The 135,411-nt window shown below is 39.9% G+C and overlaps 13 protein-coding genes and 3 long non-coding RNA genes across 17 annotated transcripts; 7 read left to right on the forward strand and 9 right to left on the reverse strand.

The window, feature by feature from the left end:
• Nucleotides 1–889: 889 nt before the first annotated feature.
• On the reverse strand, nucleotides 890–9,373 carry LOC116304748 (uncharacterized). The gene is made up of 6 exons (XM_031714531.2): nucleotides 9,215–9,373; nucleotides 6,997–7,026; nucleotides 6,547–6,593; nucleotides 5,944–6,022; nucleotides 4,925–5,422; nucleotides 890–3,303 (listed from the first exon to the last, which is right to left on the reverse strand). The coding sequence occupies exons 1-6, from the start codon at nucleotides 9,272–9,274 to the stop codon at nucleotides 2,998–3,000; spliced, it is 1,020 nt and encodes a 339-aa protein (XP_031570391.2). The 5' UTR covers nucleotides 9,275–9,373; the 3' UTR covers nucleotides 890–2,997.
• Nucleotides 9,374–9,892: 519 nt separating this feature from the next.
• LOC116304746 (uncharacterized) lies at nucleotides 9,893–13,883 on the forward strand. Its single transcript, XM_031714530.2, has 4 exons — nucleotides 9,893–10,067; nucleotides 10,161–10,232; nucleotides 11,799–11,897; nucleotides 12,636–13,883. Exons 1-4 carry the CDS (start codon nucleotides 9,975–9,977, stop codon nucleotides 12,753–12,755), a joined length of 384 nt encoding a protein of 127 aa, XP_031570390.1. The 5' UTR covers nucleotides 9,893–9,974; the 3' UTR covers nucleotides 12,756–13,883.
• A 1,073-nt stretch (nucleotides 13,884–14,956) lies between these two features.
• On the reverse strand, nucleotides 14,957–17,437 carry LOC116304747 (uncharacterized). Its single transcript, XR_004198091.1, has 2 exons — nucleotides 17,223–17,437; nucleotides 14,957–15,296 (listed from the first exon to the last, which is right to left on the reverse strand). It is a non-coding gene; the product is annotated as an uncharacterized LOC116304747 (long non-coding RNA).
• Nucleotides 17,438–24,039: 6,602 nt separating this feature from the next.
• On the reverse strand, nucleotides 24,040–25,580 carry LOC148909493 (uncharacterized). The gene is made up of 2 exons (XR_016120550.1): nucleotides 25,376–25,580; nucleotides 24,040–24,408 (listed from the first exon to the last, which is right to left on the reverse strand). It is a non-coding gene; the product is annotated as an uncharacterized LOC148909493 (long non-coding RNA).
• A 4,688-nt stretch (nucleotides 25,581–30,268) lies between these two features.
• Nucleotides 30,269–31,656, forward strand: LOC116304756 (uncharacterized). The gene has a single exon (XM_031714538.2). The coding sequence runs from the start codon at nucleotides 30,432–30,434 to the stop codon at nucleotides 31,362–31,364; it is 933 nt and encodes a 310-aa protein (XP_031570398.1). The 5' UTR covers nucleotides 30,269–30,431; the 3' UTR covers nucleotides 31,365–31,656.
• A 3,421-nt stretch (nucleotides 31,657–35,077) lies between these two features.
• LOC148909494 (histamine H2 receptor-like) lies at nucleotides 35,078–36,177 on the reverse strand. Its single transcript, XM_089034152.1, has one exon. The coding sequence runs from the start codon at nucleotides 35,990–35,992 to the stop codon at nucleotides 35,078–35,080; it is 915 nt and encodes a 304-aa protein (XP_088890278.1). The 5' UTR covers nucleotides 35,993–36,177.
• Nucleotides 36,178–38,113: 1,936 nt separating this feature from the next.
• On the reverse strand, nucleotides 38,114–38,860 carry LOC148909495 (histamine H2 receptor-like). Its single transcript, XM_089034153.1, has one exon. The coding sequence runs from the start codon at nucleotides 38,858–38,860 to the stop codon at nucleotides 38,114–38,116; it is 747 nt and encodes a 248-aa protein (XP_088890279.1).
• Nucleotides 38,861–41,029: 2,169 nt separating this feature from the next.
• Nucleotides 41,030–42,218, reverse strand: LOC148909496 (adrenocorticotropic hormone receptor-like). The gene has a single exon (XM_089034653.1). It carries the CDS (start codon nucleotides 42,084–42,086, stop codon nucleotides 41,172–41,174), a length of 915 nt encoding a protein of 304 aa, XP_088890779.1. The 5' UTR covers nucleotides 42,087–42,218; the 3' UTR covers nucleotides 41,030–41,171.
• A 3,194-nt stretch (nucleotides 42,219–45,412) lies between these two features.
• On the forward strand, nucleotides 45,413–76,738 carry LOC148909497 (delta/kappa-actitoxin-Avd4a-like). Of its 2 annotated transcripts, none has more exons than XM_089033754.1 (3): nucleotides 45,413–45,644; nucleotides 69,847–69,929; nucleotides 76,459–76,738. In XM_089033754.1, the coding sequence occupies exons 2-3, from the start codon at nucleotides 69,863–69,865 to the stop codon at nucleotides 76,620–76,622; spliced, it is 231 nt and encodes a 76-aa protein (XP_088889880.1). In that variant the 5' UTR covers nucleotides 45,413–45,644; nucleotides 69,847–69,862; the 3' UTR covers nucleotides 76,623–76,738. The 2 variants fall into 2 exon arrangements, with proteins under 2 accessions (XP_088889880.1, XP_088889879.1); XM_089033753.1 differs by lacking the exon at nucleotides 45,413–45,644 and adding an exon at nucleotides 69,563–69,724.
• Nucleotides 48,518–49,809, reverse strand: LOC116304737 (delta/kappa-actitoxin-Avd4a-like). The gene is made up of 3 exons (XM_089034567.1): nucleotides 49,740–49,809; nucleotides 49,543–49,645; nucleotides 48,518–48,798 (listed from the first exon to the last, which is right to left on the reverse strand). The coding sequence occupies exons 2-3, from the start codon at nucleotides 49,607–49,609 to the stop codon at nucleotides 48,635–48,637; spliced, it is 231 nt and encodes a 76-aa protein (XP_088890693.1). The 5' UTR covers nucleotides 49,610–49,645; nucleotides 49,740–49,809; the 3' UTR covers nucleotides 48,518–48,634.
• On the reverse strand, nucleotides 52,984–60,101 carry LOC148909498 (uncharacterized). Its single transcript, XM_089034154.1, has 3 exons — nucleotides 59,995–60,101; nucleotides 53,139–59,928; nucleotides 52,984–53,072 (listed from the first exon to the last, which is right to left on the reverse strand). The coding sequence occupies exon 2, from the start codon at nucleotides 59,625–59,627 to the stop codon at nucleotides 53,412–53,414; it is 6,216 nt and encodes a 2,071-aa protein (XP_088890280.1). The 5' UTR covers nucleotides 59,628–59,928; nucleotides 59,995–60,101; the 3' UTR covers nucleotides 52,984–53,072; nucleotides 53,139–53,411.
• LOC116288196 (delta/kappa-actitoxin-Avd4a) lies at nucleotides 62,841–64,120 on the reverse strand. Its single transcript, XM_031694950.2, has 3 exons — nucleotides 64,025–64,120; nucleotides 63,816–63,905; nucleotides 62,841–63,133 (listed from the first exon to the last, which is right to left on the reverse strand). The coding sequence occupies exons 2-3, from the start codon at nucleotides 63,880–63,882 to the stop codon at nucleotides 62,970–62,972; spliced, it is 231 nt and encodes a 76-aa protein (XP_031550810.2). The 5' UTR covers nucleotides 63,883–63,905; nucleotides 64,025–64,120; the 3' UTR covers nucleotides 62,841–62,969.
• On the forward strand, nucleotides 71,130–72,319 carry LOC116288192 (uncharacterized). The gene has a single exon (XM_031694947.2). The coding sequence runs from the start codon at nucleotides 71,130–71,132 to the stop codon at nucleotides 72,261–72,263; it is 1,134 nt and encodes a 377-aa protein (XP_031550807.2). The 3' UTR covers nucleotides 72,264–72,319.
• Nucleotides 72,266–75,604, forward strand: LOC148909499 (uncharacterized). The gene is made up of 2 exons (XM_089033609.1): nucleotides 72,266–73,803; nucleotides 73,914–75,604. Exons 1-2 carry the CDS (start codon nucleotides 72,266–72,268, stop codon nucleotides 75,172–75,174), a joined length of 2,799 nt encoding a protein of 932 aa, XP_088889735.1. The 3' UTR covers nucleotides 75,175–75,604.
• Nucleotides 76,739–79,125: 2,387 nt separating the features above from the next.
• On the forward strand, nucleotides 79,126–83,137 carry LOC116288193 (collagen triple helix repeat-containing protein 1). The gene is made up of 4 exons (XM_031694948.2): nucleotides 79,126–79,278; nucleotides 79,774–79,866; nucleotides 80,003–80,332; nucleotides 82,417–83,137. Exons 2-4 carry the CDS (start codon nucleotides 79,774–79,776, stop codon nucleotides 82,771–82,773), a joined length of 780 nt encoding a protein of 259 aa, XP_031550808.1. The 5' UTR covers nucleotides 79,126–79,278; the 3' UTR covers nucleotides 82,774–83,137.
• Nucleotides 83,138–105,618: 22,481 nt separating this feature from the next.
• LOC148909500 (uncharacterized) lies at nucleotides 105,619–106,507 on the forward strand. The gene is made up of 2 exons (XR_016120398.1): nucleotides 105,619–106,194; nucleotides 106,323–106,507. It is a non-coding gene; the product is annotated as an uncharacterized LOC148909500 (long non-coding RNA).
• The last annotated feature ends 28,904 nt before the right edge of the window (nucleotides 106,508–135,411 follow it).

Here is a 135,411-nt window from a genome sequence, read left to right on the forward strand (position 1 = left end):
TAGAGCGCTTGCTTTATGAGAGCACATTCCTATCTATTATTGCAATTTGTATTTCATAAAAGAAATAAAAAACTTGCTTGCTGTGCTGTGTGCAGTCATAAAGGACTTGGGGATTGGCAGAACACTTGAGAAGTGTCCAGAAGCACTCCCCTGCATGCTTTATGACAGCACGCGCGCGTTTTCTATTACTTCATCTTATGTCATCTGCTTACAAACGTTACACGACGACACGAGTGAAAAATGTCTGCGCATGCTCTGAATCCGTATGCAAATTAGTCAAAACATAAATAAATTTGACTTTCACTCATGGCTGATAAATTGGACTTCAAAAAACTTAAGGCTAATTCTTTCATATTGTGTTTAATACAGTATCTTGGTCTGACAAAAGTATACTCTCAAACCTTTTTGTATGCTTGGAGAAAACAAACATTTTACTTTTCTCATGAGGGAATACAAATTTAAATAAGAAAAAAAAAAATCAGTATCAACTTCATCTTTATTTTATGGTTTTACAACAGATAGCCCAAGCTTGGTTTGTGTGGAGATTCTCTTATTTCTTACTGGTGGGGAAAAAAATCCTTAAACGGGCTAAATTCAAAAAATAACCACAGAGCGAAAGAAGTGTTATTTCTCAATGATCGGGTACAATTTCAAGGCTTTATTTCACGTTTCAATGATTTTATTGAAATTTTTGATGAATCCCCATACCTTTCCTTATAACATGACGCCACAGAAACCAAGCTTGGGCTACCTGTGGTTTTACTGCATGCACTCTAAGATCCATGATCTTCAAAAGCATTTGACTGAAGTGATGCATGGCTCTTCCCTCATGCATCGTGGGATCCCTGTCACCAATAACCTGTCCCATAAAAAAATGCACCTCACAATGTTGGTGAACCTCTTGCCTTTATTATTCAACAATGATTTTGTGTTATTGAAGGTCATGATGTATGATGAGTCTACCAAGATATCCCCCCTCCCCCAAGGAGGTCTTCACAGGACTTAATACTTAAATCGTAAAAAGACCAACCAGGAATTTTAATCTCTTGCTGACAGTAAAAGGTTGTTCTCATGGCTGTATAAAGTTAAATCCTTGACTCGCCAATCATTTTTCAGTAGGGTTGCTTGTTGATTCTTTCATATACACCTATTTTTAAAAACGTTATTGCCAAAGGCGATAGGTGAATGAGCAATAGGAGATTGGACATTCCAAAACCCTAGAATAGATGGAATGACTTTCTGCTGATTCTTCTTTCTGCTTCTGCTTCTTATTCTAGTCAAGAACATGTCCTTTGGCGATGACAACGTTTTGTCAGTGGGTTCTTATTTAACATCATTTGAAGCAGATAATGAAACTGAAAGAATTTTATCAGCCGAGTGAAACCCACCAATAGGAGAAGTGTTACTTTTGTGTATGGACCACTTAAAGAGTTTAAACATTTCCCCCCCAAAAAAAAAAATCTAAAACTTGGCTTATTCAACCAATTAGGAAACCTGAGATCTGTAGAAAAGTATGTGGATCACAGGAGAGAACCAACAATTTCTCAAATGTGAAAAGGGCACAGGCACTGAACCCTGGGGTGAGAGGTGGTGCAACACATAACACCCCTGGGGAGGGGGGGGTACTCCAATATATAGACTATACAGGGATGATCTGCTGAACAGGATATGGTTTTTCAAGCTTCTTGTCATAAACAGGGTATACAATTTCACTCAAGTTCCAAGTTCTTCCTGAGTTTCCTGTCATATTCAGGGTTTCTACTTTCGTATTGACCAAAACTGGTTATTAGGGTTGTAAAAAAAACGATACACAAGATGACATGATAATATTGAAACGGGAACTCAGTGCAATTAATCATCTCTTTTATCATAAACAGGTTTTACAAATTTGAGTTTTTTTGTCATAAACAGGGGTACCCCTTTCAGAATACCAGCTGAACACCCCTACCCAAATTCTGGCAGAGTACCCCCTCCCCCCCAGGATAACACCTATGTTCCCACATTATTAAGGCACTACCACACTTTCCTTAAAATTCATTTCCAGCTAAAAATAGTTACGTTTCTACTTCCCCCTAAAAATCCCAAATCTACCCAACCTTTGCTTTAGAAGGTTGAGTTGGCACTGCAGTACATATTTCAAAGATGGCATCTATTTGTCCCCCAAAACATTCCCATGATGCACTGCAATGCCAACTCAACCCAGATGTCATTCTACCTTGGAATGCTTAATTGGTTTTCCTGACTATCAAACGAATCTAAAAAATAATGTTATTCCAAATAGCACTTTAAACTGCTTCACCTCTTCACCAGGGGCGGATCCAGGTATTTTAGAAAGGGGATGACTATTAGAAAGGTTTTACCAGGAATTCGAGAAAAAAGGGGGGTGACTGTTACTAACAATATACTGAGAAATTTGAGCAAAAGGGGGATGACTAGTCACCTATATTACCACCCCTGGATCTGTCCCTACTTCACCATATTGATTGGCAGTGGCACATATATATACCTTTACATGTTAATTAATGCTTATTGTTCTGACGTCTTATAAATATATCAATCTATATTCTATGTAGTCTAGGTGGCTTTGTAAAATAAAATAAGTATTTGAGCCAACCTTAGAAAGTATAGGAAATCCCACAATTTTGAGTACAATTCAGAATTTATAGGTACGAGTGATGTTTTGAGAGTTTTCAAAATTGGATGTACCCTTAGGCGCGTCCAATTTGAGAACTTCCAAAATATCAAGTGTATCAATAAATTGAAATTGTATGAGAGCATTGTGCGATTTTTTGTTAATGATACACTCGACAAAGTTGGTCAGCCTAATTGGGACTCAACAGAGTACAATTTGGGATTTAATTGTACTCCTCTCATCCAATCAGAATCAAGTAATTTTGTTGAGTGTATAATAAGTTCTATTACTCACATTGGTAAAGTATAAATGTTGGATATAAATTAAAGTTTACTACGTTGTTCTCTGACAAGAGTAAGACTCCTTTACACAGGAGGTTGACCCATGGGTGATTGTACCATAGGGGACTGCATGGGTGTCTGTCCCATCGCAGGACCCATAGGTGTCTGTCCCATGGGCACCTGCCCTCGTCCCATCTGTGACTGTCCCATCATCATCTGTCCTTGTTGTGGGTACGGCATGTGTGATAGTGTCTGCTGCTGCGGTGGTGGTCGGTAAGGGTTATATCTTTGTTGCTGGTGTTGATATCCTTGCATCATGTTGTTGGTGGTCGGGGGTTGGCCGTAGTTGGCTTGACTGGCTGATGAAATTGGCTGTTGTGGGGGTGGAGCCTGGTTTGTTAACAAAGAGTACTTTAATCAGTTAACATAATCCTAATAATAATAATAGTAATAATAATAATAATTTTTTTAAAAATAAAAATAAAAATTAATAATGATTAAATAATAATAATTTAAAATAGAAATAGAAATACTCTCGCTCCAAAGCTACTAAAGTTCCAATGCCTAATATTTTAAGATAATGATAAACAAAAATAAAATGAAAAACTATAGGATTTAAAGTTCATAATCTCAATGCCATTATTATATATATATTCTTCTTATGATAGAATTCAATCAACTATCAATAATAATAATAATAATAATAATAACATTTATAATAACGTTAATAAAGAGATTATGGATATAAAATAACAAATATATTAATATAATAATAATAATATTAATAATAATATTAATATTAATAATGATAATAATAATAATAATAATTTTATTTTAAAAACCTTAATAGTCTATGCATGTCTTAATAGAAATAGAATTACACTCGCTCCAAAGCTACTAAAGTTCCAATGCCTAATATTTTAAGATAATGATAAACAAAAATAAAATGAAAAACTATAAGATTTAAAGTTCATAATCTCAATGCCATTATAATAATTTTTATGATAGAATTCAATTAACTATTAATAATAATAATAAAATTTATAATAACGTTAATAAAGAGATTATGAATATAAAATAACAAATATATGTACAAATTACTTATTTATCGATAAAAACATAATTTAATTTAATTGGCTATCAGTTTACAGCGCCAATCTGATTACAGCGCGCAGATCTGATTATAGCTTATGCAATAGGAAACCGATCACAACACAGGAAACCCACAAAGAGCAAAGTTAATTTTCTAAAAGAATCAAAAAATATATAGCCGGGTTCCCTGTGTTATTTTATACAATTTAATACATGTCTAATTACCAATTATTCTCTTAAAATAAGAAATAAAATTTTGTCCTCATTTTTTGAGCCAGGGTAGCACTTAAACCCCCTCCCAGTCAGCTCAGTTAATAGGGTACCAAGGTGCACGGTGCGTGAGGACATAGATTCAAGCCTTTACTGCTGGACCAACACTCAGGGTCTTAACATATTTGAGTAGAAGGTACTGCATTTGCTCTTAAAACATCTGCAGATGGTTGGACTTTTGTTATGGCTCAGATGAGCATGTAAAATGGCATTCCCATTTCAGTGGCTCATATAGCCGTTATTTTAAACCCTGGCTGTGATACTGGTGAGTGTAGCAAGGAGTTATAGTGCAACTACAACTGTAACAATGGCCACTTAATTAGACCAGTTAGTCAAGAGAACCAATTAAAATCTAGAATAAAAACAATGCACTCCAGCTTTGGGTAGTGGTGTGAATAATGAAGCTAGACTGCACGATAATAGCAATTTGACCCTGATGTTAGATCGCTATTATCGTTTTCTCGTGGGAATAAAATGATATTTTGAAAAGCTATTGCTTTCTGCTGCTTTCTGGTTGGCTCCACTACCCAAAGTTGGAATGTATTGTTTTTATTCTACACTTTGATTGGTTCTCGGCATCTAAGTGGCCCCGGCTATAGTAGTTGCACTGTAATAAATAGTATCACATCCATGATATAATAATGCATACCTGTTGTGAGGTCGCTTGCTGATACTGCATCTGTCTTTGTTGCATTAAGTACTGCTGCTGACTTTGTTGGCCCTGCGTCATCATGCGTTGCTGTGACATTTGACCTGGATGCCGTGCCATGGGGGACTGCTGAGGCATGTTCGGCATAGGCCCACTCATACCAGGTGGGCCACCTGTCATTATTTGTTGGTTGCTAGGCGATGGGTAACCCATGTTTACATTTTGTTGAGAGGAAGGTGGGTGTTGTAACTGTGGGGGTAGTTGTGGTGGTGATTGGGTAGCAGGTGGTCTGTAGGTACCCGAAACTGACCCAGGCGCAACCATTCCAGGGTATGTCTGACCAGCATTGCTCATTAGATCACTGCTTGATGATTGAATGTTTGGGGGTAGTGACGAGGACCCCATATCTCCCCCCATCATCGGTGGGCCTTGGGGATGTGCCGATGGTGGTGTTACTGAACTTGGTGGTTTTGGCATGCCTCCGCCCTGTGAAGAGCCCTGAGGAAAAATATGAATTTTAAAATAAGCTTCATTCCTAATGACTAATTTTGAATGGGGTTCGTGAAGAAGGTAGTTTTCTCCAATGTTTTTAAGAAAATAATTTCTCACATGTGTTGAGAGTTTGTTAAGTCTTTCATTTTGATTGCCACTCTTGATTCGAGGGTTTTAGTAATCTTCTTCCATTTTTTTTATCCTCTGAAAAATCTCAATGATTAATTTCAATTTGAACAGCAAGCTTGCTATGCCCAGACTTTAATCAGCCCAGTGGTTGTTTCAAAGGTCCTTTCTGTGAGTTGGGTGTGCCCTGACTTAGATCAACCCAGAGATTGTTTCAGGGTTCAATCTGTGAGTTATCCATGCCCTGACTTTGATCAGCCCAGAGGGTTTTTCAGAGTTTGATCTGAGTTACATTTGCCCTGACTTCGATCAGCCCAGAGGTTGTTCTAGGTATCAAATGGATAACATTTTAAGGCGAAGTTTAATCCTGATTCAGTCTAGACTTCTATCACTCTACTTACCTGTGAGCCCTGACTTGGTTGATTTGAGTCAGCAAGAGTAGCCAAGTAGACGAGGTTACGATGTAACAACTGTTGATACCTTGAGAAATAATAATAACAACAAAAGATATTGACAATTTCACCTGTTACACAACAACCTAGTAAAACTAAGAATAAATCAATGCATTTTGATTGGCTAAAGAAAACGTAAACAACAAAACAATAAATATCTTTCTATTATTTCCCAATTTGTTGTATGTATTAAGGAAGTTATGTTTGTTATTGGGGGAGAGCTAGGGGCTTCATCAGTCAAAATTTGACCTTAGTAAAGGGCCAAACTTTTTATATTTTGACAAAGAATTTTCTAGATCACTTAATTTAATCTATTTCATTGTTATTCATTGAACTTTCACACTTACTTTAGCTACATTTACATATAGTACAGTTTACAGTTTTCATTACACCTGATGATGTTGTCGAGATGACAGCGAAACGTTGTCTTTTACAACTAGTTTTCTTATTAAATTAAAATACTTTGTGTAGTACTCCAGATTAATTGTCCAAAAGTCCTGAATGAACATGTCCTACAGTTTGTAAATGAAATCATTCAATGGTCATACTTACTGAGTTGATTCATATGCTTTTCCTTTGTTTTGATAATCCACAATTGCCTGTTGTTATAAAAATGTAAGACCTCACATTATATTGTACAATGGAACGATAAATGAACCAACTTAATTTATATAATATGACAGTAATTCATTGCAACTATTAAACTTGTGATCCTCTATTGATGTTTCTAGCTTATTACTATTAAGACATGAATGTGGTCATCTAAGCAATCCAAAGGTCTAATCATTTGCAGATGCAATTACAAAGGCAGCACCTTCTCCTCAGTTATTTTAAGACCATGCGAGTGCTGGTCCAGCCAAGGCTTAAACCACAACCTCCTGCACAACACTCAGCCTGACAATCTTACCAACTGATCTATTAGTAAATACTTGGTGATTCCTCGTAGCATATTTAAACCAGACTTATTACATTTACAGAAACAAATAAAATGTTCTTAGGTACCTGTATGAGTTGTGCATTCTCGTCAAGTAGCTTTTGAGGAAAAGAAAGAAAAGAAAAGACAATCAACAAAAGTAAAATTATTAGATAATAATAATACATTCATTAGAAACATTGCCGTGTTTATGAAATGTTTTGACAATCTGTGATGATGTAAACTTTGGTGACCCAGAGTTTTACTGGACAAAAAATTCTGCATTCTATTACATGTATGTAAGTAAACTGGAATAGGACTCAAACAAAAATAGACTGTTGTAATGTAGTGTATGTAATATATACAATATGAGTGGCCGTGTTGTATCGACTATACAGTCACAAGCCAGAGGTGAGTGATTGTATGGCCGATACAACACGGATGCGAATGTTGTAAACAACTTGTGAAATTTTCTGTGAATAATTCATAACTCCTTTAGGACATTTTGAATTCATATGCTAATTAGATACAACCACTAGTGCTGTATCAGAACAGTATACATCCACTAGTGGTTGTATCTAATTAGCATTTTCATTGCAAGGTTTGTATCGGGTTTACATCAAGGGCGGATCCAGGGGGAGGGTCGGGGGGTCGCGACCCCCCTGTCATTCCTGAGGTCAAATGGGCTTCTTGTGGTAAAAATGCGACTGGGATTCCTTTGCCCACAAAATTTACCCTTGAGACCCCCCTTCAAAAAAACCCTGGATCCGCCCTTGTACATGATATTCATGTGACCTGATTTCTAAAGCTGGATTGGCTTAGGCCCTCATTAATTATTCATGAAGTTTACAAGAAAACTTATAAGACAAATTATTGTTTAGTTATCATGATAAAATAATCCAGAATGGCATACACAATATAAATACATGAAATATAAAAAATATATAAATAAAAAATAAAACCGTTACCCTAATGAATTTGTTTTTCCTTTTACATGTATACCCTACTCAGTCTGTTTTGACACTGTTTTCAATCCTCAGGATCTCAACTTCGGACTCTTAAAACTTCAGTTAATGCGTTTTGTTATTCTATTTTCTGCTATTGTTTACCGACTTCAGAAGTGGGGCTGCACCCAAATACATTGGAGTTTTAAGAGTCGTCAATATCTCAATGAATGATGGAGTGGGCTTTTGCAGCTTTTGTTAATCGCTACTCGCTGCATGGTGTCAAAAAAAGACAGCGTAGGGCATAGAGGGAAGGTTTTTCATCACATAATGGAAGTAAAATTTTACATTTTGGTGATTCCTGGTACTTTTAGTATTCAGTGTGTTTGTTGCAGATTCCCGATGTCATTCCAGATTCTGAATTTCAGGTAAAGTTATAGATCAACTCTGCTAATTATGGCTTTTGTTTTGAAGATCACATACACTCGTATAATACACTTTAGTTATATTAGACATAATTATATATTAAATTATATATTATTATTAAATATATATTAGACACATTATGATAATATGATATAATAAAAGCACGAAAAACACCTGTAAAGACTGAGGTGGCATTTATTTAACACAATACTCCTTTTTACAGTTCCATTCAGTGACCATGAATAATAGCTCCTAACCGAGGCTGGAGTTTCCGAACATAGCAAAACTACAGTTTATCATGTGCGGCAACTCCAGCCTCGGCTAGGAACTATTATTTGTGGTCATGCACTGAATGGAACTGTAAAAAACTGTAAAAAGGAGTATTGACTATGTATATAAGTAGAGCTAAGGAAGTATAGACCCTTTTACCTTGGGCGTAATGTTTTGCCCATTTCACACCATGTGTCATTTCCTAGAGTATCATTTCTTTGTTTAATGGTTGTGCATGAGTAGACACATGCATTAATGGCCACAACTCAAATGAAGAATTTTATTCTCAAGAGAATGACACGGTCTGAAAAGGATAAACATAACTAGATAAAAGATTGATTCCCAAGCTAAAATGTTCTATAAACGAGTAACTGAGTTTTTGAATACAAAACTATTAACTAAAAGACAACTTGTTCGTTCCTCAAATTATGGTACAAAGATCGTATAGCACTCTTTTTACTTCATTAATATACAAAGTAACTCATTAATTAACTCTCCACCGCGTGAAAACGATCTCTTAGAAATTGAGACCAACAATGGCACAAGACGTTCGCATCAAGGTACATAAAGAACAACCATCGTGAACATGATTTCAAGGCCAAGATGATCATCTGTCTACTACAATTATCATCTTTTACCCACAAATTAATCTTACAGATTTTCTTACCGCTTGTACAGATTGTGTGGTTGGATTCGATCGCCTCTCTGAGGAAAATGCCACAGACATACTTATGAAAACGTTCCCTTTAGATCGTAAAGTGAGTTTTTTTCATGCAAAAAGTAGAACAATAAAAAGTTTGCAGCTGCTGTCGATCGATCTGGCAGACGTTTGTGAATCCACGATATTTAGTGTCAGCGAAGAACTCGTTAGTCGTTCGAATCTTTATCGTTAGGTCTCGGAAAATTCAGATATTTTTCATATATATTTAATATTTCACAGTTTTGTTGAAGTTTTTGGGTTATTTTGTCCTCTCAAAGTCAAAAAACGTTTTTCAAATTCTTTTAAGTTATCAACTTTCTTCACTATGAAGTGCTGCTTTCAAACTCTTCATTGTCGACCTCACTAGGAAACCGGTTACATGTCAAATTCGGAACGACTTCGAAGCTGTTCGTTTTTTCTCTTCAAAAACCCTCAATCAAACAGTTAGGTATCAAAGGCTACAAAATAATAAGTATTTCTTGATGCAGTACTTCATATTGCAAAATACTCTATCTCTTTTTTCTTTGTCTGTTGAAAATGGTAATCCGGAAGACTAATTTCGAAAAGAGCGGGAAAACGCGATATTTCAGTCCCAATAGTGACTCCCGTCCACAAAACAAAGAGTAAGCCTGGGTCAATGCAATAACCATTTTGCCAGTCCATAATCGTATATGGTTCTGTACTACTATATTGGTTCTTTTTTAGCCGTTTACAGAAAATCCAGACCATGAATCCAAACTTTGACACAATAGGAAAAGGATTCGTTGATACATACTATACTCTATTTGATACTAATCGATCGCAGCTACAGCCATTATATGTAAGCTTATTTAATGTCTATTCTGCCCTGCCTTCAATGTCGGTCTAGCTTCTCCAGCAAAAGTAAAACACTTGATTGCTTCTCTTTTTTTAGCGAGATCATTCTATGTTAACATTTGAAGGTCAGCAATTCCAGGGAGCAATCGCAATTACTCAAAAGTTGGTGGTATGTATGTGTGTGTGATTTAGGGAAAATCAATTGAGCTTATCTTTTTGCACAAATTGTAAAAGAGTGCCAGCAACCATTGAAATTGTTCAATTTACAGGTAACCTGGCTTAGATTATTTTATATATTGTTATTATACCAGGCTGGCATAGCTGACATTCATAGCTGTCATGTTGGATGAATTTGAACAAGTGGTGTGTCCTTATAGTCTCTTTTGTTATGTCATCCAACATGGCTGTTGTGTCTTTTGTTATTATATTTTCTCTGGAAATGATTGCAAACAAACGATCTATTCAAATTGTACAAATTGCAGTGCTTCTCAATGACACAAAATCATACAATATTCTGTTGCAACAAAATATATTTTATGGACGTCAATCAAACTGTTTCCATTACATTGCATAGAAACATACGTGCATAGAAATGCCCTGAAATAACCTTGAGCAAAGCTTTATTAGTATAATATCCCAAGGGGAAGGGTGTGAGGAGTAGGAGATGAAAGGAAAATACCGGGACTGCAGCTTTAACACATCAAAACGTGTGTAAAATTTTGCATTGCCCAAGCGACGGAAAATTCTTATTGGTTGGTTAGACAAGGGATTGTGTTGACATAACTATAACTTTCCTGCCATTGAATTCTGGTTGATATTTTACAGTGTGTAGAACTTTGATGTTTTGCATGAAAATTGCATTAATTGTGCCATGAAACAGTGAACTAAAACTTAAGAGAAAGCTTATCTTCAAAAAAAATTTTACTGCTTGCTGTTATTTTCATTTTCAAAACATTGACCATTGGATGTAGTGTCCGTATGTAAATAATTATTTCCTGCTTTTTTCTTCTTTTTCTTTTGTTAATTGTTTGCATTTGTTTTAACTTTGTATGTATGCAGTTACAGAATATCATTTGTTTAATAATAAAATATTTAAAAAAAACATTGACTAAGGGAAATACAGGTGCTGCTCTTAGGGCCCTTTCCATTAAGTCAAGTTTACCGACCATTCTGAGTGGCCATTTCTCATATGGTACACATCAGTTCTCATTAGTTTTTAGTACTCTGTCAACCAGTGCCATAGAACTGACGCGACTTAATGGAAAGTGCCTTTTAATGTCTGTAGTTGATTAACGATGGGGCAGCCATTAAGGTTATCTGAGGCACTTGAAGTAGAAATGATGTTTTTGCAAAACTGTGGTGTCATGAAGCCTGTGAAATAGGGCCTATGAAAAATATAAATCTGTCCACCATTCAAATAAAATATAAATTAACCCATTTAGTTATTGTATGAAGTCTATCAACTCTCTTGACGAGTTATTTTTTCATTTGGTGACCTGGAAATCCATAATTCTAAGAGGAAAATGGATACCTCAGTTTTGCAAAACATTTTCTCTCAGATCAGCTGGAAAGGCAGCACCTTCTAAGTTATTGTAAGACTCAGAGTGTACTGGTCAAGCTGAGGCTTGAACCATACATTCCTGCACAACAGACCAGTGGTCTTAGCAATAATTGAGCTAATTGGGTGGCAGTTAATATCATTTAACATGGTGTTTCTGTTTTTTAACTCTGACAGGCATTGCCATTTCAAGCAGTTAAACATGTGCTTACCACAGTGGACTGTCAACCAATTCCTAACAATGGTGTACTAGTGTTTGTGGTTGGCCAATTAAAGGTGGGTGCATGCATATATCAGTTACATTGCAGTCATCCAGCAATGTCCACCCAGAATTAGAGCACATCCAGTAAAACCATTTAATAAAAGCAAAGTTGATACTGACAAATAGTAACTATTTAGTGACTAATAGTTGCTATTACATGTACAACCAGAACAACCATTACACAAAGTCACAATTAATGGTCTCTTGTATATTTGTCTTTGCATGTATGAATGTTCTGGTTGAGAGACAGCAACTATTAGTCAATAAATAGCTACTATTTGTCAGTATCAACTTTATTTCATGGTTTTACTGCATGCGCTCTAGCAACTAAGGTAACCAGCCATTCACTAGCACCAAGCAAGAAGACAAGAGATGTAATCCACTGTTTTCCCATTTCAGACCTTGCGTACATTCCCTAAAGTATTATTTCTTTATATGTTAAGTGTATGCTACATTGAGTGTATAAGCAGATTATTTCTTTGTTAAAACACTTGCACTTGAGAAAACACATGAATATGGATACAACTCAAATAAAGAATATTATTCTCAAGAGAGTGACACACGGTCTGAAATGGGCAAAACATTACGCCCATGTGGATTTGGTCCATTGGTACACTGTCACTAAGACATCACATACTATCACTATGTTAAGTACTTTTTACACACATTTCTCAACTCGAATCTATTTATTTTTTGCCTTCAAAAAACTCAATCCTCTAATGTCTGTTTTTCTTTTCTTTTTCTTTTCATAGAGTGATGACGACCATCCACATGGCTTCAGCCAAACATTTGTGTTATTTCCAGAAGATGAAGCTGCAACTAAATACTATGTGATGAATGATATCTTTAGACTTGCACTCCATCATGGGTAGGATGGGAATAGAATGCAGCAGAAAGATCATCTGGTTTGCTAATATAAACCTAGAATATTTTCGTGAATTGTACTAGAATTATTGACTGAGATGAAAAAGATGGCTTTTTCCAACTACGAGTGCTTATAAAAAAAAAGGGAAAAAAATACTTATAATTTGTAAACCTTCACCTAAAACAAAAAGAATTGCTGAAAAATCTTTCCAAACTTGCTTCCTAGTAATTGCCCTTCTCAAAAAGAACTTGGATGTTAGGCTAACATGAAAATACGAAAGAAGCAAATCACACTTTTTCTCTATGGAATTTGTGTATTTCAGGGTTGTGCTGCTTCTTGAAATCCTTGAAAAGTCCTGGAATTGAAACACATTTTCAAGTGCACTCGAAAAGCCCTTGAAAATAGCAACATTGTTACTTGATGCTCCTGGAATTCTCCTCGAAATTGCAAAGTATTTCGATAGTAAACGCTCTTGTAGCTCCAATAACGGCAAGGCGTTGGAAACTCAAGTGCTATTTCCCATTATCATGAGCCGTTATTACTGAGATTTAATCTTTTAAAGTCATTGTTAAAGTAACTCATTAAAATAATGCGGGTTTTTTTTTTTGTCTCTATAAATTGTTAAGAAAAAAAATCACAAACAAAATGTTCCTTGAAAATCGTAATTTTGGGCCTTGAAAAGTCCTTAAAGAGTCCTTGATTTTTTTATTTATTATTATTATTTTTTTGTTCTGAGATGTATCACGAACCATGGATAGCGAAAGAGTACAATTTTTCATTGCAGTCAATAGTTCTAGTTACAAGTGGAAGTACTTCATGGAAGGCTGCATTTAAGATCCTCACATGTTAGATGCTTGTTTTCTCTTGTTTTCTATTGACTCATTTTCTAATGCATTATTGGTAAACTCCCATGGAGTATTAATCCTGATAGTCTATTGGAAGTACTTTGTCTGTTTGTGTTTCAAGTAACTTGCACATGAATACTACAGCATAACATAATTTCTTCTGTTTACAGTATTTTTTTTAAAGAAATAAGATATTTGAAATTGTAAGCGAAGATCAGGGTACTCTGGTAGATGTAATTCCTATGTAATAACCAAACAGATTTAGTTAGAAATAAAAGGCTTTGAAAGTGTTGGAAAATCATCATTGGGCTACCTGTGTAAATCTGACACAGCAAGCCCAAGCATAAAATTAAAAATAGTTCACTTGAGTGACAAGGTAAAACAATGCCACGAAGTCGAGGTTGTACTTCATAAGATACAGTAAATGACTTGAAGCTATCATTTCGTGGTCGATCAAGCGAATTCTGGAGAGAATCCTATTTATCCAGCGCAACTTCGGCTAACCGATAAATTATTTTTGTATTTCCAGAGAAAACATTTTTTCTCACTAAAACGATCTTGAATTATTGGAAAACGTGCTGAAATGCACGCATGCGCAAACGCTTTTCTCTGGTGTCGCTCGTAGCCCAACATCTGGACTTAACACCCTATTTCATAATGATGTCACGGTTTGTTTACATCGGTTAAAATGATAGAAATTTAGGCTAAATTTAAGCTTAATTCTCTTCTTTCGAGATATTTAGCGTAATATTTAGTTGTTCTTGCCTTCAACAGCTCATAATCCAAATTTTATTGTGAATTAAGATGTGTTGTTGTCATTCCATCCCCATCCATCGACCATGATCCCTAGCGTTAAAACAATAGTTTGTTTTGATGTGACTTCATTATAAAATAGGGCAATTCCATTCGACCATATCGTGGGGAATAGCAGTTGAAACATTAATATTGACAAGGATTGCAAAAGTTTTTTATGACAGAGGATTATAAATTAACTACTGCGTATGGGATTCCTGTGTGATGGATAATATTAGAATCGCAATGAAGAAGGGAGGATTCCAGGTACCATGTATCACCCCGCTCCCTAATGTTTTTCTGTATTTTCCAAATAGTGGGCTACCTGTGCGTGAATCCCTCTCCCCGATCTTGGATGGAGGCCGTGTCTGCTTCAAAACCATTTGCATGAAGATTGACAGCCTTGACCCTGGAGCGGAATTGACCTTTCGCTTTAATGAAAAGGAAACAATGGCCCCAAGTCGAGGTTGCTTGCTGTTACAAACGCAAGTTGGCATGCGCCCAGTAAAAGTTGGGTTTGCCGAGACGCGTAGTGTGCACACACATATCTGCATTGCACGAACTTGGAGCCTTTGAAGTTCATTGTTTTATTTTTTTGCTGAGGCTTTGACCTGAACAATTTTACATGGTAACTGGAACTTTATCGACTGATTCATCTCATAATTAATTTCATCTCATGATCATAATACAAATATTGTTACTTCGATAAACATTGATTCATCTCCGTTTGACCTCATGATAAAACCAAGTTACAATACCGTATTCGGATATAAGTGAGTAGTGTGCTACAGGAATCATCTAATTGTCTTATACGGGAGCTTATACGGTCTTTTGCCAAAACTACTTCTTTTTCTTTCAGAAACATACTTAGGCTTTCCTCGAGTCAGAATCCCTCGTTTGAAGTCTGTATTCTAATTAGAAAGCAGAATAAATAGCATTAGCAATCGAAATCCTTTCATTAGATGCTACCTTTAGCATCACAATATATCATAATTTAGGTGTACACTCGTAATCAACGACACAGTTGTTCAGGAACATGCAGTCATCGCCCTTCACTGCAATCACACTTCAAAGATCTCATATTTTTACATCAAACTAATAGCACTATAAGTCAGTAGAGTGCATACCAAGGTTGCATACCATATACCCGTGAAAACCTTTTTAAAATGTACTAATTATGTCCAAATTATTGTAACTTCAGTACTGACCTTTGTATACTGTAGACCTACAAAACTTTGCACTGTTAAATTTGTACAATTTTTAGTTAACTTTTTCGCGGATAAATGGTATGCACTCTAGTGAATTATTAACTGATCGGGCGGGATTACTTGCAATATATATCAAATGTTGTGAAAACCATAAAAAACCATCATACATTGTGCTCATCACGTGATGCTCATGCCGCCAAATAATTTATTTATACTTATGTTGCGCGCGCAAGTATTCGTATGTTGGACTGTTTGTTTCTGGGTTTTTTTCACCTAGTTACTGTGTTCTATGTCTTTTGAATTTAACTCGCGCTCTATTATTATTTTTCAATACCCTGATGATGGAGAATTATCTCCGAAAGCTTGGTTCAAGAAAAAAGTATTACTGTACTTTGGTTGATACAAAACATCTATAATTTCTTGATAGTTCTGTTCATATAGCATTCTTATGGTAGAAATGTATTTATCAGCAGCGGTCTTTCAAAAAGTGCTCAGTGTTGTTCTTTCAGGAATAATTAAATCCTATATCTTGCCAGGAATTAAATGGCAAACACGTAACGACTTCGGTAACCCATACAGTTTCAGGGCCGTATCTATTATTTGGAAAGCTAGTGGCCCACTTATTAAAAAAATTGATCCGATGTTTTTGTATATTATCATTATTTACTTGTGCAATAAATCTTTCTTTTCGAGGGGAAAAATAGTATAATAGTCTGACGGTAAATAGGGAGCTTCAGGTTAAATACGGACCAACTGTAATGGTGGCTATACGGAAGGCCGAAGTATATCCTTACAGACTAAAAATAAGAAGTCGCATAAATTTTAAAATAGCTGTCGCAATTTGAGGCTGTCTTAAGGTTGCCATGACTGGTGATGTGAAAACCAAAGGAATTCTAACCTCGAGATCTGGACTGATCTAAATCAGGGCATGGCTAACTCACAGATCAAACACTGAAACAACCTTTGGGCTGATCTAAGTCAGGGCATGGCTAACTCACAAATTGAACCCTGAAACAACCTCTGGGCTGATCTAAGTCAGGGCATGGTTAACTCACTTATCGAACCCTGAAACAACCTCTGGGCTGATCTAAGTTAGGGCATCGTTAACTCACTTATCGAACCCTAAAACAACCTCTGGGCTGATCTAAGTTAGGGCACGGCTAACTCACATATCGAACCCTGGAACAACTTCTGGTTTGATCTGAGAGGGCACGGCTAACTCACAGATCGAATTGCATGGCGGAACTAATGAAGTTTTGCGAACCCCTCGACCCTAGGTTAGTTTTGCACAAAGGGCAGAACGCTACCCAAAAGCTTCATTATAAAAAAGTGCAAATTGCTTAGTGCTCTAGTGCTTCCAGTAAACAAGCAACACTCAACTCGCATGTACCATGGTTTTTATCCCTAAAAAATATCGAAAAATCTGGCGAAAAATTTTCAGAAGCAAGAGCTATGCAGAGATCATAGAGAAGCTCTCCAAACTCAATTCCCTCAATTCGCTCACGTGGCTTTACTTCGTGGCCAGTTTGATTCAATTTACCTAGTATATCTCTTTCTTGCGTTTATCGTATTTGTGCACATACAGAAACGAAATCATGAAGCTAAAAATGGTTGAGAAACAGTACTCACTTTTATCCCTCGAGTGCAGGTGAGAGGAGAGTACAAGCAAATATAATCATCTTGACACGAAGCGTAAGACGAAAACATTATTACTAACACGGTAAAGGTTACCAGTAGAACACAAACTGTATTGGAACTCATGCTGACGACTTGGAATTGGCTAGCTTACTTGTCGAATGTTCTCCTTAAATAAGAGTGAGAACCAATGCTGGTCTTTCACACACCTTAATTTATAGTACTTTCTTGGTAGAAGAATTTCATAAATTATTCAATTAAGTATATCTTTTGGTAAAATATAAGATAAGATATAAAACTTTTTATTCCTATTTTACATTTTTTTTTTTTTTTTTTTTTTTTCTCTCTCGCTGTTTAATTGAGCAAAAATTTATAAATTTTCATTAAATTCCATTGATAGGACTAAGGGTTTTTAGTAAATACTAACTACTGGGTAATTATATTTTACTTCAAGGCTACAAAATTGTCAATATTTATATCCAGTTAACTGGACATTATGATCACTTTGAGCAGCAGTAAATGAGGCCCCTTTGATAATCAATACTCATGAACTCTATTCAGTATCTATTTACCTCGCTTTTTCATTTAACGATCATATTGTATTAGAACTCTTTATTCAATAAAGAAATTAATTTAGAATACGTGTCGCTTTGGTCGTAGTTTCAGTCTGTTTTCTCAGCTGTCCGCCATGTTGGCTATCTCGTGAGAGAAACCGCTGATCTACGTAATATGCTACCGTTGGCCGCAAAAATCAAGGAAATTCTAGCAAATCATCTACGAGAAGAATTGGTTGAATGTTAAAACTTTTTTCGGAAATATAATAATATAAACTTGAATCATCACATTCCGGATTTAAATCATTTAGAAAAATAGGTTGGAAGAATGCATAAATCGTGCATATGACGTCATAGCCGCCATCCGAAATCACTCGATAATTCAAAATTTTATTAACGGGCGAACGCCACAAGAGACCACGGGGAGCCCACACATCCGAAACTACAGATACTTCGGATGGTAAGCCTGTGCTTATAAATGGCAATATCCAGTATGGCTTTATGCCGGCCCCGGGCCCCGGACACGTTACATGAAAACGGGGCATCGACTCCAGGACCAACAAGTTCAAAGAAAAAATATGGCATTAATTATGTTAAGAGGAATTTTTTTCAATAATGAGCAATAATGGCAAAAAGCGCCAAAAACTAGACTTTCGTATGAGTTTTGATCCAATTTTCGTTTTGAGTTAACACTCAAAACCTTTTTTAAACAGCTAGAAACTGATTTGGTATGATAAAATGCCTGTTTGAAGCGGTATTTTCAATTGTTCAAAGATCTTTTGTTGCATTTGTGTTAAAATGTTGCTTTGTCAGGTTTTTTTATAGAAAATATATGGGAAATCACAGGTAACCCAAGCTTGGTTTCTGTGGTGTCCTGTTATAAGGAAATGTATGGAAATTCATCAAAAATTTCAATAAAATCATTGAAACGTGAAATAAAGCCTCGAATTTTACCCGATCATTGAGAAATAGCACTTCTTTTGAACTGCGTGGTTATTTTTTGAATTTAGCCCGTTTTAAGATTTTTTTCCCCACCAGTAAGAAATAAGAGCTCTTATTTCTTACTGGTGGGGGAAAAAATCTTAAAACGGGCTAAATTCAAAATTCAAAATTTCACGTTTCAATGATTTTATTGAAATTTTTGATGAATCTCCATACATTTCCTTATAACAGGACACCACAGAAATCATGCTTGGGCTACCTGTGGGGAAATAAGCAAATGAAGGCCTAAACATCATTTTCGAATAATTTTTGCTTTGGGTTAACACTTTGATTCCACTTTCATCGGTCATCTCCACTTCCAAGCAAGTTAAACTTTCTGAATAACAAGATTTTAGCCTTGTACAACAGCCTTTCTTCAAGAAAATAGTTTTTGACGCTTACTGCTTGAATACGGAAAAAAATTCTCTGTTAATGCATAAGGAATATTGTTAGTTCACAATTAACATATATATACTTTCGAGCGGTCGGTTTATAAGTTATTCCAGCCGGTCGGTCGGTCGGTCGGTAAAGAATTTGGTCCATCACTCTGAGTCTTGAACGGGTTTTGAACCAAGCTTCTATAGTTACAGCAATTTTGCGCTTTTCGTGCCAGCTTACGAATTTCCCTTGTCCGGTAATTTACTATTCTGTAATACACCTTTTTCAAGAAACTCGGAAAGGAACAAAGAAAAAAAAAAAAAAAAAAAAAAAAAAAAAAAAAAAGAATACGTTAGGATATTATCATGTTGATTGGCTAATATGACAAAAATAGATCAAACACCAGGGCCCGGTTGTGCGAATGGTGGACAGCGTTATCGGACGAATGAATCCGCCTTATCCAGTGTGGATAAGTCGATGCTGTTAGGTTTTATCCACCGGATACGATTTCTTCGTCGGATACCGCTATCCACCCTTGATACAACCGGGCCCAGCAGATGTTGATTTAGCCTGACTTTGAATGAAACTCGTTACAATTTACTGCGAGCGACTCGAGCTGCAGCCCGTAATTATTTCTGGCAAAGTTACCTTCTTTGAACAAAATGGCTTATATTAATCTTTAGTGCGGTTTTACAGGCTTACCATTTCACGTTTTGAACATCCAGGCGCTGAAGGCGAGTAGAGACACAGCCATGGATCTTGACTCGAAACTAGTTGCAAAAAATTAGCACGATAAAAAGTGCCAATGGAATCACGAAGTTCTTCATTCTTAATAATACCAACTTCAGTTTTCAAGCTTCTTTTGGGTATGAATGGCTCGAATCAACACAAGTAACAAGAATTACAATGTGATGTGTTTAAATACTCGGTATTTATTACATATTCATGAATAAAGAATATCTGTTTGGCTTAAAAAAAACATAAGTTATAGAACTTTTCTCGAATTTATTCTTGTTTGATATCATGGCATTGTCCTTTCTAACGTGCTCATATTTTAAATGCTTTTTTTTTTTAATTTCTCGCATGCAGTTTAAAATTGAGCAAAAACTCATAAATTCTCATTAAATTTCATTGATAGGACTAAGGGTTTTTAGTAAATACTACTGGGTAATTATATTTTACTTCAAAGCTACAAAATCGTGGCATAACAATTTTATAAATTATTCAATTAAATATCTGTTGGGCGTAAAAAAGCATAAGATATAAAACTTTTCTCGAATTTATTCCGGTTTAATATCATGACATTGTCCTTTCTAACGTGCTCATATTTTAAATGTTTTTCTTTATTTCTTGCTGTTTAATTGAGCAAAAACTCATAAATTCTCATCAAATTTCATCGATAGCGCTAAGGGTTTTTATTTAAAACAAGAAGAAAAATAGAATAGAATAGAACAGAGTTATTTATCAACCTCCTTAGTACAGATTAAGTCTTTCGGATAATGGTCAATAAATTAATATGCTACATACATACAATGCTACATACAATTTTAACATATATATACATTTATAAAATATTTGAGATATAACGCGCGCGCTGATTGGCTGGCTATCGTGTTTATATCAGAGGAGAGAGACACGTTCGCACAAAGTCATTCAAAAATATTTTATAAACGCCTCGTGTTTCTCTACGACTTCTCTCTTGCTCTACAGCTCCCATCGTGTTTATATCACAGTATATAGACACGCGCGTCGTTTTATATTCCTTAAATACAAGAAAAGTGCATGCAATGTATATTTAGTTAACGCAAAATATCTTGTCGTAAATTGTGTATAGTGCGGATCAAGTGATGCTGTTGTTTCTTTTGTTAAAACAATAATGTATATATTTAGCTATGACTTTTTGGGTGCGTTTTATATAATTTACAAAAGCTTATCGTTATTATTAAGTGAGTTGAACTGAAATAAGTTCTATTGTTTATTACCGAGAAAGGTCCATCTCTTTCACACGTGTAGTAAGGACAAATAAATAAGAAATGAAATTCATTTTCTACGCCATTTTTACATTGTTTACATATTCTATCTTCGGGATTTTTGTAAGGTCGTGTATATCGTCCTCTCTCTATTTCTAAGCAATGATCACTTATTCTCAATTTTCTCAACTTATTCTATGTTTGATATTTTTGGCTTCTGTTGAATGTTCCTCTTGTTTGAAATCTTTTTTGAATATTCTGTAAGTTCTAAGTTTGTTTTTCTGTGAGCCCTTTCTTCCTGAATTTGAATTTCTTGATCCTCTATTCTTTGTGTGATAATTTTCATTATTTTTAGTATTTGATGTTCTGTTATTAATTCATTAATTTATTAAAGAAAATATATAGTCTTTAATCAATAATTAATAATAACAATAATCTCTAATCAATAATTAATAATTTTCAAATATTTATACATTTTTTCAAGATTGTAAAAAACGAATAGAATTTGTCCATTATTTAAATATGAATATGTTAATATATAATACTTACAAAGAAGAAGGAATTATAAGATGAAAAACTGACTAATAAGGAAAATTGAAATATATATTAAATATATAACTATGTATCTTTATCTAAAAATCTACGTTAATAAGCTAAAAATCTAAATTTATAAAATGGCGCTTTCAGCAACCTGAACGTCTAAGTCTATGTTGTTTATATCATTATAAGTTCTTTTTATAGTCCTTGAGCCTCGTAGACATACAAGTGCAGATCTTAACAGAGAGAAACAAGTCTTGGCCCTAATCCATGCCATTGTTTTGTGGTACTCTTCACCTTTCTTTCGGGCTATCAGTTCAGCAAGCCTGCTGTGATATGTTTTGCATTCTTTACTCATACCTCCTGTTGTACAAAAGACAAGGGGAGTAAATGTTCCATGTTAATTCATTAATGTTTTCTCGCCACATATAGCTAAAGCCTAATTTATCTACTCAAGCATGTTAAGGCCTGGGATTTTGTTCAAAAGGGCAAAAATTACTTTTCACTGTAGAATCCTCATTTTTAGATATAATTGAATGAGATTGCAACAGATATCCTTATTTAGGGTGCTTAACTTTTTGGATGAATAAATTTGCATAAAAGGTGGTCACGTGACCTTAAAAGAGGGAAATTGCTAAATTAAAAACTAGGTGATGGTTTTAGATTATTTGTGAGATTTGTTTAGCTTGTTTGAAAGTAGAAACAGAGATACAAATATTCATGTTTGGAATGGTCGACCAAAATGTTTACGAAAGGAGAAAAATGGGCATAAAGGATATTTGACAGGTCACGTGACCTGTTTTGTAAAATATCTCCTTAACACAAAACTTTAGCCAACCATTCTCAACGTCAATTGAACGACTTCAGGAAAAGAAATAAATTGAAGTTGAAAACGTTCAGCAAAGACTTAAATTGAGCACCTACTATTAAAATGAATGTTTATGTAAATTTTATGTAAATTTCGTGGTCACGTGACCTAAATTTCCCCCAATTATTGGAATCAATTTGTAAATAACCACGATCTAAGAAAGTTTGACAAAGCTGGTTATACATTAAGCAGAAACACCATAGAAATGATTTTTTAATGGTTTGATAGAGAATTGGTTCATAACCCAGGCCTTAACATGCTTGAGTAGTTGGGATCTTATTTTCTCTGTCCAGCTGGATTTGTTAGTAATGTCTGTTAAGCTATCTATAATTGTTTGATGCGATAATTTAGTGTCATCGTTTCTATTCATGAATTTAATCCAAAATTTTATTGCTCTTTGTTTTGCTGTTGATCTAAGGGGGAAAAGACCTAACTCAGATCTACAATCGCTATTTGAGGCTTTTTTTGCTGACGCCCAGCAGCATTTTGCAAAATTTAACTTGTACCGTTTCAGTTGGGTCGCTATTTAGATTCTTTTTCTCATCCACACCCCAGACCTCGCTACCATTATACAACAGGATTGGTTTTATCTGACAATAAAATAGTCATAATTAAAGAACAAAAGCAGTGTAAAAAGGATTATGGTCTAGAGACGGGGGTAAAACGTCATCTCGCTTCAGGCTTATTCCGTTAATATCTGCACAAAAATCTTACTATTTTGAGTCAATTAGTCGAAGTGTCGCTATGTACTTTCACGATCTAGCTTACGCAAGAAAATCGATCGAGTTTTTCGACTGTAATATCACACTTTTCAAACAAAAAACTTACGTATTCGATGAATACACATTCCTCAACTTCATATCCGATAAAATTAGAGAGATAAAGTACAATATTCACCACCAAATCACGGATTTTAGTGGAAAATATATGAATCGTCCCCATACATCTCTTGTGACGACTTGGTTTGTTTGCCCCCTGGCAATCCATAGATGCATTGCGCGAAACGCAGGACCAAATTACTGGAAACTCTTCCATTATGTCAATACATAATATATAGCTGTTGGTTCACGATTAAATATACTTTCGAGCGGTCGGTTGTTCAGTTATTCCAGCTGTTTGTGTGTCTTTCTGTACCGAGTCGGTCGGTCGGTCGGTCGGTCGGTCGGTCGGTCGGTCGTGTGATCTATTTTGCATAACATCCCCTAAACGATTTAATTGTTGAACTTACGCTTGACAATATCCAATATGGCTCAATGCCTGACACGTTACATGAAAACGGGGCATCGTCTCCAGGACCAAGTTCAAAGTAAAAATATGGCATTAATTATGTCAATAAATAATATATAGTTGTTGGTTCACAATTAAATATACGTTCGAGCGGTCGGTTGTTCAGTTATTCCAGCTGTTTGTGTGACTTTCTTACTGAGTCTGCCGGTTGGTAAGGAATTTGGTCCATCATCCCGACTTCCGTTCGTAACGACAGTGTCAATGTTTTTTTTAAAATTTCAGACAGAACACGTTAATTATGTTTACATGAAAGGTTAATTTTTTAATTCTACGATTTTGTGCAACTACTTGATAACACTATTTCATTATGAGAACACAGTATTACATTTCTCTCTAAATCTTCAAACACTACTAGCTATATTATTTCATTTCATCTATTTTATTCGTTGTCCATATACAGTATCTTCTGATAACGGTTTGTTTAAATATCTTTGTCGTTTGAACTTGTTCAGTTAGCTTTGGCGTTTTGAATTATTTGCCAACCAATTATCTCGCAGCTTCGATAGCCTTTCGCGGAACTCCTCGTCCGAAGACATGCGTAATGGTGGTCTGATGCCTTGGTTCGCATCTACTTCTTGCCTCCTGTCCTGCCTCATTGGACTGGTCTAAAAAGAGTTAAAACACGAATTGTAAGTTAGGTTGGTACACTATCTCTAGTGGGAAATATTGGACAACCGTACTTTATAATAGATGTTGTTATTCGGGCTAACTAGAACTTTATTAATATTAATAATATCATTTTTGAAATTCCATTCGAGAAGAAACTTTTCAATGTTTAAAACTGACATTCCTTTCCCTCGGTCTCATTAAAAGCAAATATTTCCAAAGTCTTTAAGGGTTCGTTTAAAAATAATCACTATATATATATTATGATAGTCAAGTGAGAATGGAAAAATATTCTTTTATAGCTACACAGCTTAATCTATGTAAGTATGTGAATATATATGAAATATATATTTGTACTGCGGTTGTAATGTATCAAATTTGGCTGATCCTAGCATATATCAAGCAACGTATGTAGCTGCAAATTGAAAGACTCAGAAAAAACTCTGAGTCTTGAACGGGATTTGAACCCAAGCTTCTATAGTTACAGCTGTTTTGCGCTTTTCCTGCCGGCTTAGGAATTTCCCTTGTCCGGTAATTTGCTATTCTGTAATACACCTTTTTCAAGAAACTCGGAAAGGAACAAAAAAAGAAGAAAAAGAGCATCATCATCAGGATATCATCATGTTGATTGGCTAATGTAACACTGAAAAATAGATCAAACACCAGGGCCCGGTTGTACGAATGGTGGAAAGCGCTATCGGACGAATGAATCCATTTCCAGTGTGGATAAGTCGATGCTGTTAGGTTTTATCCACCGGATATGATTTCGTTATTCGTCGGATACCGCTATCCACCCTTGATACAACCGGGCCCAGCAGATGTTGATGTATAGCGTGACTTTGAATGAATCTCGTTACAATTTACTGCGAGCGACTCGAGCTGCAGCCCGTATTTATTTCTGGCAAAGTTTACCTTCTTTGAACAAAATGGCTTATATTAATCTTTAGTGCCGTTTTACAGGCTTACCATTTCACGTTTTGAACATCCAGGCGCTGAAGACGAGTAGAGACACAGCCATGGATCTTGTTGACTCGAAACTTGTTGCGAAAAAATTAGCACGATAAAAAGTGCCAATGGAAGCACGAAGTTCTTCATCCTTAATAATACCAACTTCAGTTTTCAAACTTCTTTTGGGTATGAATGGCTCGAATCCACACAAGTAACAAGAATTACAGTGTGATGTGTTTAAATACTCAGTACTTATTAACAATTAATGAATAAAAACACTGTTGAAAAAGTTCAAAATCCACCGAAATAATAGAAGAGTTTGTCCTTCATTAGTGCTTTTATTGACTTAACTTGGTGCGTGGTTTTAAATACGCGGAACTTATTATCACTTGATGAGGAAAAAACACCTTTGAAGTGAGTTAAAAGTCACTGAAGCAATGGTAGAACTTATACTTTATTAGTACAGTTTTATGAACTTAACTTGATTCATTAGGTCGAGTTTTCAGCCGACTATTAACTTATATTTATATGAAAAAGAAAAGTGCTCTAAAAGTGTGTTATTCACTATTTTTGAATTGAATTTTGTCATTATAAGGACTCCTGTAATTAAGGCTTTTTTGTTGAAAGAATCGTCGATACATGGTGTTTTTCATTGTTCCTCCCACTTTAATTTGATACTTTCTAAATGCGAAAATAATTTAAAAACTGGAAGATTTTTAAATGAGAAAACTCGAGAAAAATTCAAAAATGCTACGCGGCATGTGGACGATTGTTTTTAAAAAAGGAATAAAAGAATCCGAACGGGGCCTTTCTCTATTTTCTCGCGTTTTTGTCAATGTTTTGCGTTTTAGCTACCAGTGTGCAAAAATACAGATGCCATTTCGAGCGTACGCGTCTAATAGCCAAGTGCTTTACTGATACGGCGGCCATCTTGAATTATGGGATGTCGAGGGGGCAAACACGTACGTATAACATTCATTAAGCATAAAGTGGCGGGGTTAATTTTGGAGTTTTCGGGTTCAACAGCAAATTCCATTGCTTTTGAAAACCGTATATAAAATAAACCCTGACAGCTGTGCAGCCTATAAATTTTCCAATATAGTTGCCCCCTCGCGGCATCCCATATTGTTTCAGTTAATTGTATGCGGAACGGTTTGAACCCAGGTGAATGAATGTTAATCGAAGTATTATGATCATCCGGGTGGACGTAGTCCTGAGAAGGACTGTTTGATGTGACTGGCGTTTCGACAACCTGCTTAGCGGAAGTCATCTTCAGACTCAAGTGAAGAATAAAGTTTGTTTCAGTTAAAACAACAGCATTCAAGATGGACGCTGTATCGGTAAAAAGTTATATTAATGTTCAAATCAGATAGAGGAATCAAGTGAATATGTAGACTGATAATAAAAGTTTGAGCTATTAGATCAAAGTAGCTATATATAGTACGTAGTATTTCGGTCTGAATATGGATGAGCCATTCGGTGAAGTAACAAGAAAAAACAAACCGAGAAAGAACGAAAACAAGTTAAAGTGCTACTACGACGAAAATCGTAGTAGCACTTTAACAAACGAAGAAAGGAAGATTTAAAAGAAGAGATGAAAGAAGTAAAAGAAAATAGGAAAGAGTCGTCGAAGAATATCGTCGAAGTCAAAAGAGGTTTAAGACAAATTATTCAGAAGGAATTAAAGAAATGATCTTTATTTTTCCCTCAGAATATGATTAAATTTTGCATGTCTCATAATAGAGTGGTTTTACTCAGTTAATTTGTGAATAGTTAGTAGACTAATAGAGGTTCGTAGATCTTTTTTCCATCGTTTTCTTTTATATCTATTTGACTATTAGACATTCAACAAGTAATCTTTGTTTATAGTAATATTTAGTAAAAGATAAAAAACAAGGACCGCGTACACTAAAACGCTGCGATAGTTAGTACACATGTGAATTGAGTTTGTTTGATGTGTTGTTCTCTCCTATGCTACGAGGGTTTTCTCCGGGTTCTCCGCTTTCCTCCCTCCGTAAAAATCAACATGTGAGTTGAGCGTTGTGTGCATAGAATATTAAATGTAGTGGTAGTGCGAGTGAGCGAAAAGTGTCCGCAATTAGCTAGTGTGAAAGCGCTAGAACGACTAGACACTTAAATAAAAATGATTTATTTATTTTGTAGGCTAGAAGAAGGTTCTCGTAGAAGATTTAATAAGCCTAACATAAAGTATAAGTAAATGATAAAGAAGTGTTATACAGGGTTCAGTACTTAACACAACAACTTACGATCACGACATTAATCCAAACTGAATTCGACCGCCAAAATGCAACCGTACCGTGGACAGCTTGCTTCGACCCTTATTGGTTCAACACGGTGTAGAGCAAAATAATATTGAATAATAAGATTTACCTTTTTTTTTTTCTTTTTTCTTCTTTTGATCAACACTTTTGAAGGTTTGAGGTTTGAGGTTTAGAGAATGAAATGGATATAAGATTAAGCTTATTTCACCGTAAAATAAAGTTAACCAGGTGAAGAGTGGTATAATCGTTGCTAATCAGTCATTCAAAAGTCCTGCTGGAAGTCATGAATGCCTAAAAGTGATGCATTAATCAGTCAGTTTGAGTTATAGGAAAGGGATAGTCCAGAATTGGACACACTTTTAATTCTGTATATTTCTTGTTATAAATCAAGAAAAGACAAAAAAGTGAAAAGTGGGTTCAGTTCTTTATTAGAAAAAATAAAGCCTTTCATAAAGCCTAAAAAAGAATAGTTTTTGTATGATCGAGTAGGAAACGCATTTCGAGTATTGCCTTGTACCAACATTGTACACGTTGTACGACATGCCACGTAACAATGAAATGCCTTCCATCAGTTTCTTCCAGTAATTCGTTCAATCAAAACATGTGTCATACAGTAAGCCATTTAGATCCATCTGAAATCGGTCTAAAGACAAACTGTAGCTAGAAATCCTCAAGAGGTGGTCTCGGATCGATTTAAAATGATCGATATAATTTAATCCAAAGAATTATGCACGTGAATGTTCGACTGAACTACGCACATGCAATTCGTGAGCGCGCGACTTTCTTAAAAATCATTTTCTTTTGAAGGAGTAACTAGTAAAAGTAGTACGCACAGGGATCGCTCGAAAATTAGATAATTGAGGGGGAGGGGGTTGCAGGAATTCATGTTGCATGATACTTTTTGTAACACCCCCTGCACGCAATAGGTTGCTATCAATAGACGTCACTTCCGGTAATAGCTCTTTTTTTGATGGCTCGTAAAATCCTGGAGGTTGTTTTGATCTCTTGTTTTCTGGTTTGATGTCGTGAAAATAGTCAAATACAATAGTTTGAGGACTTATTTTGATATGTTTTGACTTAGCATCCGCTAGTTGCTCCCCAGTCAACCGCTTGTTTGCCCCCCAGTCAACTCCAAAAAGTCACGTGATTGCTAGTAAGCAATTATTTCGTGTTTGTTCGATATTTCTTTTCTGAAAGGAGTGGTTGCGCGATATTACTTTTCGTAGATAAAGTGCTGGCTCTATACTTTTTTGGGGATTTAGGCAACCCTTCCCCACTCACAATAATCTAATGGCCCACGTCTAACGTGAGATATTGAAGGAAACACGCAATGAATACACTCATATCGTGGGTGTCTATTTTGTATGAGTAGACATATGCGTGTCAATTATGAACCCTTCCATCGATCAAGAATAGACACAAATAGACACTAGACAGTCAATAGACTTATATTGTGCATATATGTAGTTATGAGTAAATAGACACATATACTGATGGAAACATGATTTTGGGATTTTTACTTTTTGATAATTTTGAATAAAGGACCATACTTCCAGACATCGAGTGCTGAACCGTCGTATGGCAGCGCGAAGCATTTACGGCTACGCCGGAGATTTCAGCCCCGACACCGCTATCCGGAGATTTACAGACTGATCAGGAAGCTCGGCCGAAGCCTAAGGGAGAGGTTAGTCGGCCCCTAGACCGTAGATGATTAACCCCTTGCTATGACCAGCAAACTCAAAAACCTTGATTTTGATGCTGGTGGCTTTGAACGCATATTCACTCCTTTCCATGTGGGATGCGTTTATGAAGGAGAACTTCCTTCAATTTGCGCTTCCAATACTATTCCAGCCTTCACAGCGTATCTAACTGGTCGCTATATTTTGTAGATCTGGCGGCAAAGAAGCAACTTTTTCTAATACACTTTCGACTTCACTTAGACTCCCAACAGATGACAATATTAATTGTTCTGAACAACAACAATTTTCCCTACACAAGGCCCCTTACTACCCGACCCTCTCATACTTAGGATATTTTGGTATGCGCAATCAACATGCGTGTAATGTCAACCAGTTTTTCATTTTTGGCAGACATCTCCTCTTCCTTTTTTTTCTTCCTCCCTTCCTCCTACCCCCTTTGACTTTTTTGCCCTCGCCACAGGAAGCCCAAGGAGCAAAAAGAGCCAAGGAGATGCCTGTGGAGGAGGCTACAACCACACTTTTAAATATGACCAATCTGACTTTTATTCTTCACTTGACTCTGAAGATGACTTCCGCTCAGGTTGTCGAAACGTCAGTCACATAAAACAGTCCTTCTCAGGACTACATCCACCCGGATGATCATAATACTTCGATTAACAACCACACTTTAGGTGTCCTAATGCCCTTGAAACAAGGCATGAAAAGCCGGTTTTTGAGATTTTTTGGCCCGTAGATAGCCCTCCATGTTGTTCCAGATATTTAAATTTTAATTCAAATAGATTTTATTTCTCTGCTAGCATCGAAAGGAACAATTTTATGTTTTTAAAAGTTGTTATTTGTTGTATTCTTACGTAACGTATACACGTTGAAGACCACGTTTTAGATATCAAGTGTCTCATTACGTAACACTGGCACATTAGTTTTGTGTATTTAATAACAACTTTATTTGCAATCAAAGGGTGCTGCCAGGGAAGAACTGGATCCTCATATAACTCGGTTGAACAGCCCGTAGTTCAAATCTTATTAATACACTCTTCGAAGACTGTGTGTGACAGAGTTGATTCAATGTTGCAGTGATCCTAGTGTTTAAAGATGGACAACGCACATATAGTTCGTTGTATTTTCATCGTGCTTGCAGCATTAGCCTATGCTACCAACCTCTTCATCAGTCAGATGTCAGATCCCAAAAGACGGCCTCCGTCTTTGCAGTTCATTTACGGCACAAGCAACAAAACCGGTGGTGGGATTTCAAGGATGTATCCAACTGACGTGAAGCCAGCGAGTTGGGCTTTTTCAATCTGGCCTGTAATTTATACCTGGCAGTGTTTGTGGATCCTATATTCACTGACGTTTATCGTACGTAAATCGTTACCACCCGTCCAGAACTGGTTGTTCTTTGTACTCTTCACTTTAAGCTCAGTTTCAGTGACATCTTCGGTTCTTCTGCGCCATCGTTTTCTGATAGAAGCTCAAGTGGTTACAAATTGCCTACTTTATATCTTCCTATGCGCGACTCTTGGAACAAGTTTCTACCGCTTTGACAGGATAGTCAACAAACACTTCCCAAAGTTCGACTTCTGGGCCATACAGGTTCTTATCCATAATGGACTTGGCTTGTACTGCTCGTGGGTAGCTGTCGCATCACTCTTGGGAATCAACAAAGCACTTATCTACGTACACGGCTTTGCTAAACCTACGGCTGGGTCGATCATCCTTGGAATCCTCGCTGTTGAGCTGATCGTATGGTTCATTGTCGAGAACACTGTCTTTGAACGTGTTGCCAGATATACCGTGACGATTTATCCAGCTTGCATCGTCGCCCTGTCCGGGCTCGTAGCAAAGAACAGATCAAGCAAGCAGAATTACGTCTTCGCGATAGTGTTATTGTGCCTTGTCGTAGTGATGTTTATAGCGAGATTGGTGTTGGTCGCGAGGAGAATATTCTTGATTCATAGAACGAGTCGATCAGATGACATGGAGTTTATCGCTGTGGCTTGTGAAGGAGCTCAGAACTATGAAATGTGAACGCTTTAAGAATATATTCAGCTATTTGTATATTTCCATTGAATAATCTTTTATCTAAAATTGTAGAAACTGTATTTCAACAATTGTATGTGTGTACGTAAGGTCATCTTAAGTAATTATTATTATTATTATCATTATTATTATTATCATTATTATTATTATTATTATTATTATTATCATTATATTCAATAAGTCAGTACAAGGGCACTAGGAACCGAATGTGGTTGGATTTCTATAGGTTTTTTTTCCTTTCGATTATTGGAATTAAATTAACGTCATACTTGTTTACTTATCTTGTGTCCGTGTTCCTTCGTTCGCTGTTGTAATGCAGACGTTTTTTTCCAAAGGTCAAACAGTTTGAATAGCCGATGAGCGTTAATTACTTCTTTAACGGCCGTTTCGTACTTGACTCTGTTTGACTATACCAACAACAACGCGACCGCGCGATGCTTCTTACGTCAGTAATATTCAACCGTCCTAGCGTTAATATGGTTAATCAAATTCACCTTAAGTTCCTTAGGTTCCTTCTTTCCTTCCTTCCTTCCTTCCTTCCTTCCTTCCTTCCTTCCTTCCTCCCTTCCTTCCTTCATTCCATCCCTCCATCCTTCCTTCCATCCTTCCTTCATTCCATCCATCCATCCATCCATCCATCCATCCATCCATCCATCCATCCATCCATCCATCCATCCATCCATCCATCCATCCATCCATCCATCCATCCATTTTTCTTTCTTTCTTTCTTTCTTTCTTTCTCTCTTTCTTTCTTTCTTTAGCACTCGATAAAAGTAGAATACTCCGTTTGACGACTTTACTGATTTTTTTTCAAACCTTTATTTTATATTTAAAAGCATTTCCATTTTCAAACAGCAAAAGCTATCACGCATATGTCAAATGGAAAGCATATTAAAAACTACAAAAATAACGAAAATCACGTAACATTACAAATATTGATTGATTAATATTTTAGTTCAATCAACAGATTGCATTCCATTTTCATCTTGTAACGGCAGCCATCCATCATCATCAGTAATACATCCATCCATCAGTGGTACATGCTGTGGAAGTCTGTTCTTAAAGGCAACAGCTACATTCCATGCCCATCCAAGCTCTTTTTCTGCTTCTTTCAGTTCTTCCTCGCTCCTGTTCTGTGTGAACAAGTAAGCTGAAAGGGCTTCAAACGTCATTTCCAGTTCTTCCATCGTCTTTACGTGTTGAAGGAACTTAGGTCTTGGGCATGGTCGCAGTGTCGATGCTTTTCTCACAGCTTCTTTGTTCAGGTTGCTGCAAGCTTTCGTAAGTTCATTGTTGTTGACAAAGTCATCCTTAGTTTGGTTGTTCAATTGTAGTTCTCGTCCATTCTCTCCTCTGTTTTCTCCGTCTTCATTTTCTTCTCTCTTTACTTCAGTAACTTGTTCTCCCCCCTTGGTATGTTCTGTTCTGTTATCTTGAGTATCTTGTGCTTCTTCTTCGCCGTCTTCTTTAGTTTCTTCGTTATCTTCTCTTTTTGTATCGTCCACATATCTAGTGTTTCTGTTCTTGTAGTAGCGGTATGCAAAGTAGCCAGCAGCCGCTACTCCACTAACTGCTAGCCCTCCAAGTAACAATTGCTTTGCCGACCACATTATTAGAAATATTCCTTTCCGGGGAAAAAAATCAGCTATGAGAGTTTTTAAAGACAACTTCACAACAGTCGAGTCACTATGATTATGACGTCACTATCGCTAATTCTTTGTGACGTCATTTAATTATCTAATCTAAATTTGAAATGACGTAATATAATTAAAAGATAATGAACGAATAAACAATAATTAATTCATTCTAAAAATTATTATCGTTTTAAGAATGTAATTAAAATCATAATATATCAATTATTGGGAAGGATTTAAAATATTGATAATATCTGCGTCACGCAAGAATTAGTCAGTAACGCGTAACGCTCGTTCCAAAGCGATTAAATATTACGCAATCATTTTTAATCTTGATTTTTTGTTAAACATTTGTTCATATTGAATCTAAATATGCCCGGTTACACTGGCAATTTTTTCAGCGATTTTTGCTGCGATTTTATTCGCAAATTTTTCGAGAATATAATACATTTTGTCTCATTCTTCTAAAAAAACATTTGTCCAATGTTGGTTTGCTGAATAGAATTCTACAAACAATATTCTTTACCATTCTTTACTATGACCAAAATCGCCACAATAATCACAGCAAAAATCGCCAGAAAAATCGCTAGCGTAACCGGGCTTATGGTGACTCGACCGAAATATTTTTGCATTAGTACCTACTAACTTTCAATCTCCAATACCTTAAGAGATTGATTGCAAGGGCGCATTTACACAGGGCAATTTGTTGCGAGACAAGTTGTAGAGGGAATTGCCCCTTGTAATCACGCCCTTACCATACTTCGGGAAGATTTCGGAGGGCAGCCAAGCGCGGCCTATTCATGCATGTTGCAAAGGAGTTCGATGTTGTGCTAAAAATGAAACAAAAGAAATCCCAAAGCACCGAATCGTCGAAAACTATGACATCGTCTCAATATTTACTTAATTTTTTCATTTATTTTAGGCAGCCTTCCCTTAGGCAGGGAAAGTGTGGTGCATTGATCTGTTGTAGTTCTGAAAAAAAATCCAAGAAAAAAAATCGACGAGTTTTGGCATGATCGTGCTTTTCTTGAAAGTGTCTGTAAAACCGCGAGAAAAGTAAGCATTGCGTTTTTGTCTTGAATCATATATTTTCCGTTTTGGCGAGATCGCGTTACTATATTTCCTTCTATTTTTTCAAGAAAGTATTAGGGACATACGGTGTTTTTTTTTTGTAAATAGTAACCCCAGAAGTAGCAATATTGGCTACGGGAAATCCATTGTTTAGTTTTCACATACATTATACTTTTAATTTAGATATCCCCAATTATCTCCAAATTCGTCTTATAGATTTTAATAAAATTGCGCCCAACGGGACAACAAACACTCAAGGTTTAGGCAGCATAAAGCATTTCGCTAGTAAATGCGGTTGAGGGCTAAACTTCGACTCAGAGATAAAACAGGTGTGACGTCATTACCACGTGATATGTGATCCGACATCCTCGAAAAATATATTAAATTGCACTTTAGTCTATATGTAACATATGCGTCCTAGTCAATATGAAATCGAAATCAATCCTAGGTATGGGAGGTTCAGAATTGGTACAGGTGCTCATGAAAAAATATTGAGTCGAGCCACCTTAAGGACGAATTTGTAGCTCAGTGGTTATAGCACTGGGCTAGTTAACCAGGGGTCGAGAGTTCGAGACTCTCCAAAGGCATGCTTACCAATTACACACGAAAATATCACAGATATCAGTAGAACCAACATTTTTCACCAGGAGTTCTTTTCTTTTCTTTTAGTTGGCTTTTCCTTCTTTCTTTCCCAAATATATAGTTCAACCGATTACAGTTTAGTCAAAAGCTGTGTCCGATCCCAGTGCGAGGTTTTTTCCTTTCTCATTTTATATCTATTCTTGAAACTTCATCGCCACCGCCATTGGATTGAGCCGCCCGGTGCGTATACGAAGAAATAGCAGGCACGTCCTGTAAACAACTCATTGCTAAGTGCATGCGTGATCGGGTTATCTAAGTTTTCAGATACGAAAGGACGTTAATTATTGTAATGATCAGCAGCTTGTTCTTTTGATGACAAATGCGATGGTAAAATAAAATTGAAAAGCTACATTTTTAATTTCTAACCAACATTTGTCTACACGCGTCACGAACATCTGTGAACCTGACCAAATAAATGACGGGATTGATGCTTGAACTAAAGGCCAGTAAAAGAAGCGATACTTGATGAAACACAATGTTATCTTTATTATATCCAACCAAAGCCACTGTTAGCATTGAACATATGATGGGAACGAAGCACAGAAGAAGACATGCTAAGATCACAAGCATCGTCTTTAAGGTTTTTTTGTATCTGACAACATCAAAGTTTCCAGCCAGCGGGTTTGGTTGTTGGGCTTGAACTTGGACTGTGTAACGATGAAGACCTCGAAAAGATTTGATGTAACAGACAGATGTTATGGTCAACAAGACCATCCCCAAGGAAGACACAAAGGCGTAGGTAAAAAGGAATAATCTAGAGAAGAATCGCGTAATCGAAGCACAACAGATTGCAAGAGACCAAACAGCAACAATCAGTAAACGAACTCGTTTCCTGGTGACGATAATGGTGTATCGATGCCTTAGTCTGAGCGCCAAGTATCTATCTATACTGATGAAGGTCACCATCAACACAGAAATAGTGCCAAGTACAGCAAGAGTAAAGGAAACTCCTTGAGCTGCATTACAAAATGACTTGATATTATTATGTAGGAAAAAAAAGTACCCAATGCCATATAATGGATGAAATACCAAACCCATCAGAAGATCTGTGAAGGCTAAACTTGTTATCAGTAAGTAGGATGGTGTCTGTAGGTTCTGAGATCTCAAGATGGTGACGATGATCATGCCATTTCCCAGCGATGCTGTCAATACAAATGTTATGTTACACACGATTCCTACAATTGCGAATTTTTGGAAGAATTCTATAACATCTGGAGGTTGGATGTAGATAGACTGTAGAATTGGAGGACAGTTCTCAAGAACTTCCATGTTTTCTCATTTACGTTGGTTTGATACTCTTCCTTTTTACTCAGATTTTAATTATGCAATAACAACCGTTTAAAGAAGTTAGAGTAATGGAAGCAGAAAAACGAAAATACACTTGTCCTCGAGGGTCCATCACTTCGCAATGTTTTTGTATTTCTTTTCTTTTCTTTTTCTTCCTGATTGTTTTCTTTTCCTTGGCTCGTTAAAGTCTGGTTTCGTTTTCAAGTTATTACTAAAGTTTAAGGATTGGTATTCCAGACTATAGTAGCTTACGATGTCTTTTTTTCTTCTTCTTCTTCTTCTTCTTCTTCTTCTTCTTCTTCTTCTTCTTCTTCTTCCTTGATTTCCCACTTTGCTTTCCAGCCTATCGAACGTTTAAGGATCATTGACGAAGAGATCGATGGAATACTCAAGCGACAGAAGAACCGAGACAACTGTTTGCCAAATCCTGGCAGCTGCAAACGATTCCTCCAATAAGTAAGGTCTTTCCAAATGGCAATAATTTGTAGTCCAAAAAGGATTATACTGAATATATTTGAAATCGATACTTCAAGTCCTTGTACTCTATCATCATCGATCATGTATCGATTCTAAGCAGTCAAGATACAATCGAGATGGTTTTGCAACCGTACCTCAGAATGTTAATTATCGGGTTCTAACTGCGAAGGAAATCATTAAATGAGAATATCGATTAGTATCGCGGTTCTCCTATAAGTTTGATCGAGATAGAGCCGTCAATATAACGTGGTATTGTCGTCTGAGAATTACCGCTCGCGATTGGTTCATAGCGTTTGATTGACGGCGAAAATAGCACTTATCGACGTCTGTTTCCTGAATGCAATGGTTCACTGAAAGTAAAATTCTTCTCCTCTTTTACGACTTTGATGAGACAAATTATTTCCTGACGATGTTGTACAAGGATATGGAAAATTACAAGCTATATATCTCGCTCTTTCTGCTACAGGTGAGTGAAAAATATCTTTCAAAATTTGTTTTCTTTCAAACTTACGCTTCGAAGAAAATTTTGTGAAAATATAATCGGGGGAAAAAATTTTCAATTATTTTTTTTATTCGAGATGAAGATAATGTCCCCCAAAATGAAAACCCTGCGCGGGACCTCCAGTATTATAATGATTATAATCATAAAAACGCCGAACATAATGCAGAAACAATTGCTAGACAGACGATTGTTAGAACTATAAGAAGGTCAGAAAAAACATCTGATTTGTCCTGTACAAGAAATCTAAGATTTAACTTAGGTTTCTATGGTAACAATTTAGCCTTAAAGACGAAGTAATTATTGTTGTGTACACGGACGGAAGTACGGACGGAGGTGACCTCAGCCAAGCCATGAAAAATTAGCGCGATGGTTTACCATTTTTTCTTAAGCATGGTGCTCCGCTCCGCTATTAGAATGATATGAATTATAGTTTGTCGGCCGTATGATAATATAATACCATCGGAAATGTTACTTGTAAAGCTCAAGGAATGTTAAATTTAATTCATAGAACATAATAATAATAATAATAATAATAATAATAATAATAATTTATTGAATTTATATAGCGCAAATTTCAATTGGGGTACATATGTAATGACATTAATGATATTACGACTAAGAAGTTAGTACTTTATATAACTTGGGTTGCGGTCACGTCCAGAATACGCTAGCTTGGTATGGTCGCCATTTACTAAAAGAAATGTAACAATGATAATAAAAAGGTAAGTTATACACCGTGAAAAGATATAAAACAATTTACTGACGTTTCGGACGTTAGTCCTTCGTCGTAGTAAAAGTGATCTTTTACTTATTTTTCTTCTGACCACTCCCCGTGCGACTAATTGGGGGAAAAGTTGGTTTTCCTTCGTTCTCTCTGTAATATATAGTTCAATTGATTACGTCCAAAGCTGTGTCCGATCCACGTATGCGACTTTTTTTCCTTTCCAAGATTATATCCATTTTTGAAACTCCATCCCCGCCGCCAATTGGATTAAACCGGCCGGTGCGTATACGAAAACAAAGTAGGCAGGTAATGTGATGGGATTAAACGTGGATTCCAAAGAGTGGGTCTTCTCCCACTGCATTTCAATTAGAAACTAGACTGAGTTGATTTTTACTGAGAATTAATGTAATGATAAGCAGCTGGTCAACATTTGTCTACACGCGTCACGAACATCTGTGAACCTGACCAAATAAATGACGGGATTGATGCTTGAACTAAAGGCCAGTAAAAAAAGCGATACCTGATGAAACACAATGTTATCTTTATTATATCCGACCAAAGCCACTGTTACCATTGAACATATGATAGGAACGAAACACAAAAGAAGACATGCTAAGATCACAAGCATCGTCTTTAAGGTTTTCTTGTATCTGACAACATCAAAGTTCCCAGCCAGCGGGTTTGGTTGTTGGGCTTGAACTTGGACTGTGTAACGATGAAGACCTCGAAAAGATTTGATGTAACAGACAGATGTTATGGTCAACAAGACCATCTCCAAGGAAGACACAAAGGCGTAGGCAAAAAGGAATAATCCAGTAAAGAATCGCGTAATCGTAGCACAACAGATTGCAAGAGACCAAACAGCAATAATCAGTAAACGAACTCGTTTCCTGGTGACGATAATGGTGTATCGATGCCTTAGTCTGAGCGCCAAGTATCTATCTATACTGATGAAGGTCACCATCAACACAGAAATAGTGCCAAGAAGAACAAGACTAAAGGAAACTCCTTGAGCTGCATTACAAAATGACTTGATATTATTATTTCCTACAATTGCGAATTTTTGGAAGAAACTTATGAAATCTGGAGGTTGGATGTAGACAGACTGTATGATTGGAAGACAGTTCTCAAGAGCCGGAGATTCCATGTTTTTTAATTTATATATTTTCCGTTTATAAAAAAAATTATGCAATAACAACCATTTAAAGAAGAGTAATGCAAGCAGAAAAAGGAAAATACATTTGTCTTCGAGCGTTGCTAACGTTCACTTCGCAATGTTTTCGTATTTCTTTTCTTTTCTTTTTCTTTCTGATTGTTTTCTTTTCCTTGGCTCGTTAAAGTCTGGTTTCGTTTTCAAGTTATTACTAAAGTTTAAGGATTGGTATAAAGCAGTATAAAGAGTCACGCATTTGTCTTCCAAACCTTAGTTTCTCACTTCCCAATGTCTTCTTCTTTCTGTAAATTCTTCGTCTTCTTCTTCCTCTTGTTCTATTTCCTCCTTTGCTCAATATAATGTATATTTTCCTTTCCAGCCTTTCGAACGTTTAAGGATCCTTGAACCAAAAGATGAATACTCAATCGACAAAAGGACAAAAAGACATCTGTTTGCCAAATCCTGGCAGCTGCAAACGATTCCTCCAATAAGTAAGGTCTTTCCAAATGGCAATAATTTGTAGTCCAAAAAGGAGTATACTGAATATATATTTGAAATCGATACTTCAAAGTTTTGTACCCTATCATCATCGATCATGTATCGATTCTAAGCAGTCAAGATACAATCGCGAGATGATTTTGCAGCCGTGCCTCAGAATGTTAATTATCGGGTTCTAAATGCGAAGGAAATCACTAAATGAGATTATCGATTAGTATCGCGGTTCTCCTATAAGTTTTATCGAGATAGAGCCGTCAATATAACGTTGCATATCAAGCTTTCCACATAGAAAAGTTGTCGTTCCGCTCGAGCCGTTTCTTTTACCATATAAGGAATGTACTTGCCATATTTGGAAATTGGAATATGATTTTCTTTACTAAAGGCGAATTTCTTGCTCAAAACTGCTCAACTTTACAGTAAATCGAGTGAAAACATCCCGGGTAGTCAGCCATCTTGGTCGCTATTGTTGTATCAGAATTTAATTAGTAATACCGCACGCGATTGGCTCATAGCGTTTGATTGACGGCGAAAATAGCACTGTCCGTTTTCTGAATGTAATGATTCTCTGAAAGAAACATTCTTCTTCTCTTTGACAACTTTTATAACGCAAATTATTTTCTGACGATGTTGTACAAGGATAAGGAAAATTACAAGCTATATATCTCGCACTTTCTGCTACAGGTGAGTGAAAAATATCGTACAAATTTGTTTTTTTCTTTCAAACTTACGCTACGAAGAAAATTTGATTTATTAAAGCTTACAAATTGTTTGAATGACAAAGAAATGGGAGAATCAGTAATTTTCCTATTCTTCGTTTGCAATAGACGTCATAGCCGCCATGTTGGAAGAATTTGACGAAAGATTTCTCAATGAATTCTCTTGTCATATCTTCCAACATGGCGGACATCCCTTTTGTTATTTTGCTCTCTTGGGATTGATTGCAAACCAAGAATTGACGATTTGTGTTTCTAATTAGAATGATAAATTTTAGCCAAGAGCATTTTAAAAACAATCATAATAACCTTAGTCTTTTTTCAAAAAAATCAGTCTTACTTCGATTTTGAAAACTCGAAAATGTCAAACTTGCTTGAGCGAACACTTGAGGAGCGAATTCCCCCCGGGGGTGGGGGTACTATCCCATATTTGCTATACGGGTACGTGCCGCCAAACAGAGTATGGTTTTCAGCGATTCTACTCTGGAACAGGGTATATAAAATCGCGCTCGCTCTGGAACAGGGTATATGAAATCGCGCTCTCTAGATCTTCTCTGGAACAGGGTATCTATTTTCGCATATACCGCGGAACCGGGTATGGTTTTCAGCAATCTTGCTCTGGAACAGGGTATGAATTTCAGCGATTTTACTCTGGAACAGGTTCAGGTTTAGAGGGCTCAGCGGCACATCCCTACCCTAAATGGGCAAGAGTACTTAAGTATGGTGCTCCGCTCAAGTTTCGGACGCTAGTCCTTCGTCGGGGTCAAAGTGATCTTTTACTTCTTTTTCTTTTGACCACTCCCCGTGCGACAAATTGGGGGAAAAGTTGGTTTTTCCTTCGTTCTCTCTGTAATAGAAAGTCCAATCGATTTCGTCCAAAGCTGTTTCCGATTAACGCGCGACTTTTTTTCCTTTTCAAGTTTATATGAGGTAATGTGATGGGATTAAACGTGGATTCCAAAGAGTGGGTCTTCTCCCACTGCATTCCAATTAGAAACTAGACGAGTTGATTTTTACTGAGAATTAATGTAATGATAAGCAGCTGGTCCATCTGACAACAAATGCAAAGGAAATGCCATTTAAAAACTGTATTTTCAATTTCTCACCAACATCTGTCTACACGCGTCACGAATATCTGTGAATCTGACCAAATAAATGACTGGATTTATGCTTGAACTAATGGCCAGTAAAAAAAGTGATACCTGATGAAACACAATGTTATATTTATCATATCCAACCGAAATCACTGTTACCATTGAACATATGATGGGAACGAAGCACAGAAGAAGACATGCTAAGATCACAAGCATCGTCTTTAAGGTTTTCTTGTATCTGACAACATCAAAGTTTCCAGCCAACTGGTTTGATTGTTGGGCTTGAACTTGGACTGTGTAACGATGAAGACCTCGAAAAGATTTGATGTAACAGACGGATGTTATGGTCAACAAGACCATCCCCAAGGAAGACACAAAGGCGTAGGCAAAAAGGAATAATCGAGGGAAGAATTGCGCAATCACAGCACAACAGATTGGAAGAGACCAAACAGCAACGATCACGAAACGAACTCGTTTCTTGGTGACGATAAAGGTGTATCGATGCCTTAGTCTAAGCGCCAAGTATCTGTCTATACTGATGAATGTCATCATCAACAGAGAAAGAGTGCCAAGAAGAGAGAGAGTAAAGAAAACCCCTTCAACTGAATGACATAATGGCTCGATATTATTATCTATTATAAAAACGCACACAATGCCATATAATGGATGAAATACCAAACCCATCAGAAGATCTGTGAAGGCTAAACTTGTTATCAGTAAGTAGGATGGTGTCTGTAGGTTCTGGGATCTCAAGATGGTGACGATGATTATTCCATTCCCCAGCGATGCTGTCAATGTAAATATTATGCTACACACGATTCCTACCATTGCAAATTTTTGGAAGACTTTTATAACGTCTGGAGGTTGGATGTAGATAGACTGTATGATTAGAGGACAGTTCTTAAGAACTTCCATGTTTTCTCATTTACGTCGGTTTGATACTCTTCCTTTTTACTCAGGTCAATGTTTCTTTCCGTTTTTATGCAATAACAACCATTTAAATAAGATTAATGCACAACAGAAAAACGAAAATACATTTGTCTTCGAGCATTGCTAACGTTCACTTCGCAATGTTTTCGTATTTCTTTTCTTTTCTTTTCTTTTCTCTTTCTTTTTCTTTTCTTTTTTTCTTTCTTTCTTTTTTTTTCTTTTTTTCTTTTTTTTCTTTTTTTTGTCCTTTTTGAATGTTTTCTTTTCCTTGGCTCGTTAAATTCTGGTTTCGTTTTCAGAGTACTAATAAAGTTTGAGGATTGGTATAACTGTATAAAGAGTCATGCATTTGTCTTCCAAACTATTGTAGCTTACAACGTCTTCTCCTTCTTCTTCCGCGATTTTGTCCCTTTGCTCAATATAATGTATCTCTTTCTTTCCAACCTATCGAACGTTTAAGGATCATTGAACCAAGAGATGAATACTCAGAAGAACAAAAAGACATCTGTTCACCAAGTCCTGGCAGCTGCAATCGATTCCTCCGATAGGTCGTTCAAAATGGCAATAATTTGCAGTCAAAATGAGTCAAAATTTAAATATACTTAAAATCACTGCGCAACACTTCAAAGTTTTCTACCCTATCATCATCGATCATGTGTCGATCCTTAGCACTTTCTGTTAGGTGAGTGAAAAATATCGTACAAAATTTGTTTTCCTTTAAACTTACGCATTGAAGAAAATTTGATTTAGTTTAGCTCTCTAATTGTTTGAATGACAAAGAAATCGGAAATCGGTTATTTTCCTATTGAAGATTTGTGTTTCTAATTAGAATGATAGATTTTAGACCAGAACTTTTTAAAAACAATAATAATAACCTTTTTTCAAATAAGCTTCGGTTTCGTAAACTCGAAAATGTCAAACTTGCTTAAGTGAACACTTGACGAGCAAATTTCCAAAGCATTACTGAGGATGTAAAGAAAAAATTATAAAAAGAAAAACATATCTGTAAACAGTTCAAGAAACAAAATTATCTTAAACTTCATCTTTTAATTATATAAGTTTAGGCCGCTGCCTAAAAGCGGAGCTTACGATGGACACAGGGAGACCAATTTAGATAAAACAAATGTGAAAATATAATCGGGAAAAAAAATCTAAGATCATTTTTTTATTCGAGATGAAGATAATGTGTCCCAAAATGAAAACCATGGCCTGCGCGGGAGCTCCACTGTTATAATAATTATAATTATAAAAACGCCGAGCATTTTCCAGAATCCCGTTGCTACGGAGACGATTGTTAGGTAGTGAGAATTTGAAGCAAATCAGGATCACTTCCCTTGCTTTTTTCTTTATTTTTGGGCTTGAAAAATAGTAAAATCGCGATAGAATAGCTTAGCTCCTCCGCCCAATAAGGAATATACTTTCTCCCAACTAGCCGTCAATATTTCGTGGTATTGCTCTCTCAAAATCGCAATTAGTTTATAGCAGTCGCGAAGCTTTGCTTTTCAAAACTTTGAAAACATAGATGAAATTATAATCTTTAATTTTACTCGGCAGCATACGATTACCCGTTAATCATATACTGGGCAAAATCAAACGAAAAAAATCCGTATTTAAGAAACCATTATAATGTCCGTAAGCTGTCATTTATCCTGAACTTATCAAATCAAATGTAGTTATGGTTCACGAAAAGAATGTTATTCAGAATTCACTATCGTATTTCTTCATTATATGTGCTCTCTTTTATCAAACTTTGGGTGGTAATAACACTTAACAAATAAAATGATCTGCTCTCGAATTCTCCCAACCACATCTCGGTTTGCATTAGCGTGTGCAAACACAGTAAATGTATTTCATTTGTTTTATAAAATTATTTTCTTCAAAAACAAAAATAACGAAACACGATCAAATAAAACAGAAGAATTTAGCTCAAAGTTTTAAATACAAATTCTCCTTACGTACTTGTGCATTTGCAATAACCAATCCGATTGCGCGAAAGAAGACCCTTAATCAATCAAATTGCGAGTTTGATACACGCCTCCAAGCATGAAATTCAAGTTGAAAATTTCTTATTTCAAAGCGAGAAGAAGCCAAATTTTAGCGACTTTCTCCCTTGAGAAAGAGGATTTTACAAGCAAATCTTGATAAAATAATAATTCCAAAGCTTAACCAATGGCTTTAGTCATTCTAGACCGAAAAGAAAACACTATTTTGAGAGCTAGAACTCGCTAAATTCAAGCTTTATTTCCGTCGGTGTTGTCGAAAGAGTTCGTCGAAATTCTGCGAGTTCAGGCCGGCAAATCTGGATTTTTTCTTTTTTGTTGAAGGCTCTTCTGGTGGTTCTACTATTTCAGATGCTTCCTCAGGAAAGTCAAAGTCTAAGCTTGAGCTTGGAAAACTAGCCATATACTCTATTAATTTTGCTGGAGTTATGACTATTTGTGTACAAGTACGACTTCCAAACAAAACTCAAATTTTCCCGCCGGTGTCGACACGCGTCACAACCGTGTTTGCACAGGGAAATGCAAACACGGCTCTCGGCCAATCACAGCACGCGTACTATCTGAATTTTATAATTTTATAATTCAAGGTTTCTCCTGTACAAAAGAATATATCCGATCACTGAGCTTAAACAATAATCATTTGGCAAGTTTCCCTTGGATCCCGCTGAATGCTGAAATGCTAAATATTCAAAGAAAGTGTCTCAACCGAAAGAATGGCAAACGTAACATTTCACGTCAAAACCAAACAAAACATGCATAAAACATGATTCCTATCGACAAAGTTCTTAATTTGAATCAGAATCCAAAAGAAGAAGCCGATTAAAGTGGTGTTTTGACTGATTAAGTCCAGAGCAAGATGATCGTACTGAATTATTTCCAGCGATGGCATTCAAAGTTACATTTGGAGCTGGTGAAGTTGTACACATTTGGGACTACTTGAGTGGTCTTTCCGAGGTCCATTTACGGAAAACCAGACACCTGTGCTTTTTCTAGTGTTCTCATTTCCGCTTGAACTTTTTAGTTTTCCTATGGTTTCTTTGTTCTGCCGATGCAAAGCATGAAGTCAATTTGGCTTGCTAAAACAAAGTTTACAGTTTGCAAGCGTTGCTAGGCAACTGAACTAATCTAGTAATTTGGCCCCGCGGGCTACGGAAATGGCCCTCCTTTATTAGCCAATCACCATAGAGTAATTTTGTCCTGTACGTGATAACGATTGAAATGCTTTGAAATTGTAATATGCGTTGCATTTTCATCCCTTACTTTCTCATTCTTGCATGGTGATTTTTAATTCTCGTACGTTGATTTTTAATTTCAATCTCGAGTAACATAGTGATTTTTAGCTCGTGAAGAGCTATCGAGGTGGCTAGATTTTGCATTTTTCGGAAAACGCTTCTCAGCCAATTGTTTTGGGTAATTCCCGTAACCATGGAATCCATTATATTTGACAAGTGACAACACTGGAAGAATTCACGCTAATCCACGCACGTTGTTTGCAGAGGAAGCCATTTTGGATTTTCGATCACTTCATAATAAGCAGCATACTGTGAGTATTCTTAGTTTACTTTATGCTCTTTTTATTGGACCTGGAGATATAAGATTGTCGTATTTATCATTAAGTTGGAAGAAGAATCCGAAAACAGCCTGGTTTGTCATATATTGGATCGATTACACTCGGTCCAGATAATATCAATCGTAGAAAATTTCGTAACCAGAATTCGGAAAAGAAAGGATTGTAGCCAATCAGAAGCCAACCATTGAATTGATAAAGACAACATTTTTTTTGCACAAAACATAACTTTCGCCTTACTCGGGTCACAATACCCTCATTGAAATGAGTCACCAAGTGTCATATTTGTTATCATCTTAGTTCATTGTTACTCAAAAAGCTTCACGAGCTTACCATTGGTTACCATTGATTTGTTCAAGTGGTACAAAATCGCTCAACTAGTACCGTGTAGAGTCTTGGTCGCAAACATTGTCGCTTATATAATTTTTACATTAAATGTTGTGACTTTCAGATTCCTTATGGTTTTAGACTAAAACAAGTTATCTTTAATAATTTATTAAGCTCTTTCGGCTATTCATCAACAAATAAATTTTTTTATAGCGAAGATTTTAATGAGAAAAAAAAAAAAAAAAAAAAAAAAAAAAAAAAAATCAAGAAAGATATTCCGCCGTGTCTGAATACTTTTAGGTTCATCGCCGTGGGGGTGGGTCGACGAAGTGGCACCAGCTCGAATTCCGGAACTCGGTTTGAATGGTGCCTTGTTGGGGCACAAGATATTTATACTACCCCACACACGTGGGGGGTGTGAGATAAAATCCCCTGGACGGCATTCCTCTCGGAAAATATATAAAACGTGCAATATTTAATGCATCGTGCGTAGAGCTCCAAGTGAGAATACTTATAACTACGAAGTCACCCAACTATACTTAGATCCTTAAGTATACCTTTTCGCATACCTTTACTATTTGATGACTCTGTCACAAGTGTTGCAGATTTGGAATGGATATATGAGTCACGCCAGATGTTATTGTATTTAAGTACATTCATTTGCATAACGCTCTCGCCATTGTCAGGCCCTCGTAAATGTACATACAGATTGGCTGCTGTCTTATTATACTTATAACAATGTTCGCATGCTTTTTTTGATTCTTTTCTAAATTTTAAAAGTTTAGAATTAGATACTAGATACAAAATTTATAAATCCTAGCAATTTTTTTATGTTGAAATCAAAGATCTTGAAGTAATTATAAGTAGCTAGGCTGTTCCAAAAAAATGGAAAAATGTCATCGCCAATGCTATGGAGAGAAACTTGATCTTGCTCTGAAAAAATTAGAGACAAATGGCAATTCGAAATCCTAATACCAGCAAAATTTGTTTGTTACAAAAATCCATTTGCTAGAAGATCTTGAGCAAAAACATGACATTATAAAATCAAGGCTTGAAAAGCTTATTGATTGGTAAGACTAAAGATTGTAAACATCATATCATCATAAATTCAGTAAACCTTACGATCTTCACTAACTCTGGGCTTGGGCTACCTGTGCAGTAAAGCGACATAGATACACTCGAACCTGTTAACAATTCCTGTTAACAAGGTGATATTTTCTTTCCTGCGGAATATGGTAATTTTTGTTGAACATGACATTATAAGCTCAAGGCTTGAAAGCGTGATCTAAATGGTTCAAGTGAAAACACAGCTATTTTTGTATTACTTTAGAATTAATTTAACACGTTCTTTTATTTTATTCCGGATTCACTGCCACATCGAAGGACATAGTTGGGACATTTGGGAGATCTAGGCCCTATGCTGCCTTACTGCACAATTTTGTAATATTTTGTTAAAGACAATTGCCTTTTTCAAACTCCGTCCGCATGAATCAAACGGTGGCAATTTTTTTCGGGTGGTATACGGTATTCTTTGTTGAATATGTTATTGCTCTCGCTCGCACACGACAAAGCCTTATGGTAAAAGCATATGCATGAAGTTTAGTTTGTGTATTGTTCTGGTTTTCAGTACTACAGTGCAGTACAATTATTTTCAAAGATGAGAATATATAGCAAAATATACATATTTGCTGAATATATCGGTAATACACAAGGGAGCCCACAGCCACTCGTGGAAACAGTATCTGAAATAAAATCTATTATGCTTCAACTTTAATTTATTACATGATTCGCTTCAAAACTCAATAGAATAACCAAGAACAAAACAAAGCACAAATAGGAAGCAAAATATAAGGTGGATATCCTATCTTACAAGGCTGAGCATTAAAATTGAGCGAATTGCTTTGATGTGCCTAATTACGAAGGTAGGTCAACAAAATGCACAGAAACATGGGGGCAAAGGGTAGTATCCACGAGTTTGCCAAAGGCAGTTTGATTTAAAAAACGCTTGACACAGCAATAATTAAACGCATGATATAATTTATTTTGCTTTGATGTGTCTAATACTCCATTTTAACATTTCCATTCAGTGACCACGAATAATAGTTCCTAGCCGAGGCTGGAGTTACGGCGCACGATAAACTTTAGTTTTGCTATGCGCGGAAACTCCAGCCTCGGCTAGGAACTATTATTCGTGGTCACTGAACGGTACTGTAAAATGGAGTATATTGCGAAGGTAGGTCAACAAAATACACAGAAACATGGGGCAAAGGGTAGTGTCCATGAGTTCGCCAAAGGCAGCTTGATTTTAAAAAAACGCTTGGCAAAGGCATTAAATAAACGCATGGCATGTTCTATTTTGAACACTGTTTCTACGAGTGGCTGTGGGTTCCCTATGAACGAAACCTCTAAGGCTTGAACGCTTTAACAGAACGCAAAAGAAATGCCGTAGATATTTCAATGCGCGCGAGCAGTAATGACAAAGTGGTGCATGATACCATGATAACCAATGACATCACATTGTATGTAGTTATCTGTTTCATCATAATTTATTTTTTTCCTTTTGAGAGGTTACAAGCTGTCAGGTTAAACTGATTTCTTATACTATTTGATTTAACCTTTAAATAAGCCTCGATATATTCTCAGCCTGATCTAGGGAAGCAGCACACGTTCAGGCCATTTTGACATGAACGAGTATATCCATAACCACTTGGACAAGTGCCTCGGAAGACCCAATGGTCTCCATATGGTGGGCGGTCAATTCCCCCACAATAGCAGCTGAGTGCACGCTTTTCTTCTTGCAATGCTGTAAAGTACGATGTGGAGGAGAGTTAATACTGTAAAATATGATGTGGAGGAGAGTCAATACTGTAAAATATGATGTGGAGGAGAGTCAATGCTGTATAATATGATGTGGAGGAGAGTTAATACTAGAGAGTTTTAGATTTACGTTCACGGCAAACGTGAAACGTCAGTTGACCAGTAAAAATTTTTTTATAAATTACTGAAAAAGAATCGCAAAAAAGTCCAAGTAGTAGAAAAACAAAAGAGTATTTGCGCTTGGTGAGAAGGCTTGTAAATAGTAAAGTAATATAAAGGAAAACTATGAAAACGTGGTCATGTTTGCCGTTTGCGGGGAGAAAAAAAATCAATCTAAAACTCTCTACTGTAAAATATGATTTGGCAGTGAATCAATTTAAAGTCAAGGTATAACCTGATACATACAAACATGCTTTATTTTTACTCGAATTTACAAACTACCTCTGAAAGCTAATACATTGGAGACAAAAATGGTTAAAAGATGTTCAAAAGTAGTTTCTCGTCTAGGAAAATCCCTGAAGCACTGGAGGTAAACATAAATTTGGAAGGAAATCCTGAAGTTGCACGTGTAGTCCATTCGCCTATCATCTCTGGTTTGCGACTAGGGTTTGATTCATTCATTCAAGGCCAGTCGGTAAGTGAGCTAACTCAATCTACCACTAAACCAAGGCTTTCGAAGGTTGGTGAGACGAAAAAACATAATAATTCATATAGGAAAATTCAATGTTACCTGCACCGTTTGCCAAGACAATCAAGGCCATGCAAAACGCCATCATCAATACAACTTTGTTAGACATTCTTGAAGCTCCTTTACTGCAACAATCTAAAGATGGCTAAAGAAGATAAATTTAATCAACACTTGGAAACTCAAGGCTTAAAAGTTTTTAAAACAATGATGAATTAAAAAGAAAAAACGTGGTAACTTACCTTTACTGTCTGATGAATCTGTCTCAAGTGTTGAATCCCTTTTAGTGGCTGAATGGTTCAAGCTGCAGATTTGGAATGGATGAGACACGCCAGATGTTACTGTATTTATGTACATTCATTTGCATAACGGGTCTTGCCACTGTCACGCCCGACGTAAATGCCCATACAAATCGGCTGCTCTCTTATTGTAAACAGTGGTCGTATGCTTTTTTTTTTTGATTCTATTCTAAATTTTAAAAGCTTAGAATTAGATAGATACAAAATTTATAAATTCTAGCAATTTTGTTCCTTCGAAAGCAAAAATCTTTAATTAAGTTGCTAGGATGCGATGCATGTAGAAAGAAACTCAAGAATGCCATCGATAACATCACGAAATGGAGAGAAATAACTTGAGCTGAGATAGAAACAGAAAAGGAATTCAAAATCCTTATACCAGTACGATTTGTTTGCTGCAGAAATCCATTTGTTCGAAGATCTTGAGCAAAACATGACATTATAAAATCAAGGCTTGAAAAGCTTATTGATTGGTAAGACTAAAGATTGTAAACATCATATCATCATAAATTCAGTAAACCTGACGATCTTCGCTAACTCTGGGCTTGGACCACCTGTGCAGTAAAGCGACATAGATACACTCGAACCTGTTAAAGATTCAATTAATAACGTCTATGTTTCAGTTGATGATCATTTTTGAAATGTTGTGTTATATGAATATACTTTTTTTCTTTATCGTTTTTTTTCAAACTCCTTTCACCCTAAAAGAAAACTAAGGTGATACTTTCTTTCCTGCGGAATATGGTAATTTTTGTTGAACATGATATCATAAGCTCAAGGCTTGAAAGCGTGATCTAAATGGTTCAAGTGAAAACACAGCTATTTTTGTATTACTTTAGAATTAATTTAACACGTTCTTTTATTTTATTCCGGATTCACTGCCACATCGAAGGACATATAGTTGGGACATTTGGGAGACTTAGGCCCTATGTTGCCTGCCTTACTGCACAATTTTGTAATATTTTGTTAAAGACAATTGCCTTTTTCAAACTCCGTCCGCATGAATCAAACGGTGGCAATTTTTTTCGGGTGGTATACGGTATTCTTTGTTGAATATGTTATTGCTCTCGCTCGCACACGACAAAGCCTTATGGTAAAAGCATATGCATGAAGTTTAGTTTGTGTATTGTTCTGGTTTTCAGTACTACAGTGCAGTACAATTATTTTCAAAGATGAGAATATATAGCAAAATATACATATTTGCTGAATATATCGGTAATACACAAGGGAGCCCACAGCCACTCGTGGAAACAGTATCTGAAATAAAATCTATTATGCTTCAACTTTAATTTATTACATGATTCGCTTCAAAACTCAATAAAATAACCAAGAACAAAACAAAGCACAAATAGGAAGCAAAATATAAAGTCGATATTCTATCTTACAAGTTTAATCTGAGCATTAAAATTGAGCGAATTGCTTTGATGTGCCTAATTACGAAGGTAGGTCAACAAAATGCACAGAAACATGGGGGCAAAGGGTAGTATCCACGAGTTTGCCAAAGGCAGTTTGATTTAAAAAACGCTTGACACAGCAACAATTAAACGCATGAGATATTTTATTTTGAACACTGTTTCTACGAGTGGCTGTGGGTTCGTTCCCTATGAACGAAACCTCTCAGGCTTGAACGCTTCAACAGAACACAAACGAAATGCCGTAGATATTTACTAAACGCACGAGCAGTATTAACAAAGTGGTGCGCTCAGGACGCTTCGACAAACGTATATGTTGATCCGGGTTACAAGTGTTCGCGGCATAATCGTGATTCATCTACAAAAATAAGTTAAATTCTACCACAAGTCAGTTCTCCAGTCAATTGATCTACAAGACCAGCACCACCCATTCCAAAGAAACACTTTATTCAACATTATGATATCTGCATCTAGCTTGTCGTTCCACCGTCCCAAAAGGTCTATTCGCCGTACTCGTCACTCGATGAGCATTAGATTGTATTTGTGTTCTTTTCAATATTCTCTGGTTTATATATTTCCTTGTAATCGAAATGATCTTATATTTAGAGGGCCATAAGTTAAATTATTTATAAGTTAACCTTGTGTATTGCCGATATATTCAGCAAATATGTTTCTTTTGCAAAATATTTTTATCTTTGATAAATGTACGATGACACAGTTTTTTGTACAACACTCTTTGGGGGTTGACCAAGAAATAGGAAGCAGTCATCAGTGTTCATGGTATTAAGATCGATTTATGTTAAATTTTGGGTCGCAATATCATTTATTCTCTGATGCATTAGTTTTCTATATTGTTTCAATTTCGGTGAGAGCTCGTTTTGGTTCATCCATATTATTGCTAAACCGAGATGTTCTAAGGTACCTTTTACATTATAACTCCAAAAGACTTTCTTTGTTTCATTCTCTATGTCTTCGTATACTCGGCTTGTGTTGAAAGCTTTTTATGTTCTAAATCCGAATCTTTGATTTTGAGCAAATTTAAAACTCCTGATAGGTACTTTCCCTTATTTTGCACTGCGCATTTTTCTGCGCATGCAACTAAAAGCATGGAACTAATAAAGTTCAGGCAATTTTCTTTCGGTAACAAAAAGAGATACATGTTCAAAACCAATTTTCACTTTTTTCTCTTGTTTGAGTAGAGAAATTACGAATTTTATCTAACTCGCCCTAGTTTCCACTCGGCGGAAAAGTGTCAGTCTTTCGACTATTTTGAGTTGTTTTTCCAAGATAAATCAAAAACGAGAATGGTGATCCATCTTTTTATCGCAGTTTTTAAATGTCCATAACATAGTTAATGACCATGCAAAGTTTCGGGACAAAGTTATTGGCAAAGTTTCTTACAAGAGAATTACCTTAAGTGGAAGTCTCCCTAGTGGCAGCTCTGCATGCATGATTACGTCTGGCATTCTTAGTCACGCCTAGACGCATTTCGCATTTTGCATTTTGCATTTTGCATTTTACTTTAGTTTGTCTTGGATTTGGTCCTAATGCTGCAAAGGCTCGTTTCTTCATTATGGCGTCTAAGGCTTTTTGGACTTTAATAAATTAATGATCATGGGAAAAGGTGAAAATCTTTAAAGCTAGGGATAATTGGATACAAATGCCCCAATTTTTAAAAGTCCGAATAATTAAAGTATCTGAGGATAATGTAGCGGACATCTTCTTTCGTTCAGTGGGGACATCTAATTCAGTAATGGGTACACAACGCAAAACGCTCGTCGATTATATCAGCGATTTAATTCTCGATAATCTTGATGTTCTTCAGTTATTTCATTCACAATAGACAGATTTATAATTACGAGGTTCACTAGAAATAAAAAGTTACAAATTAAAAGCCTATATCTTACGGAAATCAAATATAATCTTGACATACCATATGGTGTACGTATTACGATCGTCTTGCTGCCTGTCCCGGCTTACATCCCATAATTTCAACTTATGAATATTAATAACCTACGCTAATTAGGAAATCAAATAGTTGTCGTCTACATTACTGGCCCCAAATGAGGCATTTCTTATGGATCATTTCTTAAATCATTGTCCTGACGACAATAACAAATTAATTTGGTTTCATAGCACAATTATCAATTAACTCAACAATGTTCTTGTGTAATTCGCTAACAGTGCTTCCTTGATTCTTGAGGCTTTAATCAACTCCTTCCAGCAAGCACAATTTGTGAATGGGACGGACCAACTCTGTCTTAGACGTCTTGACTCTTGCGGAGCGTACAAGTCCCTCCCTTGCCTTGTAAACTTCTAGTACACATGCCAGAGGCCACTGGCCCCGTTTAACGGTCTCGTCCACCACCAAAACAACATCACCTTTCGCTAGGTTCCTTTGTGGGGAGATCCATTTCTGCCTCAATTGTAAAGTTGGTGGGTACTCTTTGAGCCAACGGCGCCAGAACAGATTGGCTAGATATTGACACTGTCTCCATCGACGTCTGCCATAGTTATCAGAAGCCGTGAATACACCTAGAGGCATACTCGCTCCTGGACGCAGTAACAGGATATGGTTAGGCGTTAAAGGGGAGTCGTCCTTGGGATCATCACTGCAAGTTGTCAACGGCCTACTGTTAAGAATGGCCTCCACTTGCGTCATTAAAGTCAACAGGACTTCGTCTGTAGTAACTTGCTCCCTCAACAGGGCCCTTAAAATGGACCTTACAGATCTTATGATTCTCTCCCATATTCCACCCATGCTGCTGGCTCCTGGGGGATTAAACTTCCAGACGATTTCTCTCTGTTTTAGGAAACTCTCGATCTTCTGAACATTCCATTCTTGTAAAGATTTGCGTAGCTCTCTCTCACCACCCTTATAGTTAGTACCATTGTCGCTTCTGATTTCGATGGGTCTTCCTCTGCGATTCATGAACCGCTGCAACGCATTGATGAAGGAATCTGCTTCCAAGCTATGAGCAACCTCTAGATGTACGGCTCGTGATGTTAAACAAGTGAAAATGCATCCGTACCGTTTCTCTGTGCTCCGACCTCTTTTCACTAAGAATGGACCAAAGTAGTCTGTTCCAACAAATGAAAATGGTGGTTCGTCAGGGGTGAGCCTGTCAACTGGCAAGTTTGCCATCTGTTGGGATATAGGCGGGGCCTTACGTCTTCGGCAGTCAAAGCATGTCGTCAGCACACGTCTAATTAGGGATCTTGCGCTTACTATCCAATATCGCTGTCTTACAAGGGCCAGTAGGTGTTCTCTTCCAGCGTGGCCGTACAGTTGGTGATAATGTCTAATAACAAGCTCGCAGACAGGGTGGTTCTTCGGTAGAATTGGTGGATGTTTGGCTGCATCAGAAATTGGGGCGTTCTCTAAGCGGCCTCCAACTAATAAAACTCCTCCTTTAAGCACGGGGGCTAGCTTGAAAATGCAACTTGCCTTTGGTAGGGGTTTCTCTCTTGTGGAAACTTTGACTTTCGACTTCTCAATCTGTTTGCTCAAGATATTCACTTCCCTTGTGAAGCCTTGGCCTTGTACATCCTTGATAATCGCAACTTCTGCTTCTCGAATCTCTTTCACAGTTATTCTTCCTCTTGTAGCAGGCTTAACTTCAATATCATGCTTTGAACTTCTTAACTTGTTTACGAAGTAGTTTCTGAATCTCAGCATCCAGGCAATGGCCACCTTTAAGCGATACCAATCAGAGTAATGCTCGTACATTCGTTGCAGGAAGTTCTTTGAGTCCCTTTGCTGTGCCATATAGACCTGTCTCTCTCTCTTCACTTCTGGGTCGTCACTTGGTACCTCAGATATCTTGAGAACTGGTGCTGGCCACGAATCTTGGCCTTTCCATAAAAACTCAGGGCCGCACAACCATCGCCTTCCTTCGTCTCCTGTAATTTTCTCCGCGGTCAAACCTCTGGACGCATCATCCGCAGGATTGTCTTTGGTATTCACATATCTCCACTGCTTGGGGGTAGAAAATTCGTGAATGATAGCAATCCGATGTGCCACGAAGATGTTGAATCGTCTTGAGAAGTTGTTGATGTATTGAAGCACTGTTGTAGAGTCAGTCCAGAACGTCGACTCAGTCAGCGGCAGATCTAGCTCGGCTGTTAACATCTTATCAATTTTGACTGCTACAACGGCCGCCGATAGTTCTAAGCGAGGAATGGTCACTGGTTTTACAGGAGCGAGCCTTGACTTCCCGTTCAGGAACGAACAATGTACTTCCCCATTAATGTCAACCATCCGCAGGTACGATACGGTGCCATAAGCTGACTGGGAAGCATCTGCGAAATGGTGCAATTCATAGGTGACGATGTCTCCAAGGTCAGGTGACTTCAAGCATCTCGGTAGCTTCATATTTGACAGTCTTGGTAGGTCTTCTAGCCATCTCTTCCACTCAACGAGGTTATGTTCAGGGATTGGGTCATCCCATTTTAGTTGCTGTCTACAAAGTTCTTGCAAGATTAGCTTGGCTAACAGGACGAATGGAGCAGCGATACCCAATGGATCATAGCCAGAACTCGTTATGGATAACATCCCACGTCTTGTAAGAGACCTTTCCTTTACCTGTGTCTTAAATCCGATGCAATCTTTCTCGACATTCCATTCAACTCCTAAGGCTCTTTCCGTCGGAAATCGTTCAAAGTCTAGTTCCTTTACAGCCTTAGCTCTTTCAGATTCAGGTATCGACTTGAGGACTTCTTTACTATTGCTCATCCACTTTGTGAGACGAAATCCTCCTCGTCGTAGCAGTTCAGTCACTTCAGATGCAGTTCGTATAGCGCCTTCAACAGTACTTGTCGACTTCAGCATATCATCCACATAGAAGTTCCTATGCACGATGTTCACAATCTCATCATTAAATTCGGTTTGATTGTCGTCAGCTGTTTTTCTGAGTGCAAAATTCGCACAACTTGGCGAAGACGTTGCACCGAAAATGTGGACTAGCATTTGAAAATTTGCTGGCTGTTGACTAAGATCTCCATCAGGCCACCAAAGGAATCTAAGCATGTCACAGTCCTTGGGCTCAACCTTGACTTGCAAAAACATAGCTTCGATATCTGCTGCTAGTGCTATGGGCTCTTCGCGAAATCTAGTAAGGACGCCTACGAGATTGTTCGTTTGATCAGGTCCTTGCAATAGTTGGTCATTTAATGACATGCCTTTCCATTTGGCGGCGCAGTCGAATACCACGCGTAGCTTCTTGGGGGTAATCACAGCATGGTGGGGTAGGTACCACACTCTCTTCTGGTCAAAATTCTCGTTGGGAAGGCGACGGGCATAGCCCTTAGTCAGATGGTCATCTATAACTTCTTTGTATTTCTCATAAAGTCCAGGATCGTTCAGGAATCTTTGTTTTAATGTTGCAAGTCTAAACTCAGCCATCGGTCGATTGTTCAATGTACAATAACTGCTGTTTCTCCACGGCAGGGCCATTTGGTAGTGACCCTCAGATAAAACCGTGCTTTCCTGCATGATAGACAACGCTCTTTTATCTTCTGCTGACATGCATTCTTCGGAACTTAGTACTGCATCTCCGAAATCGGTCCTCCAGAATCTTTCAACTTGAGCCTTAAGCTCATCACCGTGGGAAGATATGTAGTGTGCGTTCAAGCTTTGTTGATGCGTAGACTCAGTCATCGGTCCTACGATGGTCCATCCAAGGAGTGTCTTGACCGCATACGGTTCCTTCCGTTGTCCTCGTTTCTCTTCTAACGCCCAAAAGGCTTCAGGCGTATCATTGCCGATGAGTAAAGTAACTTCATCAGTGTCTATTTCAGGTATTTGTATTTCTGCTAGATGTGGCCACCTACGAATGTCTTCATCTCTGGGTGCACCTTCTGTAGTGATGTGCAATTTTTTGACTGTCCATACGGTCGGTATCTCGACGACATTGTCTGAGTCAAGAGCTGTAACTTCCAAACTCGCGGTTAATCCCTTTCGCTGAACGTTTGCCTTTTCGATAGTTGTCAACGAGAATGTTCGTTCGGCGCCTTCGATTCCCAGCTGTTCTATTAGGCGTTTCTCGCACAATGTCGTGTCGGATCCTTGGTCCAAAAGAGCGTAGGTGACAACAGATCTCTGACCTTTCTTTCCACGAACCTTTACGGGCACGATTGGAAGACATACTCTTTTCTCCTTGGCAAGAACATCGACGCTGTTTACGCTATCAGCCTTGACGACATTATAATTTTTAGCACTGTTCGTATTGTTACTTGAATCCTGGCTCGGCTGTTGATTAAGGTTAGAGCTGTTCGGTGGATGCAGCAACGTGTGATGTTTTCCCTCACAGGAATCCACTTCACACTGTTTTTTCTGATAGCAATTCTTTGCTCTATGTCCTCGCTTAAGGCAGTTGTCACATAACCCTTTGTCTCGAACAAACTTCATTCTTTCACCTTGCGTCTTCTTCTTAAATTCATCGCAGCTTGTGAGAAGATGTGCTTGGGCACAAAGACCACACTTTACCTGGTCGTTTAAAGTATATGCGGCCCTCGAAGCTAATTGTGAATCCTTTGTTGTTGCCGTCACTTTCGGCGTTTCTGCTTGGTGTGTCGCTAGGGTGGTAGCTCTTGGCGGCCTTGGCGTGTTCTGAAACGGTTTACTTCGGGGTCGCATTCTGTCCCTGGACGTGTCCTTTGAGTCCATAATCTGTCCGAAAACAGGATCATTTGCGGCCTTTGCTCTCTCAGACAAAAATTCGGACATATGGTCTATGCTGGGTTTTCCTCCTCCGCTTCGTATCACTCTAGCCTTCTCGAGCCACCTAGCCTTTAGGTGGACAGGGAAACGTTCTGCTATTTTCTTCAAGTTGTCAGCATTGTTCAAGTCGTCATAATATCCAACGGCACGTAGAGTTAATTCACAGTCCTTTAACTTATCGGCGAAAACTTGCAGGCCTTGTCTATCAGACGCCCTCAGCGGGGGTCCCTCAGTTACAAGATCAATGTAGGCCGTGGCTATGACATAAGGTTCGCCGAATCTTTCAAGCAATAACGTTCGTGCTGTGAGGTAGCCGTCGGTAGAGTCCAATACTACACAGTTCTTGATCACTTCTTTCGCCTTGCCCGTACAATATTGCAGTAAATAATTCAATCGTTCTCCGTTATCCTCAGTCTTTGCTTCAATGTTCTGTTCGTAGTTGCGAATAAACCTCCAGTAGTGTAATGGGTTTCCATCAAAGGTTAATAGCTCTGGTTTAGGAAGCATTAAAGCGTTGGTCATGGCGCTGGTGATCCTTTCTTGCTGCTTTATCAGTTGACTGAGGACCTTCTCATGGACTGCTGGCTTAGGTGGTTCATCGTTATTGGCAGTGTCGCTTAGACGGTTATCATAATCAGCGACGTAGAACTCGGGTGTGTTCGGGTCCAGCCATGCCTGTGGTGTCGGTGCATGTGCAGCATGAACAAACTTCGGTTTGGGCTTCCTGTGTACTACATCAGGCCATTCTGTCGTCGTAAACGGGTTACTTGAGCTTCCCCTTGTCGGTGTTGCTAACGAACTGCCAGGCGTCTGGGCCATCGGGGCTGCGAATGGGTTAGTGGAGATCGGTGTTATCGGAGTTGCAAACGGGTTCACAGGGAGGCGCTGTCTAAAGTCTGCAACTCTAGTCGATTCCTTTGGGGCACTTCTTGGTGTGGAGCCAAAGGGGTTTGAACCAGGTAACACGTCGTCGTCGTCGTCGTAAAAATTGTATAGCTCAACTCGTTCGGCCCTTTCATAGATTTTTAGTTCAGTGTTTCTTTGTTCCATTTCGTGTTGAGCTTTTAGTAATGTGTGTCGACGTTTTATTTTATTGACTTGAATTGCCTCCTCTAACCGCAATTTCATCGTCATCTCTTCAATTCTTTCTTGCAATTCTTGCTCTTCCTTCAACTGTCTAATCTTAAGCTCGGCAACAGATTGATCTGCCCTCGCTTTCAACTTTAACTTCGTTGCTGTACTTGATTGGGAACTTTCGTTAGAGCCTGCTTGGCTACTAGAATCGCAGGGTTCGACAAGAGGCAGATCAAAGTCAATGAACGGTCTTTTGTTCCGGTGGGTCCACGTATCAATTTCTCCCTCAATGTCTTTTTTAGCTTCTAGCTCTCTACTGTAAATGCCTTCAGCTTCTTCAATATCCAACTGTTCCTTCAAGCATTCTAAGTGCTGTTGACAACACCGTTCGAAGTTATCAAATGTGTTCAATATTTTCTGCCTTATCCTCAGAACGGTATCAATATCATTGAAATTCTCTGATTTCATCACTTCTTTTATATTTCGATAATTCTTTGTCAATTGGCCAATATATCCCGATCTTGAGCGTCTTAGAGCTTCAGCTCTCTCTTCTCTTACTCCGTCACAACTTTCACGATCAGCGGGCTTCTTGCGTCTTGCCGGCGGGCTTCCTGTGTCATCATCCATCGCTGCACATGGAAATTCGAGGAATTCACAAGCCGTACGATTCTTGTAAACACTCTTCGGAGATGAAATAAACGCTGGATAACTGCAGAATCAAGCTTAATAAATGTCCATCAGTCGGTGAATGACATATGTGAACAATAATGTAGCGGACATCTTCTTTCGTTCAGTGGGGACATCTAATTCAGTAATGGGTACACAACGCAAAACGCTCGTCGATTATATCAGCGATTTAATTCTCGATAATCTTGATGTTCTTCAGTTATTTCATTCACAATAGACAGATTTATAATTACGAGGTTCACTAGAAATAAAAAGTTACAAATTAAAAGCCTATATCTTACGGAAATCAAATATAATCTTGACATACCATATGGTGTACGTATTACGATCGTCTTGCTGCCTGTCCCGGCTTACATCCCATAATTTCAACTTATGAATATTAATAACCTACGCTAATTAGGAAATCAAATAGTTGTCGTCTACAGATAATATGAGTCCATTATGATTATGAAAACCAGAGTAGTTAAAATTTTAGCCTGTGAGCCACTTGCTGATGAGAAAGTTTGGTTCAAAAGCGCAAAGAACAATAGGGTTGAGTAAATGACCGCGTCATTTACTCACAATCTAGATAAAATTGATAATTTTTTATCCGCAACTGTGAAGGAACTATGTTGCTTGGTCATATAGATAGGTTTAACCAAGTTTAATTTAATTTCCAATCTTCATCGCTTTTCATTCAAGTGCCCCTGAAATGCTGTATTGAAGACGTTAGACCAAACAGTATTGAGAGGGTAATCTGTAGTATAGATACTTAGATACTTTATTAACGTGTCAAGAAAATAACTAGCTGAGGGAAAACCCTCTACCAATAGGGGACACCTAAGGTATAATAATAAAATCACATTGAAATCATAAGATATACAATGATATTAATTAAGACTAAACATTAATTCAATAAAGTACTAAAAAATTATTTTAGAATTATAAAATATAAAATATAAATATTCTAATGTTTTGATAATAATGTAATAAAATCCTAATCAGCCTTTCAACTATTACACAAAAAACACCCTCTACGTCCGTTGTCAATTAAAGATGTAAGGTTTTTTTTACGGATGCGATTTTTAAAATCACCTAAGGATTTGTTTAATTTGTCTTTTTTGTCTAATTTGCTCCAAAGTATGGGACCTAGATATCTAAGGGAATGCTTACCAAACGTGACTGTGTTACATCTAGGTATAAGAAAATCTGAGTTTCTAAGGCTGTAACAAGAATCACGAGGTTTGAACATGTTAGTAATAGCCTCGGAACACATCTTGGTGTGTTTAACTTTATACATCAGAATACAAATGTCTTGAAGACATCTATTTAACAGTGTAGGCAGATTCGGCCTATTCAATAACTAATTATAGCTGGACTTTGTGTCCCTATAAACGGCCCTTAATCCTCTTTCCTGGATTCTCTCCAACCTACGAGTATCACTAGCCCTACAAAAATGCCATACTAGATGGCAATATGTTAAATATGGTAGGATGGCTGTTTTGAAAAGTACTAACTTTGCAGTGGTGGGAATTAAGTTTCTCAGTCTCATGATTACCCCAACCCTTTGACTTGCCTTCTTACATATATCATTAATGTGCTCATTAAAATTTAACTTATTATCTATAGTAACTCCTAAAAATTTTCAACGTATTAGACGTCTTAATGATCCTACCATTTAAGTTCAAGCTAGTTTTATCTTCTGTACAACTCATCTGTTCGTTCTTACTACCATATTTATTTTGAATGTACGTAGTCTGATATTTCTTCAAGTTTCCCTCCAAGAGATTGTTTTCGTACCACTCAGTTGCACTAGAGGCACTTTTCTCGAGCATGGTATGCACTGAGTTGATTCCTTTACCTTTCTGGTATATTTGATGGTCATCGGCATACATAGAAATATTAGCATCAATATCATACACAAGGTCGTTCTGAAAGATGTTCCATATCAGCGGGCCCAACGAGGAACCTTGAGGACAGCCACGAACGGCTCTCTTCCAATCACTGATTACAGTAGATCCCATCCTGACTCTGTTGTAGCGGTCACTCAGGTATCTTTCAGTATCTTTCTGACTTTAAAAACGAAGAAAGATAACGCATCGTTAAGTTCGTTTAGCATCATTTAGTCCAGAGGAGAAGTGAGGGCTAGCCTATCTTTATACCTTGTAGATTCAGTAAAAACAGCTTTATTTCGTACCATCATGGGTCTTAATTCAAGTATGGAACCCCGGCTGCTTACCGTATTAGATTTGCAGATATTCGCAACGCTTGCCGAAAGATGTTAAGGTGTGAACTTTTGAAAGTTCTATTTGAGATTACCATGTCATCCGCACAAAAACTGCTTAATAATCTTCACGATTTTATTATTGATAAATCATACACCACGTTTTGAACTTCGGGGCAAAAGCCTTAAATTTTGCTGAGGACTCTTTAAAAAGCTTTTCAAAAGCTTAAGCGAAAAAGCTTGAAAAACTCTACGATGAGTGAGGGGCAACTAGCGAAAGAAAGCCCTAGTGATGGACAACCCGAAAAAAATATCAGCGATGATATCCCATAATTTCTGATATTCTTTTGATATACTTGTATATATATACAAAAGGATCAGAATTTCTGCATATCACTGTATTTATATATATATACAGCCATTTGCAAAAATTATGACCGCTATAATATATATATTTAGGCACTGCCTAAAAGCGGAGCTCCCGATACGGAAGTCACAGGGAGAATTTGAATGAAACTGAAAGGTAAAAATAAGATCGGGGGAAAAATCTTCAATTATTTTTTATTCGAAATGAAGATAATTTCTCCCATAATAAAAACCACTGAGTTGTCTATCATTAGGGCTTTCTGGGGAAAAAATCAAGAAATATATCCTGCCCTGTCTGATATACTTTCGATATCCTTGTATTTATATTTGAAACCCTGGACTTATGTTTTCCGCCAGGTAATTTGCACGACAAATCGTCTTTTCACAAACGCGACTTTAGTTGAAAATATATTATTCAATGACACTATTGAAAGCCTTATGTCCCCTGCCTTATTATTTATTCGAATACAAATTAGAACAAATACTGTATTCCGTAATTATGAGGCCGACTGATTATAATTTGCATCAAAAAAATTTATGTTATGGGCCCGTGTGATACTATATATAATACTATGATAACAAAGTCATGTTTCATCAGGTTTTATTTCTTTCTTTTGATTTTACATCAGTTTCCTTTGAGCGGTTACAAGCTGTCAGGCTACACTGACTTTCTACTTTATTTGCTTTAATCGTAACTGAGCCGTGCTACATTCTCAGCCTGATCTAGGGAAGCAGCACCGGTTCAGGCCATTTTGACATGAACGAGTATATCCATAACCACTTGGACAAGTGCCTCGGAAGACCCAATGGTCTCCATAGGGTGGCTCGTCATTTTCCCCACAATAGCAGCTGAGTGCGCGCTTTTCTTCTTGCACTACTGTAAAATATGATGTGGAGGAGAGTCAATACTGTAAAATATGATGTGGAGGAGAGTCAATACTGTAAAATATGATGTGGAGGAGAGTCAATACTGTAAAATATGATGTGGAGGAGAGTTAATACTGTAAAATATGATGTGGAGGAAAGTCAATGCTGTATAATGTGATGCGGAGGAGAGTCAATACTGTATAATATGATGTGGAGTAGAGTCAATACTGTAAAATATGATGTGGAGGAAAGTCAATACTGTAAAATATGATGTGGAAGAGAGGTAAGTTAAAGTCAAGGTATAACCTCGTCAAAAATGTAACACTAACACAAACAGATTTTTTAAAGGAAATCACTGAACGTATTCGTGGTTGCATAATAGGGGAAGGCACGTTTTTAACTGGAAGGGGGGGGGGGGTGGGGGATTTGCACGGAATCTTTAAAAAAATAATTGTAACACTCCCCTTTCACTCAATAAGAAATTCATGATTCTCCTATAAAGTCAACAAGGAAGTGCCGTAGCTTTTTACCAAGGCAAAATATGAAGCCTTCAAAGGAACAGCTTTCGCCAAAATATAAACGTTTAAACCCCCAAAAAAGTTCACATTTTTACTGATGACTCTCCGCTCTAAATCCCCAGCCCCTCTCCCCAAAGAAAAAAATTCCCTTCCTATAGGCAAATTCAATGTTACCTGCGCTGTTTGCCAAGACGATCAAGGCCATGCAAAACGCCATCATCAATAGAACTTTGTTAGCCATTCTTGAAGCTTTGTTTTGCTGCCCTGAAAATCAAAGATGGGGCAAAAACTTATCAAAATTTGGGAACTCAAGGCTTTAAAAAAGTTCTTTTTCAAACAATAACGATTTAAAAAGAAGAAAGAGAACCGTACCGGCAACTCACCTTTACTGTGTGATGATGCAAGTGTTGAAGTCCTTTTAGTGGCTGGAGGTTCGAGCTGCAGATTTGGAATGGATGAGACACGCCAGACGCTACTGTATTTATGCACATTGATTTGCATAACGTCTCGCTCTTGCCTCGCCCTTGCAATTGTAAATGTCCGTGGAGAAGCATACGTAGCAATCAGTTGGTGTAATATGTTCATAAAATGCAATTGCATTTAGTACAATAGATAAAACGACAATATAATGCAATAGCTTTTCTGCACACATTACATCGATAAAGATCGGCTGCTCATTTCGGTATTTATTAGTGCCTTGAATAAGTTTCTTGTGTGTTTTTATTCTAAGTTTTAAAAGTTTAGAAAGAGATAGATATTCAATATAGATTCTAGCAATTTTGTTCCTTTGAAAGCACAAATCTATAAGTGAGTTGCTTGGATGCTGGAAAGAAACGGAAAAATGCCCGCACTTATCTCACAGTAGGAAGAGAAATAACGTAATTTGAAATAGAAAACTAAACAAATTAAAAACAAATTAAGGCAATTTATAATGCCAATTACAACAAACAAAACACAGCCAATATTGAAATAATAATAATTTAATTTATATAGCGCACACATCCCAAGTTCCGAAATGCGCTTTAATCGTATTAATCGTATTAATTTAGAATTAATTTATCAAGTTACATTGAAATTTCATTGCGGTTTCTGTGTTACGTATACTTTGTAAAACTACCTGCCTGGTTGAAACAATCAAAACAACTCTGGCTAGTGAAAGTCATGCAGCTGAGAACCAGTTTTTTTAATGCTTGAAATAACCGTATTTATTGGTTCTTAAATATGGTAATTCTAACCATAACCAATATTGGTTATTATAAACAAATAACTTGGGGGCATAACAACAGAAAGATATTGGTTATAATAACCAAACAGAAGCTCATAGTACAGGTACTCATATCCGTGGAATTCCTGGATTCCAGGAATTCATCTGATGTTGTGGTTTTGAAAATCGAGCCATTTTGTTGGCTAACCGAGATGTTAAATTGCTTTAGACAAGTATGTAACTCTGTTTTAGTCATCGTATATATTTTTTGTTCAATTTAGATAGTCTGGTTTAGTTTAGTCTAGTCTAGTGTTTTTTTTTTAGTTCAATTAAAATAAAATTGATTCTTGATTGGGTGTTTTTGTTTTTGTTCGTCTTTTCGCGCAAAAAGGTAAAAATTTGTATGATAAAACAATTAAAAATTAACCTTTCTTACCACAAAACACTTTAAAGCCATATTTAGTTTTCTTGATGTGTTTGTTTTTTTTTAACAGAAAATTGCCGAGCATATAAGTCGGCGGGTCATTTTGAATTTTCCGTCTACTAATAGAATATGTTGAGCTGTTAACCTAGTATTTAGAGTAGCCTAATATAACCACTATAATATTGGTAATTAAACACTTCACTTTGAGCTGAATTTGAAGCCCTGAGACCGAGTAAAGAATTTACTTGTAAAGTTTTTTTCAGGATACCAAGATTTTCCTAGACGAATGTCTCTTTTGAAGGATGAGCCGGCAAAAGATTTCATATTCCCGAAAATTGCCACAAAAATCGCAGCAAAAATCGCCGAAAAATCGCCAGTGTAAACGGGGCTTTAGGGTGTCAGGTCTGCCATACATACCCTCTCGGTTCTACATGCACGTGAGCTCATCATACAAGCGATTTCTTGCTGCCATGGATGACAATTCATTCCCAAGAGAATGAAATAACAAAAGATACGGCGGCCATGTTGGATGATATAACAAAAGAGACTAATGACAAATGTCACTTGTTCAAATTCATCTAACATGGCGGTTGTGAGAACTATCAATAGTTTAACATAGTTTTTTCGGATTTTTTCGTGATTCCATGCTTTGAAATTGGGATATCAACTTTCAGAACACGGAATTAAAATGAAAAAATTTGAAAAAGCAAGAAATGATAAGTGTCAAGTTTTATAATCTTTCATTTAGATTGATTGCTTCAAAATACCAACCATTCTAACTTATGTATAACGGGTCAAAATATTATTGACGGCATTCAAAGCGTGCCTTATTACGAAGCGTAGTGAGTGCGGCGCAAGGTACTGTAAATTCAATAGATCATTGGGTACGAGGTGCAAAGAACACCAATCTGCAGTAAGAATGTTACAATCAGAAATCTGCACTGGTTGAATATGCATGCAACAGTGGGCATGGCATCGAATGGGGTAACATGAAATCATTAACAAAGAAACAAGATGGCACCAGAGGAAATGGACTGAACCATATCGCCAAGCAACAGAACACTTTGTTGAAGAGAGACAAAGGCAGGATTATACCTGCCAAAAATCATAGCTTGCAAAAAAGTTAATGCTATCTTAGTTTTTGGACTTATTGCTATACCTTTTTCTTTTCCCAGCTCGCTTGAAATGTTTTCCTTCCTTTCTTCTGTCGTATTTTATTTGTATTTATATTTTACTATATTTTAGGCCCCGTCCACACGTATCCGGAAAGTTTTGTATCCGCAAATTTTTTTTTTCGGATACGCGGGTTGCGTCCATACGTGTCCGCAAATTTTTGTGTCCGTATCCGCAAATTTTACGAAAACGGACGCGTGTGGACGGTGAAGACGATTCGAATACTGCGTGTGGACGCAAACACTTTCGTATCCGCAAAAAATGATTTGCGGATACAAAAATTTCCGGATACGTGTGGACGGGGCCTTAGAATCAATTTGCGGTAGGAAGACAGCTTGACAGCTACTCCTAAGTAATGGATAGTACTTGAGCAAAATTGTAAAGACTCTAGGCTTGAATATCCTAAGAAAATTGAGGTAAAGAAGGAAAACCAGGGAAAATGGATACGAAAGAAACAAAAGAAAGCCCTCGTTAATTTCATGGAAAGGAAGAGAAATATTGTGGGTTGAAATAGAGCAATATTGTTTAGTTATGTAATGATAATTCGCTGATAAGACTTTATTCAAAATTTATATGGGAAAACGTTTACACAGTGCGACTACGTACTCCAGCCAAGGCAACCTCGAGTGTTTGAATACTTAGACAATAGATTAGCGACAAATTTTAAATATTCTTCCGTTGCTGAGATTGGCAAAACTAAATGACAAACAAGAAATTGCAATATATGTTTTTCGCGAATTAGTGATTTTTGGTACCAAAAATATAGAAAAATAGTAAAGTATGACTTCAAATACTACAGGAAAGCAAATTAGAGACCGTATAAAACACAGTCTTTATTATTATTACAGTTTGTTTTTTTCCAGACGATATTATCAGGCAGCACGTTTATATTTCGACAACCAAAGAGGCGGCAGTCTGCTAAACCGTGTAAACCCATATATGGATACTTGTCCAATTTGTAGCAATTCTATTGTTCAGATTCCCACTTTCGATTGGCTAATTTGTAGAAAAGTTGTTTGGATGGCCTTGGTTGGAGTAGTTTCACTGTAACAAACTTTTACTTTTGCCTATAAATACTTTAAAAAAAAAAAATAAATAAATAATAAATTTCTCCTATTAGTATTTAAATGTATCCTACGTTTTTCAAGGGAACCAACTCTCTGGACAACAAGCCGTCATCACTTATTAGTTTCCCAATTCTTTCAAACCCATTAGCTTTTTTCATTAAAAAAATACCTTCAACGTCTCTCTGTGTGTAAATAAAGCTAGACAACACATTAATTGCCGTTTTTAAGCTACGTCCAAGAAAGAAAGCAGCGAGCATTCACGTAGTATTTGAAGAATATTTGAATTTAAGAAAGTTAACCGGCCATTTTAGTTACGGATAGGTCAAACACTATTTAATCGAGTGCCGTATTCGCCTGTCAGGAATAGACAGTTCAATTTTCTCAAGGTTGCGTGCACACCTAACTTGACGGGCCACAAAACTGAAAAAAGCAAATTCAGTAAAATTGAGAAAACAGTTTTATATTAAAAGAGGAGAATAATCGATTTCAGGAATTCTTATCCATAGCAACGCTTGATAATACTCGTGTTCCGGTATCGTTGTTCATCTGCAAAGCGGTCCATGGGAACGAGAGTGTCATTGTTTTTTGATTCTATAAAATAGGATTCCTCCCCCCCCCCCCCCCCCCACCAAATATACAAAAGGAAAATAACACGGCCTTAAAATTATACAAACAGATTCAAATTATCACAGCTTTCAATCTGTGTCTCAACTCGGTTCTGAAATGAAAGGTTATCCAGGTATTTTACGGAGTATGAATCAGATAAGCTCTACAGCAAAAGAATTTTAAAATCGAGATTCGAACCCCGAACCTCAAATAGTTGAGAGGCAAGCGTTTTACCACCACGCCAACCTGACTTAAATCTATTCAAACACCGTGCGCCCTAATACAAAAGGTCGTAAGTTGAAAGTCTGTGGTATTTTTTGTTTCAGAGCGTAATGACACAGGTTTGACGTTTCAGTATTGCTGATATGTAGATGATTTCTTTGCTACATATTTTTGTGTTTCAAAATATTTGTGCTGCATAAACTTCTATAGCAAAGAAAACCTAGCTATTTGCTCAACATATAAGCAACACTAGATGGCACGCCCGATATACAGTCAATTCAAAAAACGTTGTCGTCGACCGGCTCAAGCCTAGGCGACTGGACCGAAAGGAATATGGGTAAAATTCACTGAAGCGGTTAAATATTCGTTCTGAATTAATTGTTCCCGCTAGTAATAAGATAATAATGGCGAGAAACAATTCATCAAATGCATGTCTTTGGGTTTAGGGAAAGAAAAATCAATTAGTAATGATTCAGTTCACAATTTCAACAATATGATATGAAAAACGTCTTCTTCAACACTTCCCGCTAGCCTACGAAGGTTCGTGCTGTAAACAAGGCATAACTAGTCAGATAAAATTATGGAGTCAACTCGGCTTCAATGATTACTACCCAGAGTTCCTTTCGGTTCAGTCGCGTAGGCTTTAGTTGGTCGACGACAATTTTTTTTCAATTGACTGCATCCTGAGTCATTACGCTGAACGAAGTGCTAATATTTCTGGCATTAAGCGTAAAAATGCCATATTCCACTGGGAAAAAAGTTATCACGTATTGTTTTAGGGCGCACGGAGTAGCCAACTTTCGAAATTCTGGTTGAGTGATCAAGCACAAAACAATCTGAGCCATTCTGCTTCGGTGAAACAAAAGAATAACGACGATTAAGCTATTGTTTCCCCGAAGCCTTGACTCGGATTGTTTTATGCCTGATATCGAAAGTTGACGGTTCAAAAACGAGTTAAAATAAAAGATGTCAATAATCAGCGTATTGAAACTCACAAAGTACAAATGTGCATGTCGTCTAAAGGATGATCTTATGCGGAAAAGCCGCTCTGTTGTATTCTCTTTGTTTGCTTCGTTTTGTTGTCCACGCTAGTACTCTACTAGTTATCACCACTTGTTCTGTTATATAATTTGCAGTCTTTTGTTGTGGCTATTGAATAACGTAGACTGTTTCCTCTAAACGAAGTAAGAACCGTTCTTTTGTTCTAACAGCAAGATCTGCATGTGCATTTACAAGGGCGAGCCGTTATGCAAATGAAGGTGCATAAATACAGGGACATCTCTCATCTTTGGTTCATTCCAAAACTGCAGCTCGAACCATTCAGTCAGGCACTGAAAGTACTTCAACACTTGTAACAGAGTCACCTCATAGTAAAGACAGAGCAAAAGTAAGTTGCCAGGTTCTCATTTAGTTCATTATTACTATCAAAGAACTTAAATTTTCTCTTAAAACCTCATTGAGTTTAAACGTTTTGCTCAAAGTTATATAACCATCTTTCGATTGTTGCAGCAAAGAAGCTCGAAGAATGTCTAACAAAGTTATATTGATGATGGCGCTTTGCATGGCCTTGATCGTCTTGGCAAACAGTGCAGGTAACATTGAATAGTCGTATTAATTATTACGTTTTCTCGCCTCGCCAGTCGTTTGACCTAGACCTTGCGCACTTACCACCTTGCCTTGAAAAAATGAATTAAATCTTAGGCGCAAACCAGGACCCGGTTGTTCAAAACCCCGATTAAACTAACCGGGATTAGGCCTAAACCGGGTTTAAATTCTCTAATCGCGATTTAGTTATTCTGTGGTTTAAATATCGTTGTTCAAAGCTAGATTAGTGGGTCGATTAACTAACCCCCGATTACGCGACTTAATCTACGATTAGCATCCCAAAATGCACTAGTGTTTATATGTCATTTTCAAGATGGCGGCTTCACCTAATGAAATTAAAATTTAAAACGAAGTAAACTTTGTAATGAAAAAAGAATGCAAAAATTAATTTTATTGCATCGGACTGCGGTCTTAGCCAAAAAAGTTGAGGAGAGTTCAGAGGTTCTGCAAAGTAAGTTTACGAACTTTTTAAGTATGATTTCGTCTAATTGTCTTTCGCTCCAGATACTCGTAAATCAGATTTTTCATTTGAAAAGATGGCTTCTCTTCCGAATCTGTATTGCACAGACTTTCGCTGTCAGTGTATTCCTCGATACAGGAGCTTTTAAACCTATATCTACGAACTTTTCTTTGCTGTGCGAAAAAATGAACAGATTCGCGATTTTGTTTTTGTTTTGAATCTTTATTTTAATCCTAGTTTAGCGATTTAAACCACCTCGCGAGTTGGTTTAAAATTAACTACTCTTTAACCCTAGGTTAGCGCTAATCGTTCTTTGAACAACGCAATCTAATCCTAGGTTCAACATGGCGGATGCCGAAATAACAACTAATTAGTGTTCCGTGCGGTCGTGAAATCGCTGGTCACACGTTTTGAATACATTACACAGTCCATGCTCATATTTTACAGTATTGACTCTCATGCATGTCCTATTTTACAGTATTGACTCTCCTCCACATCATATTATACAGCATTGACTCTCCTCCACATCATTTTACAGTATTGACTCTCCTCCACATCAGTTTACAGTATTGACTCTCATGCATGTCCTACTTTACAATATTGACTCTCATGCATGTCCTATTCTACTACGTCATCGGTCTATGTCGCTAGTAAGTCACGTGAGATATGCGAGCGCACCTTCACATTCAGTTGCTTGCCACCCTTCGTTGCATTCGGATGAAAGAAAATGGCGCGCAAACGCCAACAGACCGAACTGGAGGAAAAACGAACAGAAAATGAAAAAGAAGAAATTGAGCTGCTCGGAGAAGAAGAATCCTCAAAGGAAGAAGAGAATGAGGAGGGAAAGACACCAAAGAATACCAGCGACACGCTGGAAAACACACTGGGAAACCTAAACAAGAACATGGAAATCATGGCGGAGTCGATGACTTCGATGCACAAAGCCATGAAAAGAATGGCGAAAACTCAGGATAAAAGTTTACCAAAGAGGAGGAAAGTCGAAATGTCTGACTCAGACATCGATTCAAGCATAGAATCGGAAAATTCCGATGTAGACAGCGACTCGCTACTGAAAGAAAGCCCAGAGACCAAAAAGGGCGGGAAAAACGACCCAAAAGACGACCTACTAGATAGCATCGCGAATGACCTTGATGCAGATGAAAAAATTGGACCTGATGTGTCTGATAAGCTTGCTAACATAGTAAACAAGCGATGGTCGGAAAAATTAAATTCAGAAAAGCTTTCTGATAAGCTTAAAAAAAAAAAACATGCCCGACCCGGGAATCTAAAAAATCTGGTGGTACCAAGAGTTAACCCAGAGATATGGTCAAATATGAATCACCATATTAAACGAGAGGACCTTAGGAGAGCCAGTACTCAAAACACTGTCGCTAAGGTCGGATCTATTCTAGCAAAGTGCACCGACATTTTGCTGAAAGCTCGAAATGACAACAAGAAAGAGCTAGACATCGATGAAATGATCGGATTACATACCGATGCGATAGCCATCTTGGGACACATACAATACGAACTGTCAATGGCACGAAGAGATGCCATAAAACCCAGCTTGAAAAAAGAATATGCTGGGCTATGTTCACAAAATATCCCTGTCACAAGCCTGCTTTTTGGAGACGAACTCCAACAACAACTAAACAACATAAAAGCATCAAACAGGATCACACAAACAGCGGCGGGCGAACACAGAGAACGAAACACGTTCCGAAGGGATAGCTGGAAGCAAAAGCAGTCAGACAATTATTTCAAAAGATCCTATCAGTCCCAATACAGAGGGAAATACCGAGGAAACCCAAAAAACTCGAGATCCCCCTCCTACAAGAGAAAGGAGGGGGGAAAGAACTAAGCATGGACGACATACAGGTCAGTAATTTTGAAATCAACCTTGATAATATAAAGCAGTACTTGAATACAAAAGTTGACCGCTTTAAAGCGGGAAGGATAAGAGAATCCTACCATTTGTGGGAAAAACTTACCTCAGACTCTGAGGTTCTGAATACCGTTAAAGGTCAGACTATTGAGTTCACCAGGACCCCTTATCAGGCCAGAGCGCCTACTCAGAAAAAATTCAGTGTTGAAGAGAGACATATTGTTGGGTCAGAGATTAAAAAATTGCTAGATAAACAAGTTATCCAGCTATCAGATAATGAGCCTCACGAGTTCATATCCACAATATTTTTACGACGAAAGTCAGATGGTACACACCGTATGATACTTAACCTCAAAAAACTTAACGAGTCTGTTATGTATCATCATTTCAAAATGGATACATTATGGTCGGTTATCAGAATGATGAAACAGAATTGTTTCATGGCATCCATAGATATCAAGGATGCTTACTATTCAGTCCCTGTGAACCCTAACGACCAAAAATACCTAAAGTTTGAATTTGACGACCAGTTATATAAATATACATGCTTTCCTAATGGCTTAGCACTGTGCCCTAGAAAGTTCACAAAACTACTCAAACCAGTATACTGCCACTTGAGGGAGAAAGGACACCTTTCATCAGGATATATTGATGATTCCTATCTACAAGGCGATAGTTATCAGGAATGTCTGGCCAATGTTGTAGACACCATAAAATTATTTGACAAATTAGGCTTTGTTGTGCACCCAGAAAAATCTGTGTTCATACCCAGTCAAGTCATTACATTCCTGGGTTTTGTTCTAGACTCTAGTAATATGACAATTAAGCTTACCCCTGAAAAAGCGGAAAAATTAAAGAATTGCTGTCAGGAGGTCATTAGCACAGCTAGACCTACCATCAGGACCATTGCAAAACTCTTGGGTCTTATGACAGCGAGCTTCCCTGGGGTTAGATATGGCCCACTTTACTACAGGAGACTAGACAGGGAAAAAACAAGGGCACTTTCAATGCACAGAGATTTTGATAGAAAAATGACTTTGTCATTGTATACTAAAGTTCACATTAAATGGTGGATAGACTCTATACACACCTCATTTAATATCATCAATCATGGGGAACCCCATATTACACTTTATACAGATGCCTCAAAAATTGGTTGGGGCTGTGATTGCCAAGGAATAGCTACAGGGGGACCATGGAGCCCAGAGGAGGCTGGAAAGCACATCAATTATCTAGAAATGTTAGCCATCAAACTGGCTCTAGAATCTTTTGAAAATAAAGTTAGTCACAAACATGTCAAACTGATGGTTGATAATATGACAGCTGTCACCATCCTTAGTAATATGGGCTCAAGTCATTCATGGGAACTGAATGAACTTAATATAGAGATATGGGAATGGTGCATTAAAAGAGAGATTTGGTTGACACTAGCACATGTTCCAGGTGTTAACAATGTAATAGCTGACCGAGAGTCCAGATTGAAGAGAAGAGAGATTGAATGGACTCTTAATCAAACGTTATTTGAGGAAGGCTCTAAAAGATTATCAGTAAAACCAGAGATCGACTTATTTGCCTCACGGCTTAATTATAGACTCAAACAATACGTCTCATACAAACCTGACCCAGGGGCAATAGCAGTAGATGCATTCACCATGCAGTGGTCCCAGTACTTATTTTATGCTTTCCCACCTTTCAGCATAATCATGAGGACTCTTCAAAAGATACAACAGGATCAAGCAACAGGACTACTCGTAGTACCATATTGGCCAACCCAAACTTGGTGGCCATTACTAACAAGAATGTTAATACAAGAACCATTAATACTGCCCAAAAAGAAGGACACACTGTTCCTTCCTCAGGACCTCAAAGCTATCCATCCACTTCACAAGCACATGACGCTACTTATTTGCCACTTATCAGGGAACATTTACAGAGTCAAGGAGTTTCACCATCAGCTTCCGAAATCATTATGCAGTCCTGGAGAACTAGCACAAGGAATCAATACAAATCTTACATCAATAAATGGATTGCATACTGTAGTAAATGGGAAGTTAATCCAGTTTCACCACCTATAGCCAAAGGGATCAACTTTCTCACTGAATTGTACAATAATGGACTAGGCTATAGTGCACTAAACACTGCTAGAAGTGCAATGTCAACTATTATTATCCTAGAAGGAAACAAGTCATTTGGGGATCACCCACTTGTCACCAGACTGCTAAAAGGTGTATTCAATACCAGACCAACACTCCCCAAATACAAAGTAGTGTGGGATGTTAATGTAGTCCTGGACCACTTAAAGACTCTGCACCCCCCAAAGAGCCTGTCATTAAAGGCCTTGTCACTCAAATTAACCATGTTGTTGGCTTTATTATCAGGGCAACGCTGCCAGACACTTCATGCTTTAAACACAAAGGACATGTACATCACTGAAAATAATGTTGAGTTTGTTATTTCTGACTTGTTAAAAACAACTAAACCTGGAAAACAAAGAACCAAGCTAGAATTCCAGTCTTATGACAAAGACCCAAGTCTCTGTGTGGTCAGGTACCTGTCTGAATACCTGACTAGAACCAGCAACATAAGAAAGGACCAGAAGTTACTGATAAGTTACCAAAAACCACATAAAGCGATCTCAAAAGATACAGTTGGGAGATGGCTTAAGATGGTCTTAAAATGTGCAGGAATAGATACATCAATCTTTGGAGCTCATAGTACTCGAGCAGCATCAACCTCAGCAGCAGAGGTCCACAAGGTCCCAATTACAACCATTATGGAATGTGCTGGGTGGACCTCTGAAAATACCTTCATGATGTTTTACAAAAAGCCAATAATGGAAACAAAGGGGAACTTTGGGAAAGAACTTCTGGAAGCCTTGAATAGATGAAAAAGTACTTGTCCTCTATTACAATGAGAAATAAGATACAAATTGTTAAAGAACTGTTAAAGAACAATTAACATATTCAGAATCAGAATACATGTAGAATCAGATTCAGAATGTCTTCTTGCTAAGGGTTGATTGTAAGTATGAAAGAACTGTTAATGAACAATTGTTATAATCCAAATCAGATTCAGTATCAGAATGAGAATCAGATTCAGAATCTCTTCTTTCTAAGGGTCTCTGCTTGTAAGGATAGGCCATAATATTACACATCTTGCATTTCTGACCAGTTATAGCCCAATGTTGTTGATACATTTGACTATGTTTAGTAAACTGCTGTGGTTAAGAAAGTATATGCTTGCTTTAAAAGGAATACAGTTACAAGTTGCTGTAAAAATTGATACGATGGCACAGCAAATAAACTGTTACATTGTTATATTGACTCTGGTCACATGCTTTCAAGTCTCACGTGACTTACTAGCGACATAGACCGATGACGTAGTAGAATAGGAAAATTAAACGAGACTTACCTGGAAGTTGAAGTTTGATTGAGATTCTACAAGTCATCGGTCGGGAGCTAGGGAGTCACGTGCCCACCCTTACATGATAACATTGGTTAATACATTGGAGTAAAGTTACTTCTATACCCTACCCAATATATGTGACCAGTGAGTATTTTTAAAGTCTGAATGTGAAGGTGCGCTCGCATATCTCACGTGACTCCCTAGCTCCCGACCGATGACTTGTAGAATCTCAATCAAACTTCAACTTCCAGGTAAGTCTCGTTTAATTTTCCTATTTTACAGTATTAACTCTCCTCCACATCATATTTTATAGTATTAACTCTCCTCCATATCATATTTTACAGTATGGACTCTCCTCCACATCATATTTTACAGTATTAACTCTCCTCCACATATTTTACAGTATTAACTCTCCTCCACATCATATTTTACAGTATTGACTCTCCTCCACATCATATTATACAGTATTGACTCTCCTCCACATCATTTTACAGTATTGACTCTCCTCCACATCATATTTTACAGTATTAACTCTCCTCCACATTATATTTTACAGTATTGACTCTCCTCCACATCATATTATACAGCATTGACTCTCCTCCACATCATTTTACAGTATTGACTCTCCTCCACGTCATATTTTACAGTATTGACTCTCCGTCACATCATATTTTACAGTATTAACTCTCCTCCACGTCATATTATACAATATTGACTCTCCTCCATATTATACAGTATGAACTCTCTTCCACATCATATTTTACAGTATTGACAGAAGAAAAGCGTGCACTCAGCTGCTATTGTGGGGAAAATGACGAGCCACCCTATGGAGACCATTGGATCCTCAGAGGCACTTGTCCAAGTGGTTATGGATATACTCATTCCTGTCAAAATGGCCTGAACCGGTGCTGCTTCCCTAGAGCTGGATGAGAATGTACCACGGCTCAGTTACGATTAAAGCAAATAGAGTAGAAAATCAGTGTAATCTGACAGTTTGTAACCGCTCCAAAGAAATGGAAGGTCAAATGAAAAAAAATAAAAGCCCATCGGACAGATACAAAGTAATGTCATTGAATTATTTATAACTAGTTGAGAAACCTGAGAAATTTCAATGTATTGTACTCAGTCCACGCTGATCCCCCACCCCAAACGGATTTACATTGATAGTTGCAAAAGTAGTTTTGTGCTCGATTTTTGTTTAGTTGCGTTCGCGAGAATTAAGTAATAAGTCTTTGAACATTATGAACAATTTTTGAACTTTTTTATTGTTTCCCACACACATAAATATATACAAGTATTCACAGGAGTAATATTAATGAATAATGAAAAGAAAGTTGAAACTAAATTAATTATAAGCGGGGAGAGCTAATTTATGGTGTGTGTGGTTGTCCAAGTACTTAAAACTTTCGAGTCAACAACCACCCATTGTAAGGTTAACTTTTTATGACCAAGAATATAGCTAACTATTTACACAAGATGGAGATCTTAAGCTTTAATCTAAATGGTTTTGAACAATAAGAAAATAATGGAATTAATAAGTCTGGGAAATCTTACTCTCGTACTTCGAAAAATCGATTGTTTATCGTGTTTACACTGTTTAAATGCTATCCGATCTTACAACTAAATGACAGAATGAAGTACGGTAATTGTACATTAGGGCTCAGTAAACTGTATAAGTCAAAATAAAACTGTCCAGAACTGCTTCTTGAGTATGGAATTTCCTCAGAACAGGACTTCGTAGTGAGTAATGAAACACCCTTTCTTGACGTCACGCCACACATGAAGAATAGATGCAGGCAAAGATTATGCGATGAAGTTCATTTCTTAGCGAGTCTAGCTTATAAGTATAAACCCTTGAGATTTCCAAAGAAACAAGGTCGATCTTCAGTTTGCTTTAAACAACACAAAGGCACAACACTTAGAGCGGATGCAATTATACCGTGAAATAAAATCAAACTAAATACTAACTATTAGTATCTATTTAGTGACTAATAGTTGCTATCACTCAACTAGAACATTCATCATACGAAGACAAATACACAAGAGACCATTTGTGTCTTGTTGAATAAATGTTCTGGTTGAGTAATAGTGACTAATAGTTACTAAACAGATACTATTAGTTAGTATTTAGTTTGACTTTATTTCACTGTTTAATTGCATCCGATCTACACTGCTCTTGACATCTACGGGCATTAGTTGGATTGAAAATGAAGAGCCTGAGAAAATTTTTCCGGGCAGACACGTGGGACTGGTTTGCGTATCTCAGCATTTTACCAAGTAAAATTCTTGATTTCATTATTCGATTCGAACATTCATTATTGACAACAAATCTTCAATATTAAAAAGATCAGTAATAATAGTTTGAAAAATTCGATTAACTCGGCTCGAAGGCTCTGGCTTATAGCGGAAACAGAAGGTAAGTCATTAATATTACATATTCTTTGCACAAAAAGTTGTTTTTGCATCAGTTGCATATATGCTTTGCTTTTGCATATGCCAGGCTTTGAAGATTCGTTTTCAATAATGAATGTTCGAATCGAATAATGAAATCAAGAATCCAAAAATAAAGTCATTATTGACCTCTCCGTGTTCACGCTTGAGGTGGTTTAACAATAGAGAGTTTTAGATTGACGTTCGAGGCAAACAAAACGTCAGTTGACCAGTGAAAAATTCTTTTAAATAACTGAAACGAAAGCTGAAAAAAAAAAAAAACAAAAAAAAAACACTGAGTAGTAGAAGAACAAAAGGATATTTGTGTGCGATAAAAAAGTTTTCAAAAAGTAAAGTAAAATACAGGAAAAACGATGAGAACTTGGTCACATTTGTCGTTTGCGGAAAAAATAAATAAATAGGAAAATATTTTAGCCTTTAACGCAAAGTGAGTTAAAGGATAAAAAATCAAAAACAATTTAAGTGTAAAAACCTGCGTGTAGATCTTCCGTTCCAGGTTCAAAACTTCGAACTTGACAATATATCTAATTGGTATGGTATATATTTTCGGCGTAGTTAAAAGGGGCACTTGAAAGAAAATTGGAAATGACTTGAAATTTGGTTTAACTTATCTATATGGCCCCAACAGTCGCCAAGCAACATATTTTCTTCACAGTCAAAAGTGGGAGATGAAAATTATCAATTATCGTAGCTTCTAAATTATATAAATGACAGCTCGACCCTATTGTTTTTTTAGCTTTTAAACCAACATTTCTTGGTGATAATGCTTAAAATATTGAATTTTTAGTTGAGTAGTTCTTGAAAGTCATCTATATTCATCGTTAAATTACTTAAACTAGGAACAATTAGTTTCCGATGTTGACGGATTTTCGTCCAAGTGCACCTTTTATTTCAAATATATTGACCAATGGGCGCGGTTGTTTACTCATGTGAGTAAAAAACCATCAAGAATAATTGTTATTTATTTATTTTTCTTTAAGTTGCACGCACACCTGTTATTCGGAACATGTTCCAACGAGTAAAAACGAGTATTTGATTCATCTTTGTGGGCTTTTTATTACTGGATGTTGCTACTTCGTTCTGATTGTCTTCTGAGGCTTCTCTGAGCAAGGTCACCCTACAACAGTTCATTAAGGTGAGCACTGATACTAAAAACTAAACTTTTTAAAATTGTGTATCTTGAAGCTGTTCAACTAAGGTAATCATGAGACAACTTGCAAGCTACCTTTATCAATACCTGAAAACACAAAAAATTAGCATGAAGACGTCGCTACGGAAAAAACTGTTTAACTCTGAATTACCCACCTGACACAAAGAAATTGTTGTTTTTGAACAATTTCCACAAAGTGGCTTATCATCCACTGACTCCAACTGGAATTTAGAGGTACATATTTGCGGAGAGAGGAAAATTAACTCGGAGAAAAACCCTCGAAGCATAGGAGAAAACGAATAAGCTCTAAAAACTTTACTCACGTACGAAACCAAACCCGGCGGGGACCAAAAACCCGAGAAAGAGGCGAGCATTCTCACTGCAACGCCACCCGCGCCGTGTCCGTCCCTCATTAAAAGAAGTTTACTAAACTAAACAGTTGATCTGTTTAACCTTTCTTTTATTTTGCATTACGTAAAGATGAGGTTATTCGTGTTCGTGTCCTTGGCTGTGTTTGTTTTTCCTGCCATCAAGCCGGCCTGTGGACAGCAAAATAAGCCGCCTACCAGGCATGTAAGTAAACTCGAATTAATACTATTCCTTCATCATGGTTTATTTCGGTCTTCTCGGTCTTCGATTTTTATGGACTTTACAAACTTAAATTCAAAAACATAAACTATTTCATGACTTAATTGTTAATTGTTTTCAGCCAGGAACAGATTTTTCATGTCTGGCGGGTCGTCCTGGTATCCCTGGACTCCACGGTACACCCGGTGCTCCTGGACGAGACGGACGAGATGGCAGACCAGGTACTCAAGGTAAACAAGGTCCTCGAGGGTTTCACGGGACTCCAGGCAAGCAAGGACCTCCCGGAGCTCCTGGTACAGCCGGTAACACTGGTCCTCAGGGTCCAAAGGGTGACGCTGGCCCAAAAGGAGAAAAGGGGGAGCCTGGCGCGAGAGGACTCTCAGCCTATTCGAACTGGAAAGAATGTTCGTGGATCAACATCAACGATGATAAAGACAATGGTCTGATCAGGGTAGGTATATTTCTCCAGTTTCAACTTGTCATCCTCTCCTCCATGCCTGTGTTACGCTTAGGGCTGACAAAAAGGAGGATGTTTCACTAGCATGCTTTGCGCGCCGTACTCATTAACCATCTGTCTTTAGCGTTTGTTTGTTTGTTTGTTTTCTTCGCCAAACAAAAGCAACAGCCGTTCGCTTATTAAAGATTTTCTGCATCCATACTAATAAGCAATAGAAAGTCTGGCCATTTCTCTGGGACTTGATATTAGACGAAGAAAAAATTTAAAAAAAGGACGCACCTACAATAAGTATAGTCTTCATACTATACTAAATCCCTTAAATCTCTCATAAGTGAGATACGGCCATTACAATTTCCACTAAAATTCGCCATGTGTTTCACTTCGTCTTGTCTTACGTCCTTGATGTGTTTTTGAGTATCTTATACAATTCTGATAATCTTTATTTTAAAATTCAAACGTATACTTCATATGATAACAGCAACAAGGCAAAAGTTTATATATCTATTTTTATTTAAGTCATGTGAAGGCAGTTTTATAAAGAGGAAATAGAGTTAGTCCCGCTAAGTTTACTTTTATTTTCTATTCACAGAACGTGTAACAAACCCGACAGACAATTCAAAAAAATCCTTAATCTAACAAACTGTAAGCGAATGAATGGACGATCCACTGGAAACTAATTTTATTCAACTCAAGAAAACCAAACCTATTGTACTCCACAGTACAGATAGGGAAATTTTATTTAAAATTCAAATTGAAAAAAAGCGTTTCAATCGAGGTTGTCGTTGTTCAAAAACCGGCATTGCAAGTCTTCTTTCTTCAAAAGTGCCTGGGAAGATGGCTGATAACTGTCACAAGTTTACAACAGGCAAAACCAGCAACTTGCATTCTGTCTAATTGATTCTTTTTGTGGACAATACCGTAGACAAAGAGAAGATCTAAAATAGAAAAGGACTCACGATTTCCCTCTATAATCTCAATAGTATTATCCATAGCCGATGTTTCTACATTGACAGCAAAGCGAAAATGAGTAGTTCACGTGACTTTTCAGTGTGATAATATAGTTGGTCGAGGCGCGCAAAGCATGCTAGGTAAACATCCTCCTTTGAATGACACCAAGGACTTCAATTTCAAGTTGTATACATCCTGGTGACGCGAGTGAAAAACGTCTGCGCATGCTCTGAATCCGTATGCAAATTAGTCAAAACATAAGTAAATTTGACTTTCAAACATGCCTGATAAATTGGACTTCACAAAATTCCAAAACTTAGTGTCCATGCTTGAAACTTAAGGCTAATTCTTTCACATTGTGTTTGTTAATACAGTATCTTGGTCTGACAAAAGTATACTCTCGAACTGTTTTGTATACTTTGAGAAGACAAACATTTATTTTCTCACTCAAAATCTTCAAAATTCTTAGAAAACGTGCTGAAATGCACGCATGCGCAAACATTTTTCTCTAGTGTCCATCCTGGTTGGTTTTCTTTCCAACTCCAAAAGTTTTTCCAGCTCTCCGTTTATTCCCTCTCCTCTAAAACCGTCCCTAACAAATAGAAACTGATTGGAGCTGTGCTTCGAGATCATATACATGGACTGTATATAGCGGCTGTCAGAAAGGCCTTATCTTTGTTTTTTAGTTTGACCCCATACTGGGTAGCTCAACTAGGCTGTACTTGCTGTTGAGAATAGCGATAACGGTTTTTTGCTATCGAATCAACATCAATTCAGTATTGAGTTTTTATTGTTTAATATCAACGTAAGTGACACTTTTTTTACTGAAATTCAGAAAATAATATTTTATATGCATAGCCATTTGGTATCTGTGCAAGCGCGTCTGTTGTCAAATATTACAGCGGTAACTGTAACTGGTAAAATGACTATTTTGGATTTCATTGAACGTTCTTATCCATATAAAATGTTTCACTTTCCGTTTGGTTCGGTATGGTTGGTTAGGTTAGTTTGAAGAAAAAACGAAACAAAAAAAAAAAAAAGATCGTAGTGATTCAGTTCTGCTTTAGTAATAGTCACCGATTACAGGCCTGCTATCCTGAGTGTTATACTAATAAATGTTTTTCCTGCAGGATTGTGTTTTTCACAAGAACTACAGCGACTCTTTCCTTCGTGTTTTCTGGAACGGGAACTTAAGGGTTTATGACTGCAACGTTTGTTGTAAGCGCTGGTTCTTCACGTTCAACGGTGCTGAATGTCAAGTCCCACGTGCTATCGACGGCATCGTGTACTTGAGAAAAGGAAAAGGCACCGAAGATCTTCACCGTGTCCGCCATATTGAGGGTCACTGTGACAAGATCCACAAGGGACCTGTTCGTGTGGGCTTCAATGTGGGGAACTGTGCAAGTAGTGCCTCAGGTGATGCCTATACCGGATGGCAGTCTACCAGCCGTCTGTTTATAGAGGAGGTACCCAGGCCTCAGCAGTGAGATCTTCGTTCGTTACCAGTCCCTATAGCTAGGCACATCATACAGCATTCAATCAGTCTGGTTGTTAATATTCTATTGATAACCAGACTGAATGAATAGTGAATGAAAAGTGACTTAAAAACAACGATCATGATAACAACAGCCACAAAGCTAAAAATAAAGATAGAGTTACTCTCTATTGTCTTCAAAAAATTGTTTCAAGTCGAGGCAAGTGGGTCAATACAATAAATGCAACGATTTTTCGAAAGTAATAACGTGTAACTCTGATATCTGCTATTGACTAAGATGTAATGAATTGTAGTAGAACAGTTTGATGTTGTAAAAAAATCACTGTTAACAGAAAATAAAATATCAACATCACCTACACTGTCTGTACGTGCACAGAGGAGTAGTACAGATGAAGAAGTTTGCAATTAATGTTAGCAAAAAGATAATGGAATGCTTCATGGAAAAGAATGATTTCCTTTAAGACGATCTTCTCCCTTAAGGTGCTTTTTACATAACATTTAAATAATTGCAGTTTTTCCCTTTTTCAGCCTATAAAATGAATAGTATTGCGTTATGTCACATTACTTGTAAATTTGATTTTGCGCCATAGATGACGCAACAATATCAAATATTCCAATGTTCTCAGTCAGAATCATCCAGTACCCAGAAGTCTTCACGGCACCAGCCACTAGTCCTTTGCGGGCATATGATATAGAGATCCAAGTGCAGTAAATGGTATTGTCAGCAAACTTTGCCAGGAAATAGGAAAGGATAGGTCTACTTTTCGCGGATCGATATTGCTCATATGACTGATAACGTCTGATCGAACTTATACAGGCTTATAAGCAACCGACTAGGAATAAATCTTTTTTCTCCAAAACGATTGTCGTATTTTGAAAATTTAAATCTAAAAAGAAAAATGGATTAAAGAAAGAAAAGAAAAAAAGAAATAAAAAGAAAATTTTTATTTGAATAAGACGGAATTTGAACCCACCAAAAGAAATTCAAAAAACACGATTACACTGTGCCATACCCCCGAGACATCCGCAGAGCTGAGGCGACGTATGGACTTCGGACCTGACGGCGATTAAATCCTTCTGCCCTTGGGTGTACGAATTACGCAAGAAAATGTTCTAGCCGAAGCATCAGGGGAGAGACCAGCCGGCCCCCAGACCATATCGGCTAATCCCTTGCATCTCTGCCACGCACGGAATCGGTTGAAAAACTACTGTTAAAAAGTCTAGTCTATTCGGTTTATTGTTTTCACGGCTATTGTTATGCTGATTCACCTAGAACCGTGGTCCAGTGGATAAATCGTTGTCGTTCAAGATACTGAGTCAAGCTCGTCTGAGGAGGGTTAGCACTTGGATGGGTGACCTAAACATAATACCTGCTTACGCTTTTGCTCTTTTTTCAGTTTTTCTTATTGATTTTTTTGAAATAATAGAAGTCTTTGACTAACCTATTCCTGTCTACCCAAATCCGTCAAATTGAAAACTAGCAGAGGAAAATCCATGGGGAAAAAATGAAACTGCCAGCCATTTAGTATTTTCATATAGGAGTGGTCTAAATCAAATCTTATCGTAGACTTTACTGTCGGTCCTAAAGTCCTTTCCCACTAAAGACTGACGGCTGCAAAGGAGACTAAACTTGCAAAGGTAAGCTAATTTTACTAGAGAAAAGGATACTATTTTATCAGATATAGAAACATAAAAGATATGACGTCTAAACCATGCTTTCGATACAAAATTAAACATAAAAACGACGTCACAGAAATTCAGTTTTTCAATCCAAAGCATTTTGACATTTTAAATTTAAAATACTTATTTATTAGCGGATTACCTGTGGTAAACCGCTCATAAAATATCTTGGCTTTTTTCTATGATTTCCTCCACGACAAAATGGACAAATATTGCAATACTACCCAGGTCCTTACCCTTACAGAGACCTTTGCGGGCTTCTGCTATAATTAGCTTGTACCACCTGTCATCAATGTCACTATGTTGCTAAGTGACGATGAGAGGGCGGAGCTAGCACATCACGTGACATAAGTTTGTGTTTACGCATGCTCTATTTTGTTGACTGCTGTAATTCAGACAGCCGAACTAGAAATATTAATTAACCATCGTAATCGTAAACAAGGATTTTTTAAGTAAGATGTTAATGGCTTCTAAGCGAGGATTTCTAATGGGCAATAGATTATTGTGGTTAACCATCATGCTTTGATTCAGCTATTCGAAGCAGTATTTTCTGTAATCGAAGATCAGTTCTAAGGGATAAACTAGTCGTGTTAATGAGCTTCGAATTTTAAATTATTTTGCAAGCTGACCCGATTCTGATCATTTGATGCTATATTTTATTAAGGTATTTTCATAAGGTATTTTGGCTCTGAAAGCTACTACAAAAAACACCAGGCAAATATTGAAAAAAAAAAAAAAAAATTTGAGTTTTGATTTTCTTTATCTTTTTATTTTTTAAATTGCGTGCGTGGAGACAGAATGTCTACTCTCTGACATAATTGCGTATGCGAAAATCCGAATTCCGGGTTGACGAACCTGCTGGACTGCTGGAATTGAAACTGGATATTTTTTCCCGATTATTATGAAATTATGTGATAAACGTTTTACCCAATTTGGATTTTATTGTACATTAGTAGCTCTGTCACCGTCTTTCGAAACTTCGCGACTTTTTTCCACTTCTCCTTTTGATTCTTAGAGGCTCTGAAACCAGGAAACCCGGTCTACCCTGCCACCAGGGTCTTGTTTTTATTAAAAATTACGTCTTTGCTCTAAAAAAGGAAAATATGTCGTTTTGAAGCACTTTTGATTGGTACTACATTTCGACGAGTAAAGCTTTCTTTCGTTTGTACTGCGACTATTACAATGACCTTATTTCACTCAAACTAGAAGCTTTTTGCTTGACCGGTGATGGTGTAAGAGAAGTAAAAAAATAATTTGAAACATTTTTCATAGTCAAACAAGAATGAACAAAGCGAATAGATCAGGCTTAGCTATGTTCTGTTCTCTGATAAGACACTCCTGAAGCTGTAGGACACGAAAAACGTTATGGAATCACGGGAAGTAGGTGAGTGATTTCTATAACTTGAGTGTTCTACAGCTTCACGAGTGCTTTATCAGAGAAAAGAACATAGCTAAGACTGATCTCGCTGCGCTCGTGGTTCCACTTGAGTTTGGATCATATGCTTGCACCATTCCCTGTTCGATAAGAGTACAGACCATACAAAAAGGGACCTCCATTTGCAAAATCTCAACCAAAGGTCTAGATAAAAACACCCTATCAGGAACTATTGTTTTTTGGCTTCTAAATAAGAAACTAGTATTGTTAAAAACCTACTCAGCCTGATTTCTCACTAGATGCCAATTAATGATATAACAACCATTTACAGCTTGACTTGGGAAAATAGCGGTTCTTTTATGCGGGTCTTTTTATGCTGTATTCAATTAATTTTGCGAAGTTGTATTCTAGAAGGATGAAATTGTCTTTCATCTATAATGATGGATAATGCACCCCCCTCCAAAACGAAAAAAATCTACACAACGTCTGATAACTTGGTTGGGCTTCCTGTGGGGTAATACGGGGTAAAAAACAAAAGCTAAAATTATCGAAAAATTGCAAATATTCCGACATTCTGCTCTCTAGACTTCAAATTTACCGCATTACTAATTGATATATTATACACTTTTTCCGCGTTGTAAATTAAAAAACGTAGTTCCAAATATAGTAACCAATGGGCGCGGCTGTTTAATGAAGTGTATGGGACAAACCATCAACGGTGTTTGTATTTAGTCTTTACCTTAAACAAACAGTGATGGAAAACTTGTTACAACAAAGTAAAAATGACCACAAGTTGAAAATTGTGAAGCTAAGATGAAGCTAAGTGAAGGCCATTGTCTGTTAGGACATCATTGAGCAAGGATACACACTTCACTACGAGACATCTTACTCGTAAGTTATGGGGAATTTCATTTTTTATTCGACCTGATAATTAATTTATATAGCAATGTAAGCTAAATATGATCGCCTGGTGGAGAAATACGAGTCATATTTGAAAGAGTGTTTAAGTAACTTGACGATATTTATTGCTCCTTATCTAAGAATGCCTTGTTAAGGGTTTTTAAGATAACAATAACAACAACAACAACAAAACAAAACGAAAAAAACCCCGACGAATTACTGTATCGTTTTTGGGAAACGGATTTTGGAACCTTTAGGCATAATAGATAACTGTCCCAGAACGACGCGGGTTTTCTATTACTGAGTCGGGAGAACGAGAAAAGAAACTGAAAGATAACAATCCATGGCTATCATTATATATACTGGATTCAATGTTTGCCCACTTTTCACTAACGTACATATTGACTTTTTATTCGATACCCTATTTTTATTCGATACAACTCTTAATTCAAAAAAAATTCATGGCGAGGGAAAGAACCAAATCAAACAAATTCAACTCACGCATGCGGTTCTGTTGAGCAGCGAGTCGTCATATTTTAAAGACACAGTGTAAGATACATGAACGTAGCAACGCATGCCATAAACGAGAATGCTGATTTTTTTTCAGTTGTGATAAAATAGCCCATCGTTTTATGTATCAAGCGCAATGCTTTTTGATTTTGTTCTTCTTAATTATAATAGTTTTAAGTTGTTTAAAGAAATTATGTTGTTAAGGATAGAGCGTTGAACAAGGCCCAGGAACAATTTGTAAATCTTTTCTTATCTCTTTCACCGGATTTTCATTCACAGTACCGAAATGAGGTTCGTCGTCGTCGTGTTACTCGTGTCCTTGGCTGTAATCGTTTCTCCCGCCATCAAGCAGGCGTGTGGACAGAAAAACAAGCCAGCCAGACAGGTATCTACTGGTTTTGTTTAGAGTTATAAAATTGAATGGTTTCAGATTAAATTTTTCTAATTCATTTATTTATTCATATATTCTTATATAGTGTGAAAACCTAGTTACTTCATCACAATAATCAATTATTTTAGTTTTGATTGTGTTCCTTCTAAACTAATACCCGATAATTATAATAATAAAATAATATAAGATTGGTAATAATTGAAATAAGAAAATAAGAGCTTTACAAACATATGTGACCACAGACAATTCTGTTAATTTTTTTTTTTTTTTTTCTTTTTTTTTGCAAAAGAATATGAAGTACTTCATACAAAGAGAGAATTAACAAAGAGAAGGAATCCCCGCACCCCATCATGAGCACTCGTTGATGCTATTTTTAGAGTCTTTGATGCTATTTTTAATTCAAGCACATTATTGGTTAGAACCTTTGTGTACCTGGTAACATTAAACTCTGTATGTATTAGTTTGTAACATTGCTATCTTTGCTTATGTTTTTTTTTTGGTCTGTCAATTGCGAAAAAATGGCCATAGTTGTATATTGTAAAGGCACAGATTAAGAGACATAAAAATCTAAGAACATAAAGTTAGAGCAGACCTCGCTTTTAATTGTTTTCTTTGGATTTCACATGTTTATTTGAATCTTTTTTTAACGGTCCTTTGCTTTAGTATTTCATAAAGACATGACTAATTTTGCAAACAAAAGTAGCCAGTTGTAGGATGTGTACTGAACGTCTGAAATTACTCAAAAAGGGTTCCAGTCTTTTGACGAGTATATTTAAATCTCTTGAAGAATTTAGAAATAGATATCGCTAAAAGGTATTACATACACTCTAGTTATGTGCAATTCAATTTTTTAATTTCGAAAATATTAATTTTAGCTGTTTAAACGAATTTTTTTAAATATCCCAGTTGCACTGCATTCTAGGATACTAGTGGATCCTCCTCTGAAGTTGGCCATTCCAAAGTCGATGAAAAAACTGGTTGAATTTGACAATGTAATACGCGTTCATGGGCGGCGGAAGCGGGGGGGCCGGGGGGGCACTGGCCCCCCCACTAGATTTTTTGGGGGGGCCTTGCCCCCCCAGAATATAATGCCTCACACAAAAACGCATGAGATTTGGTTATGATTACCATTATTTATTATTTTGATATTACATAATTTTTTGTATCTAAAAAAATATACGATATATCTAGCGACGACTTGCATCATTTTTGTGTCTCTCAGCACAATTGCAAGTGGTTTAATGCGCGCAAAATCATTACTGATTGAAATATCACGCATACACGTTTGTAATCAAGCTAAACAGGGAGAGGGGGGGGGGGGGTCATTTCAGGGTACCGTAAAATATTGGAGTGCCCCCCCAAAATTTTTCAGCTTCCGCCGCCCCTGGCGCTGGGTCTGTTTTGGGGGACATATTTCCAAGTTGCCATTTAGTCCCATAAATCAGTTCCCACATTGCATTGCAATGCAACTCGAACCAGTTCTTTTTTTTCTAAACCTCGCAATGGCTCGTACTAAATACCAAGCTTGCTGACTGTACAATGAATACAAAATACTCGGCCGGGTCGTTAATTTTACAGTCAGCCCGTGCGTTTCTTTGCAAATGATGCACACTTCCATCAGTTTCGAACCCATAATTAAACTATGGTAATCACCTTTTTTAGCCCAGATCAGATTTTTCATGTCTGGCGGGTCGTCCTGGTATCCCTGGACTCCACGGTACACCCGGTGCTCCTGGACGAGACGGACGAGATGGCGGACCAGGTACTCAAGGTAAACAAGGTCCTCGAGGGTTTCACGGGACTCCAGGCAAGCAAGGACCTCCCGGAGCTCCTGGTACAGCCGGTAACACTGGTCCTCAGGGTCCAAAGGGTGACGCTGGCCCAAAAGGAGAAAAGGGTGAGCCTGGGGAGAAAGAACTCTCAGCCAGAGGCAAGCCAACCGCGATCACTACAAGGTCCTACAAGAATTTCAATGCGGAATCCTTTGCTAGTCACCTTGCAATAGTTCCTTGGGATGTTACCAGCCTGTTTGATGAGCTTGAAGACAAGTTAGATTGCTTAAACCGTCTTTTCATTCGGGTCTTGGACCAGCATGCTCTTATAAGAACCTTCAACGTTAGACATACTTCAACTCCATTTATCACTGCGGATTTAAAGGCACTTATGAACAATCTAATCGCGATAGTCTACATCGAATAGCCCGTAACTCCTGTAACCCTGGAGATTGGGAAGCTGATGTTAAAGCGAGGATTAGAACAGCAGAAACCAACTATCTTAGAGATGAAATAACGAACAATAAAGAAAACATGACGTCTATAACTGTCCGACGATGTCTCAACCCCTCTGATACCTCCTATTTGCCACATTCACGTGACTGTGTGGAGGTTGCAAATGACTTCAACACGTTCTTCTCTTCTGTAGGAGAGAAAGCTTCCCAAAAGGCTCAGCAACTGGCCAACTCAGAAACTGATTTCAACGTACAGTCCAATGATTCTTTGCCTTTGAATCCTGAATTTAGCTGCAGCTGCAATCTCTCCTCCATTTAATTTTCAGCGCGTTACTGTCACTAAAGTCAGAGACACCATCATGCAAATGGCTTCAAACAAATCCCCTGGTCATGACAAGTTCAGTATGAGGGTGATCAAAATTGGTCTACCTCACATCATCCAAGTTCTCACCGATTTGATCAATGAATCATTTTGTGGTGGAATCTTCCATAAAACCTGGAAAACAGCTGACGTTATTACACACCTCAAAGAAGGGGATTGTGAAGTAGCCAGCAACAATAGACCGATATCCCTACTTCCTGCGGTGTCGAAAGTTGTTGAGAGATTTTTGCATGACCAGATAACTAGCTACCTGAGTTCCAACGCGTTGCTCTCACCCCATCAGAGCGGGAACAAGAAGCTTCACCCCACTGAAATGCTTGGAATCTACTTTACAAGTCAATTGTATAGAGCGACTGATAAAAGGAAGATCACCGCAGCAGTACTACTTAACTTTAGCAAAGCGTTTGATAGCATTGACCATGAAAGATTACTTGTGAAACTTCTTGGTGTCTCCTCTACAGTATTGAAGTGGTTCAGAAGCTATTTTTCCGACAGAGTTCAACGTGTACGTATTAACACCTCTCTATCCAGTCCTCTGGTGTTAAAACATGGGGTACCTCAAGACTCAATACTGGGTCCATTGTTATTTAATGTTTATATAAATGATTTACCATCTGTGTGTGAGTCCTATGTTGATGATTCCAAATTATACATCACATTTTCTAAAGGGGAATCTTCCAAAGGCCTTGGGGACTTGATGATCTACTGAGACTTGCTGCCTGCATGGTGTAGCGATAATTCCCTCATGATAAATCCAGACAAAACGCAGTTTTGGGTAAATTGTCCATCATCAGCAGGATCCGCCATCTGTTAGATGCGTCTAGTCTGTCCATTGTCATAAATTCTCTTGTTTTCAGCAAGCTGTACTACTGTTCCTGTGTATGGTCAGGCACTAGTTACCCTGCGAGCAGAGTCTCCTTTACCTGCTCGCGGGGTAGGCACTAGGAAGAGTAACATCTCAAAACTCGTACAAAACTTGGCGGCGCGTATTCTGTCTGGGAGAAGGAAGTACGAACACATAACTCCAACATTGAAGCAACTTAAGTTATCACCTGTTGTGGACACATTGTACTTACGAGATGCATTGCTAATGTTTAAATGCATGGACTCCTTGGCTCCTGATTACCTCTCGTCTATGTTTGTCAAGCGTTCTGATGTTCACTCAAGGGACACTCGAAAGAAAGGTGACCTACAAATCCCTAAGAGTAGAACTGCCACTCGTCAACAGAGTTTCTCTTACAGAGGTACTAAAATTTGGAACAGCCTGTCAACCTCAATCAAAAGCTCAAGTAATACATTCCACATATAAATTTTTATACATTTTTATTATTATTGACTTAATTGATAGTTGTATTACTATGATAACTATAAGACTTTATTTATAGGATAATAATAATAGTTTTTTTATTATTTATTTATCAGTTTCTTTGTTTGTACATGTATTTCTTTAATTTAGAATTGTTCTTATTGTAAATTGACCTGAAAAGCCCTTTTGGGAGTCCATTAAAGTGTATGGATGTATGTTTGACCCAGAAGATTTAATTACCATATTCCCAATATAGAATGAGAATCCCATATTTATGCTTAGTTTGATAATCTTCTTTAATTGAGAGTTACATTTCTTTTCTTTGACTCTTTACTACAGGATTGTGTTTTCCAAAAGAAATACACTGATTCGATCCTCCATGTTTACTGGAATGGCAACCTAAGGATATGTAATTGTAACGACTGTTGTAAGCGCTGGTTCTTCACGTTCAACGGCACTGAATGCACGACACCCCGTGCTATAGACGGTATTGTTTACATGGCAAAAGGAGTCGGTCACAACATCCACCGTGTCCGCCATATTGAAGGTCACTGTGACAAGATCCACAAGGGACCTGTTCGTGTGGGCTTCAATGTCGGGAACTGTGCCGGGTATGGAAATGTGGATGCCTATACCGGGTGGAATTCAAACAGTCGTCTGTTCGTAGAGGAGGTACCCAGACCCCAGCCGTAGAACTATCCATTTCCGACAAGACATAAGCCAGACTGATTGAATACGAAGTCTGAGTAAAGCTCTCTAACAATTACTTTGAGATGTTGTTTAATCCATAATGTGTTAGTTAAATAAAATAGAAATAGAATAAAAGTCAACAAATAAATGTTACCATTATCGTTCAATATATTGTTGTTCAGTAATATCACTATTAAATGCTGCACAAATATGTTTAGACACTGTGTTGTACTGAAATTAAACACAGGAAGGAGTTGAGGAGAGGCGGGTTTTACCAAGCAAACAACGTAGATGCTCGTACCTGATCTCATGGCTAAACAAATTCGGGGACCCCTCGATCGACACTGACTAGGGACGAGTTAAAGACGGGCTATTCCAAACGAACATTGTAGATGCTCGTACCTGATCTCATGGCTAAACAAAGTCCATTAGTCCATTACACTGACGGGAGTTGTGTTAGAGGCAGATTAATGAAGCAATGGGTATTGTCTCGCAGTCAGCCGGTTAGTTGCATGAGGTCAGTGATGCTGAAGCTTCGTTTTACTACTACTACTACTACTACTACTACTACTACTACTACTACTACTACTACTACTACTACTACTACTACTACTACTACTACTACTACTACTACTACTACAACTACTACTGCTGCTGCTGCTGCTGCTGCTGCTACTATTATTATTATTATCATTATTATTACTTCATTATTATTACTAATACTCAATTTCAAATGATGATAATAATATAATCTATTGGTGGTGTGCATCCCTTCCCCTCAGGATAAAAGGTCAAAAAAACGTGGCCACCATCTTGGTTGACCCATCATTAAGACTCTCTGAGGTTATTTCGAGAATCATGCATTTGATCGTTTGTTTTTCCGTACGCACTTACTGCGCGCGCTCAAATGTTTACTCATTTTCTTGTGTTTTTCAACAACAACAAAATTAATAAATTGACATCAGTCTTTTATGTGTCTTTCCTCTTATGGACGATAAAATGGCGTCATCATATTGTCAAAGTAGTGTGGATCCACGAGGCCTAGCAGAGTGGATCCGCATACTATTTAGGCAATGTGTGATGACGAAATTTATTGTTAATAGGAGAACAGACACATAAAAAACTGATGTCAATTTGTTTTTTACGATAACAAAAACAATAAAAATTTCTCATTTTTTTGCGAACAAAACAACCAACGAAAAAGAGCGCGCGTGGCTGGTTGACGTCAGCTTATCTGCATGCCCTAATAACCAATCAGCGCGTGAGGAATTTCTAAGTTAGTGTTAAAAAGAACGTTTCTGTAACAATACACTGAATCAAAAACGGCGACCAATTTGAATAACTATTAGGGCAGTTCTTTATGAGGGAGACAAAAACTACACATTTTCAAACTTCTTCTGCAGGATTTAATTTCAGTGTAATTTCTACCTTAGTAATCGAAAATTCAAATTTTAGTAAAAGCCGTCACTCAAATTACTGTGGGTGGTGCCCATGGGATGAAAAATCGATGTTTCAATAACCTATTCAAAATACAATATATCAGTTGTAAGTTTGAACCCTGAAAAAAATATGAAGCTTTTATTGTTACTAATATTGTTGGTTGTTATTATTATAACTAAATCACTTGCTATAACAGCAAAAGACATTTGAGTAGAAATTTACACTTTCACGGCGAAAAAAATAATAACATAAATTTCGTCATGGACGTTACAAGGGTATATGCCCCAAGCATGATTTTTTAAAATTACATATTAGTATCTGCGTACATTGTAGCATTATTCCGAATTTTCTTTTAATTAGTCCCTATCAACATAACAACACCGCAAGATTTGAAAAAATCTGCTGTTTACATTATAAATTTGCGTTACGGACGTTACACTTTTAACGTTACGGACGTTAAACCAACATTGTCCTTAACGTTACAAAGTGTTATTTCTTGACTTTATCATTGTTTTTATTCTAGTTTTGTGAAATTAAGGCAAAAAGTGTCAATACAATTGCTTTTTGAAGCAATGTTCATTAAAAATTATATTATGGTGAGTGATACTTTTTTACGTATTGGATATTATTATGAATATGTATAGCTTTTTTTAAAAAAAGCTATACATATTCATAAAAATATCCAATACGTAAAAATTTTTCTTTCAAACAAATTTGAAAAGAATTAATCACTTTGATAAATTATAGAAAGTGCATGTAAACAGATTGCATGAAAATCATTTAATTGGTAGCTCAGCATTATGCTTTTACAATAATATCTTTTGATGTGTTTCAGAGTGTAACGTCCGTAACGAAATTGTGTAACGTCCGCAACGTTACAATAAATTATTTTTCTGCAACTTTAAATCTAACAAATTCAATTTTTCCACCTAATTTGAAAACCTTATTCACCCACCAAAACATTTATGAAAAGCAATAGTTGTATTGACAAAACATTTCGCAGGAATCTTTATAAATTGATAGGTGGTAAAAAGTGTTAGGTAATTTCGATGTAACGTCCGTAACGGTGCTTTTAACCCGTGTAGAAAATTTAAATAGCAACATCGGAGTTCCATTTTTTGTAGATTCTTTCATTAAGTCATCATAAAGCATCTCGCTAGATAAATAACAAAAACATTGCAAACTCTTCGTATAAAAGGGTTAGTCAAGTTGTTAATTGGAGTCTGAACGTAACGTCCGTAACGAAGAACTGCCCATTATTGTTCTACACTGTCACTGACCAGCCTCTCATACATGTGAAAAAGCTTTTAAGTAGTATAGGGAATGGGGGTTCCAGCGCAATCTCAACACGGGCAAGATCCGTATCAAAAATCCACCTACGGACGACCCCCACTCCAAGTGTGGTTGAGGGCAACAGCGCACTTAAATATATTAGTCTATATATGGAGTGTGAAGAATGTAAGAGAACTTTTAAGAAAGAAGCGGATTTGAAAAAGCATTTGAAAATGAAGACGAAGTGTATGAGCAGTTATGATTGTGGATGTGGTAAGAAGTTTGAGACTAAGGTTAAATTGTTTTGGCATTGTCAGGACTGTGAGTACGACTACGACGACCTAAAAAGTGCTTGGTATTAGGTATAAAATATTTCCTATTATATAGATGGAATCCCAAAGCAACTTCAGCACGGTGTCAATACCCGGTAACGGTGAGATTGACGTTAGACAGTTTTGGCGTCAGTCAGAAAGGAAGGTTAAAAGGACTCTCCGAAAAGGTATAGAAGAATTAGGAGCCCTGAAAGCGAGCATAATGGTAGAAGTAAGTTTGTCAAAAGACGAGGTAATGACGACAGCAATGTTGCGATCAAAGTCGTTAGTGATATTAGAATCCACGAATCTGGATAGGTCACTCAGTGAAGCCTTAGAAGCAATAATGGAGTCGCTGTCTAACTACACGAAAGAAGGATCGGGTTGGACAGTAGAAGAGGTTGAAGGAATAGAGATAAGTATAGCCAGGTACGTACCCATACGAGGGGGGAGTTACGTACCGCTACCAACGTGGGTAGAAAGGAAGAAGGCTATTGTAAACGTGAAGAATGAAGACAATCGATGCTTTATGTGGGCAATCAGGTCTGCACTGTATCCAGCAGAGAAGGATCCCTGTAGGACAAGTAAGTATCCCACAGATGATTTAGAGTGGGATGGTGTGGAATTTCCCATGCAGTTGATAGACATCCCCATATTTGAGGAAATAAACGATCTAGCAATTAACGTTTACGGAGTCAGAGAGCAGACGATAGTGCCGTTAGTTCTGTCAAAAAGTAAAGGAGAGCGCGTACATTTATTCTACCACGGCGGACACTACTCATGGGTGAAACACATTAGCAGACTATTCTACAGACATACTAAGCACAAAGGCAAAAAGTACTTCTGCGACTGCTGCTTGCTGTCATTTACATCCTTAAATACCCTAAAGAAACACGATGAGATCTGCCGCGGAGTCGAAGAAGTGGCGCAACGGATCCAGATACCCACCAACAAAGAGCTTTCATACGCAGACCATCAAAAGCAGATGCAGGTGCCTTACGTGATATATGCAGACTTTGAAGCGTTGATAACTAAGGAAGAGCAGAAAAGTGGTGCCACGAATAAGGTGGGATTACACGAGATCTGCTCCTTTGGTTACATAGTAGTCAGATCAGATGGTAAGGCCAACCCTCCTGTGATTTACCGAGGTAAGAACGCAGCTAATGAGTTTCTAGAAGCATTGCGAGAAGAGGAGGAAGAGATAAGAGAACAATTAAGACGCCCAAAGAAGATGGTATTTACCAAAGAGAACCGGGAGGCTTTTACCAAGGCAAAGAAATGCCACATTTGTCAACATACGCTTCTCCAGTTTGGAAGACGAGCCAAGAAAGCGTGGGATGAAGATGGAAAGTATTTAGGAGAAGCTCATTTTAAATGCGGGAAGTATGCTAAGAAGGGGGAAAAGCCGGGAAAGCCTTCCACCCACTGCATTCATTGTCATAAAGCATTCGTTGAGGATTTCTATGTGGATAAGGTTAGGGATCACTGCCACATCACGGGTAAATACAGAGGAGCGGCTCATTGGAAATGCAATATAAACTTCAAAGTAGATCCAGAAATGGAAATACCCGTATTCTTTCACAATTTAAGGGGTTACGACTCCCATTTGCTACTACAAGGAACAGACGGCTCCGAAGTAAAGTGCATACCCAACAACGAAGAAAGGTACATGTCCGTAACTGTGGGCAAGCTGAAGTTCTTAGACTCGCAGCAGTTCATGGCGGACTCCTTAGCAAACTTGGTTAAATACAACACGGAGTTCCCCATTTCCAGCCAATACGGCGCGGAAAGGAAAGGAGTGTACCCATACGAATACATGGACTCCTGGGATCGATTCAAAGAACCCCTACCACCCAAAGATCGCTTCTACAGCACCCTAAACGAGTCCGGTATAAAGGACGAGGAGTACCAGCATGCGTTAGACGTGTGGGAAAAGTACTCCTGTGAGAACATGGGGGACTACCACGACATCTACCTAAGGTCTGACGTAGTGCTGCTTGCAGATGTTTTCCAAAGCTTCAGAAAGATGGCTATGGAATATTACGGATTGGATCCCGCTAATTTCTACACGGCTCCTGGGCTCAGCTGGAGTGCTTTGTTAAAGAAAACAAATGCGCAGTTGGATCTCCTAACGGAGTACGACATGTATCGGTTTATGGAAGACGGTATTCGTGGCGGCGTATGCGGACCCAGCCGACGTTACGCCCGCGCAAACAACCCCTTAGTAGAGCACGACCCAGAGAAACCAACCACATACATTTACTACCTGGATGCGAATAACCTTTATGGTTGGGCAATGTCACAGTACCTACCTGTGAGAGACTTCGAATGGGATCCAGTGAAGCCGATAGACTTCTACATGCAGGTAGGAAAGGAGGAAGACAAGGGTTACGTCTTAGAAGTGGATCTGGAGTACCCAGAGCGCCTGCACGACGAACACAATGAGTTCCCCTTAGCACCAGAAGCGATAGAGATACCATTTAAGCAGCTAAGTCCGCTGCAAAAGCAAATGTGCCCTGGTTACAAACCGTACAGGAAACTAACTATGAACCTGATGGATAAGAAGAAGTATGTGGTACATTACCGCAACCTGCAGTTCTACGTGCGACACGGAATGCGCGTAGAGAAGATCCACAGAGTCCTAAAATTCACGCAGGAACCCTGGATGCGCCCCTACATTGACTTTAACACGCAAAAGCGTACCGCAGCGAAAAATGACTTCGAGAAAAACCTCTTCAAACTGATGAACAACAGCGTGTTCGGAAAGACAATGGAGAACATCCGCAAGCGCGTAAGCGTAAAAATAGTCAGCACCAAAGAGGAAGCAGAAGCATACGTGTCACAGCCAGGCTTCGTTAGATACGTAGAAATGCTGAACTTCTACGTGATTCACATGAAAAGGGCAAACCTCTTACTAAACAAGCCCGTTTACACAGGCTTTACGGTGCTGGATCTATCGAAGCTGCTTATGTACGAGTTCTACTACGATAAGCTTAAGCCAAAGTACGGAGACCGCTGTCGCCTCCTGTACACAGACACCGACTCCCTAATTCTAGAAGTGCAAACGGAAGACGTTTACAAAGACTGCCTCCCCGACATAGACGAGTACGACACCAGCGGTTACCCGAAGGAGCACTTCCTTTACTCTGCGAAGAATAAGAAGGTAATTGGGAAGATGAAAGACGAAATGTTAGGAAAACCCATAGTAGAGTACGTGGGTCTGAAACCAAAGATGTACAGCGTGCTAAAGTTAGACGGCGTAGAAAAGAAAGCTAAAGGCGTAAAAAAGTACGTGGTTAAGAAGGACATTACGCACGAGTCCTACCTCAACGTATTACAAACACGCAAGGAACAGCGGCATAAGATGAACAGCCTGCGCAGCTATGGTCATCAGATACATAACGTCACGCAGGAGAAGGTGTCACTGTCTGCATTTGACGGTAAGCGATGGATGTGTGATGACGGAGTGCATACGATAGCATTCGGACATCACACGATAAGCAGTTCTTCCATGACGAACCCACGTGTGGGGCCATCGTGAAGATAATACAAGATGGGCTGACCCTTCTTAGCTATTACGCTTCGGATCTGGTAAGTTTCCAAAGACCAATTAGGATCCGTAGCTCTTTTGGATCCTCCTTCTAATTCACCCGGTCCGTAGAGATATCGGACCGTGACATTACCTAATTTTTTTTCATGGGGGAAGACCGCCCTTGAACTTCTGACGTAGGACTTGTGTTCCACGTGTTTCTTTTTTATGGCATCCTTGGGTTTCATTCCCGTAGCCCTGGCCGCCTCGTTGTTCAAAGCCGCGACGACCTGGGGGAGCCTCTGAGTCCATTCCCTGTTGCGCTTGGAGGGATCTTCCAGCTCTTTCCAATACTGGTACCCAAAGAGACGCTCGGCCAAGGTCTTATTGAATCTTTCGACAATGCTCTGACCCCTGTGGTACTCAGCTTCGGCTCTTCTAATCTTAGTGTCGTGGTCTTTCAGGGTCTTAGTAACCACGCCCATGAACTCTGTCCCCGCATCCACTTGCAGCAGCTTAGGCCATTTCAAGACGCGCTTATAAATCCTACCTAGGGCTTCTGCGACTTCCCCAGAATCCTTGCTGGTTATGGGTTCGGCGTCTTTGTATCTGCTTGCGATATCAACTACGGTCAAAGCGTACCTATAGGTCTTTTTTCTCACCTTGTCATGCGGTAAGAAAAGCAAATCTGCCTGATGAACTTCATTGGGGACATTTACGGTAAAGCTGGGCCTGGGAATGTACTTAGGCACGGGAAGATAAACCTGCCAGAGGGTTTGCTTTTTTAACCAATTCTTAGCCGTTTCTTCTGATACCCTGGCCGCGGTCGCGAGTTTCTTGATGGCCGACGCTCCTTTCCAATAGCCTTCAGGCCCATAGTAAATCCTTTTGAGTTTGTCCTCTACGCGGCCCATTATATGAATAGAATCGCGCTTCGCTTGATTCAAGCGAAGGATAGGACAAGATTGATCTTGCGTCCGTTAAAATCCACCGTCTTTCCGTCCACTTTAATGGTGATGTTTATGCTTTCTACTAAATTAGACAAGTCATAGCTTAAAGAAATGGGTGTGTATTCTACTGGGTCAAATGGATTACCTTTGGGCAAAAACTTGGACATAAGAGAAGACTTTTCCCCATTGCTGTAACTATTGACTAAATCGCAATAGACTTCGTAAGAGGATGCGACTTTCCATTTCACAGGTATGGCTGTGTTGGTAATTTCCTTGCCTGAGACACCTAGTAAAGATCTTAATGCATCAGCTTTTCCTAGGGTTACCGAGAAATTGTTAGGAAGATTATGTTTGAAGGTCATTTCGTGCGGCAGCCCTGTGGTGAGAGTATAACCGCGCTTGGCGAGCTCCTTAGCAAGGGTGATTGGCGTGTAATGTCCATCGGGTAGCATTACGCTTTGATAATTGTTAGACCCCTTATGCACGGTGACCATGCCATTAATTAAATTATACCAAGAATTGTACAAAGAGCAACTAACCAGCCGAACCTTATGGGCTTTAATGGGGGGATTCAAATAAGTGGTAAAGTTATTTTTATCGCTTTCCAAAAAGACGATCATTATATTCTATGCGCCAAAGCGCCAAGCTTAGACTAAATACGCGAAAGCCACGCCTCCCGCCAGCCCTGCGACTCCTACGAAGACCAATTCGCTATCTTTTTGTTTCTTAGAAGGCTGGTAGTAATTCTTGAACTGAGGCTTTCTTAACCTAAAGTCGGGGTGCGCCTGCGCATAGAGCTTAAAGGCGTAGTCTGTGTTTTCGAAGTTCTTGTCTGCCTGCATTTTGTCTTGGTAGTTCTTATCCAACCAATCCCTGTAAGCTTGTCTTTTTTCGTTCCAAGCTGCCACGTCCCGCTGATATTTCTCCAGCGCTAAGTCGTGCCTCTTCCTTTCGGCAGCTAAATCTCCGCTTTTGTCACTTCTGACTAATCTATCCAAATACTGACCACCATAATTAGCTCCAGTGAATGCTAAAGCTGCAATAACTCCGCCTACGACTACGCTAGCCATATATATTAGAAAATCACACCGTAGGCAGGTACTTTTCCTTCCGTAGGTAATCCTTTACCATGATAGCCCCGCCAACGGCAGCGGTCATCTTAGCAAAATTAGCGAAGCTCTTGCTTGGGTCTTCAGTAAAGTCTTCTTTGAGCACTTTCTTACCTACCCAACCAATACCCGCAACGATGGAAGTAATAATAGCTGCTTCTTCAACAGTTTTCAACAACGCGGTCGACATTATATTACAAAGCGAGAAGGAAAATCTAGGTCGCCGCGGGTGATAAATCTACTCCATTTCAGGGATCTTACTTTTTCTAACAGCCGGTTCCACAGGTGCGTGATATGTTGCGGCCTCCCACTTTACTTTTGGCTTCGTAGCCCGCCATTGTAAGTAGAGGCTGCCTGCTGCTATAGCGACTCCTAACGCGCCAATGACGTATCCCGGATTAATAAAGGATTCCTCTTCTTTTTCCTCCACCTTTTCTTCTTTTTTGGCTTTGTTCTTCCTATTCATCTCCGCGAGCTTCTTTCCGGCAGCGACTCTGCCCAGAGATTTAGCCTTGGTAATCTTGGTATCTTCTATGGGAGCCTTTTCTGGTTGTTCTTCGGTGCCACTCATCTTATATTAAGGGACTTGAAGGACTTGATAAGTAACTTGATGACGACTTGACAATGACTTGGCAATGACTTGACAACGACTTGACAACGACTTGACTAAGTACTTGAGGCGACTTGATCAGGTACCTCAGCAAGTGCCGCCTGGAAGACCTTTTCGACTTCTCTGTCCTTCTTGAAGTCCTTCCAAGAGGCCGTAAGTTCCTTCAAGTCGACGTGCTGAGCTACGTGAAGTGCCGCAGAGGCGACTGCCATTAACTTACCGCACTTCAAAGACAACCACCCACAGGTTATCTTAAGTTCTTGGGCGATAACATAGTCCTCGCTTATGTCCTTCCGCAGTTGCTCCACGTCGTCTATGGGCAGTGCAAGTCCAAGCAATTTAGTCGCAAGTCGGATAGCGGAGTCTGCTACGGCGTCCGTGGTCTTACTTGCAAGGGCAGCCTCGTACCTCTTATGGAACTTCTTGACTTCATCTTCTGACAACTTATTAACCTGCTCATGGGTAAGTTCCTTGCCTATCATTTCTTTACACTTCCCAGAAGACACAAGGATGTTAAGTTGTTCCTTGAGGTTACTTTCATCTAACTGCGTGGGGACTTCATCTAAGAGCTGCTCAATGTCCATATACATTAGGAATCATAGATTCCAACCGTGTAGGGAAACCTCAAAGAGAAGATCATCTTGGAATGTTGGTGCGTTTTTAAATGCCGCATGTATTCGTGTAACTGTTCCTTGGATATCTCACCGCCGTAGTCGCTTAAGATGGTTTCCAGGTCAGACTTGCTCGGAGTATAAAATACGACAAGTGAACCTATGTTTTCCCTAAAAGGCTTAGAGACGCTGGTAAGCTGCTGCGAGAGCAACCAAACGCTGATATTGTCGTGTCTACCGCTGAAGGCGAACTTAACGAGCTCGGAGGTGCGTCTTTTTACGTCGTCCCCGCAGGCAATGTCATCCAGTATGAGTAAAGTCTGTGTATCTTTAGGGAATTGCTTGTGCCAGAACTTAAGATGGCTGGATAACTCGTTAGGGTCTACGATATCTACGAAGAAGTCGTCGTCTTTCACTCCTATGCCCGTCCAGGTGCGGTTATTCACGTAGGTGGGGCAAAGCAGCACTATGTAGTCGAAGCGGTATCTAAAGGGTCCTAATAGCTGCTCTACCACGAACTGGGTCTTTCCGCAGCCGGTGGGTCCTACTATCAGAGCGTTACAAGGCATGTGATTTGGGTTCATTTATATCCCTTCTTTCGAAGGGAACTTGTTCCCTGATATATATGGAGCCAGTGGAAGCAGTGCAAAGAATTGTCGCCGACGCAAAAGATAAAAGAGACACCATAGAAATGCAAAGGGAGGAGATAGACCGGTTAAAAGAGCGCGTGCAGGAGTTGTACGATGAAATGTGCGGTCTGAAGCGTACAGAACGGTTTGGCGCGCTGATAACGATGGCAACGTGGGCTAAGGAGTCCGTTAAGGACTTCATGCGATATCCCCTGTAGAATGTTGACGTTTAGGTTAAATCTTTGTTAAGGATGCCTGGAAACTATTTCAAAGAGTGTCTCAGAATGTTGACGTTTAGGTTAAATCTTTGTTAAGGATGTTAAATGGAGGCTAAGATATTGTTAAGTATATATGGACTGCTTGTTGTGTAAGAAGGTGTTCAGCACCAAACAAAGACTTCAATACCACGTTCGTCGCGGCGTTTGTACGAAGAAACCCTTTAGCCGCGCTTGTAAGGATTGCGGTAAGGAATTCAGCACCGTTCAAAAGATGCAACGACATCAGGATAAACGCATTTGTGGGCTTTGTAAGGACTGTAATAAGGAATTCCACAACCCCTTCGAAATGCAGCAGCATCTGAAAAGGGGCGTCTGTAATCGAACCAGACAGTGTAGTTTCTGTAATAAGATACTTAGTAGTCGTCAACGTTTACAGACGCACCGGAGAACGCATGAAGTGAATTATAGGTTTCTCTCCCGCGCTTACGACTTGGAAGGCGTGGATTGCTACCAATGTGCGGATTTGATGTGTCGCTGCCCGCATAAAGAGGATTACTTAAGGAATCGCATAGATTACCATAAGAAGATAGTCCGTACTTTCCCCTCTTTTGAACGCGCCGAAGGCGTTCCGTGGACTAAAAGGGAGTATTGGAGGCAGGAGTGCGATCGTTGTGGTTGTGTTAGAGAAGAGGAACATATCTTCAACTGTCTTAACAAAGATTTAACCTAAACGTCAACATTCTGAGACACTCTTTGAAATAGTTTCCAGGCCTCCTTAACAAAGATTTAACCTTATTGTCAACATTCTGAGACACTCTTTGAAATATATGATGCGCAATAGCATTTCTTGGGGCCTTTAATAGTAAAGCAGGGTTTGTGCAAAGAGTCTCAAGATACGACTTTATTTTTCTTGTTGTTTGTTAGGGATCAACAATACCTCAACAAAACAACAAGAAAAATAAGGACCCCTTTTAAAGCGCCCTGCAGAGCCCTAAGTATATGCTGGCCTACTTCGTGGCATTTCTGGGAGGATTCATGATCGCTCTTTCAATATATGGACTGTATTACGTGCGAACCACCTGCAGATTGCATTGCGACACCCAAACCTAAACCGCGTAAAAAATACACCTGCCTTCATTGTGGCAGTGCATTCCTTGAAGAATCCTTTGTGGGGCATTGGTGCTCCGCGGATCCTAAAGCGCAGCGGACCCTATTAGACGTCCTTACGAATGCAGAGGACTCTCGGGCTCATACTTGACTACGTCAAATACCCACCTGCCATCCTAGTAGTATAGGGAATGGGGGTTCTAGCGCAGTGACCACACGAGGATTTCCCGTTTAAAGTCACTAACCCGTGTTTGCGTAGCCCTCATTCCCTATGAGACCCCCAGGATTACCCGTGGGGGTAACAGCGCACTCGAAATATGTTAGTTTACGCCAGGATTACCCGTGAGGGCAACAGCGCACTTAAATATGTTAGTCACTAGTATAGGGAATGGGGGTTCCAGCGCAATCTCAACACGGGGCAAGACCCGTGTCAAAAATCCACCTACGGACGACCCCCACTCCAAGTGTGGTTGAGGGCAACAGCGCACTTAAATATGTTAGTCTATATATGGAGTGCGAAGAATGTAAAGAGTTTGCTTATGATTTCTGTGTAAAGTGCTTGAAACCCAAGTTTGTACCTACTAAGCCAAATAAGTATATTTGTTGTGGTAAAAAAATGCAAATAGAAGACGACACGTCAGCACAGTGTTACGAGTGTGGTAAGAATATTCGTAATGCCGTACCAAATGCTACCAGAGAGCAGTATTACGCCAATGGAGGTCGTAAGAAGACCCCATACAAAAGAATAAAATACTTCAGGGACTGGATGAGTCATATCCAAGGTTTACATCCGATATATTTAAGCGACGAAGTAAAGAAGAAAATCATAGACCACTTAGAAGAGCCAACCCCGCAAAGTCTACGGAAGACATTGAAACAATTAAAACTAGGGAAATATTACAAAGCTATTCCCTATCTTTTGTCTGAAATTACCGGCAAGTCTATTCCTGAGGTTTCTGATATGACAAAAGCCGAGTGGATGTTTTGTCGGCTGGATAAGGATATTCCTTATTACCCTGACGTAATCTATGAAATATTTTACAAAATTGACCCCAACCACCCCCTGTTAGGATGGATTCCAAGAAAATAGTGAATCTTATGGCATAAGACGATTACGTCACATGTTTTCAGCCAATCAAAACCTTCACAATTTTCTTTCACATTTGTGAAAACGTTTCACATTTGTGAAATAGATTTGTGAAATGAATTTGCATATGAACCAGACAGCCGGCGTTCAATATGTAAATAGGATCCTGTCTCGCTTTTTTCAAAGCAGATGTTTACTGAGCGAGTTTTCTTTGAAGCTCTTCTTTCGCTTCTTGGTAGATCTTTTTGCGAGATTCCTCGGAAAGATCTTTTACGACTGTTTTTTTTATTCCTTATGTCCGACTTTAATTTCTCATATTTGTCTTCTTCGGCCAGAATAAGCGAGAATTCTACGTCGTCTATCTTTCTGTCACGCAAAGCCTTTGAGACAAGGTCAGTAATTGTATTTACTTTAGCCCTTGACAGAGCTATTGTTGTGTCATGCTTGGATATTTTGCTTGACAACTGTTTCATAATGCCCGTAGCAACAGCAGAAATAATACCACAAGCTGCCCCAACGCCGGCCAAAGGAACTCCAACGATTATTCCCGGCCCAGTAAGCGAAGTAGCAACGCCGGAGCCCGTTAACACAACAGATATAGACCCCAAAGTTATCGAAATCTTATGTAGCGTACTCCGGGCTCTGACGTACTTTTTTCTAACTTTTTCATAGTGTTTTGCCTGCCCTTCCAAGTAAGCCAGGATTAAGTTCGCTTTATTCAGACGAAAGTTTTCGGCGTTTAGTTCGTTAGGTGTAGTATAGGGAACATCTGGGTACAACTGAGGTGCTGATGGTATAACATCCATTATATATACTAATGTACGACGCTTTTGGGAATGATATTGAGGAGCAGCCACATCACGACAACCGGGATTACTGGAATTGGAGAGCATTTAGGAAGATGTTTCCGCATGCAGACCCTAGTAAGTTCGAAAGGAGACCCGATGGGATTTACTATAACGGCTCTAGGATGTACAGCAACGAGGATTTGAAACCTACGCTGGTCGATCAGATAGACAATCAACTGAAGAATTCTGGTTATGTTAAACCCACACCAACACATCCAAAACCCGTGCAAGGTTGGTCAAAGGAATTATTGCTTGGTACCGGTACTTATCCGATACCCGCGGTTTCATTTGATAAACATCCAAGTTTGGATTTGACATTGAACATGCGGATCTCTAACAACCATTCCTTTTCGTTAAAGGTGCGAGATATCTTCAAAGACGTACCCATTAATCATACCACCGCTAAGGAATCTCATGAATGGTTAAGTGGTCCTAACATGCGTTATTGGCCGCAGCAACTAAACTTTGCGGTTTGGTGTGCCACCAGCGGCTGCGGTGTAAGTGCGAAGTTGATGAAGAATTCGATATTTATGTTTCACTTCCACTTTACCGCCCGAAGAATACTGCATGAGATGGGTGTTATTGCGCTGCCGGGAGATGCCACGTTTTATCCAAGAGATAATAAATACAACGTTCCTGCTTACGACCGACTTTGTAAGGAGTTCGGTGTTGTAGGGAAGGATTTTAGATGCACTGTCGGTGCTAACAATGGCTTGGGGCATATTTGGGCTTATTGGGGGATTGGTGGGCACGAGCTAAGCAACAGGGAAGTTCATGCATTGAATCTACGATGGAACACTGGGTATCATAAGGAAACTCACGACAGTAGCACCTTCTTTGAACCAAATGCCAAAACCACTAAGGAAGTCAGAGACGGACCTCTGTTCAAAGACGAGGGCGGTAAGTATGCAGGGGCTAACCCGCTGATTATCAAGATTACCAACGACGAGCAAACGAAGCAATACTTTAATTTCATACCCCCAGAAGGTAAAGGACTAACCAAAGCCGGCCTTGCCCGTTTGAACCGCAGCATAGAAGCTTACGTGTATTCTATCCTTGGGGCTCAGGTAAACACCCGATCTAGCATAGTGGGGAATACGGGCGCCGCAGAAGAGACGCGAGCCGAAGCCTTGATCTTATTCGAAAGTTCGATCTTGGAGGGCGACATTAGCAAGGGCGTACAGCGTTACCAACTAGCTATACAAGATTCTAAGGCAAGGTTGGACTATGCAGTAGCCCCGGGTTGTTGGTTAATGCCTAGTAATTTATCTATAAATACTGGTTCTGTAGTAGGATACAACAACAAACTTCAACGAGCTACTAAGGATATGAAGTTTGGGGTGAACGACGTGAACTCTGACACTCTTAGGAACATTCCCCATTTCGTGGAGAAGTCAAAAAAGTCGCATGAAACGAAGCTACCCGTAGTTAAGAAACCATCAAAGAAGGCCCTGCCTGCGATACCTGAGGAATATGACCATAACTTACTAAAGGCCGACTTAGCAGCTGCAAGCATTGGTCTGAGCTATTATATATGGCGATGAACAACCCCTACGTAGCTGGAGTAGATTGTGTTTATACGACTTACGCAGGCGAGAAAAAATACAACCAGGCATCTTGGGTTGATGTCACGGGCATGTCCGTGAATTTGAACTACTCGGGAAAGAAGTTGATAATATGCAGCATTTGCATTGGCACGAGCAGCCATGCCAACGTGGGCTTTAGGTTCCTGGATGAGAATGGCATACTGCAGCCTATGAGAAATAAGACAAACAACAGGGAGCCTGCGCATTTCTCCATAGAGCCCAACCCAGCCAGCGCCGAAAATCATTCCGTTTGGACTTTTCACATGGTCGCCGATTGCCATGGGAAGGTAAAGCTGCAAATGCGCGTAGATAACACCGGGAGCGTTTGCATAAATAGTATAGAAAATCAGAGAGATACTATCTACAATCACAAGACCATTAGCACTCTTACGGTAATGAGTCTATAGAAGGGAATTTATTCCCTGAAATATATGAACCCACACGCGAAGGAAGATTGGTTTCTACATTTTTTGGAGGAGAAGGACTACTTAGAACAGCATTGGCATGACACCGGGCTGTGGGTGAAGGTTGGAGGCCTGGGATTGATCATGTGTACCATTAGCATTTCGACGGGGTATTCGTGTAATGTCGGGTTTAGGATCGTTGATGAGAATGACCGCCCATTACTACCCTACAGAAAAAAAGATAATAATAGGAACCCAGCTCATTTCTCGTCGGAACCCCCTCCAAGAAGCGGAGAAGACTTAACGCCGGTAACTTTTCACATGATAGCCAATTGTCAATATGCGAAGCTTCAGGTTCTTCCCAACGACGTTGCCTACCTTCGGATAAATGCCGCCCCGTCAAGAGATTCCCCAACGGATGCCACTTGGAATCACAAGCCCATTAGCACCATGAGCGTGCTGCCGCTAGTTCCGCATTATCAAGGCGGTGCGAATACTATCTTTACTTATCCCCAGTCGAGGACGCCTCGGGCGCCCGACGACGATAAGCCACCAGTAATACACGAGGATAAGATTAACCCTTCATCTTCTTCAGGAGTACCACTCCAATAGCGACGACCAAGATCCAAATGTTATTCCCCACGAACTTCAACCGTTCTCCGCCGGCCCTAAGTGCCAGGCCAAGAACGCTACCCAGCAGCCCAGGAAGACCGGCTGCCATCTTTTTTCCCAAGTCCGTTAGTCCACTGCCTAATTTCTTTACGCCTGCACCCGTAGCCTTAAGCGCGGACAAGATCACGCCTACTACGCTCGAAATAGCGACCGCGAATGCCAGCGGAATACCATACTTCAAAAGGGCTCTTTTTATCTTTTCCTTGGTGGTAAGTCCCAATTCTCTTTCCAGGTTGTCCTTTTGCGCTTGTAATTCCGCGACTCTTTCCTGAAGGGTTTCTACTTCCCTTTGAGCTGCTTCCCTTTCCTCTTCGGTACGAGTTTGGTCCTCGATTACTTCTTGCTGCCGCTCTATTTGTCCCTCCAGGTCTTCGATGGCCTGATCTCTTTGCCGGATTTGTTCCTCCTTAGTATTGATTTCAGCCATTAACCGTCGCCGTTCCACTAAAGAGCCGGCTATGGTGGTTTGTAGGTCCTTAGCGTCGTCTCTTGTTAAGTCCAACTCTTGCAGGGCAAGGTTAAGAGCCCTTTGGGTTTGGTTTCTTTCGCGACGAATTTTGGTTGTTTGGTCTACCAACTCCCTTATTTCTTGATCTTTGAATTCGACCTCCCTTTTGTGTGCGTCGGCAAGCCGCTGGTTTTGCTTCATGTATTCTTCCTCCCTTTCTTCCAGCGTTTCCCGCAGCGCTTCCGTTGAGGTGCCAGAGCTTTGAGCTTCTTCTAAGTCCCTTTGTGCTTTATCTCTTTCGCGCAGGGTTTTATCCAACTGCTTTCTCATTTCTTTCATTCTTTCATCTTGATGGGCGGACTTCTTTTCAGCATCAGCGAGTAGTTGACCTTGCTTTGCGTACTCTGCGTCTCTTTTTTCTAACTCCCTTTGCAGCTCCTCGGCGCGCTTTTCGATTTCAACCCTTTCGGTTAGGGCTCTCAACCTTTCTAGCATGCTTCTAGTAGCACGCTGAAAGCCTCTTAATCTCAAGACGTCACCCCTAACGTTGCCCTCCTCATCAAAGAGGTTTTGCGGTTTTGTCCAGCGGTCTTTGTCGGGAAATCTTAAGTCTTGGACGCTTATGAGGACTTTGTTTCCCTTTTCCGTGAGCCTTACCTCGTCAGCATCAAAGTTGTCGTAGCGCAGCTCTAGCTCCTGCTTTGCTCACTCTACGGTTTCCCGCGCGGCTGCTTGCGGCTCGCCCATGTTTTGAAGCTCTATGTGCTCACGCGGAAACGTGTACTCGCGTGCTTTGGGATGTCTTAGGGCCTTTGCAATCCTATCCCTTAGGGAATCGTCGACTTGTTGGGTGGGAAGCAGTGGTTCTTCATCACCGTCGTTAATGTCAGCCTGACCTTCCTCAGTGGTGGGATCGAAGTCTGGGTCTGTTCCTTCTACTTCCATTATATATGATAAGCTCAAAGTTAAACCCAAACGTATTACCTAAGCAGGTTGGCGGGTTGAAAGCAGAACGCACCTTTCACCGGGTCACATTCACACCTTCTAGCGCAAAGCCGGGGGAGACGCTGTACGTAGGCGTGCCCCGCCTAACGGATAACCTAGTATTGGTTCCTGGTACCTTGGCTTTAAGGTTTGACCTAGCAATACAACCAAGCACCAAGGACAAGCGCTATACCGTCAATAATGTGGGTAGGAACCTCGTCTCTAAGATGAGAATCAAGTTCGCAGGGGAATCCCTCTTGGATTTGAATAGGTACGATTTGTACACCACGTATAAGGATCTGTGTCTAACAGCCTTCGACCGTGCACAAAAGATAGAGCAGGGAATTGGAAGCGTTATCCTTCGTAAGCTTCGCAGCGATACTAACCCCGCGCCTACGGACTCCAGTGGAGCAACCGCAGTAGCAGACGCAACGAGGGTAAAGACCGCCTATGGTAGCAAGTACGTTATCCCCTTGGATTTCGAAGTAATTACGAACCATGGCGCGTATTACCCCAGACAGTTATCCGAGTTGCAGTTTGAAGTAACGTTAGCAGACACCACGAACGTTATAGGAGGAATGGACAGCGCAATCAGTGCAGCTGTGGATCCCTATTCTATCACCAACTTAGAGCTGCAGTATGAGACCGTGTAGAGCGAAGAGCTGGCCCGTAGCGCTGGCATGGAATACAGCTCCGGTAAGGCATTCCTTTACGACCACGTAGTAATGTACAAGACGTTTAGCTTCTTGGATAAGACGGATGAGGTTATCAACCAAAGCATTAACCTCCCCCGAAGAAGTCTCACGGGGTTAATGTTGGTGTTTGCCAAACCCTACGAGGCCGGTAAGCGCGACTCCGAGGCCTTTCACAACCCCAACATTACTAACGTGGGGGTCAACATAAACGGCGTTCCAAACAAGGTCTACTCGCAGGGGATAAAGCCCGCAGACGTGTACAGAGAGGCCATGCGCAAGTTTGGCGACCAAATTAGCCCCGAGGAATTCTTTAAGGATAAGTATGCGCTGTGGATTGACATGCGCACCATTAACGACGAAGACCTGCATGGTCAGGGTTTACGTCTAGTAAATACGCAGGATGGCATAACATTGGAGATCAAACGCACCAAAAACACCAGTGCGAGCGACGGCGACAAAATAAACTGCTACGTCTTCGTCGTGTCTGACGCGCAACTGAGCGTAGAAATGAATCAGCTAAAGAGCGTTGCATATTAATGTTAAAATATTTCTTAAATATACAATGCTTCGCGTATTTGAAAACAACGACACCAAACTGCAATGCATAGTGCAAGGCGAAACTTTGTACTTCAAAGCAAAGGAGGTGGCTTTGGCGTTGGGCTATGAGCGCCCTAGAGATGCAATTAGAGCACACGTATCTGAGAAATACCAGAAAAAATGGGTTGATTTACAAGGGGCTGCGAATCACCGCTCCTTTACTACGCAACCAAATGCCGTGTTTATATCCGAACCTGGTTTGTACGAACTGATATTTAGCTCCAAACTACCCAAAGCTGTGGAGTTTCGTGATTGGGTCTTTGAGGAAGTCCTACCCGCGCTAAGGAAAACGGGTAAATATGCAATAGAAAGGCGGTTTGGCGGCCCAAACAAGTTAGTATTCAAGATCGAAAATGAAGCCGACCTACACGCGAAGGTCGTCGACTACACACGTAGGTTTTACCCCGATTTCATCATAGCGCCGGGTCTTGGCGAACTTCAAGATTCAGACAGCAAGCGAATAACCTGCTGGCGAAAAGGCTACCAAGCCGGTCAACCCGACCTTTTAATCCTAAATGCGCATAAGAAATACCGCGGGTTGTGTATTGAGTTGAAAACCCCAAAAGGAAACGGCGTCTTATCCGCGAAGCAATCTAAGAAAATCTCACAGCTTGACGTAAATGGTTACCTAACGATGGTTAGCAACGATTACGACATTATCTGCCGTGCCCTGATGGATTACGCGGATGGCATTCGTATTCCCTGTAAGGGCTGTGTAAAGCGGTTTAAGTCCTACGCCACTTTGAAAACGCACCTAAAGATATTCCATAGGTATAATGAAGCTCAGCTTGACTCACTGGCGTGATCGTGTCCACGGTAAAGCATACGAAATAAAAAATTACGTCGTCTTCGAAGACATCGACCGTTTACGGTTAGTCCTCAAAGACTTAGAAGGCAAGGAATATTCCTTTTGGGCACCGGATTGCGTGCGGTACGTAATTCAGGGCGAGGAATTCACCCACTTACGCAGCTATGGTAAGGTAAATGGCCGATGGAAGTTTGACATTGAAAGAAGAGTCACTCCATCTCCTCTTTGTAGTTAAGCGCCCGCTGCGCTTTAGGATCCGCGGAGCACCAATGCCCCACAAAGAATCCTTCGGAGAATACCCTGTCGCAATGAAGGCAGGTGTATTTTTTACGCGGTTTGGGTATCGGTGGCGTAATGCAGTCGGCAGGTAGTTCGCAAGTAATACAGTCCATATATTGAAAGGGCGATTAGGAATCCTCCTAAGAAGGCGGCTGCGTAGGCTAGCATATACCTTTAAAAGGGGTCCTTATATTTATTAATGTTTCTTCTTTTCTTATTGAGTTCTGCATACCTTCTACAAAAGGGGTCCTTATATTTATTAATGTTTCTTCTTTTCTTCTTAATAAACAATCAAAGAATATTAATAAATATAAGAGTGTGTTTTGAGACTCTTTGCGCAAACTAAGGACGCCTTTTCCTTACCTTCATGTTTTGAGCATGCCAATCATCAAAGCGATCCAAGTACTCCTTAAAACCGCGGGGATGATGCTGCGGGCACAAGCACTGCCAGATATGATCATCTCCTTTCCTTAAGCCGCCACACGCGTCACAGGGCGCACTCCAATACTCTGCGTTCTCCCAGCGCGTACCTTCGGCGCGGTCGAACTCCGTAAAGCGTTGGTCTATTTCTTTCTTACGAAGAGTTAACTTCCTTATGGTTTCCGCTGGGCAACATCTCGCAGCGATATCACCATGCTCCTCGCATACGACGTCCAAATCATAATTACCACGACATCTATGTTGATGCCATGCGTCGGTTAAGAGCTCCCCGCAGCGCGCACACACATCCTTTAAACACACCCTATTTTCTTGGTGGTATTGCAACATTTGGGGCGTGCTAAAGAGCCGATTGCAATCAGCACAGCGTCTTTCCTTAGACTTCAAACACACCCTTCCTTCCACGTGATATCGCAGCGCCTGTTTACTGCTAAACTGTCGGCTGCAAGTGCCACAGGTGGTGACGTTATCCACCTCTTTAAAACATACCTTCTTTTTTTTGGTGATACTGCAAAGCCTGTTTGCTACTGAACTCCCTGTCGCAATCCTTACACTTCATTATATAATAAGAATTTATTAACCCTTATAAGGGATACTTAATAAAGTCCTGCACGCTTTCTTTTGCCCAACCGGCCATCGTCCAAAGCGCATCAAACCTTTCCGCGCGCTTCAGACCGCACATTTCATCGTACAATTCCTGCACGCGCTCTTTCAGCCGATCGATCTCCTCCCTTTGCATTTCTATGGTGTCTCTTTTATCTTTTGCGTCGGCGACAATTCTTTGCACTGCTTCCACTGGCTCCATCTATATATGAACCCAGATCACATGCCTTGTAACGCTCTGATAGTAGGACCCACCGGCTGCGGCAAAACGCAGTTCGTAGTGGAGCAGCTATTAGGACCCTTTAGATACCGTTTCGACTACATCGTGCTATTATGCCCCACCTACGTGAATAACCGCACCTGGACGGGCATAGGAGTGAAAGATGACGACTTCTTTGTAGATATCTTAGACCCTAACGAGTTATCTGGGCATCTTAAGTTCTGGCACAAGCAATTCCCTAAAGATACGCAGACGCTCCTCATACTGGATGACATCGCCTGCGGGGACGACGTAAAAAGACGCACCTCCGAGCTCGTTAAGCTCGCTTTCAGCGGCAGACACGACAATATCAGCGTTTGGTTGCTCTCGCAGCAGCTTACCAGCGTCTCTAAGCCTTTTAGGGAAAACATAGGTTCACTTGTCGTATTTTATACGCCGAGCAAGTCTGACCTGGAAACCATCTTAAGCGACTACGGCGGGGAAGATAAGTAAGGAACAGTTGCATGAATACATGCGGCATTTAAAAACGCACCAACATTCCAAGATGATCTTCTCCTTAAGGTTTCCTTATGACGTTAATGTATATGGACATTGAGCAGCTCTTAGATGAAGTCCCCACACAGTTAGATGAAAGTAACCTCAAGGAACAACTTAACATCCTGGTGTCTTCTGGGAAGTGCAAAGAAATGATAGGCAAGGAACTTACCCATGAGCAGGTTAATAAGTTGTCGGAAGAAGAAGTCAAGAAGTTCCATAAGAGGTACGAGGCCGCCCTTGCAAGTAAGACCACGGACGCCGTAGCAGACTCCGCTATCCGACTTGCCACCAAGCTCCTCGGACTTGCGCTGCCCATAGACGACGTGGAGCAACTGCGGAAGGACATAAGCGAGGACTACGTTAGTGCTCAAGAACTTAAGATAACCTGTGGGTGGTTGTCTTTGAAGTGCGGTAAGTTAATGGCAGTCGCCTCTGCGGCTTTGCACGTGGCTCAGCACGTCGACTTGAAGGAACTTACGGCCTCTTGGAAGGACTTCAAGAAGGACAGAGACGTTGAAAAGGTCTTCCAGGCAGCACTCGCTGAGGTACCTGATCACTTAGTCAAGTCGTCCTCAGGAATTACCCAGGTCGCCTCAAGTACTTAGTCAAGTCGTCCTTAAGTACTTAGTCAAGTCCTATTAAGTTACTTATCAAGTCCAGCAGCAGTAAGGGGGACTCGCGATTGATGCCGTATATTTGCGGGTTTTACCCGGGAAATTACGAACGCGGGTACAGCAGATTTACGGAAATTCCGCGAAAAGTCCCTTACTGCTGCTCTGTTGGGTACTGCAAACGAAGGATAAGGTATTCTGTTGGATATACGATGCATGAATGTAAAGAGTTCGTAAACAACTTCTGCATAGTTTGCTTAGCACCTAAAGTTAACATACCTAAGCCCAAGGGTTTCTGGTGTTGTGACAAGAAAATGCAAATAGAAGACGACACGTCAGCACAGTGTTACGAATGTGGTAATAATATTCGTAATGCCGTACCTTGTGCTACCAGAGAGCAGTATTACGCCAATGGAGGTCGTAAGAAGACCCCATACAAAAGAATAAAATACTTTAGGGACTGGATGAGTCATATCCAAGGTTTACGACCGGCATATTTAGACAACGAAGTAAAGAAGAAAATCATAGACCATTTAGAAGAGCCAACCCCGCAAAGTCTACGGAAAACATTGAAAAAATTAAAGCTAGGGAAATATTATAAAAGTATCCCCTATCTTTTGTCTGAAATTACCGGTAAGTCTATTCCTGAGGTTTCTGATATGACAAAAGCCGAGTGGATGTTTTGTCGGCTGGATAAGGATATTCCTTATTACCCTGACGTAATCTACGAAATATTTTACAAAATAGACCCCAACCACCCCCTGTTAGGATGGATTCCGAGAAAATAAAAATGCAAAACTGGCGTTTATTTTGCCAGAAACCCCACTGGGGAATGCATCGCGCAGAACACCAAGCTATCCCCAGTGGGGTTTTTTGCATTTTGGGCTTACGGGGCTTATTTCATCCCGCGCCAGAGGCCCTCTAGTACATACACATATATCTTTCTTACGACCCACCAGAGGGTGAACTCCGGACAGCGTCCCGAGACACCCCCTGACTTTTCCAACTTTTCCAATCGCGAAACCCCCCATCGCGGGGTTGAATCGCACTTTCTACCCCTCCCCCCACGGTTGCTGTGAGTGGGGGAGGCTTTTTTTCACTCACAGCAACCGGTCCAAATGCGTCTACAGCGAGGCTCGAACTCGGGACTTTAGGCCTCCCCAGCCCCAAAGTCCACGATCACAAGCGAACGCCAGACACATCTGGACGCTTATGTATGTGAAAATTATTATATTTATGTCTTACACTCTAATTTGCATATTTTCTAGACTGACGTTCGATATGTAAATAGAATCCCGTCACGCTCTTTTCGAAGCAGATGTTTACTGAGCAAGCTTTCTTTGAAGCTCTTCTTTCGCTTCTTGGTAGATCTTTTTGCGAGATTCCTCGGAAAGATCTTTTACGACTGTTTTTTTATTTCTTATGTCCGACTTTAATTTCTCGTACTTTTCCTCTTCGGCCAGAATAAGCGAGAATTCTACGTCGTCTATCTTTCTGTCACGCAAAGCCTTTGAGACAAGGTCGGTAATAGTATTTACTTTAGCAGCAGTTAGGCGGAGGCGCGAATTGCCGGCATTGTCAAAAATCACAAGTCGAGAAACACCAGCCTTCCCCGGGGTTTTGGAGGTCGGTAATCCGCCCTACAGGGGGTCTTGCGCGATCCGCTTGCAGCGCGAAATGTGCCTAACTGCTGCTCTGTTGGGGTCGCAAACGGAGGTTAAAATATTTGTCGGATATACGATGCATGAATGTAAAAAGTTCGCCAATGACTTCTGTGTGATTTGCCTAAGACCTAAAGTTATCGTACCTAAGCCAGAACCCTTTTGGTGTTGTGGTAAAAAAATGCAAATAGAAGACGACACGTCAGCACAGTGTTACGAGTGTGGTAAAAATATTCGTAATGCCGTACCAAATGCTACCAAAGAGCAGTATTACGCCAATGGAGGTCGTACGAAGACCCCATATAAGAGAATAAAATACTTTAGGGACTGGATGAGTCATATCCAAGGTTTACATCCGGTATATTTAGACACGCAGAAAATCATAGACCACTTAGAAGAGCCAACCCCACAAAGTCTACGAAAGACATTGAAAAAATTAAAGCTAGGGAAATATTACAAAGCTATTCCCTATCTTTTGTCTGAAATTACCGGTAGGCGTATTCCTCATGTCTCAGATATGCAAAGGGCCGAGTGGTTATTCTGTCGGCTGGATAAGGACATTCCTTATTACCCTGATGTAATCTACGAAATATTTCACGAAATTGACCCCAACCACCCGCTGTTAGGATGGATTCCGAGAAGATGAAATGTGCAGTCGAAATCCCCCTACGTTCTTTTCAAAGCAGATGTCTACTGAGCGAGTTTTCTTTGGAGCTTCTCTTTTGCCTTCTGGTAGATCTGTTTGCGAGATTCCTCGGACAGATCTTTCACGATGGTTTTTTTATTGCCCGACTTTAATTCGCCGTATTTCTTTTCCTCCGCGAGGATCAAAGAAAACTCCGTGTCGTCTATGCGGCGGTCCCGCAGAGCTTGGGAGACCAAGTCGGTGATGGTGTTAGCCTTTGCTCTTGCTAGGGCTATGTGTGTGTCGTGCTTGGATATCTTACCGGACAATTGCTTGATAATGCCTGTCGTAACAGCGGAAACGATGCCGCAGACGGCTCCAACGCTGGCTAAAGGAACGCCAACGACTATTCCAGGCCCGGTAAGCGAAGTAGCAACGCCAGTGCCTGTTAACGCCACGGACATGGAGCCGGAAGTTATCGCGATTTTATGTAGTATGCTTCGGGCTCTGGCGTACTTTTTCCTGACCTCTTCGTAGTGTTTTGCTTGCCCTTCCAAGTAAGCCAGTATTAAGTTCGCTTTATTCAGACGAAAGTTCTCGGCGTTTAATTCTGTAGGACCTATGGTGGGAACATCTGGGTACAACTGAGGTGCTGAAGGTATAACATCCATTATATACTAATGTACGACGCTTTTGGGAATAACATAGAGGAGCAGCCACATCACGACAACCGGGATTATGCCAACTGGAGAGCATTTAGGAAGATGTTTCCGCATGCAGACCCTAGTAAGTTTGAAAGAAGACCCGATGGGATTTACTATAAAGGCTCTAGGATGTACAGCAATGCGGACTTGGAGCCAAAGCATCCTAAGATTTTACAACCAAAACCCGAGCATAAAGAAAGGCAGCCTAATTTCCCGGAGAATTTATTACCGGCAACGGAGGATTACCCATTTTACGATAACAAAGGCGGCGCAAATGACTTTGCTAAGATGGTTACCTCCTTAGAAATCCCCGTGGGTGCTACGACTTTCAAAATAAAAGTCAGAGACATCTTTAGAGAAACTGCCATGAAACATACCTCAGGAAAAGAATCCAGAGAATGGTTATCAGGTCCCAACATGCGGTATTGGCCGCAGCAGTTAAACTTTGCTGTCTGGGCTGCTACTAAAGGATGCGGTATAGCCGCGGACATGTTCCATATTCCTTTCCTGCGATTTCATGTTGCTTTTACTATTCGTAGGATATTGTTTGAGTTAGGAGCACCGCTTCCTAGTGACACTATCTTTAACCCGAAGGATAACGAATATGACAAAGTCGCATGGGAGCGATTAAGGAATGAGTTTAAGCTTACCAACCCTGATTTTCGCAACAAAGAGGGTGCCGCCCATGGTTTAGGAGAGACTTACACCTATGCTTCGTATGTTGGCGCCAGCATAGAAACTCCGGGTATGGGGTATCCTAGCAGATGGGAATTCTCCGACTTAGGGGGTAAAGCGTCAAAAGGTGACTTGATTTACTTCATAGAAAGCAAAGAGAAATATCCTTGGGCGCCTTTCTTTGCCGCAAAGGGCATTGGTCTAAAGAATCTCGCAAGGATTAATCGAAGCATTGAAGCCTTTGTTTACTGCATTCTAGGGGCCCAGGTTAGCACTCGCAGCCCCATCGTAGATGCCTCCGGTGCGTCACAGGAAACGCAACAAGTATTCCTCGTTCTCTTCGAAAGCGCTGTTATTGAGAATGAGATTTCTAAGTCAGTTCAAAGATATCAACTTGCGGTGCAGCAATCAAAGGTTAGACTGGATTACGCTTTGTCGCCTGGTTGTTGGTTAATGCCAAGTAATTTGGTCATCAACGCCGATTCCGTCGTGGGTTACAACAACAAACTTCAACGAGCTACTAAGGATATGAAGTTTGGGGTGAATGACGTGAACTCTGACACTCTTAGGAACATTCCCCATTTCGTGGAGAAGCCAAAGAAGGAGCACGTAGAAAAACCATCAAAGAAGGCGCATGTAGAAAAGCCACCAAAGAAACCAGTAAAGAAGGTTACCGAGGAATATGACCATAACTTACTAAAAGCCGGCTTAGCCACCGCGGGTGTTGGTCTGAGCTATTATATATGGCGATGAACAACCCCTACGTAGCTGGAGTAGATTGTGTTTATACGACTTACACAGGCGAGAAAAAATACACCCAGGCGGCTTGGGTTGATGTCACGGGCATGTCCGTGAATTTGAACTACTCGGGAAAGAAGTTGATAATATGCAGTATTTGCATTGGCACGAGCAGCCATGCCAACGTGGGCTTTAGGTTCCTGGATGAGAATGGCGTACTGCAGCCTATGCGCGCGAAGACAAACAACAGGGAGCCTGTGCATTTCTCCGTAGAGCCGCCAACGAATAGCGCTGAGAATTTATCGGTTTGGACTTTTCACATGGTTGCCGATTGCCATGGAAAAGTAAAGCTACAGATAAGAGTAGATGACACTGGAAGAGTTTGCATAAATAGTATAGAGGATCAAAGAGACGCGGTATATAATCACGCCACCATTAGCACTCTTACTGTGGTAAGCCTTTAAATATATGAATAACCCACACGCAGAGGAAGATTGGTTTCTTCATTATTTAGATGAGAAGGATTACGTAAATGATGAATGGTTTGACACCGGATTGTGGGTAAAGGTTGGGGGTTTGGGGTTGGTAATGTATACTATTAGCATTTCAGCTGGGTGGTCATGTAATGTTGGTTTTAGGATCGTTAATGAGAATGACCAACCATTACAGCCATACAGAAAAAAAAACAACAATAGGGCTCCATCTCATTTCTCATTTGAGCCCAATTCGATAACCCCAGAAGATTTAACGCCAGTAACTTCTCACATGATAACCAATTGTCAATATGCGAAGTTACAGATTCGCCCCAGTGATAAATCGAGTCAGGGCTCCAATCCCAATAAGCTGGGTCGTCTTCGAATCAATGCCGCTCCGACAGAAGGGCCCTCGACGGATGCTGTTTGGAATCATAAGGTTATTAGCACCATGAACGTCTTACCTTTGATACCGAATTATCAAGGTGGGGCTAATACTATCTTTACTTATCCCAAGTTGAGAACACCTAGGTCGAATGATAAGCCTGACATAACATACCCAGATAAGGTTAACCTGCATTAAATATATGAATTACGTTTACCACCTAGATCAAAAGGAATATGGTGAAAAGGATGAGTGGATAGACATAGGAATGTGGGTTAAAGTTGGAGGTTTGGGGTTGATAATATGTACCATTAGCATTAACACGGGTAATGGTGCAAATGTGGGATTTAGATTAATTGATGAGAATAATCGCTCATTACTACCTTACAGGAAAAAAGTTAATAAAAGGAGTCCGACCCATTTTTCATCGGAACCACCTACTTTAAGTTCTGAAGACTTAACGCCAGTTACTTTTCATATGATAGTTAACTGTAAATATGCCAAGCTGCAAATTTTATCCCACGATGGTAACGTAAGGATGAATTATATTGGCGGACGCGGTACTCCAAACATACCCTGGAGTCATAAGCCTATTAGCGTTATGAGCGTTCTACCCCTGCTACCACCTTGGTAGGAGATTAACCCTTCATCTTCTTCAGGAGTACCACTCCAATAGCGACGACCAAGATCCAAATGTTATTCCCCACGAACTTCAACAGTTCGCCGCCGGCCCTAAGTGCCAAGGAAACAACCGAACCCAGCAGCCCAGGAAGACCGGCTGCCATCTTTTTTCCCAAGTCCGTTAGTCCACTGCCTAATTTCTTTACGCCCGCGCCCGTAGCCTTAAGTGTGCTAAGGATGACTCCTACTACGCTCGAAATAGCGACCGCAAATGCCAGCGGAATACCATACTTCAAAAGGGCTCTTTTTACCTTTTCCTTGGTGGTAAGCCCCAGCTCCTTTTCCTTACCTTCTATTTGCGTTTGTAATTCCGCCAGTCTTTCCTGAAGGGTTTCTACTTCCTTTTGGGCTGCCTCCCTTTCTTCTTCAGGGCGAGTTGGATCTTCGATTATTGCTCGCTGTCGATCTATTTCGTACTCCAAGTCTTCGACGGCCTGTTGAAGTTGTCGTATTTGTTCCTCCGCCACTGCCTTGTCCAGCATTACTTGCCTTTCTCTGTCAACAGACTCCATTAATTCTTGTCCTAAGCGCTGTAGTTCCGTGTCTTTTCCCGCCGCTTCATTCAAAGCAGCCCTTAGCTGATTCCTTGCGTCGCTTTTTTCGTCCAACGCCTTAGAAAGTCTATTCCTAAAGTCTACGATTTCGTCTGCATGGCTTTTAGTAGTTAGTTCATTTTGTTTAATGAATTCGTCTTCCATTTCCTTAAATCTTTCTTCGAGGACGTCGTTTTCCAGCTCTAGATTCTGGAAAGACACCTTAAGAGCCGCCAAATCCTCACTTGCCCTTAAGAGGTCCTCGCGCTCCCTGGTGATTCGTTCTAAGTCGTTATTAACTGCCTCCGTTCGGGTAGCAATCTCGGCCAATTCTCGATGCGCTTCCGCTAAATCATATGCAGAAGAGGCTTGCTCGGCAAGGCGTGCTGGTAAGGTCCGTATTTTATTTATCTTGGCCTCCAATTCCCGTTTTTGAGAGTTCAGCGTAGCAACTTCCTCTGTCTTGGTTTGGAGTGACTCACTTAGCGTTCCTACTTGCGCCCTTAATTCTTCGTATGTTCCATGGCCGCCTGCAAAGGCCGGTAATTTAGCTGCCGCCTCAAAGATCTTATTGAAATCCAGTCGCATTTCCTCCCTAGCCGAGCCTCGCTGCATGGTCAAGTTGGGCGTTCCCAGCGCATTTGTGACTCCTTTTGGAAGTTGGTTGTTAAGCAGGTGGGAATTCTTCCTTTGATACAGGTTGTGCCATTTTTCCCTACCCGATTCTCTAACTTGAACCTGCCCTTTGTCTCCTATTTGGAAGTCCAAAAGAGCCAGGTTTATGTTTGGGTATCGCTCCCTTAGGTCCTCGATGATGTTCGCCATTAAGTCCGACCGCACGCCAAGGGATTCCATTTGTAAGTATTCTGGAATGGGCGTGTGGGGGTACTTAGACTTGAATTTATCTCTCAAAGAACGCATAGCATCGCGGGCCCTGACGCCATACTTGCTCAGCAATTTCTCAAAGAGACCTCGTCCGTCTACGTTGTCATTAGGAAGTAAAGACTCGTATTCTTCGTCGTTAATGTCTACTTGGCCTTCTTCGGTAAGGGGGTCAAAATCCGTTCCTTCTACTTCCATTATATATGATAAGCTCAAAGTTAAATCCCAACGTATTACCTAAGCAGGTTGGCGGGCTGAAAGCAGAACGCACCTTTCACCGGGTCACATTCACGCCCAGCAGCGCAAAGCCAGGGGAAACCCTGTACGTAGGCGTTCCCCGCCTAACGGATAACCTAGTATTGGTTCCTGGTACCTTGGCTTTAAGGTTTGACCTAGCAATACAACCAAGCACCAAGGACAAGCGCTATACCGTCAATAATGTGGGTAGGAACCTCGTCTCTAAGATGAGAATCAAGTTCGCCGGGGAATCCCTCTTAGACTTAAATAGGTACGATCTGTACACCACGTACAAAGATTTATGGTTGACGGCCTTTGACCGTGCGCAGAAGATAGAGCAGGGAATCGGAAGCGTTATTCTTCGTAAGCTTCGCAGCGATACCAACCCGGCGCCTACAGACTCCAGTGGAGCAACCGCAGTAGCAGACGCAACAAGGGTAAAGACCGCCTATGGTAGCAAGTACGTTATCCCTTTGGACTTTGAAGTAATTACGAACCATGGCGTGTATTACCCCAGACAGTTATCCGAGTTACAGTTTGAAGTAACCTTGGCGGACACTACGAACGTCATTGGAGGCATGGACAGCGCAATTAGCGGAGCCGTGGATCCCTATTCTATCACTAATCTAGAGCTACAGTACGAAACCGTGTACAGCGAAGAGCTGGCCCGTAGCGCTGGCATGGAATACAGCTCCGGGAAGGCATTCTTATACGACCACGTAGTGATGTATAAGACGTTCAGCTTCCTGGATAAGACGGATGAGGTTATCAACCAAAGCATTAACCTCCCCCGAAGAAGTCTCACGGGGCTGATGTTGGTGTTTGCCAAACCCTACGAAGCCGGTAAGCGCGACTCCGAGGCCTTTCACAACCCCAACATTACTAACGTGGGGGTCAACATAAACGGCGTTCCAAACAAGGTCTACTCGCAGGGGATAAAGCCCGCAGACGTGTACAGGGAGGCAATGCGCAAGTTTGGCGACCAAATTAACCCCGAGGAATTCTTTAAGGATAAGTATGCGCTGTGGATTGATATGCGCACCATTAACGACGAAGACCTGCATGGTCAGGGTTTACGTCTAGTAAATACGCAGGATGGCATAACATTGGAGATCAAGCGCACCAAGAACTCCTCCGCGGGCGACGCTGATAAAATAAACTGCTACATCTTCGTCGTGTCTGACGCGCAGTTAAGCGTAGAAATGAACCAACTTAAAAGTGTTGCATATTAGGGTTAAATATTCCTTAGATATACAATGCTACAAATATTTGAAAACAACGGTACGAAACTGCAATGCATAGTGCAAGGCGACAAACTGTACTTTAAAGCGAAGTCCGTGGCGTTGGCGTTGGGTTACGTAAATTCCAGAAAAGCGGCGTCTGATCACGTATCAGAGGAAAATAAGGTACTTCTCAGGTCTTTAAAGGGTGTAACTCAGCGTGACACCCTTAACGCACAGCCCAATGCCGTGTATTTGACGGAGGAAGGTCTTTACGAATTGATATTCGGATCTGAAAAGGCCGAGGCTAAAAAGTTCAGGAAATGGGTGTTAGGTGACGTCCTTCCCACGCTAAGGAAAACCGGTAAGTATGAGATAGAAAGGCGCTTTGACGGCCCCAACAAGTTGGTATTCAAAATAGAAAATGAGTTCGACTTACATAAGAAAGTCGTTGATTACATCCGCAAGTTTTACCCCCAAATGCTCATAGCCCCTGGTCTGGGTGAACTGCAGGATTCGGTTGGCAAACGTATAAAGTGCTGGCAGAAGGGCTATCAACGCGGTCAACCCGACTTAATGATCTTAAACGCGCACACACATTACTGTGGATTCTGCATAGAGCTAAAGACCCCAAAAGGCAATGGCAGGTTATCTGAGGATCAGCAACTGCTCTTACAGAGGTATGAAGAAAACGGCTATAAGGTGCTCATAAGCAGCGACTACGATGTCATTTGCAGGGAGATCACTGCGTATGCTGAACACCTACGGATTCCCTGCAGGTGGTGTTGTAAGGGCTTTAAAACCTCGGAGACTTTGGCAACACACTTAAAGATATTTCATAGAATATATGGACAAGGATAAATTTAACGAGTTAAAGTTCATACAAACGCACTGGCGCGATTTGGTGGTGGGGGAGATTTACGAGATAAAGAATTACGTGGTCTTTGAAGACTTGGACCGCCTGCGCTTGGTCTTAAAGAATAAAAAAAGAACATACACCCTTTGGGCGCCCGATAGGATAAGGTACGCCATCGAAGGGCAGGATGTTACCCATGTTATGAGTCATGGTAAAAAGGATGGCAGGTGGGTATTTGACGTGGTTAATTGGGAGCCTGAGAGTCCTCTGCATTCATAAGGACGTCTGCTAAAGTCCGCTGCTCCGCGGAGCACCAATGCCCCACAAAGGATCCTTCCAGGAATACCTTGCCGCAATGAAGGCAAGTGTATTTTTTACGCGGTGGAGGAGTGGGCGTAATGCAGTCGGCTGGTAGTTCGCACGTAATACAGTCCATATATTGAAAGGGCGATTAGGAATCCTCCTAAGAAGGCTGCTGCGTAGGCTAGCATATATTGCAAGGCCTTTGAAGGGGGTCCTTATTTTTTCTTGTTGTTTTGTTGATGATACTTAACAAACAACAAGAAAAATAAGAATGGGATTTGAGACTCTTTGCGCAAGTCGTACTTTACTACCTAGGAATATGAATCGACGTCTTTTGGGACACGAAAAGAGGCATAGACCTCTTTTGTTCTTAGTGCGCAACCTCCTTTAAAAGGGGTTCCTATTATTCTTGTTGTTTTGTTAAACGTTGATGATACTTAACAAACAACATAAAAAATAAAGTCGTATTTTGAGACTCTTTGCACAAGTCGTACTTTACTACATCTCTTGACGAAAAAAAAAAGTAGTGACGATCCGCTCTTCTTTTAAAAGGGTTCTTATTCATTATCCTGCAACCTCCTTTAAAAGGGGTTCCTATTATTCTTGTTGATTTGTTGAGGTATTGTTGATCCCTAACAAAACAACATAAAAAATAAGATCAGGATTTGAGACTCTTTGCACAAACCCTATCTTACTATCTTAGGTCCCTTTCTAACTTCTACGGGCTTTCCTTGCCACCTCGTTACTGGCATGCCAAGCATCAAAGCGATCTAAGTACTCTTTAAAGCCGCCTTGACCGTCGTAGAGGCACTGCCAAATATGTTGGTCACTTCTTTGACAGCCGCAGCGCTCACAGTTGGCCTCCCAATATTCCCTATCCTCCCACCTTACGCCTTCTACGCGGTCAAACTCCATAAACGTTTCGTCTATTTCTTTCTTCCTTTGCGTTAACTTCCTTTGGGTTTCCTGCGGACAACATCTGGCGGCAACGTCACCGTGCTCCTCACATGCTACGCCCAGCAGATCGTAATTACCGTAGCATCTATGTCGGTGCCAGGCGTCGGTAACGTTCTCGTCGCAGCGCACGCATACATTCTTTAAACAAACCCTTTTATTACGATGGTACTCCAACGCCTGCGCGCTGCTAAACTGCTTGCCGCAGTCTTCGCAAGCAGTGACGTTGTTTACTTCCTTACTGCATACCCGTCTTTCGACGTGATATTGCAATCTTTGCTTGCTGCTGAACTCCCTTTCACATTGCTTGCACTTCATTATAACTAAGTGTTATTTAAGCCTTATATGGGATACCGCATAAAGTCCTTAATGCTTTCTTTTGCCCAACCGGCCATCGTCAAAAGCGCACCAAACCTTTCCGCGCGCTTCAGGCCGCACATTTCATCATACAATTCCTGCACGCGCTCCCGCAGCCGATCGATCTCCTCCCTTTGCATTTCTATGGTGTCTCTTTTATCTTTTGCGTCGGTGGCAATCCTTCTTACTGCGTCCACTGGGTCCATCGTATATATAATGGATCCGAACCATATTCCCTGCAATGCTCTGATCGTAGGACCCACCGGCTGCGGCAAAACGCAGTTCGTGGTAGAGCAGCTATTAGGACCCTTTAGATACCGCTTCGACTACATCGTGCTATTATGCCCCACCTACGTGAATAACCGCACCTGGACGGGCATAGGAGTGAAAGACGACGACTTCTTTGTGGATATCTTAGACCCTAATGAGTTATCCAGCCATTTGAAGTTTTGGCACAAGCAATTCCCTAAAGATACGCAGACTTTACTCATATTGGATGACATTGCCTGTGGGGACGACGTAAAAAGACGCACTTCCGAGCTCGTTAAACTCGCCTTCAGCGGTAGGCATGACAATATTAGCGTTTGGTTGCTCTCGCAGCAGCTTACCAGCGTCTCTAAGCCTTTTAGGGAAAACATAGGCTCCCTGGTCGTATTTTATACTCCGAGCCGGAGTGACCTGGAAACCATCTTAAGCGACTACGGCGGTGAGATAAGTAAGGAACAGTTACACGAATACATGCGGCATTTAAAGACGCACCAACATTCCAAAATGATCTTCTCTTTGAGGTTTCCGTATTCCATTAACATATATGGATATTGAGCAGTTGATAGATGAAGTCCCCACGCAGCTAGATGAAAGTAACCTTAAGGAACAACTCAACGTCCTTGTGTCTTCTGGGAAGTGCAAAGAAATGATAGGCAAGGAACTTACCCATGAGCAGGTTAATAAGTTGTCAGAAGAGGAAGTCAAAAAGTTCCATAAGAGGTACGAGGCTGCCCTTGCAAGTAAGACCACGGACGCCGTAGCAGACTCAGCCATTAAGCTGGCCACCAAGCTTCTCGGACTTGCACTGCCTATAGACGACGTGGAGCAACTGCGGAAGGACATAAGCGAGGACTATGTTATCGCCCAAGAACTCAAGATAACCTGCGGGTGGTTGTCTTTGAAGTGCGGCAAGTTAATGGCAGTCGCCTCTGTGGCTTTGCACGTAGCTCAGCATGTCGACTTGAAGGAACTTGCGGGCACCTTTGGTGCCTCTTGGAAGGACTTCAAGAAGGACAGAGAAGTTGAAAAGGTCTTCCAGGCAGCACTTACTGAGGTACCTGATCAAGTCGCCTCAAGTACTTAGTCAAGTTATCCTTAAGTACTTAGTCAAGTCGCCTCAAGTACTTACTTAAGTCGTTGTCAAGTACTTAGTCAAGTCGTCCTTAAGTCGTTGTGAAGTACTTAGTCAAGTCGTCCTTAAGTCATTGTCAAGTCCTTCAAGTCCTTAGATATAAGATGAGTGGCACCGAAGAACAACCACCCGTAGAAGATACCAAGATTACCAAGGCTAAATCTCCAGGCAGAGTCGCTGCCGGAAAGAAGCTCGCAGAGATGAACAGGAAGAACAAAGCAAAGAAAGAGGAAAAGGTAGGAGAAGAGGAATCCTTTTGGAATCCCGGCTACGTCATTGGCGCGATAGGAATTGCTATAGCAGCAGGCAGCCTCTACTTACAATGGCGGGCTACGAAGCCAAAAGTAAAGGAGGCCGCAACATATCACGCACCTGTGGAGGTTAGAAAAAGTAAGATCCCCGTAATGGAATAACCTTCTCGCTTTGTAATATAATGTCGACCGCGTTGTTGAAAACTGTTGAAGAAGCAGCTATTATTACTTCCATCGTTGCGGGTATTGGTTGGGTAGGTACGAAAGTGCTCAAAGAAGACTTTACTGAAGACCCAAGCAAGAGCTTCGCTAATTTTGCTAAGATGACCGCTGCCGTGGGTGGGGCTATCATGGCAAAGAATTACCTACAGAAGGAAAAGTACCTACCTAACATATAATGGTTAGCTTAGTCGCAGGCGGAGTTATTGCAGCTTTAGCATTTACAGGGGCTAATTATGGTGGTAGATATCTGGATAAATTAGTTAGCGGTGATAGAAACGCAGAATCTAACGCCGAAAGGAAGAGACACGACTTAGCGCTGGAGAAATATCAGCGAGACGTGGCGGCTTGGAATGAAAAAAGACAAGCTTACAGGGATTGGTTGGATAAGAACTACCAAGACAAAATGCAGGCGGATAAGAACTTTGAAAACACAGACTACGCCTTTAAGCTCTATGCGCAGGCGCATCCCGACTTTAGAATGAAAAAGCCTCAGTTCAAGAATTACTACCGGCCTTCTAAGAAACAAAAAGACAATGAGTTGGTCTTCGTAGGAGTCGCAGGGCTGGCGGGAGGCGTAGCTTTGGCGTATCTAATATAATGATCGTCTTTTTGGAAAGCGACAAGAATAACTTTACCACTTATTTAAATCCCCCCATTAAAGCCCATAAGGTTCGGCTCATAAGTTGCTCTTTGTACAATTCTTGGTATAACCTGATTAGGGGCATAGTCACTGAGCATACAGGAGGATCTAACTATCAAGCCGTATTGCTGCCCGATGGACATTATACACCAATCACACTGGCCAAGGAATTAGCAAAACACGGTTATACTCTCACCACAGGATTGCCGCACGAAATGACCCTCAAACATAATATGTCAAATTATTCAATAACTTTTGGAAAGTCTGACCCATTGGGATCTTTATTATGTGCCTCGGGCAAGACAATTACCAACACAGCCATACCCGTGAAATGGAAAGTCGCATCCTCTTACGAAGTCTATTGCGACTTGGTTCATAGTTACAACAATGGAGGAAAGTCTTCTCTTATGTCCAAGTTTCTACCTCAGGGTAATCCATTTGACCTGGTAGAATACGCGCCCATTTCTTTGAGCTATGACTTGTCTAATTTGGTAGAAAGCATAAACATCACCATTAAAGTGGACGGAAAGACGGTGGATTTTAACGGACGCAAGATCAATCTCGTTTTGGAATTCATATAATGGGCCGCGTAGAGGACAAACTCAAGAGGATTTACTATGGACCTGAAGGTTATTGGAGAGGAGCGTCAGCTATCAAGAAACTCGCGACCGCGGCCAGGGTATCAGATGAAACGGCTAAGAACTGGTTAAAAAAACAAACCCTCTGGCAGGTTTATCTTCCCGTGCCCAAGTACATTCCCAGGCCCAGCTTTACCGTAAATACCCCTAATGAAGTTCATCAGGCGGATCTGCTTTTCTTACCGCACGACAAGGTGAGAAGAAAGACCTATAGATACGCTTTGACCGTAGTTGATATCGCAAGCAGATACAAGGACGCCGAACCCATAACCAGCAAGGATTCTGGGGAAGTCGCAGAAGCCCTAGGTAGGATTTATAAGCGCGTCTTGAAATGGCCTAAGCTGCTGCAAGTGGATGCGGGGACAGAGTTCATGGGCGTGGTTACCAAGACCCTGAAAGACCACAGCACCAAAATTAGGAGAGCTGAAGCAGAGTACCACAGGGGTCAGAGCATCGTCGAAAGATTTAATAAGACCCTGGCCGAGCGCCTCTTTGGGTACCAGTATTGGAAAGAGTTGGAAGATCCCTCCAAACGCAACAGGGAATGGACTCAGCGGCTCCCCCAGGTCGTCGCGGCTTTGAACAACGAGGCGGCCAGGGCTACGGGAATGAAACCCAAAGATGCCATAAAAAAGAAACACGTGGAACACAAGTCCTACGTCAGAAGTTCGAGGGCGGTCGGACTGAAGGAAAAAAAGCTCCCCCGCGACATAGTGGTCAGATACCTCTATCAGCCGGGGGAACTCGAAGGTGGCAGTAAGAGAGCCACGGATCCTAACTGGTCTTTGGAAACGTATGAGATTTCGAAGTCCGTCACCAAGGAAGGGCAACCCGTGTTGTATTACCTAAATGGCCCAAGTCGTGGATTTGTCAAGGAAGAGCTGCTCATGGTCCGCAAAGACTCAGAGTAGCGCAGCACCACGCGCCCGATTGCACTCTAGGCACGTTAACCTTACGTTGCCTCTGCAATGGCCGCGTTTGTTGTTGATACGATCCACGGAGAACTGCTGATCGTCATTTGGGTCAAACCTCCATAGTAGAGGTATGTTACACTTGGCACACCGTGCCCCTTCCTTATAGACGTCGTCCACGCATAGGTCGAACGTCATATTTTTTTCTTCGTCGTGCCGCTTGTAGCGAAGGAGTTTCTTAGCAATGTTCTCCTTTGCTATATCTTCTGGCGTTTTATCGTAACGCAATTGCGGACCCCAAGCCCTCCGCAACTGTTTGGCATGCTCCACACGGCTCACAGCGGTATATATCAAATTACTCCAACATAACCGCTGGTCTATGATCCATAAGGTTTCTTTTATGGTAAGCCCTTGCGCGCTGTGGACTGTCATACAATATCCCAAACGCCAATCTGGATGGGAGGTTATTTTTTCAACCTTTCCCATAGGCACCCAGGCTTTATCGTGCGTTACCGCGTTCTGCAGTTGCACGTCGGTACCCGGCACCCACACGTTTCTCTTCTGCATGCGGGTATCGCGAGGCTTATAGCAAACGGGCACCAAATGGCTTGGGAATCTTTCGCGGTGTACGCTTAACAAATCGTTCTGTATTCGCGATTGTGCTGCGCGCTTGCTGCTCAACACCAAATCCTCTGGATGCCACGCGTGAAGGAAGTCCTCGTAAGACTTCGCTCGGATGCGTTTACGCAGCGTCTTGTTTTGCTCGGCATCACTGAGGCCCCGAAGTTCCGCCTTTAGTTTCTCACTTGATCCTTGCTGCGGTAGTCTGCATCGATTTCCTCCGCGTGGTCTACCATCTTCTTCAACCATTCGTGGGGCATTTCTCCGCAAATAGGAGGCGGCTGGCATGGATCTCCGGCGAATATCACTTGACACTTTCCGCGGAGGAAGTCTACGAATTCCTGTAGGATCTCTAATGGCACGGTGCAAATCTCATCCCATAATATGACTGACGGTATGTCGCGTATTGCTTCCGGCACCCACTTTTGACCATTCCAGCGGAAGAAGCTGTGGTACGTCTGCGCGTCGTGGCCCATCTCCGTTAATTCTCGTTCCAGACGGTGCGTCGGCGTTAACACCTTCACGCGGGGGAAATAATTCCAAAACCCTGGTGGTCTTACCGCTGCCTCCCGGCCCGTATAGATACGAGAAGCGTTGGTAAGAAATGGGGTCCACAACGGATGGCAATGGTTCCTCAGTGGGGACGGTGGCACCTCTTACGTGTTTCCCGTGGTACTCCACACGTTCTCTCCAAGCTTTTATCTCTTCATCTTTTATACGCCATTGACCACTTTCTGCGAGTTCATCTTCGGTGTAGAATTCTTGCATTTTTTCTAACACTTCAGGCTTCACGTAGAGGGAATCCGTAGCCACGCGCGGTAGTCCTCTTTATCAAACCGCAACAGCATCGCAAGGAGATTGATATGCGCATATGCGAGCATGCTGGCGCGTAAATGGTAATATTGCGGGCGATGATCTTGGTAATAACACAACGCATTCCATTGTCGTTCACCTTGGCCTTCTATGAAATAATTCCACTTTTCTACGGACACCATCGTTCCTTGCTCATGTGCACGTTTTACGAGGAAGCTCAACTCTCCGTCGTCGGTTATCAAACGCCGCCTGCATGTGCTTTTCTCCTTCTTTTGCGCCCTGGGTGAATTTACCTATGACGATCCTAGCAGTGGGGTTATGCTCCGGCAAACCATTGCGTAAATGCAAGAGCGGCAAAGTATGGCTTCATGCGCGGTGGTATGTGAGAAGCTCGCGTTCTTCGAGAAACTTCAGCAGGGGTATGGGAATCCATTCTTTCTAATGCAGATGTTTCCCATACCACGCGTAAATTATCGGATGTAAGCCCTTGACTAACTTCCCACGTGGTCAACCGCACGAACCCCGCTAGACTGGGAGCGTTCGTATTACCTGGCAAAGACACACGAAAGAACTGCGAATCCGGATGCCCGTAGCGGTCGTAATACTCCTTACAATCCCCAAGGCCTTTAAAACTGGCAGGTGGTAACAATGTTTCATGTCTAAGGAGACGTATTCGTCTCGTTCATACTCCATGTTCCACAGACCTCCATGGCCGTGCTCTACGCAGGCTTTGGCTATGTCTCCCAAATTCCTTAGGCGTGGACTTCTCCATCCATTCCTTTTCTTCGCAGCTATGAAGTCCAAACTACGGCTGCTTAAGACCTCGTCTGAAAAGTCTTCCCCTAATGTCGCACACGCACTTTGAAATACGTTGATGCTCTACTTCAGGGCGGTAGAGAGTACCATCCTGCGTCAATAAACTGACTTCCTTCCGCGTCCATCAACCAAACGGAATTCTCGTGGACCAATTCTGCCAACGGCGACGTCTTATAAACCTTAGTTTCCTTTTTTTTGGGGAACCCAAGTTCTCGCCAAGCGTGTCCATTGTGTTGGTAGATGATTATGGGGGCACCTCTACCTCCATATTTTTCCGTCCCTTCGTAGATGTAGCCGCCCGTGATATCCTTCACGTGTATGCGGCGTTCTAAAGCCGTCTCTAACTTCTGGATGTTTTTGATGGTACCTCCGGGTTTTAATGCGTGTTCTTTTCCCATTTCCTTATGGCCTCTCTCCTCTTGGGCGTAAGCTTACCACCACGAGAGGCATCTTCAAAGAACCCCCTTACTAACTTCCCGACACAATTACCTGGATGTCGCATCGGCTCGCAACTTTCTGACGTCTGGCTCCTCGATCTTGTACGCGCCCGTAAATGACGACGGTAACCCGGGTAAGCGAACCTCGTAGTAGAATAGCATGTCAATCCCCTCTAATGCCCCCGGCCTCGTTTGCTTATTCAAGACGAACAAACTCTGCTTACCAGACGCCCTGATGGGATGACGGCCCTTTTCGTACTCACCCCTCGCCGTCCAAATACTTCACGAATGTCAACTCCAAACGGTAGTCGCCGTCCGGCATTCTGTCGATTATCTATTTCAGCTCAATCTCGTGATTAATCGTCTGTCTGTCTTTCCTCCACAACGTAAACGTCGCGAAGACAAATCCGCATCTGAGCTATCCGATCACCTGATTTCCCAGCCTGCGCACAGTTTCGTTTGAATGTCGTTGACGGATGCCATGTATATCTAAGAATATCTTTCCCTCCATTTGCCGACCCCAACAGAGCAGCAGTTAGGCACATTTCGCGCTGCAAGCGGATCGCGCAAGACCCCCTGTAGGGCGGATTACCGACCCTCCAAAACCCCGGGGAAGGCTGGTGTTTCTCGACTTGTGATTTTTGACAATGCCGGCAATTCGCGGCCTCGCCTAACTGCTGCTACTTTAGCCATAGACAGAGCTATTGTCGTGTCATGCTTGGATTTTGCTTGACAACTGTTTCATAATGCCCGTAGGCAAACAGCCGAGATAATACCACAGGCTGCCCCAACGCCGGCCAAAGGAACTCCAAAATTATTCCCGGTCCAGTAAGCGAGTAGCAACGCCGGAGCCCGTTAACACCAGACAGATATGGATCCTGAAGTTATCGCAATCTTATGTAGCGTACTCCGGGCTCTGACGAGTACTTTTTTTGGACTTTTTCATAGTGTTTTCTGTTTGGCCCTTCAAGTAAGCCAGGATTAGATTACCTTATTCAAACGAAAGTTCTCGGCATTCAATTCATTAGGTAATCAGGATAGAGCGGAGGTGCTGATGCTATAACATCCATTATATATAATGTACGACGCTTTTGGGAATGATATACACGACAACCAAAATTACTGGAATTGGAGAGAATTTAGGGAAAAGGTTCCACATGCGGGTGCTAGTAAGTTCGAAAGAAGACCCGATTGGTATTTACTATAACGGTGAAAGAATGTACAGCAATGAGGATTTAAAACCTACGCTGGTCGATCAGGTGAAGCATTTAACGGTTGTACAGCCTAATTTCCCAAGGGATTTATTAATGAACAAGGAAGATTACCCATTTACGATGCTGAAGGTTGGTGTAAACGAATTGAAACGATGGTAACGTTCCTGAAGATTTCAGTGGGTAAGCAATCATTTGATATAGTAGTAAGGAATATCTATGGGGATACGATGTTAAAGCATACGTCAGGTAAAGAGGGCCAGGGAATGGTTAGCAGGACCCATATGCGATATTGGCCACAGCAGTTAAACTTTGCTGTCTGGGCTGCCACTAAAGGTTGTGGTTGTTGCCGCGGACATGTTCCACGTTCCGATCATGGCGGTTTCAACGTTGCCTTTACGGTTAGGAGGTTGAAGGAGCTTAATGTACCTTTACCGGGAGATAAGGCATTTAATCCAATGAATAACCGATATGACGCCGCGAGCCCTGGAAAGGTTAATTAATGAATTCAAACCACAAACAAAAAGAGTTTCGTTACAAAGAGGGTAGACGCATGGGCTGGGTATAGTTTACGTTTGGGGTGCCAACGGCGAGAAGCCGGCCGACTACTAGGGCATCAGGAATCTCCACGTAATGAGTTAGAGTTTGGTGATATGGGTGGCCGATAAGAGTAATAATTCAGTATTATTACCAGAATTCAATCGAACTACACCTCGGCACTTGGGATCCATTCGTGTTGATGAAAGGAAAAGGTCTTAAGAAACCTAGCCAGGATTTAAAACCGTAGCATTGAAGCATTCGTAATACTGTATCTTAGGATCGCGCAGGTAAATACCCCCGCATCCCCATCGTTGGATCCAAGTTGCTTCGCTGGGGAACGCAAGAAGAATTCCTAACTTTATTTGAGTCTGCAATAATAGAGAAACGACATATCCAAGTCGGTGCAGAGATATCAATTGGCGGTGCAGGCAGTCTAAAGTGCGACTGGATTACGATTTGTCGCCTGGTTGTTGGTTAATGCCGAGTAATTTGTTTTAACAACCAATTCCCGTTGGTGGGTTATAACATAAGCTGCAGCAGCTCTAAGGATATGAAGTTTGGGTGAATGACTGAACTCTGAAATGACCAAATCATTCCTCACTTCGTAGAGGAAACCCAAAAAAAGGTAGAAAACCATTAAAAAAGGTGCTGCAAAGAAACCAGTAAGAAGGTCATGCCTGAGGAATATAACCATAACTTCCTAAAGCCGGCTTAACAGTTGCAAGCATTGGTCTGAGCTATTATATAGCGATGAACAACCCCTACAATGAATTTCTTCCCCCC

The sequence above is a fragment of the Actinia tenebrosa genome, unplaced genomic scaffold (genome assembly GCF_029948245.1).
Source record: "Actinia tenebrosa isolate PJP-AT-01 unplaced genomic scaffold, QUT_ActTen_1.0 PGA_scaffold2__45_contigs__length_23673736, whole genome shotgun sequence".
Lineage (NCBI taxonomy): Eukaryota > Metazoa > Cnidaria > Anthozoa > Actiniaria > Actiniidae > Actinia > Actinia tenebrosa.

What these genes read in the sequence shown, in the direction of transcription:
- LOC148909494 (XM_089034152.1), bottom strand. Translation starts at nt 35,992, where the DNA reads ATGGAAGTTCTTGAGAACTGTCCTCCAATTCTACAGTCTATCTACATC.
- LOC116288196 (XM_031694950.2), bottom strand. Translation starts at nt 63,882, where the DNA reads ATGGCTAACAAAGTTCTATTGATGATGGCGTTTTGCATGGCCTTGATC. An exon ending in CGTCTTGGCAAACAGCGCAG is followed by an intron (nt 63,134 to 63,815) that starts GTAACATTGAAT and finishes CATATTTTACAG; the next exon opens with TAGTGCAAGAAGAAAAGCGC.
- LOC116304748 (XM_031714531.2), bottom strand. Translation starts at nt 9,274, where the DNA reads ATGTCTGTGGCATTTTCCTCAGAGAGGCGATCGAATCCAACCACACAA. An exon ending in AAAGCATATGAATCAACTCA is followed by an intron (nt 6,023 to 6,546) that starts GTAAGTATGACC and finishes TTATTTCTCAAG; the next exon opens with GTATCAACAGTTGTTACATC. An exon ending in AACCAAGTCAGGGCTCACAG is followed by an intron (nt 5,423 to 5,943) that starts GTAAGTAGAGTG and finishes ATTTTTCCTCAG; the next exon opens with GGCTCTTCACAGGGCGGAGG.
- LOC116288193 (XM_031694948.2), top strand. Translation starts at nt 79,774, where the DNA reads ATGAGGTTATTCGTGTTCGTGTCCTTGGCTGTGTTTGTTTTTCCTGCC. An exon ending in ATAAGCCGCCTACCAGGCAT is followed by an intron (nt 79,867 to 80,002) that starts GTAAGTAAACTC and finishes AATTGTTTTCAG; the next exon opens with CCAGGAACAGATTTTTCATG. An exon ending in AAGACAATGGTCTGATCAGG is followed by an intron (nt 80,333 to 82,416) that starts GTAGGTATATTT and finishes TTTTTCCTGCAG; the next exon opens with GATTGTGTTTTTCACAAGAA.
- LOC148909499 (XM_089033609.1), top strand. Translation starts at nt 72,266, where the DNA reads ATGGACGACATACAGGTCAGTAATTTTGAAATCAACCTTGATAATATA. An exon ending in GAATGGACTCTTAATCAAAC is followed by an intron (nt 73,804 to 73,913) that starts GTTATTTGAGGA and finishes AACCTGACCCAG; the next exon opens with GGGCAATAGCAGTAGATGCA.
- LOC116304737 (XM_089034567.1), bottom strand. Translation starts at nt 49,609, where the DNA reads ATGTCTAACAAAGTTGTATTGATGATGGCGTTTTGCATGGCCTTGATT. An exon ending in TGTCTTGGCAAACGGTGCAG is followed by an intron (nt 48,799 to 49,542) that starts GTAACATTGAAT and finishes CGTACTTTACAG; the next exon opens with CATTGCAAGAAGAAAAGCGT.
- LOC148909498 (XM_089034154.1), bottom strand. Translation starts at nt 59,627, where the DNA reads ATGGATGATGACACAGGAAGCCCGCCGGCAAGACGCAAGAAGCCCGCT.
- LOC116304746 (XM_031714530.2), top strand. Translation starts at nt 9,975, where the DNA reads ATGAATCCAAACTTTGACACAATAGGAAAAGGATTCGTTGATACATAC. An exon ending in CGCAGCTACAGCCATTATAT is followed by an intron (nt 10,068 to 10,160) that starts GTAAGCTTATTT and finishes CTCTTTTTTTAG; the next exon opens with CGAGATCATTCTATGTTAAC. An exon ending in TTGTGGTTGGCCAATTAAAG is followed by an intron (nt 11,898 to 12,635) that starts GTGGGTGCATGC and finishes TTCTTTTCATAG; the next exon opens with AGTGATGACGACCATCCACA.
- LOC148909495 (XM_089034153.1), bottom strand. Translation starts at nt 38,860, where the DNA reads ATGGAATCTCCGGCTCTTGAGAACTGTCTTCCAATCATACAGTCTGTC.
- LOC116304756 (XM_031714538.2), top strand. Translation starts at nt 30,432, where the DNA reads ATGGACAACGCACATATAGTTCGTTGTATTTTCATCGTGCTTGCAGCA.
- LOC148909497 (XM_089033754.1), top strand. Translation starts at nt 69,863, where the DNA reads ATGTCTAACAAAGTTATATTGATGATGGCGCTTTGCATGGCCTTGATC. An exon ending in CGTCTTGGCAAACAGTGCAG is followed by an intron (nt 69,930 to 76,458) that starts GTAACATTGAAT and finishes CATATTTTACAG; the next exon opens with TATTGACAGAAGAAAAGCGT.
- LOC116288192 (XM_031694947.2), top strand. Translation starts at nt 71,130, where the DNA reads ATGGCGCGCAAACGCCAACAGACCGAACTGGAGGAAAAACGAACAGAA.
- LOC148909496 (XM_089034653.1), bottom strand. Translation starts at nt 42,086, where the DNA reads ATGGAAGTTCTTAAGAACTGTCCTCTAATCATACAGTCTATCTACATC.